The sequence below is a fragment of the Convolutriloba macropyga genome, chromosome 1 (assembly GCF_964194025.1).
Source record: "Convolutriloba macropyga chromosome 1, txConMacr16.3, whole genome shotgun sequence".
In the NCBI taxonomy this organism is placed as follows: Eukaryota; Metazoa; Xenacoelomorpha; order Acoela; family Convolutidae; genus Convolutriloba; species Convolutriloba macropyga.
In genome coordinates this window covers 14,638,590-14,742,678 of record NC_134468.1, presented here as the reverse complement: position 1 = coordinate 14,742,678, position 104,089 = coordinate 14,638,590, and the positions used below count along the sequence as shown (strand labels likewise).

Below are 104,089 nucleotides of genomic sequence, written 5' to 3'. Positions count from 1 at the left end.
ATACTTTTTTATGAGGTAATGGCAACGGCGTGCGTCCACTCGCAACATTTACATACCAGAAATAGGGTCAAAACAGCTGAATGTATGAAAAATTGCAACTAATGTATGAAAAATTGTAGGAAAAATTACAACTGTTTTTGGCCAGATCGAACTTTGAGCTATAAACAACTCTACAGCATTAAAAAGTGTCTCTCTCTTTTCTCTCTCTCTCTCTCTCAGAACAAGAAAAACTGATAACAAGAAAAACTGATAATTTTCATCTGTTTGAACTGCCTCAGCGCTGAATCAAACCAACAAAAAACTCGATTTTTTATATCAACTATGGAGTCAATCCTACATCAAGAGATCAAGTTATTCTAAATAAATTTAAATCATGAGGATGACTTGTCGAGAAGAAAAAACCGTACCGCAAAAATCACGTCATACCCAAAACTGGATCTTCTTAAGTGTATGGACCGAACAATGTTGTTGCCATGGAGGGTACGAACAACAGATATAATAAAAAAATGGTTATCGCCTGATGGGCCACGTTGAAACAGCCGACAAAATATTCTACCTCATCCAAATTTCAAATTTGAAAATTCCGATGTCGGTTTAATTGAAATTCCCATAGCCAACAGGTATCATCCCATTGCAAGAGTGACTAGGTGTTTTCATGATATTGCTCGAGAAATTGACGCTCCGTTTTTCATGCACAAGAAAATTGAAACCAAGCAGTTATCGAAAGCTGAAATTTTCCTTGCTGACATCCGTGAACAAGCAGCAGGTTCCCGGAAACATTTTTAACCATTTAACAAGAATTTAAAATATCGGAATAGGACTGAAGATATTTCTCAAAAAGACCGGTTAGGGTTATAGCTTCCTTAATAATTGAATATTCGAATCGGGTATCGGAAATGAATGACCAGTTGTATAGCGCCCGGTTAGTGCTAAATATATCCAACAAAAGTCATTTTTTTATGCATAAAACAGAAATCTGTTTCAGGAAGGGGTGGGCAAACAAAGCCGATGATAATGCCAGATGATGATCAGTTACTGGGCAAAAAACGTGTCTTTGACCACTTTAGGTAAAGCCCTGAGAAGCAAGGCTCAATTCTGTAAGGAGTATAACAATAGGAGACTTTTAGGTTATTATTGCCCTTCGGCTGCTGCTTTGCTTTTGATCAAATCTGAATAATTGATTATTAGTAAAAAAAAAACTTGATGGATATGCGCCACGCTTTTCCCCTTATTTTCCCTATCCCCAAGAAAGACAGAACTGATAATACGTTTTGCTAAGTTGCTGATGCTCAGGGTTCGGTTAGACAAAGAGTTGGGTTTTAGCGCGGCACCAATTAACCACTCTGGACATTTGCACGACCAAATAAAATCATTCCTGACTTTTAATTGATGGAAATTATTCACGCTGGACTGTAACTTGACTAAAAATACGGAAGACTTACAAAATAATGGAGCCATGTTAAGCCGAGACAAAAAAGTTATCAGCTGCGAAACAGTCGCATGGGAACTGAAAAAACAATGAAACACTGAACGCTAAACTTCGACCACTATTACGTTTATTGCCATGTCTAGCATTGAAAAGTTTTGCTTTCAAACTTTACTGACGATGCAATCAAAGATTGCTTAACGTTACTGATGGACAGAAATAAAGGAAACAAATCCTTGAAGGAATACCTTACAGCTAGAAAAGAGCAACAAAGTTAAAAAAGTAGTTGAAATGACAAAAGATAATGTTCAATTAAAAGTACGAGCACAGGAGCGATACACTTCAAAAGCACAGGAGCGATACACTTCAAAAGATTGTGTTATCATTGATAATCTTCCCCTGTACAATAACCAATGGTCTTAACTGATAACGTACTGATGTTTTTCAACAAATTCATTAAAATTAACTTGAGTAATCAAGCAATAAAAGCATGTCATCGGCTAAGAAAAACCTTGAAGCAAATTGTTCACCCCGTAATTGTTGATTTTGTTTACTTTGATCATGAAAATCTTTTTTATGGTAACAGAATATTGCTGGCAAAAACGGAAAACAATCACCCACATAATTTCAAACCCAATTTTTTTGAGAGAACGCTTATCAAGACACGACGCTCAAATTAGAAAAAGAAAAGAAAAATTGAACTTAATTACAACAACTTACAACAGTCAGGTGAAAGTTTTTGTGGAAGAGAATGACAGGACCGTGAGTAAAGGAATTTGGATTGTTTCTGACATTGATAGGTACAAGGATACTGCTATTCAAAAGAAAACCAAACACATTCAGAACAATGGACATTTACTCTACTTTACAATGTGAGAAACGGTCCAATAGCTAATTCAGTAACAACAAGGAAACAATCAAACAAAGAGACTTGGAAGTGTCTCCCGGAAGTGCTCTTGAAACTTCTCTGCGAAAACAAGCGCACATAAACTCTGAAAAAGCCGCAATCGTTGATTATATTTTCTAAGAGCAAGGGCAAGAAATAAGTGACTGGTCCTTTTTATTTTTGCGTTTCAGTAATATTATTTCTTTTTCAAATTGTCAACGATATTTTTTAACAACATACGCCCTTTAAGGTTTCATCATGACCACTAACGTCTTTTAATAAATCAGCACAAACCTGCAGTCATAACTCTAATGAGAAATGGTTATGTGAAAATGGCCCCCTTATTTTTTTAACATAGAGAGTTACGAAAATGTAACAGTTAAAACCGAATCGATAGATCTGGAGGTAGAGCTGCTTTTTATGTACGCTCAAAGTATTTTTCAAATGTTATGAGACAATTGTTTCAAACACTATAAATGGAAACATTATTCCTTAAAGTTACAGAAAAAACTGGGAAAACATGCACGATATTGTTAATATATCGACCTCCAGCAACGAGCGTTTGAGCATTTCTCGAAAATTTTGAAGATCACCTGTTTTTTTCTAAAACATTTAAGAAGCCGATCATCGTGTGTGTTGACTTCGACATTGATAGCATGAAAACTGATTGTTTTAAAAGAAAACATTGTTTGAGGTTGCTGATTCGTTTAAATTACGCAGTAACAATGATCAGCCTAAAAGAGTTTGTCTTTATCTAGTAGCGCAACTTGCTACATTTTTTGTGAAAACCAAGTTGAGATTATTATTTCTGAAACGTCCCTAACTGATCAATATGCCTTAAAAGCAGAGGTGGCGAAAAGAAAGCAGAATGTATTAAATACCGTGACTTCAAATATTTAGAAATCCGGATATGCATCTCTGTGCCTTGTACAATCTTCACATCAAAATTGCAAAAATTGAGCACCATTTGAACCCTAACGTAAAAAAAGATGCCCTAGTTGAAGCTATAATTGTTGTTTTAGACAAATTTTGTCTTGAAAAAATCAAGAAAAACAAACACTTGGCAGGCTGGATTGATATGATAGTAAAATCCGCGAAGCAATCAAAATAAATGATAAACTGCATCAAAAAATGGTTAGAAGCAAATCTAATGCAGATCTTAAAGCTAAAGCATTCCGCAAAGACTCGTCCCAGTAAGAGGAACTAGTACCATGAAAAATTTGAACACGATCCTTATTCCAGGATTTTTTTGAATTGGTGAATGATTTCAACTCATCTACCAAAAATTTGGCAGATGATATAGCTCCGCAAAATTTCAGCGAGCATTTTGCCACAATTAGTTCTAAAAACTCATCAAAGTTTCCATCAAATAATTCGTACAAGCCCATTTTCCTTTCAGCGATAAAACTTTTGCAGTTTTTCCGACGCATAGAAAAGAAATGTTTGATATACTAAAATCAGTAGGCAAAAAAGTTCGAGTGGTCATGATGACATTAGTGGCGTTGCTCTTAGCTATTTTAATATTTTATTAAGTGACTTCCTGATAAATGCTTTCAACGAAAATGTGCAAGCAGGCATTTTTCCTGAGTTTTTGAATTAGCAAAAGTGTTTCCTCTCTTCAGAAAAAGAGAAAAGATTGATTGTAACAATTACCGTCCAATTAGTTTAGTATCATCCTTGAGCAAAGGTTGTGAAAAACTAATGCATCGACGAATTCTCAATTTTTGTAGCAAACATAGCCTGATGAGGCAATGAACAACAAGTATTTTGACCTAAACGTTCCTGTACCACGGCTATTCTTTGCTGTACCGAAAAATTAGAAGGTCAAAAAATTAAAAACATAGGCTTAGCCTGTTTTGTTGATCTTCAAAAAAACTTTCCACACCGCAAATCATGATATTTTATTTCTGAAGCTGGAATATTATGGTACCAGAGGCAATGTGATGCTCGTTTAAAGATTTTTTGATGGACCGAATGAAATACGTTAGAACCATCTTGGGTTCATCAGATTTTCGTAAAATTCATTGTCGTGTCTCTCAAGGATCCATGCTGGGTCCTCTTTCGTTTTTGTTATACATTAATGATCTGCCCTCTAGTTGCAATAACTCAAACGTTTGTCTTTTTGCGGATGATACAATAGTATTTTTCTCATCGATGTCCAAAAATTTTTAGATGATTTTAGTAGTCTTAAGGAATGGTTCGATGAGAATAGTTGTCAGTGAACGAAAACAAGTGAAAACTTGTCAATTTTGGAAGGTATCATGAAGAAAACGCTTCTGTTTTTGGATATTCTATAAAATAGCAAACTAGCGTAAAATGTCTTGGTGCTTTAATTGACAAAAATGGATTTCAGCAATCACATCAATCATAAACAGTTTCTGCGGATTTGTTTTTCTCAGCAAACATTTTTGGCGAGAAAGCAACTGCACAAGTTTTTTTGAGGTAAGGTTGAACCAACAATACGTTATGCTTGATTTCTTATGGTGCCACAATAAAAACCAATTAAACAAGATTTTATTGGCACAGAAAGTCCTTGTTAGGGCAATTTTTTGTAGGAATGTTCATGAGCGAGTAAAAATTTTTAAAAAAGTTTCTTAGCAATTTAGGGGTAGCTCTCAATTTTTTTTCACACATTTTTTTACCAAAGAGATTCTCGTACTAGAAGTGGCTTCAAAGGTCTAGTAAAAAGATCAAAAGTTAAGTCCCTATTACACGGAAAATATCTAGTGAGTCGGAATAAAACAGCCTACAGTTTTCTCCTAAAAAGTGGTCATATATTCACTAACATTAAAAAATTTTCAACTTTCAGTTTTTCCGTAGATTTTCTGATAAAAACATATTTGAAAATTCCTGCTTGAATGATCTTTTTTTAAATTTTCTCAAGGAACTCAGAATTATAAAAGGCTATTGTGCCTTATTTAAGATTCTAGTTGATGAAATAACTGATTTTGTATTTTTTAAAACTGATTACTGCTTATGAATCATCAATGAAATTGAAATGAAGTCATGATCCGAGGAAAATTGTTCTCTTGAGTCTGCATTTCGGCATTCACCGTAGTTTGCATGTCTGCTCCTGTATCCTGCAAATCTATACTTTAACTTGCAAATTTCAAGAACCACTAATTAACCGAAATTCTGCGTTGTGTTAAAAAAATCTTCTTTGTTATTTTCGGAAGAAAAACAGCTGAAAAATGACACAGAGTTTGATCCTGTCTCGACTCATTTCAATTGAACTAGCTGGTTTCATTCAATTAAGGAATATGGCAAAACATTTCAACTGCAATAACCGTAAGAGTTGAATAAACCTCTTTGTGCATTTCTCAATTATTTTCAAGTTGGATCGCTCATGACTTTTGGTCTTGGTCGTTTCTGCTACAGTATGTACGGCAGCAAAAAAATCAATCAAAAATTGTTGCAGACTTGTTCAATTGATAAATTATGCTCCGATGGACTGTTCCGCTAATGATATTGTTTGGCCTGTGAAATATCTTTCCCCACGAAATATGCTATCAAAAAAACCTTGCCTGAACAAAAAATGCACACAAAGACTTTTGCTCGACACACAAAAATACCCTTAATCAACATTAATCGGGAAGCTCGACTGTCTAATATTAGGCAGTACGCGTCTGTGGGTTAGTCTAAACATTTAGGTCTAAACCTGGCTACGCAACTGTGACGAACTCACTCATAAAAACTGGCATAGCTGAAATCTGACTGTTTAAAACTTGCAAGTGGGTGTTTCAGTAATTTCTAAATTTGGTGCAGAGAACAGAAGAAATTGCTCAAATATTTTTTTGTTCATTAATTGTTTAATAAACTATTCAAGAAATTTTAAAGGTTGGATAACTGACGCCAATTTGTAACTGATTAGACTGCCTCTTCCATCACTCTTCGATCACACTACGCTCTTTAAGTTGCAGCGATGGTCGGAAAACCGCACATTAACGCAAAATTTTTGTCCTAATTCCAAAGCAGAGTGTCTCGTCACTAATTCAGATTTTGGGAGTAACAATAGCGCAATAAAAAGTTATATTACTTAGAAGTTGCGACCTATACTACCTGCACCTAGTTCGCATTGAATATCAGCCCTGAACCATTAAAAATTGCAAAATATTTTTTACTCTTTCAATTATTCTGATCATACTGAATTTGAATACAAAAACATTGCCCTACTCAAAAACTCCTTGAAGTCACAAAGTACTTACGGCGTGTATCAAAAAACGCGAAGCGATTCAAACCGGCATAGCGGAATTTCAAAGAAACGTTAGCTGTCTTAAAAAATTACTTAGATTATGAAACTTGCAAGGTTTAAAAACGAAAATTTATTTTTAAAAATCAATTTCCTGCCGTGTATAAAGAGCTTTTGACAATTTAGTTTCTAGCTTAGAAGACTTCCTTCATTTTCAGACATATAAGTTTCGTGTTTGGTGCAAAATTAAGAGAGAGTGCAGATGACACTTGGAATTCCTTTTTGTCATCTCGATACGGTTAGTTCGTTCTCGATTAACGCCAGAAGGTGTCTTAAGGTGGAGTAATTCTTGCATCTTTTTTATTTGCAGCGAAACTTGTCGGAAGAAGAGGAGCTCCGTTGTTGTATATATCAGAGATTGCAGTATCAGCACCGTGTGTGGCCCAAAGGATATACACCTGAAGAATACATTGAAAAGTTGTCTGATTACAGGGAAGTGAGAAAAGATTTCCTCATAGTTATGATTTAAATATTAGCAAAGTTTTTTGCTTACTAGGACCTTTTCTTTACTAGGATCTTATTAATTATTTAAGGAAACTATTCTAAAAGTGCCTTTAATCTACCTAAATCTCCTATTTCAGTGAAATGCAAATATCGCTCTTACAATTCCGGAAAACTTAGATTTTGGGGGGGGGGGTTTCTAAAATAACGGCTATATAGGACTGTGGGGTGCTAGGCGAAGCGATCCCAAATTGCAACGTTGTAAGATAGGATGTGAACATTAACGTAAATGAAGTGCTGGACCAAAAACAATAAGGTTAACATTTTGGGCGATCTAATCCCGTTGGCTTGTGATGGATTTTTATCAAGTTCCATGGGCCGATGCGGCGTGTCTAGACGGTATAAATCACTAATTTGCGCATTTTTGACAAACAAAATGCTTTCTTTTATAATACTCCAGTTTACTGTGCGCCTGGGGGGGGGGGCGTAGAAATTATAAGCCTGCTAAGCTGGGGGGGGGGGGGGTGGGCAAAACAGAATAGTATATGTCTGTTTCAAAACTCGTTCACAATTTACACAGTAGATAGAAAATTACTCTCCATTACCATTGACTGAAGTAATTGTTATTTGCAAGGTAAGTGAGATTACCGCATCTGGTCTGGACTCGCAAGCCGGTGAAGTGTAAGAGAGCCGACGTTAAAAAGAGCCGATTGAAAGAACCAAAAAATTATTCAAACTATTAAACAAAAAATTAAAATACGTTTCACAACTAATTAAAATTCCTAATGAATTAAATCTGAAAATTTTTTAACCAATCATAGCCAAGTTTTTAGGCTAATCAAATGCAGTTTTACTGTTTTTGACCTTTTTTTGGATCAGGTCAGGTTTCGGCGCTTCTTATCGTCGGCCGTTTTTAACGTCGGCACTTTTTGACTGAATTGAAACTATTACAGATGTTATTTATCGCTCCATTTCCTGTTTCGGCGGGACCAAAATCACTACTCCAATTTGAGATCAAAAATCATGAAAATGCGTAAACATATCTTAAAAAGAGACAGCGCCCCAATACAATTCAAATTCTTTGAATTGTAAAAAACACGATGTCCCACAAAATAGCTGCTATCGCTTCGCAGCTATTAAAAAAACCTTCAAAAAGCTGCACGTGAACAAAAAATTTTGCTCGCTTAGGGAAATTGTTTGACCTCAATTTCTCGCTCTCTCGGAAACACTTATGAACAAAAACCACTATTTTCGCTCCACTCTTCAATTTTGTACGGCACCCAAACGACTTTCACGGGTTTGAGTTCCTGCTTCAATATTCACTCAAATTAAAAAGATTAAAATGACTTATCCAATACTCCTCTTCGAGTCGTAAAAAGACAGCGCCCCATAACACTTCAAATTCTTTAAAAAAGCCACGAACAACGCAGTATAGCTCCGCTCAGCTTACAGCATCGCAGCTATAAAATAACAGTATCGCGGTTGTAATAGATCCAGCTGAAATGAGGGCGGCTATTAATCAGGGTGATACAAGCTTGTTTTATCATATTTAGACGGTTAATTTGACATTTTCGGCTGTGATATTTTGATATTGGAAATAGGCTATTATGAATGTCCCATCTGAACATGGCTATTTGAAGAGAGACCTGAAAAAATGCATCTGGACTGATGCCAAATTGTTTGATCAAACACGTTTACAATGTTTCAAAGAACACATTCAAGCTCATATAGTCCACCATACTGAAGAAACAGTGTTCGGGTTTTCTTCGATCACAACATACAACATACAATAACCTCACTCGAATTAAAAATCATTTTGGATTTACCACTAGCGTTGAAACATCACATTAACACACGGCTCATGGTGATAGAACAAAAGATCGGAGGACAATAGATAGAAAGCGGAAACAGGGAAAATAGATCGAAAATAAAGTTATTGGTTTTGCGTATCGGCTAATTAGATTGAAGCGCTAACTTATTATACAGCGCAAATTATGTTTGGTCGTAATATTTTGTTCAGTTGTGAGTTGTGATAGATTCATATCAAGTCTAATGGGCCGCTATTGTATGGCCATGGCTCGAAAAACATGACCAGAATCAATAATTTTAGGCGAGCGTGCTTGAAGCTTAATTTCAGGCAATGAAAACAGAGAAAAATTTTAAAATATATTGTCCCAATTTTTGTGTTTTTATCTATTGTCTTTTCGATCTATTGTTCGGTCGACATTATCACAACAAAGCATAAGTTCTATTTGCCTAAATTTTTTTCATGGTAATTAGGCAACAGTTTAGGGTAAGTAAAGCAAATTTCTGCATTCGTTTCCTAGGTGAAGACAGATTTCGGCGCCTTTTACATCAGCTCTTCTGCCAGAGTCAAAAATTAACCCAGTACTTCAGAGTTGGAACATTATTATTTACCACGATAATAAACCTGTATAATAATCAAAATATTTTATTTATTGTGGGCTACAGCCATGACTCAGTGGCTCGTGGGGCTTGATATGGAACCATCAAAACTGAGTATGAAACCAATTTACCCAAGCAAATGTTCCTCGTAATAATTAACTAACAACCTAAAGCAAGTAAATGCAATGTATCGTTTTCGGCTCAAGTCAGGTTTTGGTGCTTTTTAACGTCTGCTCTTTTTAATGTTGGTTCTTTTTGACGTCATTTTTTTATTGAACCCTCCTATACATTATACGCATGCATGGCTATGACTCTGCTGCTAATGGGACTTCATATCAATCATTGACATCTCAGCAAACAGACGTGCCAAAATATAATTTTTTGACGAATGGTCTACAGGATCATGGTTGGACATAAATCTAACGCAACCACACATGGGACCATCAACTCAAAAAAAAAATTTTTTTTCTATACGGCTTAACACGATTCCTGCACATTTTTACTTATGTTTTTATCCAATTTGTTAAATGGGCAAAATTGTTGAGAGCGTTTCTGAACCATAAATCAATCAGAAAACCGTACCGCTTTTTTCCCAATTTTCATGGGCCAGAAAATTTCTAAATTTGTAGTGCGAATAGATTTACATGCTTCGATAGAATAAGGCAGACGTATCAAAATGTAGAAACTTTATTGATGGCCAATCAGAATTGAAAAAATGGTAACACTTTTCTCTGATGGGCTAATTCCTCCATAAAGTACTCAACAGGTTCTCCGTGCCTTAAAATAGGATATGAACATCAGCATAAATATGATCAGAAATTGCTTACGCCAAAAGAGAAAAAAATGATTTTTAGGGAAAGCTCATCTTTCGTTCGGTTGTGAAATATTCATATCATGTCTGATGGGCCACTGAGGCATGGCCACAAGGGATAAATAAATGATCTAAAACTAGTAAGCTCAGTTGAATTTAGGATAACTGAACACACGTAGTGTTTTATTTTTCTCGACCACTTATTGTTGTTGAAAATTCTATATTTTGTACTTTGTTATGCACAATAGATAGCGTTAGTGTGTTCTGAAATTGAATGGCCAAGTCAATTTGTGTGAAACTAAAGTTCGATGTACTGTCCCAATTTTTGCTTGCCATCCGAGGTTCCGGAAAAAACCCACGGATAAACCCCATACCATCCGTGATCTTTCAATTAATCTATTGTTCTCGTTCCACTGTTGACTTAGTCCTGTTGATTAAGTTTCATTAACTTAAAATATATGATCATAATTACTTCAAGGAAGGCAATAAGATGGATCTATTCTGTTCCCCCCGCCAGTGGTTTTACGCCCCCCCCGTTACAAATTATAAGTTCTTATATAGCATTGTCGTCTTCTGAATTTCTAACTAGGCTAACAATGAGGGGGATTTGTCGCCCAGAAGATCGATCAAATAAAATGAACCAAAGGTTTTGAATTGGTGAAGCAAGCGTTACTTTGTTACTCTGCGTTTTCCCCTCTTCCACTCTTGTAAGCTGTTGCAAATTAGATTGCCTTGAAATAAGTTAATTCACAAGGGGGCTCGTAATATCAATTCTAGTTATATGGATAACGTGTGTAAAGAATTACTTGCACATCGATGGAAAAGATAAATTCAAGACAATTTATAATAGTAATTACAATAATAATACCAATATCCGTGGTTCACTTCCCAAATGAAATAAATCAAAACAACTCACAGTATCCCAACTGGTGTAGCAACTACAAACTTCCAGAGTTCAATCTCACTCTTAATCTCTTCCCTGCTTTTCACACTATCTTTTACAGTTTAGTCCCACTAAACCAACTACTATCTCTCGCTTGTGCGAATCCAAACTTCTGAAGTTCTCCCAAAAACTCCAAAATCTGCCTCTCTCTCTCTCTCTCTCTCTCTCTCTCTCTGCCTAAATTTCTCTGTGTCACTTCAATTTATACTCAACCAATACGCTCTTATCTTAAGCAAACAAACTTTAATCTCTTAAGTAAACAATGCAACTTACACTTAAATTTGTCACATTCTGTGGGAGGGCTTTGTTTGCTATGCAACCAACCAATATAAATTTATACTCTGTCATTCAACTGCTAGCAACCATTGTTCAATTTTCTTCTTATCTTAAGTACACGACTTTTGGACTCTTATGTAAACAAACCCACTCCGCTTTATCTCATCTTAATTAAATACACTCTTGGAACTTAAGTAAACACCGTAAGTCATTCTGACAGATTGATAAATCCGCAGGAGGAGTTCCCTTTACTAAACAAACAGATTACCGTCAAAGTCCGCGGTCCTTATCGCCCTTATTTGCGCACACAAATTTGGCACCAAGTCAATTTTGTCGCTTTTGTTATTCAAAGACTATTGGTCTCCATGGTTAAATATATCGCTAATTCATGCTCGCTAAAGCTAAAATAATGGCTGGGTATGCTTTTCCCAGCATTCCGTGCAATTCCCCATACAAAATTAGTTAAAAACCGAACTTTCGCAAAAACCCAAAATTTGACCTCTAGAGGTCAATTAGAGGTCAATAGTCGAAGATGAAGGGTCAATTTGGTAAAAATAACTATTGGCGCGGAAAGTCCTACCATAGTTACACCTACCCACCAATTTTCATCACCTAACTCTTAATGGAACACGAGCAATGATCGCGCACACTTTCCATCGACCTCCCGGATGACCCCAAATTTCCAAACTTAATAACTTGCGAAGTAGTGGTCAAAACGTCTTCGGATAAAATTTTATAGTAACTATAGGGTGCCACCAACTTGCCTGCCAAGTTTCATGACCAACGGATCAGCCGTTGCGAGTCGTTTGCAATTTAAAAATTTTTAACGAGTCGTGGGTGCCGAAACCCGAAAAAGCCGAGTTCGTCAAAATTGACCGGGGTGGTTATTTTTTGTCACTAAGTGTCTCAGGTTATCATAATAAAACCATTTCAAAGTCATTCGGCCGCTCAAAAAGGCCAATTTCCGGTTTTCGGCACTCGGGTCGTCCCGAAGCACCGACTTCCGGTCGGAATTTGAGAATGAAAATATCATCAATCGAAAGCCCTTGAAAAGTTACACTAACCCTCCAAAAATCATAGGGCTACTACCAATACTCCACGAGCAATTCAATTTTTACGTTCCGCAGCACCGGCGTGCGCTAGTTCCGTTCAGGTTGGTGTGGGGTCAGATCTGACATTGAAATTGGATTCGTCGTACCCAAATTAGTCTATCCCCCTATTTTCAGGTCAATCCGACGTCAACTTTTCGAAAAAAAACTAATTCAATTTAGGTGCTAACTACATTCCTGTGATAATTACCAATATACCTAAAAATCGCCTTTTTATATCCTAAACCCTTCCCAAGATCATGCAAAAACATTAATTCATACGTGCAGGACATTACAATTGATTAATCGCCTTATTATTGACTCAAACATTCATTTTTCACAGTAAAATACCTAAAAACCTTCAAATCACACTACTTCCGGTGTTAATAGCTGGGGGGTGGGTGGTCGGATTCGCCTGAAAATTATTCTCGCAATAGAGAACCATTAGGTGTACCTCCCCATCATTAACCAGTTATCAACCAATAACTCCTTCCCATCGCGGGGGAGGTCGGACAACTTTTTATCGGTAGGGTATTTGGAAAACTGATAAATTGCCTTTTTAATTACTTAAAGTCACCAAAACTCTAATGAATTTCTTCCACAACTTTCTAAACCATTCCCATGATTATCCAATACATTACTGCACCAGTACATGCTAGTACGCCTGGTTTCTACCGTTATTTCATCCATAAACAATCGATATTTATACCGCAAATTATCAAAAACCGCCGAATAACACCATTTCTCGTGCCAAAAAATCAGATCAAAAATGTATATACGGCTGCGTATCCCTATTATATATCAACAATCATAAGAAGAATATCCCCACAAAAGTTTAGATTCCAATGACGATTATAACTTAAAGAGTTGAGTGTACCAAGTTTTGGAGTTGCCAATTATTTTGTAAATTTGAAATCACACTTTAATTTGGTTCAAATTGAAATTCCAATTCTGTTCAAACTATCTAGTTCACTTCAAATGTTCGCTCTCTAGTTTTCTTCTAAACTTAATTCACTCATTTCGACTTTGGCCTGATGCAAAAATTCAACTTCGCTAATTAATCAAAATAGATTTACAGCTCAATATGCTTTTGTTCATTAATTTGTTTGTTTAAGATATATCATTGAACTCCCCTCTCTGGCGCCTTCAAAACAATAACCCTTTAAGAAAGAAAGTTTATTTCAAACAGCTAATTAACTTGTCTAATTTGACCTAATTTATTTGACTTAACTAGCGCTATCTGGTTATGAAATTTCTATTGAGTTTATTCTTATGCTTTCTACATTCCTCCCTCCTAGATTATTATTCTCCCGAAAAATTGCAGAGCCTTATCCTGTAATCCGATTAACTTACTCCTACGTACTTTAACCATACTCGATCTAGTGAAGTGAACCATTTATGTTTAACTCCAGGTCAATATAAAATAACTGCACCAAAAATTGAATAGCGGTTGATTAAATCAAATTTGAAAACACTCCTGCAGTTTCACATTTTAACATATTTTTACCTCTAATCATACACTCGTGCACCTGTACATGAAAACCTTCTTCCTCTGATGCTTGAATGGATGTCCACCTCTTCTTCCACTGTAGCTGCAATTTCTCCTGTGATCCTGCCATGACTGCGGTCCTGATGCTTCCAAACGGCTCCACCTCTCTTTCCGGCTCAACGATCGTTTTTCCAGCAACAGTTTTGCAATCTCCGGAAACCGCGATGCAATCCTCCTCTCCACTTTTTGCTCAACTTCCATCGAAAACCCGTTAGAGTCCTCCATCCTAGGCTGTTGATCATCACGAACCCTACTGTGCAACTCTTTAGCCCTTGACTTCTGATAGTATTTCCCTATTCTGTCAACTCCAGCACTGTCCACTTGATGCTCATCCTTTGGTTCGACCGAATCACTACCATTAAGCTGACTTTCATTCAATTGCGATTGCACCCATTCCTCCAGCTCCTTTCCCAAGTGTGCAAAATCACTCCGGTCACCTGCTGCCTTATCGTGTTGACCCTTCTGTGTTTCAGATACCAACTGCCGATCAATATCTCCTGAACCTTTCCAATTCTCCAAAGTGTCCACAGTGCCCTCCGTTGTACACATCTGTGTCTCATCAGCAACGTTTGTTGCATTGCAGAACTTCTGGTCCAAATCTCCTGTCTTTAACTTTATCAAGGCCCAGGCTCCTAACATATCGTTTCTGCTAGCTTTAACAACACCGCCAAAACAGCTTGCTACTGCAGTTACATTGTCGCATGCAACTGAGTTCAAACTCGCGGCAATACTTGTCTCGCTTCTCGAATCGTTGTCATCAAATTCCTCTACATCCGAAAAATCTGTATCCGAAGCATCTTCAAACAAATAGTCATCATCCAACTGTTCATCGCTTATCTCCTCATACTCTGGTGACAGTACGTAACTGTTTTCCATAGCATGATGCTCAACTGGTCCACAAGATTCAACTCTCCGCTCGATGACTTTTCCTTCTGTCGGAAATTTTCTGAAACCACTGTTTTCAAACTCGCTTACCGCTGCTCTAGAAATTTCTTGATTTGTTTGACCATAAACTTCCTCCGTAATCTCGACCTCAGTTCTATTTTGCACTTCATCGCCGCAATCTGGAATTCTTATTTCACTACCACTTTCAGCAACTCTCGTATCTTCAACTTCTCCGAACAGATCTTCACTAAAGGCTTCTTTTCTTGAGACACGACAGCTGGACCCAATGCCAAACCCTTCAGAACTTTTGCCGGGCGGCCGAATTTCATCCGTTAAAGAAGTATCAACGCTTCTACTTGTATCAATCACCTGCCTTTGAGCATACTGCTGTCCCGTTCTCTGATCCATAGTGTCACTGGTTCCAATTAAATCTGCCCTACCTCCCGCTTTCCCTCTAACGAACATATTATAACTTCGCTCATAAAAAAGTGGATTGTCAGACAATCGTATGTCAAACTGATACAACGTCTCTGTCAGTGTCCATGCTTGCTTCCCTGGAGTCGACCGCCAATAACCTCTGGGTAAATCACTTACTGCATTCAAGGCCCACCCACACAATTTTGTAGGCAACCATTTCATCATCTCTTCTTCCGTCCATCCCAGTTTCATGCCAGTGCTCAAATAATGTTCACGCCAATCTTCCCAAATTTCGTAGCCTGGTGAAGGAAAACGCTTCACCAATTGATAACCAAACATAATCAAACTATTGGTAAGTCAAATCGCAAATTCAAATCAACTGTCGGTGTGCTCTCAGCAGTTTCTCCAACGAATATTGCACGCTCTTCAACTAATCAGAAAATAATCCACAGCAAAAAGTAACAAAGAAACGAAGCCCACCCAGGAGCGCCACTGTCGTCTTCTGAATTTCTAACTAGGCTAACAATGAGGGGGATTTGTCGCCCAGAAGATCGATCAAATAAAATGAACCAAAGGTTTTGAATTGGTGAAGCAAGCGTTACTTTGTTACTCTGCGTTTTCCCCTCTTCCACTCTTGTAAGCTGTTGCAAATTAGATTGCCTTGAAATAAGTTAATTCACAATGGGGCTCGTAATATCAATTCTAGTTATATGGATAACGTGTGTAAAGAATTACTTGCACATCGATGGAAAAGATAAATTCAAGACAATTTATAATAGTAATTACAATAATAATACCAATATCCGTGGTTCACTTCCCAAATGAAATAAATCAAAACAACTCACAGTATCCCAACTGGTGTAGCAACTACAAACTTCCAGAGTTCAATCTCACTCTTAATCTCTTCCCTGCTTTTCACACTATCTTTTACAGTTTAGTCCCACTAAACCAACTACTATCTCTCGCTTGTGCGAATCCAAACTTCTGAAGTTCTCCCAAAAACTCCAAAATCTGCCTCTCTCTCTCTCTCTCTCTCTCTCTCTCTCTGCCTAAATTTCTCTGTGTCACTTCAATTTATACTCAACCAATACGCTCTTATCTTAAGCAAACAAACTTTAATCTCTTAAGTAAACAATGCAACTTACACTTAAATTTGTCACATTCTGTGGGAGGGCTTTGTTTGCTATGCAACCAACCAATATAAATTTATACTCTGTCATTCAACTGCTAGCAACCATTGTTCAATTTTCTTCTTATCTTAAGTACACGACTTTTGGACTCTTATGCAAACAAACCCACTCCGCTTTATCTCATCTTAATTAAATACACTCTTGGAACTTAAGTAAACACCGTAAGTCATTCTGACAGATTGATAAATCCGCAGGAGGAGTTCCCTTTACTAAACAAACAGATTACCGTCAAAGTCCGCGGTCCTTATCGCCCTTATTTGCGCACACAAATTTGGCACCAAGTCAATTTTGTCGCTTTTGTTATTCAAAGACTATTGGTCTCCATGGGTAAACATATCGCTAATTCATGCTCGCTAAAGCTAAAATAATGGCTTGGTATGCTTTTCCCAGCATTCCGTGCAATTCGCCATACAAAATTAGTTAAAAACCGAACTTTCGCAAAAACCCAAAATTTGACCTCTAGAGGTCAATTAGAGGTCAATAGTCGAAGATGAAGGGTCAATTTGGTAAAAATAACTATTGGCGCGGAAAGTCCTACCACAGTTACACCTACCCACCAATTTTCATCACCTAACTCTTAATGGAACACGAGCAATGATCGCGCACACTTTCCATCGACCTCCCGGATGACCCCAAATTTCCAAACTTAATAACTTGCGAAGTAGTGGTCAAAACGTCTTCGGATAAAATTTTATAGTAACTATAGGGTGCCACCAACTTGCCTGCCAAGTTTCATGACCAACGGATCAGCCGTTGCGAGTCGTTTGCAATTTAAAAATTTTTAACGAGTCGTGGGTGCCGAAACCCGAAAAAGCCGAGTTCGTCAAAATTGACCGGGGTGGTTATTTTTTGTCACTAAGTGTCTCAGGTTATCATAATAAAACCATTTCAAAGTCATTCGGCCGCTCAAAAAGGCCAATTTCCAGTTTTCGGCACTCGGGTCGTCCCGAAGCACCGACTTCCGGTCGGAATTTGGGAATGAAAATATCATCAATCGAAAGCCCTTGAAAAGTTACACTAACCCTCCAAAAATCATAGGGCTACTACCAATACTCCACGAGCAATTCAATTTTTACGTTCCGCAGCACCGGCGTGCGCTAGTTCCGTTCAGGTTGGTGTGGGGTCAGATCTGACATTGAAATTGGATTCGTCGTACCCAAATTAGTCTATCCCCCTATTTTCAGGTCAATCCGACGTCAACTTTTCGAAAAAAAACTAATTCAATTTAGGTGCTAACTACATTCCTGTGATAATTACCAATATACCTAAAAATCGCCTTTTTATATCCTAAACCCTTCCCAAGATCATGCAAAAACATTAATTCATACGTGCAGGACATTACAATTGATTAATCGCCTTATTATTGACTCAAACATTCATTTTTCACAGTAAAATACCTAAAAACCTTCAAATCACACTACTTCCGGTGTTAATAGCTGGGGGGTGGGTGGTCGGATTCGCCTGAAAATTATTCTCGCAATAGAGAACCATTAGGTGTACCTCCCCATCATTAACCAGTTATCAACCAATAACTCCTTCCCATCGCGGGGGAGGTCGGACAACTTTTTATCGGTAGGGTATTTGGAAAACTGATAAATTGCCTTTTTAATTACTTAAAGTCACCAAAACTCTAATGAATTTCTTCCACAACTTTCTAAACCATTCCCATGATTATCCAATACATTACTGCACCAGTACATGCTAGTACGCCTGGTTTCTACCGTTATTTCATCCATAAACAATCGATATTTATACCGCAAATTATCAAAAACCACCGAATAACACCATTTCTTGTGCCAAAAAATCAGATCAAAAATGTATATACGGCTGCGTATCCCTATTATATATCAACAATCATAAGAAGAATATCCCCACAAAAGTTTAGATTCCAATGACGATTATAACTTAAAGAGTTGAGTGTACCAAGTTTTGGAGTTGCCAATTATTTTGTAAATTTGAAATCACACTTTAATTTGGTTCAAATTGAAATTCCAATTCTGTTCAAACTATCTAGTTCACTTCAAATGTTCGCTCTCTAGTTTTCTTCTAAACTTAAATCACTCATTTCGACTTTGGCCTGATGCAAAAATTCAACTTCGCTAATTAATCAAAATAGATTTACAGCTCAATATGCTTTTGTTCATTAATTTGTTTGTTTAAGATATATCATTGAACTCCCCTCTCTGGCGCCTTCAAAACAATAACCCTTTAAGAAAGAAAGTTTATTTCAAACACCTAATTAACTTGTCTAATTTGACCTAATTTATTTGACTTAACTAGCGCTATCTGGTTATGAAATTTCTATTGAGTTTATTCTTATGCTTTCTACAAGCATGTTACTATGTAAAAAATAGCACGTGCATCTGGGGGCGTAAAAGATATAAGCCCACTAAGTTGGGGTTGGGGGGAGGCAAAACAATGGATCCGAGAAAATTTAAAAAGCTCTATATTCTTTTTTGAGGAAATATTTTCTCTTTGCTTGTAGAAACCAGGATAAAAGACTTATTACAATCACCGCTATATACAATTACACTTTATGCGTGAACATGATCCATGGGTTAAACTTTGGTAGCATTGATGCTGGGAACAACTTTCTCTTCATGTCTGACGTCATAGATGGTGCTCATTACGTCATGGCGCCTAAAGATGGCTCGGAAGTGCACGTGTTTGGAACAAACCCAAAAGAAGTGAAAAAAGTGCTGACTTTTGATTGGTTCAAAACGAACTATATATGCAAAGAACATCCAGAACATTGTCAATGAAATTAAGCATGAAGTAAAGTTGATTTATTTTCTCAAAAGACCGTCGTAGAAATACCAAGAGTGTATTAGTCCTGTGGTGATTTTTATGTCTATTATGATTTCTTGTCTGAGAATTTCTTGTCGCCCACAAAAACAGGTTTTTGCCCCGGGATAAACAGGTAAATTCCGGAGAGGCATTAAGTCGCTTAGCACCTCTCTTAGAGCTCCTCTAGTTTCTAAGTGCACAATTTGTCAAAGCTGCTGATAAGACAAAATCATATGGCATATGACAGTTTGTCGGTTTAGAGCCCATCCAATATCGCTCTATCTCTCCAACTCTTGTATACTCAGTTCTTTGATAAACTGTGTTGGGCTCCTATGGGCGGCAACTTCAGGTTCAGATTCAGAAGGTTTTTTTTCGGGTGCTGTTTTCCTAAAGGTTAAATTACCTAGGTTTCCATTGATAATTAATACTTGATTTATGGAAAAAATACAGCTCAGCAAAATGCACATTGAATTATTATAAGGAAAGAAAAAGAATATTTGCTGTCCTTTTTTGTCAGGGTAGTCAACAAAGCTTTATCCCAGATAGTGATGTCTTAAAAAACGAGGGCTAAAAGAGGGTTTTCGCCTGTTTTATTTTCTCTGTATGTTAATTGTGCGTGTTTCTGTTGTTTGGAGCGACCGACTAACTTGCTGGCAATTGTTCATTTCGTGGATTGCGTACACAAGTATAGCAACTTTTTGTTTAGCGCACCGGGACCTTCAGACCCAGCTCTTTTGTGTCGTAGCCGCCTTCACATCATCCAAAATTCCATTAATTGCTGAATTTCTCTGCATTTAATTTGATTTTACATATCTTGTCCAAGAACATTTTTATCGATCCATTTTGAAACTTATCGAGAGCAAAATCTCTTCAATTTAGCTCTGATGACGACATATTACCGTTATCAAAGCAAACATAGATAAGTAACAAAAATTGAATTTCTGGGGGGTGCAAACAGATTGGCTATAAGGCGTTGGGGGCTATAACATAGAGCCCTTTTAATGTAATGATTACGTTAGCTTTAGGTAAGGCAAAATTAGCTAACGTTGCAGGTGCGTTAAGGTACTCTGTCATGTAAATTTGCCTCAACTTGAAGTGTGCAGACCGAGGGTGAAAGCAGGTTGCTATGTCCAGGCCGTCGTGCAATCGTAGACTTTGTGCCTATTTCTATCGAGCAAATACCGTCCTGCATGCCTATTTCTATAGACTTTCATGCGTTCATCCATGTCTCCATCCAGATCGTGTAATTTTGAAATTTTGGGACCCCCCACCATGGTGCATTCGTTTTTGGTCGGACCTCAGCCTAGGTAACTTCCCTCCTAATAATGAAGTGATTTTAAATTTGCATTTTTTTTGGTTTCTTGAGTTTGTGTGTACCTCATTAAATATCTCATTCTTTTTTATCGTGTTGTAAAACCAGTTGGACAAATACAGGGTTCGCTATCAGTCGATTTATTAACTCCTGAACTGGTGTGAAAACTAATGTTTAACACAGTATTTAAAAATTCATGTGTCAGCATGAAATATATCGGTTCTCCACGCTCAACATTTTCTTTGAGAGTATACGTTCTTATTTATATCCACATTTCCTAGGAATTGTAAATCTTTTTCTCAGAAATAGCTCTCAGCATGCACAAATTGAAATTTCTTTGTTTTTGTCTCCGTATTGTTATATGAACTAAATTCGAGGGGCAATTGGCCGACCACTAAATAGCAAAAGAAGTAAGCACCGTTTTGAGCAATTTCGATTAATTTATTATTTATTATTGTTATTGATAGAAAAAAGCTGCGATTACGGAGATAGGAAAACAAAAAAAATCACATGTTATCTTTTACATTATGATTCGATTCGCTAAGCTTCGGCTAACTGAATGCCATTTGTTCGTTGCTGCAATCGTGTATTTCACGACGTTCCGTAATGAGCGAATCGATCTTTTAGACGAGACGTCATTTAGCCGAAATTATCCACGCCTGGATAGTCCGACTTTTCTACGGGTTTCGCTTAGTTTTCTTCAAAGAAAACGCAGTCAATGATCAATGTTTTTGCGCTGAACGCTCATTAGAATACAATTATTCTATACAAAAAAAATTCGACGAGCAGCTTTGTCGGCTAAACAAGACAGCAGTTCAAATAGCTACTGATTCTAGCTTGACAGATGGTTTGTGTTGATAAGCCTATTTTCTCACTGAGATTCACTTCTTCAGTTAAATTCTTGTTTAACAAAACCAAAATTAAAGAGCAGCTACGTGATACCGTTTTAGTTATTTATTACGGGAGTTAGATAGTATTAAATAATGGAAACACGTTCTTTCTTCAACTGGGCGCTGTTTATTGGGTAACTATTCCATCATCTCAACTCTTCATAATTCCACAAGTTTTTTTGGTTTTCAGTGCGACATTGTGATTACCAAATGTGATAAAGATAACACAATTAAATGTTAAAAATCACCGGTGACCACCTCACCCACCCACTCTTAGAATCGTCTCCCAAAACGCGTTTCCCAAAAATTTCTATATTACATCATACAATAGCTAGTATTCACAATAACTAGCATTCAATAATTAGCATCCACGAATTATGTGTTATATGTGTGCCAACTTATTAGTTCGAATTCGTCTAGGGGATGGGGGTTATATATGTACGCCGTCTAGAACTATGAGTTGGTGAGGGGGGGGGGGGGGGGGGGGCGGGGTATATGTATGCAAACTTCGTCTAGAACCACGAGTTGGGGAGGCAAAACATTCTACTCTGGTAGCCTATGTCGAATTATGGTTAATTAAACGCGTAAAATTAGTGTTTTAAATTTTTTGACCGATCAGATTATACTTTTTGAGAAAAAACAGTTAGAGGGAAACATTGTATGAAAATTACACTCTTATTGCTATACCACAACGCAAGTTATTGTTTAATAGCCAAACAACGAACATAAAATATATAGATAAATAACAAACAGACAGAAATAATACAAAAAAGCGATCTTTTCAGCTAGCGCCCTCCCAGTAAACGTTAAGTATGCATTTGAGGTTAGGCATTTAGAAAATACTAATAAAGCGGAGGTTTGAAAATAATATGTATACCAAAAACTGGGTCTGCTACTATAATTTTCTTGAAAATTGTTACATATGTGGTCGTCGATGTATTAAACCAGAAAAGTTATTATAAAAATAAATAACTTTTTCACAAGGGAGCCAAACATTAATTTTGGGAGGTGCCTAAGTTTTGGCTATATAAGACTGGGGGGCGGGGGGCGCTCGCGAAAAAAATTAAAAAAAAACAACTCAAAATAGATATAAAAAACACTGAATTCCGAATCATATCAAGGAGTATACAACTGATGTTATTCCGGCAGTGAAAATATTTACAAATGACTTATTACTTTACCATTAGAAAAGTTAAGTGAATTCAATTTTCGTCGCGTAATAAACGAAGGAAGCGCGTTAAGTTTATACTTTTTCATACGTCAAACCAACAATAGTAAGTCTAATTCATATTTCCAAATATAAAATCACGCCACGTTGAACAAGTAACCTTCCGCAAAAAAGGGTTCAAGTTAAAAAAGGTTAAAAAGCAGGAATTCTAAGCAGCTTGAGAATTTTTTTTGTCTTGTTTGATTTTTTTTTGCGGGGTATTTCATCCAAATCTAGTATTGCCAATCTCACAAATGAGTTCCTGATTTTTATAGAAACAAATCTTAGGTACCAGAACATTTTTTTGCCCTGTTAGACTCATGAGGACTCCAAGTGGCTAATGGACGTCCAGTTGGTGGTGTTAAAGCAGGTCGTAACTGTTTTTATTTTCCAAAAATGTAATATTTTTGATCGCAAAAAGAGTTTAAGGGGGAGTATATTCCCCGACTGCTTTTAGTATCTTGATCAGATTCAAATTTTTGTCTGAAATATGTTGCCCTTAATGCCCAGTTTAGCTGTTGTTACCAGGATAAAGTTAGATTCTCCTCAATTGCGTTTAATATCTTGAAGAGATTCAAATTTCTGCCTAAAATATGTTGCCCTCAATGCCCAGTTTAGCTGTTTGTCCAAGGATACTATTATATTTTGCTCAATTTGTGTGAATGGCAGCTGCTGAGTATTGCAAATGACATAATAGCAGCTCATTTAAAACAATTCTCAGAAGTTTTTGTGGAGTTGATTTTCTAATATGGTAAATTGTTTTAATTCCTTTTCATCTAATATGCAGTCTTGTAGGATAACAGATCGGCGACGCCTAGATAGATTTTAAGTTTTCAAAGGATGGTTTGCCATGAAATTGAGATTCTCCTGTAGTTTTTCGTTCTAGACGTGTAACTAAAAGCAAGAAATTTGCAATATTTTGGATGACTTTTTATCACAAAGGTGTCCTTTACGAAAATTCTTGCATCAGATTAGTAAATCTTAATAATCATATGAAAGTATTTTCCAGGTCTTTTGCTAGTAGAAATCGCTGTGTGAAAGTCAGCCATTAGAGTTTCTGAAAGAGAATCTAAGATGCGTGCAACTAGTGGTAAGCAGTAAACTGCCTGGTCCTATGTCGCACACGCTTCTTGTACGAGAAAATATGTTGATTCGCGGCGCTAATCAAGTGTTTTAGTTGATTATGCTCAATCGCGGACCGAATCAAGCCTAACTAATTTATGAGTACTGTATGAGTTAACACTGTGCTCATTTGCGGCTCAAATGAGGCTTATAATTAATTCTGAGCGTATTATCATTCCCGGTGCGGTTAGGCTATTTTACTTGTTTATTGTTTTCGCTTGGCCAATGAAAAACATTACCTGGAATTGAATTCAAGTGCTTGCTTCGGAATTTCCGGATTGAATGATTTACTTAGCAACAGAAATATGATCAGACACTAGACATGAATAAAATTTGAACAACTATAATGTTTACATGAAAGTATGAACCGACTTAACTTTGGAGAAGTTGCAAGGTGTGGACAATAAATGAACGAAAATGCCGCAACAAATTATAATTAGAGGACAAAATGAACTATATCTGTAAAAGGAAATTAGTAACGGAATGGTGGGTTAGAATTGTATCACCGGTACCTGTCTACGACATATCCCACCTTACAAACGAAAAATAAGCTTTGCTACTTTTCGTTTCATAGGGATGATCTTGACGGAAAGTTAGATAGAAATATGTAATGGTTAGCTACTAATATATTGTAAGCTTGTAAATTTTATGAGTGTAGGAGTTTAGAAAGAGACTATCTGAGTCAGAATTCATTACGGCCTCCAAGTGAGTTAGAGTTTGTGCACTAATGTTTGAGACATATGTTTGTACCGCTGGGGCTCTTTGCGGTTTGATTTTGCCTAATTCGAGGTGCGTGTCTTCGGGGGGATTTCGCTCCGCGAGCGTTTGTATCCCTTCAATAAGTGTAGCGCTTAAATGCCGACGTGCTACACTGGTCGATTGGTGTTGATTATTGGGGTTTTACTGGCGCTTCGTTTCTTCTTTGGCACAGCTATTAGTGCTGGGCAGGAAACAGTAGACTCGTTTATTTTGGGCTCTTTTCGCTCTCGTTTGCTTTGTCGCTGTTGTAGTATTTCTAGAGGTCCTGGGGCTCTTGGTTGGTGATGGTGGAGAGGGTAGTGGCTTTACGAGCATCCGTACGCGTAGGGCGCGTGAAACTAGCGTCATCAGGTTTGCTGCGGCGGCTTATTCTTTTCTCTTCCTACCAGGAGTTGTTTTTGGTCTGCGATCCGCCTAAACTTTCAGTGGTTTATCTTTTTTGGCCTTTGAACTGACTTTGGCTATATCTAATTTTCTGACCGTTACCGCCATCTTTACTGTTTCTTTGATCACAAGGGTCTAATTGTCTTTTTTGACCACTGTGGACCCTGGTTTCAGCACTTAAATTCCCTGTAAATCTTTCTTTGATCGCTTGTCGGCAGGGATCTTCTTTGCTAACATGAGTTGTACGGAGTCGTCGGTCTGCGGGGTCGGTCGGCCTTGTCCTTCTATACACATGAGGCCTGATTTTCCCTTCGGATCGTTTATCTGTCTGTTCAGAACACCAATGATTATCGCCCCCTGAATCGTCAACAACAAACCAGAATGAATTTCACTAAACAAAATCAAACAAACCAGTGTCTAAGTGGTGGACAAGCGTTACAACGAAATCATAAATAAAACTGTTTTGCTTTAGGAAAAAGTGCAACAATTGCGGAATAATGAACCACTTCGCAAAAACATGCCAAAAACCTAAAGGAAGAAATAGTAACAGAAACGTACAAAACATTAAAAATGACAACGGCATTGTAGACGAAACAGTGTACAATGTGGAAGACTACAATACAAAATAGAATTCAAACTAGAGTTCATCAGATGAGAAATGCGTAGGCACTGACAAAATCACCCCTCAAAACATGAAAGTCAAAATCGGAAACAACCAGTTAACACTATTACTAGACTCAGGAAGTGTATGTTCAATAGTAACAAACGATATTGCATTATCGATCATAGATAATTGTAAGGAGGAGGAATGGGTAACAGAAAAGAGAAATATTAAAAAGTTCTCAAATGAACCAGTGAAAACACTCGGAACACTAGTAGCACCAGTCGGGTATAAAAATTGGAGCGCTACAAATGCACATTTCGTGATAGTAGAGAACGGACTTTGACCATTAATTGGACTAGATCTGTTCGAGACATTGGGAATATGCATCAAACAACCAGCTACAAACAAAATAGTTAATGGCACCAGCAAACCAAATCGTATAAAGCAACAAATAGCTGTAGAATTGCCCGGTCTAGTCAGCAGAATTGTTCATTCAAAAATCCACACAGTACAATCGCAATTCCGCAAAAATTATCAAGCTTATCACCAAAAACGCCGAGAAGTCCATCTATACATACAAGACTAGGTCAAAAAGAAGTAAGAAACTCTATTAGAACAAGGAAACATTAAAAAACTCAATGCATGTTCTGACAAAATTTTTATTTCGCCAATTGTCTTTAGTTAAAAAGGACAGCTCCATTAAACTAGCACTCGATTAGAAAATCTTAGACAAATCAATGCACAAAAATAAAATTTGAACGACTAAACTGTGTACTTCAAAGTATGAACAGACCTAGCTTTGGAGAAGTTGCAAAGTATGAACAAAATATGAATGAAAACACCACAGACGTAAACAAATTATAGTTAGAGGGCAAAATGATCTTTAACTATAAAAGGAAAGTGGCAACGGAATGATTGGTTAGAATGGTATCACTGGTACCTGTGTACCACAACCTAACGCAGGTCAAGTTCAAAACTGGGCAAATCTATTTGCAAGTCGAAAATCAATACTGAATCACTGCTACGATCATATCACTTTTCACACTTGTACACTTGTCGGTGTTATGCATGTCTTGGCCAAGACTTGCAGTTCTAATTCACAGTCTTGGCCCTGAGGTGCAAGTGTTAATCCAAGCCATGGCACTCAAAAAAGATCAAAAAAGATAAAATGACAAGAATAGCTGGAAAAAACGTCAAAAACAGACGGGAAGACGTCAAATGTAGCCGAAAAAACGGCTAAAATAGCCGTGAAAACATCAAAGATAGCTAAAAAATTCGTCAAAAATAGCCGAGAAGACGTCAAAATAGCCGGGACGATGTCAAAAATAGACAACAAAACGTCAAAAATACCTGGGAATACGTCAAAATTTGCCGAAAAATGCGTCGAAAAAGTCGAAAACAGCCGGGAAAATGTAGAAAATAGCCGAACAAAAAATGGCAAAGAGGGCCGGGAAGACGTCAAAAATAGCAGAAAAAACGCGGAAAAAAAATAGCCGGGAAGACAAAAAATAGCCTCACCGGCTTCTGTTTTTTTCCTAACGATTTTGCCCTCTGGAGGGAATGTTTGAAAAATCAAGAGATGTCGGTTTTCGGCTGAAAACGGCCAAGAAGTGCCCTCAAATCGATCCCGGGGTTCTATTCCATGATTTGACCTTCACCCAAGTTCGCTAGGTTTGACATTTGGTAAATCAGAAATTTCGGTGAGGATCAATATGATCGACTAAATGTTTGAACGCATCTTCAATGAAAACATTTCATAGAATGTTTCAAGAAAATATCTCGAAAGACTGATACTTGTGTGCACTCGACAACTCCAAATATTTGTCCAGAATTTTAGACATTTGTCGACCAGACCATGATCGTGGTTAATTATCATTCATTTCTTTGAATCAAGAATCATGTTCCGCGTCAGTCAGTTGTTTGTTCGTATCGTGTGCGTAATCATTTCTCATATCTTTGATCTTCTTAAAGTCTGGTTTGAAACGGTTATCCCTACCTGTGCCAATCAGAACGACATCATCACGCGCAAATTTGATTAAAGTTGTGTCAGATTTGTCCAAACGTGGGATTCAGTCTACATATTTTGAAAGTACATCGATATATAATCATCACTTGCCTCTTTACTAATTTTGAGATCGTTTAAATAATCATTCCAGTTACTCCCTCGCATATCGTGTAACGCATGTTCTGTTAAATAACGTGATAGCTGGTCAGGTCCGCCTTTTTAGATACAATAAACGCATGAATAACTAACGCGTCACTACTATAGAAAAGTATTCAGTTGCGGTGCTACAACTCATGTCAGCTGAATTTTGTAGCATTTTTGCTTTGTTATGACCACATTATAGTTACGAGTGCAAATCTCTAAAGCTGTATATTCCTTGACTTCGGCTATTCTGGAGCAGTAATTTGGCTGAAACTGGCCGAAATCTGGTTGAAAAACAATTTGCATGGCCTCTGTTGACCTAATGGTGTGCTAGTTGATAGTTTTGAATGGCTTTGGGGTGTATTCAAAGCACGGTGGGGACGTGGCTAGAATTTAAACCCGAAATCGTTGCACATTACAAATTTGTTCGAAATTTTCACTCGAAATTTTTGAAGTTTGTTTTACTTATGAATCAGCTTACAAATATTACCAAAATCTTGGCCAAGACTTGTAACAGTTGTATTAAGACTTGCTCAGTAATGAAAAACATCTGCTTTTAGACTAGCATCGTACTGATTTAGACTTGGAGTTCGGTAGGAGTGCTCATTTTGAGTTAAGTTGGATTTCTGTCTTATTTGAGTTTAGCATTCCGAATAATAGGTTTTTGTTTCGAAAGCGCCTCTTAGGAGAATTTAGTAAGATGTCGTTAACAAACAAATAACTGAACCAAAGCATATTGGGCTGCTGATTCATTTTATTTACTTGCGAAGTTGTATCAGTATCAGTGTTCTAAACCAAAGTTCAAACTTGAAATGAGACAGTTGTTTTTGAAATCTTTACTCGAAATGCCTTTCACCTTAAGATCCGAGATATGACATTTTTGATTAGTTAACCGAACTGGAGGACCTTAAAAGACATTGCTTGGGTATTATTTAGTTTTAGATCATGAAAATGTGTAGTTGGGTTCACCTCTGTAAGAAATTTGCGCGACAGTAGTTGTTTTTACAATTTTGGCCCCTCCACTTCGACCTGTGACCCCTTGACGAACCCCTGGACATCGATTTAAGTCCTTTAGGATAATTGGTATTTTCGGTATTTTGATTACAGGGAATTGCCTGAAAAGATATTGAAATTGGAAATGATAATATCTTAGTTTTCCGATTGCGTTTTCTTGAAAAAATTTAACAATTTTAGAATTTCTTGCTTGATTGGTCTTAACAATTTTTGAGACAGTAAAAATTCAATAACGTAACGGCAAAAATACCTGGGACTAGGTCAAAACTTGCCAAAAAATGCGTCAAAATAGCCGAAAGTCAAAAACAGCCGGGAAAACGTCAAAATTAATCGACCAAGAAAACGACAAAGGAAGACGTGAAAAATAACCAACAAAACGTGAAAAATAGCCGAGAAGACAGCGAAAATAGCCTCACTGGCTTCTTATTAACAAATTTGCAGCTCGAGGGAATGTTTGAAAATCAAGAAATGTCGATTTTCGGCTGAAATTTGGCGTAAATTGGATGAAAACGGCGAAGAAGCTCCCTCAAATCGACCCCGGGGTTCTATTCTATGGTTTGGCATTCACCCAAGTTAGCTAGGTTTGACATTTGGAAAATCAGAAAATTCGGCTAGGATCAATTTGGTCGACTAAATGTTTGAACTCTTCTTCATTTATGACATTTCATAGAAATTTTTGGAAAATATTTTGAAAGAGCGATACTTGTATGTACTCAAAAATTCCAATTATTTGTCCAGAGTTTTAGACAACTGTCGACAAAACATAATAGTTAAACTTATCATTTATTCCTTTGAATCAGGAATCATGTTCCTAGTCAATCAGTTGTTTGTTCGTATCGTGTGCAGAACCATTTCTCATATCTTTGATCTTCCTAAAGTCAATTTGAACAATGTTGTATCACATTAGTCCGAACATGGGATTCAGTCTCCATGTTTTAAAAAGTACGTCGATATATGATCATCCCCTGCCTCTTTACTCATTTTGAGATTGTTTAAATAATCGTTCCAGTCAATCCCTTGCATATCGTGTAACGCATGCTCCGTTAAATAACGTGATAGTTGGTCAGGTCCGCATTTTTAGAAACAATAAGCGCATGAATAACCAGCACGTGGCGACTATCGAAAAGTTTTCAGTTGCGGCGCTACAACTCATATCAGCTGAATCTTGTAGCATTTTTGCATTGTTATGACCATTTTATAGTTATAAGTGCAAATCTCTAAAGCTGTGGATTATTGACTTCGGCTATTTTGGAGCCGTAATTTGGCTGAAACTGGCCGAAATCTGGTTGAAAAACAATTTGCATGGCCTCTGTTGACCTAATGGCGTGCTAGTTGATAGTTTTGAATGGCTTTGGGGTGTATTCAAAGCACGGTGGTGAAGTGGCTAGAATTGAAACCCGAAATCGTTGCACATTACAAATTTGTTCGAAATTTTCACTCGAAATTTTCGAAGTTTGTTTTACTTATGAATCAGTTTACAAATATTATCAAAATCTTGGCCAAGACTTGTAACAGTTGTATTAAGACTTGCGCAGTACTGAAAAACATCTGCTTTTAGACTAGCATCGTACTGATTTAGACTTGGAGTTCGGTAGGAGTGCTTATTTTGAGTTAAGTTGGATTTCTGTCTTATTTGAGTTTAGCATTCCGAATAATAGGTTTTTGTTTCGAAAGCGCCTCTTAGGGGAATTTAGTAAGATGTCATTAACAAACAAATAACTGAACCAAAGCATATTGGGCTGTTGATTCATTTTATTTACTTGCGAAGTTGTATCAGTATCAGTGTTCTAAACCAAAGTTCAAACTTGAAATGAGACAGTTGTTTTTGAAATCTTTAACCGAAATGCCTTTCACCTTAAGATCCGAGATATGACATTTTTGATTTGTTAACCGAACTGGAGGACCTTAAAAGACATTGCTTGGGTATTATTTAGTTTTAGATCGTGAAAATGTGTAGTTGGATTCACCTCTGTAAGAAATTTGCGCGACAGTAGTTGTTTTTAAATTTTTAGCCCCTCCACTTCGACCTGTAACCCCTTGACGAACCCCTGGACATCGATTTTAGTCCTTTAGGATAATTGGTCTTTTCGGTATTTTGATTACAGGGAATTGCCTGAAAAGATATTGAAATTGGAAATGACAATATCTTAGTTTTCCGATTGCGTTTTCTTGAAAAAAATTTAACAATTTTAGAATTTCTTGCTTGATTGGTCTTAACAATTTTTGAGACAGTAAAAATTCAAAAACGTAACGGCAAAAATACCTTGGACTAGGTCAAAACTTTCCAAAAATGCGTCAAAATAGCCGAAAGTGAAAAACAGCCGGGAAAACGTCAAAAATAATCGACCAAGAAAACGGCAAAGGAAGACGTGAAAAATAACCAACAAAACGTCAAAAATAGCCGAGAAGACAGCAAAAATAGCCTCAACGGCTTCTTGTTAACAAATTGGCCCCTCGAGGGAATGTTTGAACAATCAAGAAATGTCAATTTTCGGCTGAAATTTGGCGTATATTGGATGGAAACGGCGAAGAAGCTCCCTCAAATCGACCCCGGGGTTCTATTCTATGGTTTGGCATTCACCCAAGTTAGCTAGGTTTGACATTTGGAAAATCAAAAAATTCGATGAGGATCAATTTGGTCGACTAAATGTTTGAACTCATCTTCATTTATGACATTTCATAGAAATTTTTGGAAAATATTTCGAAAGATCGATACTTGTATGCACTCAAAAACTCCAATTATTTGTCCAGAGTTTTAGACAATTGTCGAGAAAACATGATCGTTAAATTATCATTTGTTTCTTTGAATCAGGAATCATGTTCCAAGTCAATCAGTTGTTTGTTCGTATCGTGTGCGAAATCATTTCTCATATCTTTGATCTTCCTAAAGTCAATTTGAACAATGTTGTATCACATTAGTCAAAACATGGGATTCAGTCTCCATGTTTTGAAAAGTACGTCGATATATTATCATCCCCTGCCTCTTTACTCATTTTGAGATTGTTTAAATAATCGTTCCAGTCACTCCCATGCATATCGTGTACCGCATGCTCCGTTAAATAACGTGATAGTTGGTCAGGTCCGCATTTTTAGAAACAATAAGCGCATGAATAACCAGCACGTGGCGACTATCCAAAAGTTTTCAGTTGCGGCGCTACAACTCATGTCAGCTGAATCTTGTAGCATTTTTGCATTTTTATGACCATATTATAGTTATGAAGGCAAATCTCTAAAGCTGTATATTATTGACTTCGGCTATTTTGGAGCCGTAATTTGGCTGAAACTGGCCGAAATCTGGTTGAAAAACAATTTGCATGGCCTCTGCTGACCTAATGGTGTGCTAGTTGATAGTTTTGAATGGCTTTGGGGTGTATTCAAAGCACTGTGGGGAAGTGGCTAGAATTTAAACACGAAATCGTGGCACAATGCAAATTTGTTCGAAATTTTCACTCGAAATTTTAAGTTTGTTTTACTTATGAATCAGCTTACAAATATTACCAAAATCTTGGCCAAGACTTGTAACAGTTGTAATAAGACTTGCGTAGTACTGAAAAGCATCCGTTTTTAGACTAGCATCGTACTGATTTAGACTTGGAGTTCGGTAGGAGTGCTTATTTTGAGTTAAGTTGGATTTCTGTCTTATTTGAGTTGAGCATTCCGAATAATAGGTTTTTGTTTCAAAAGCGCTTCTTAGGGGAATTAAGTAAGATGTCGTTAAAAAGACAAATAACTGAACAGAGGCATATTGGCTGTCGATTCATTTCATTTACTTGCGAAGTTGTATCAGTATCAGTGTTCTGAACCAAAGTTCAAACTTGTAATCAGAGAGTTGTTTTTTTGAAATCTTTACCCGAAATGCTTTTCACATTAAGGTTACGAGATATGACCTTTTAATTTTTTCCCGAACTGGAGGACACTAGAAGAGATTGCTCGGGTATTATTGAGTTTTAGATCAAGAAAATGTGTAGTGTGGTTCACCTCGGTAAGAAATTTGCGCGACAGTAGTTGTTTTTAAACTTTTTGGCCCCTCCCCTTCGACCTGCGACCCCTTGAAGAGCATCGATTTTTGTCCTTTAGGATAATTGGTCTATCAGGGATTTTAATTTACAGGGAATTGCTTGAAAAGATATTGAAATTGGGAATGACAATATCTTAGTATTCGGATTCCGTTTTCTTGAAAAAAAATTAAGTTTTAGAATTTCTTGCTTGATTGGTCTGAACAATTTTTGAGACAGTTTTATTCAAACGGCGTACAGGAGTGGCAGAGGCGAGTTTGTTGATTGACAAGACTGCTTGCTTCACCAATTAAAACCTCCTGGTTTGATTATATTTCGTCGATCTTCTGGGCGACGGCTCCCCTCAGTGTTGGACCTGACAGAAATTCGGAAGATGATTGTGACGAAATGTGGAAGGCATCATTTTATCATCGATGCAAAGCTGAAAAGTACGCAAAGCAAGTCGAGAGAATCCTCAGTATCCATCAGGTCTGATAAGTTTCTCAGTTGTTGTGTCCAACTTTTTGAACGTGCCCAAAGAGTACAGACAAGTGGTTGATCTGCAATGGAGCTCGACACTGCATGGCAGCAGATAAACTACCTCAAGTTCTCAAATAGAAGTATTGTTCTATGTTGATAATAAAATTGAAGAATTGCCTGATCTGATTGTTTGAAAAACGGCTATCTAGAATGGCATTCATGCATGAAGGGTCTTCAGCTCTCAAGGGAGACCGAAAAAAAAGAAGACCGAAGAAGCGTGACTAGAGACAAACGGTTTTCGATGACATCGAACTTATCTGGAGTTCTAATGTGAGAATGTAATAAAACGTCAAACGATCACTCCGCCAGCTGATGGCACTCATAAAAAATTTGGAACTGAGTGTGAACGATCGGTACGCAGCAGTGAGGAAGCAACTCTTATGTTATGGATGTCTAGGCAAAGAAAGATTGCAAACTGAATGCTTGTGGTTTAAATGGATGTACCCAGAAGCAAAATCCTCCTCCTACCCTCCGGAAACCAAATAGACGAGGGCAATCACACAGTCAACGTAAACGCAGCAACAATCAACCACAGTAACAAAATTACAAGTTTTCAAATATTTCCTGTCTCAATACAGAGCGGTGGCAAAAGACTTAACACTTATGTTTTACTCGATAGTTGATGAACTGTTTCATTCACCGATCAAAGTATGCAAGAAAAGTTATGAGCCCAAGGCACGATGTGACGTTCAACATAGCTGGCCCACACGGAACGAAGGACCTGAAGGCCGAAAAGGTTTCTTTCAAAATATAGTGATTACTTTCAAAGGTGCATTTAATCGCAGCGTTTGCACACCCGTCAATCTCTTTGGGAAACAGAAATTTCGACTAAAATTTGCTGGAGCAAAGCTTCAATCACTCGAGTGTTCTACCCAAAAAAATCTCTGTCTCTCTCTCTCTCTCTCTCTCTCTCTCTCTCTCTCTCTGTTCCGCTACGCCCCACAGGGGGTCTGGAATCTTCGTTGGTTGCGACAGGTTAGGGATGCTTGGTTGCTTAGTGGGACTTGTTTATACGTGGTTTATGCGTGGTTGCTGCTTGGTCACGATTCCTTTTGGGTTTTGTGGAGACTGCTAGTTGACTCTCTATTGCTTACTTCAGCAGAGTTTCTGCAGTTCTAGGAACAGGTCCTCCGTGAGCCCTTGAAGGTGGCGGGGTGATGAATTAATTCCGTCACCGCATACTCCTACTTATGTGAGCTTCATAAATTCATGAGATTGCGCCATTCTTCTTGGCGCACTGCTTGAAAGCCTTATTGAGTGGCTTTTTTCGACCTTGTAACTTCGTCTTTCCGGAACTTTCTTGACGGCTAGTTTCATCCGCTCATCCTTGGGAGCCGTGATGAGCCTCTCCATCCTCTCTTGAATCCGTTTCAGAGGAGTGACAGACCCATCTCTTGCCACAAGGTCGTTTGTGCCGCCTAGGATTGCCATGCTCTTGACACCAATGCCTTTGACGTAGCTTGTATTCTCCAGTTCTGGCATTCTGGCAAGGGTAGCACCGGGGCAGCTGATAATGACTGCATTGCGTATGAACGTACCGTACACTACCGAGTCTCCCAGGACTACCATGCTGTATTTCAGCTGCACCTTCCTCACGATGGTTCTGAACGGGCTCCTTGCTCTGTCTATCATCATTCCTTCGTCAATCAGGGCTCGTGTTAATCTATCCCTTCTCGTTTCGCAGAGATTGAATCTCGCCTGTTTCTTTTACCGGCTAGTGTTTTGCCGACTCATCAAAATGTGAACGGACAGCAGTGTGTTGACCCTCTATTGGGTACATTCACGCCTCCCTTTCGCAAAAAAAAACAGATTAAAATGTTTCATATAGGTTCTTTCTATGTTGAGAAGGATTTTTGCTGGTGATTAGCGCACGGCAGTCCGGACATGCTGTCCTTTGATTGCCGAGTCTCTTAAGCGGTTTCCTCAGTGCTTTCAGAGGGAAGTTTTCTCTCATGACGTGCCATGTTTCTCGCAGTGATGGTTCTTTCACATTCACAAATGTTTCTGGACAGTCCTTTGAAGTACGTTGCATGGTTCGTCAGATTGCACTGACGCGCGAACATTCTCTGGCAACGATTTCAGCTCAGGGTTTGAGTTTTCTTCTCGTGCATTTGTTCGTGTTGCGACAGACCTGTCTTGTTTCTGCATTGAGTGTTGCACCCTTCCCACCTGCAAATGTAGGGACATGATGATCTCTCATCTTCTTCTCTGTGATGTCGGTCGGGGCTGTGCCTCTCTTCCGCTGGCTCATAAGCTTCTCCCAATCTTTGAAGGGTTCTCTGCGGGTTTTGACTCTCTTCTTCTACCGTTTTTGTCGAGCCATGGTGCCAGCATGGGTCCAGTGGATGTTTGCTTCGCCCAAAAGCCTTGTCCGGCAAGATATTGTTCCGCCTCTCAGCTTTCTTTTCCCGTGTTCATGGTGCTCCCCCTGCGCCAAGATTACCTTTTTAACAGTTCTTTCGTCCGGCATCCTGAGTACGTGCCCGATCTTTTGTAAGGACCGCGTTTCAATTTTGCACCGCAGGGAGGAGATTTTGAGCTGTTCGCGGATTCCAAAAGCGTTGATTCCTACCTTTTGCATTCTCAGCTCGCTCAGCCCTCGTCCTTCGTTCTAAATCAACGGTATGATTTATCGTCTACACTCTGCAGTTTCTTGATTTCTGACTTGTTCGACTTCCAAAACCATTTTTAGATTCGACTTCCAAAACCATTTCCTGATCTTGTTCCAAGATGGGTAGCGTATGCTGATTCTGGATAGCAGATCTTCATTTTTCCCAATCTTTGTCCGCAGTTTTTGCGTCTTCTCTGCTGATTCTTTACCGAACACGACCAATTCCTCTTTCCCATCCTGGCATTCCTCTTCGTACTTCGACACTGCCCTCTTTACTTCTCCTTTCCCTGATGACAGTTCGTCGTTCCCGCCAATTAGGGTTAAGTTGTCTGCGAAGAGGCTCTCTGTGATGGTAAACACCTCGCAACCTGCCTTCCTCAGTTCTCAAGAAGTGCTGAGTGATGGCAGCCTATTTCTGCAGCTCCTGGGCCATGATAGCCCGCACTCCAAGCCAGCACTTTCAGCTGCTGTACTTCGTCGATTGTGTGCAAGGGGCATCGTTTCCGCGTGATACGTGTTGAAAAGAACTGGAGAAGTGGCACATCCTTCTCTCAGTCCTCTTTGGGGGAACAATTCTTGGCTTAGTTCTTCTCTTCACTTTACTCTGTGCATTGTATCTTCATGAAGGTTCTTAAGTGTCCTTAGAGTCGTTGCTGGCATGCGAAGCCGGCTCAAGAACTTCCATAGCAGCGGTTTGTTGACAAGGGGTAGGCCATCCTGATGTCTAAAAGCACGGCTCTCAGTCTTCGTCCACAGTGTTCTCTCCCCATTGCTTGTCGGATTTTTTCATCCACACTTTCTATGATTTGGGTCGCGTCGGTTCTCACCTAGTAGTCTCATTTTCTCAGACCAGTTCCTCAGTCTAGAAGCCGTTATTTTGGCTATAATGCAGCTCGCAAACAGGCAAACACCCCGGTAGTTGTTCAAATCTTTCTTGGCCCCTTTCTTGTGTAGTGGGACGACCCATCCTTCCTTCACCTCGTTAGGCCACTCTTCGACGACGTTTGCAGTATGTCTAGAATGCAGTCGTGGAGACGTTCCCGTACCTCTCGGCTAGTGCATTCGAGTGCACATACTCGGACGTTCTCAATTCCAGGGTGTCCGTCCTTGATCATTGACAGTTCCCATTCGAACTCTGTGAAGCTTATGATCTAATCTAGGGGGATTGATGCATCCATAGCTGTTTGGTCCGAGCTCTCTGTTGTTGTTGTTGCCGCCGTTTCCCTGATCTCTGATACAGTTCTCTGAAAACGATCCTCGGATACCGTCAATTAACGTGATCTGAACTCCTCGGTTGTGAAGAACTTCTCCTCGATGCTGCTGCAGTCCTTCACTCCGATTCTTCTCAGTGTCTTGCAGAGTGCAGAGACATCGCCTTTGAGTTCTGATCTCTTGGCTTCTTTCACCTCCTCTCGCCACCATTCTTCTTGTCATCGGCTTTTTAACTTTTTCGTGAGTCTATGCATTTCCCTCTGAAAATCTTCCATCGCTTCATGGTGTAGGTCCAGCCATGGATTGAATTTTCTTTCCGCTGTGTTTTGTCCTGGCCTCTATTATCGTTCTCATTAGTTGCGCCCAATCTACTGATATCAATGAGCTGTCTATGGTCTTGTTGACCACGTCTTTAAACTTTATGGCAGCCTCAGGAACTTTGAGTCTATCCCAGTTGATGGTGCAGCCGGGTTTCTTGATATTTTCTTCGTTCCTTCTTGAGAACGACATATTTGCCAGCAAAAATTTGGGGTCGTGTTCCGACAGTCAGTTTTGTTGTCGGATTGTTGTCGCTTTCGTGATCCATCTGCAACGGTCTTCTTGTCTTACAAAGAACTCATCAATTTCATGCCATTTCCCGGTTCTTGGGTGTCGCCAGGTTCCTGGTTTTGCCTGCCTGAAGGAGTTTGCCCAGCACAGACCTTTTTTGTTGCACCAGTTTATCCGGTCAACACCAGCTCTGTTCGTTGTGCCTAAGCCATAAACAACGGCCACATTGTTGACTCCTCTTTTCTCGACGTTACCGACGCTGGAGTTAAAGCCACCCCCGACTATTAAAATGCCTTTCCATCTTAGCATGTCATATAGTTCCTCCTTGTATTCATTGAGTTCCTCGGAGTCATTCCACAAGGCGATGTAGGGTGAGATAAATCGATTTCCGTCGACATCGACGGCTGTGTTTCTGTAGCCGATCTTCTTACAGCGTTGCTGTTTCAACTTCACGGTCCACTCTTAGAAAAACTCCACTTCTTTTGGTGTACTACGATTTATCATTTACGTTTGCATTTATCCACTTGATTGCGGGGTGTTCTGCCAGCTTTTCCGAGAACATCTTACCTCAACTTTGTTTTCTGAGATGACTTTCAAGATCTCCATGAACCAATTCTCCCTCGGAAAACTTGCTGTCGCTCTTTGGGCGTTCCAGGTCCACATGGGTGTGACTTTCTCCTGGACTATGCGATCAGCATGTTCTTTCCAACTTGTCTTTGTTGCTGTCGCTTTCTTCTCCTGTTCTGGCCTCATCTTTCGCTTCCTATCTGAGGCGGTTGTTTGCTCGTCTGCGTTTGGATGCTCTACTGCTGTTTCGTCCCCCTGTTGACCCTCTATTGGGTACCTCGGGAAGATAACTCTGTTCGCAGTATTAGACATTTTTCTTTAAACATCGCATTCGATCTCCCATTTATGCCAAATTCTGCAGTCTCAGTGTTAATCTATCCCTTCTCGTTTTGCAGAGATTGAATCTCGCCTGTTTCTTTTATCGGCTAGTGTTTTGCCGACTCATCAAAATGTGAACGGACAGCAGTGTGTTGACCCTCTATTGGGTACATTCACGCCTCCCTTTCGCAAAAAAAAACAGATTAAAATGTTTCATATAGGTTCTTTCTATGTTGAGAAAGATTTTTGCTGGTGATTAGCGCACGGCAGTCCGGACATGCTGTCCTTTGACTGCCGAGTCTCTTAAGCGGTTTCCTCAGTGCTTTCAGAGGGAAGTTTTCTCTCATGACGTGCCATGTTTCTCGCAGTGATGGTTCTTTCACATTCACAAATGTTTCTGGACAGTCCTTTGAAGTACGTTGCATGGTTCGTCAGATTGCACTGACGCGCGAACATTCTCTGGCAACGATTTCAGCTCAGGGTTTGAGTTTTCTTCTCGTGCATTTGTTCGTGTTGCGACAGACCTGTCTTGTTTCTGCATTGAGTGTTGCACCCTTCCCACCTGCAAATGTAGGGACATGATGATCTCTCATCTTCTCTGTGATGTCGGTCGGGGCTGTGCCTCTCTTCCGCTGGCTCATAAGCTTCTCCCAATCTTTGATGGGTTCTCTGCGGGTTTTGACTGTCTTCTACCGTTTTTGTCGAGCCATGGTGCCAGCATGGGTCCAGTGGATGTTTGCTTTGCCCAAAAGCCTTGTCCGGCAAGATATTGTTCCGCCTCTCAGCTTTCTTTTCCCGTGTTCATGGTGCTCACCCTGCGCCAAGATTACCTTTTTAACAGTTCTTTCATCCGGCATCCTGAGTACATGCCCGATCTTTTGTAAGGACCGCGTTTCAGTTTTGCACCGCAGGGAGGAGATTTTGAGCTGTTCGCGGATTCCAAAAGCGTTGACTCCTACCTTTTGCATTCTCAGCTCGCTCAGCCCTCGTCCTTCGTTCTAAATCAACGGTATGATTTATCGTCTACACTCTGCAGTTTCTTGATTTCTGACTTGTTCCACAGATGTGCAGTGCAGTCAAAGAGGAGAATTGCTTCGACTCGCTTGGACAATGACTGCTTTGGTTCCTTTTTTAGATTCGACTTCCAAAACCATTTCCTGATCTTGTTCCAAGATGGGTAGCGTATGCTGATTCTGGATAGCAGATCTTCATTTTTCCCAATCTTTGTCCGCAGTTTTTGCGTCTTCTCTGCTGATTCTTTACCGAACACGACCAATTCCTCTTTCCCATCCTGGCATTCCTCTTCGTACTTCGACTTTCCCTCTTTACTTCTGCTTTCCCTGATGACAGTTCGTCGTTCCCGCCAATTAGGGTTAAGTTGTCTACGAAGAGGCTCTCTGTGATGGTAAACACCTCGCAAACTGCCTTCCTCAGTTCTCAAGAAGTGCTGAGTGATGGCAGCCTATTTCTGCAGCTCCGGGGCCATGATAGCCCGCACTCCAAGCCAGCACTTTCAGCTGCTGTACTTCGTCGATTGTGTGCAAGGGGCATCGTTTCCGCGTGATACGTGTTGAAAAGAACTGGAGAAGTGGCATATCCCTCTCTGTCCTCTTTGGGGGAACAATTCTTGGCTTAGTTCGTCTCTTCACTTTACTCTGTGCATTGTTTCTTCATGAAGGTTCTTAAGTGTCCTTAGAGTCGTTGCTGGCATGCGAAGCCGGCTCAAGATCTTCCATAGCAGCGGTTTGTTGACAAGGGGGTAGGCCTTCTTGATGTCTAAAAGCACGGCTCTCAGTCGTCGTCCACAGTGTTCTCTCCCCATTGCTTGTCGGATTTTTTCATCCACACTTTCTATGATTTGGGTCGCGTCGGTTCTCACCTAGTAGTCTCATTTTCTCAGACCAGTTCCTCAGTCTAGAAGCCGTTATTTTGGCTATAATGCAGCTCGCAAACAGGCAAACACCCCGGTAGTTGTTCAAATCTTTCTTGGCCCCTTTCTTGTGTAGTGGGACGACCCATCCTTCCTTCACCTCGTTAGGCCACTCTTCGACGACGTTTGCAGTATGTCTAGAATGCAGTCGTGGAGACGTTCCCGTACCTCTCGGCTAGTGCATTCGAGTGCACATACTCGGACGTTCTCAATTCCAGGGTGTCCGTCCTTGATCATTGACAGTTCCCATTCGAACTCTGTGAAGCTTATGATCTAATCTAGGGGGATTGATGCATCCATAGCTGTTTGGTCCGAGCTCTCTGTTGTTGTTGCGGCCGTTTCCCTGATCTCTGATACAGTTCTCTGAAAACGATCCTCGGATACCGTCAATTAACGTGATCTGAACTCCTCGGTTGTGAAGAACTTCTCCTCGATGCTGCTGCAGTCCTTCACTCCGATTCTTCTCAGTGTCTTGCAGAGTGCAGAGACATCGCCTTTGAGTTCTGATCTCTTGGCTTCTTTCACCACCTCTCGCCACCATTCTTCTTGTCATCGGCTTTTTAACTTTTTCGTGAGTCTATGCATTTCCCTCTGAAAATCTTCCATCGCTTCATGGTGTAGGTCCAGCCATGGATTGAGCGCTTTTTTTTCTTTCCGCTGTGTTTTGTCCTGGCCTCTATTATCGTTCTCATTAGTTGCGCCCAATCTACTGATATCAATGAGCTGTCTATGGTCTTGTTGACCACGTCTTTAAACTTTATGGCAGCCTCAGGAACTTTGAGTCTATCCCAGTTGATGGTGCAGCCGGGTTTCTTGATATTTTCTTCGTTCCTTCTTGAGAACGACATATTTGCCAGCAAAAATTTGGGGTCGTGGTCCGACAGTCAGTTTTGTTGTCGGATTGTTGTCGCTTTCGTGATCCATCTGCAACGGTCTTCTTGTCTTACAAAGAACTCATCAATTTCATGCCATTTCCCGGTTCTTGGGTGTCGCCAGGTTCCTGGTTTTGCCTGCCTTAAGGAGTTTGCCCAGCACAGACCTTTTTTGTTGCACCAGTTTATCCGGTCAACACCAGCTCTGTTCGTTGTGCCTAAGCCATAAACAACGGCCACATTGTTGACTCCTCTTTTCTCGACGTTACCGACGCTGGAGTTAAAGCCACCCCCGACTATTAAAATGCCTTTCCATCTTAGCATGTCATATAGTTCCTCCTTGTATTCATTGAGTTCCTCGGAGTCATTCCACAAGGCGATGTAGGGTGAGATAAATCGATTTCCGTCGACATCGACGGCTGTGTTTCTGTAGCCGATCTTCTTACAGCGTTGCTGTTTCAACTTCACGGTCCACTCTTAGAAAAACTCCACTTCTTTTGGTGTACTACGATTTATCTTTTACTTTTGCATTTATCCACTTGATTGCGGGGTGTTCTGCCAGCTTTTCCGAGAACATCTTACCTCAACTTTGTTTTCTGAGATGACTTTCAAGATCTCCATGAACCAATTCTCCCTCGGAAAACTTGCTGTCGCTCTTTGGGAGTTCCAGGTCCACATGGGTGTGACTTTCTCCTGGACTATGCGATCAGCATGTTCTTTCCAACTTGTCTTTGTTGCTGTCGCTTTCTTCTCCTGTTCTGGCCTCATCTTTCGCTTCCTATCTGAGGCGGTTGTTTGCTCGTCTGCGTTTGGATGCTCTACTGCTGTTTCGTCCCCCTGTTGACCCTCTATTGGGTACCTCGGGAAAGTAACTCTGTTCGCAGTATTAGACATTTTTCTTTAAACATCGCATTCGATCTCCCATTTTTGCCAATTTCTGCAGTCTCAGTGTTAATCTATCCCTTCTCGTTTCGCAGAGATTGAATCTCGCCTGTTTCTTTTACCGGCTAGTGTTTTGCCGACTCATCAAAATGTGAACGGACAGCAGTGTGTTGACCCTCTATTGGGTACCTTCAGGCCTCCCTTTCCCAAAAAAAAAACAGATTAAAATGTTTCATATAGGTTCTTTCTATGGTGAGAAAGATTTTTGCTGGTGATTAGCGCACGGCAGTCCGGACATGCTGTCCTTTGATTGCCGAGTCTCTTAAGCGGTTTCCTCAGTGCTTTCAGAGGGAAGTTTTCTGTCATGACGTGCCATGTTTCTCGCAGTGATGGTTCTTTCACATTCACAAATGTTTCTGGACAGTCCTTTGAAGTACGTCGCATGGTTCGTCAGATTGTACTGAAGCGCAAACATTCTCTGGCAACGATTTCAGCTCAGGGTTTGAGTTTTCTTCTCGTGCATTTGTTCGTGTTGCGACAGACCTCTCTTGTTTCTGCATTGAGTGTTGCACCCTTCCCACCTGCAAATGTAGGGACATGATGATCTCTCATCTTCTCTGTGATGTCGGTTGGGGCTGTGCCTCTCTTCCGCTGGCTCATAAGCTTCTCCCAATCTTTGATGGGTTCTCTGCGGGTTTTGACTCTCTTCTTCTACCGTTTTTGTCGAGCCATGGTGCCAGCATGGGTCCAGTGGATGTTTGCTTCGCCCAAAAGCCTTGTCCGGCAAGATATTGTTCCGCCTCTCAGCTTTCTTTTCCCGTGTTCATGGTGCTCACCCTGCGCCAAGATTAGCTTTTTAACAGTTCTTTCATCCGGCATCCTGAGTACATGCCCGATCTTTTGTAAGGACCGCGTTTCAATTTTGCACAGGGAGGAGATTTTGAGCTGTTCGCGGTTTCCAAAAGCGTTGACTCCTACCTTTTGCATTCTCAGCTCGCTCAGCCCTCGTCCTTCGTTCTAAATCAACGGTATGATTTATCGTCTACACTCTGCAGTTTCTTGATTTCTGACTTGTTCCACAGATGTGCAGTGCAGTCAAAGAGGAGAATTGCTTCGACTCGCTTGGACAATGACTGCTTTGGTTCCTTTTTTAGATTCGACTTCCAAAACCATTTCCTGATCTTGTTCCAAGATGGGTAGCGTATGCTGATTCTGGATAGCAGATCTTCATTTTTCCCAATCTTTGTCCGCAGTTTTTGCGTCTTCTCTGCTGATTCTTTACCGAACACGACCAATTCCTCTTTCCCATCCTGGCATTCCTCTTCGTACTTCGACTTTCCCTCTTTACTTCTGCTTTCCCTGATGACAGTTCGTCGTTCCCGCCAATTAGGGTTAAGTTGTCTACGAAGAGGCTCTCTGTGATGGTAAACACCTCGCAAACTGCCTTCCTCAGTTCTCAAGAAGTGCTGAGTGATGGCAGCCTATTTCTGCAGCTCCGGGGCCATGATAGCCCGCACTCCAAGCCAGCACTTTCAGCTGCTGTACTTCGTCGATTGTGTGCAAGGGGCATCGTTTCCGCGTGATACGTGTTGAAAAGAACTGGAGAAGTGGCATATCCCTCTCTGTCCTCTTTGGGGGAACAATTCTTGGCTTAGTTCGTCTCTTCACTTTACTCTGTGCATTGTTTCTTCATGAAGGTTCTTAAGTGTCCTTAGAGTCGTTGCTGGCATGCGAAGCCGGCTCAAGATCTTCCATAGCAGCGGTTTGTTGACAAGGGGGTAGGCCTTCTTGATGTCTAAAAGCACGGCTCTCAGTCGTCGTCCACAGTGTTCTCTCCCCATTGCTTGTCGGATTTTTTCATCCACACTTTCTATGATTTGGGTCGCGTCGGTTCTCACCTAGTAGTCTCATTTTCTCCGACCAGTTCCTCAGTCTAGAAGCCGTTATTTTGGCTATAATGCAGCTCGCAAACAGGCAAACACCCCGGTAGTTGTTCAAATCTTTCTTGGCCCCTTTCTTGTGTAGTGGGACGACCCATCCTTCCTTCACCTCGTTAGGCCACTCTTCGACAACGTTTGCAGTATGTCTAGAATGCAGTCGTAGAGACGTTCCCGTACCTCTCGGCTAGTGCATTCGAGTGCACATACTCGGACGTTCTCAATTCCAGGGTGTCCGTCCTTGATCATTGACAGTTCCCATTCGAACTCTGTGAAGCTTATGATCTAATCTAGGGGGATTGATGCATCCATAGCTGTTTGGTCCGAGCTCTCTGTTGTTGTTGCCGCCGTTTCCCTGATCTCTGATACAGTTCTCTGAAAACGATCCTCGGATACCGTCAATTAACGTGATCTGAACTCCTCGGTTGTGAAGAACTTCTCCTCGATGCTGCTGCAGTCCTTCACTCCGATTCTTCTCAGTGTCTTGCAGAGTGCAGAGACATCGCCTTTGAGTTCTGATCTCTTGGCTTCTTTCACCTCCTCTCGCCACCATTCTTCTTGTCATCGGCTTTTTAACTTTTTCGTGAGTCTATGCATTTCCCTCTGAAAATCTTCCATCGCTTCATGGTGTAGGTCCAGCCATGGATTGAATTTTCTTTCCGCTGTGTTTTGTCCTGGCCTCTATTATCGTTCTCATTAGTTGCGCCCAATCTACTGATATCAATGAGCTGTCTATGGTCTTGTTGACCACGTCTTTAAACTTTATGGCAGCCTCAGGAACTTTGAGTCTATCCCAGTTGATGGTGCAGCCGGGTTTCTTGATATTTTCTTCGTTCCTTCTTGAGAACGACATATTTGCCAGCAAAAATTTGGGGTCGTGGTCCGACAGTCAGTTTTGTTGTCGGATTGTTGTCGCTTTCGTGATCCATCTGCAACGGTCTTCTTGTCTTACAAAGAACTCATCAATTTCATGCCATTTCCCGGTTCTTGGGTGTCGCCAGGTTCCTGGTTTTGCCTGCCTTAAGGAGTTTGCCCAGCACAGACCTTTTTTGTTGCACCAGTTTATCCGGTCAACACCAGCTCTGTTCGTTGTGCCTAAGCCATAAACAACGGCCACATTGTTGACTCCTCTTTTCTCGACGTTACCGACGCTGGAGTTAAAGCCACCCCCGACTATTAAAATGCCTTTCCATCTTAGCATGTCATATAGTTCCTCCTTGTATTCATTGAGTTCCTCGGAGTCATTCCACAAGGCGATGCAAGGTGAGATAAATCGATTTCCGTCGACATCGACGGCTGTGTTTCTGTAGCCGATCTTCTTACAGCGTTGCTGTTTCAACTTCACGGTCCACTCTTAGGAAAACTCCACTTCTTTTGGTGTACTACGATTTATCATTTACGTTTGCATTTATCCACTTGATTGCGGGGTGTTCTGCCAGCTTTTCCGAGAACATCTTACCTCAACTTTGTTTTCTGAGATGACTTTCAAGATCTCCATGAACCAATTCTCCCTCGGAAAACTTGCTGTCGCTCTTTGGGCGTTCCAGGTCCACATGGGTGTGACTTTCTCCTGGACTATGCGATCAGCATGTTCTTTCCAACTTGTCTCTTTGTTGCTGTCGCTTTCTCCTGTTCTGGCCTCATCTTTCGCTTCCTATCTGAGGCGGTTGTTTGCTCGTCTGCGTTTGGATGATCTACTGCTGTTTCGTCCCCCTGTTGACCCTCTATTGGGTACCTCGCGAAAGTAACTCTGTTCGCAGTATTAGACATTTTTCTTTAAACATCGCATTCGATCTCCCATTTTTGCCAAATTCTGCAGTCTCAGTAGATCCATTGTGTGCTCCCGTTAGAGTTCACTGACCACTGGGAAGTTCTTATCGGTTGCCTGCATTCTGCGCAAAAGAATTTCTGGGGTCCAGAGTTAGGTTCCACGTCGTGATTTAGCCTCTTTTTTTTTTGCTAGAAGCAGCCCCACTCTGTCGCCCCTCGACAATTGTTTAATCGCATTTGAACCTTAAATGAGGTTGGCTATTCCCTATGCATTGTTGTGAGTGAAAGACAGTGTAGCCTTGGCTACATCTACTGCCGGGGCCCATCCTCCCTATGTGACTTGGAATCGATTTTGCTACAATTGCTAGTTCACGAACAGGATAAGTTGCTTGAGATTTCTATGACTCACAAAAACTAACGAAGCTGTTCAAATTGGCGAATATCAGCGTCGTGTATTTGGAACTAAGAGTTCTCCAACCTGTTCAAACTATGCTCTCAAGCGAGTGGGACTAGACAACGAAGAAGAGTATCATCTAAATGCAGAAAGGCAATACAAAACAACTTCTATTTGCACGATTTCATCAAATTGGTAGAAATCCCAAGAGAAGCAGCTGAAGTCTTCAATCAGGTTATCTCTTCTCCCTCAGCTTGGATCTGAACTCAAGAAATGGATGAGCAAGACTAATGAATTTACCTCAGCAATCCCATAAGACTTGAAATTAATCAGCGACACAAAGCAATTCGAAGTGAAACAGGGATCATCAGTGCTGGGACTACGATGGACTGTTACTGATGATAGTCTTCAAGTGTGCAGAGGTACCAACAAGGAAGTTAAAACACCCATAACTCAGAGGAAGATTCTGTTAATGGTAACTTCAAGACAACCCGATCGGATTGTTAGCTCCGTTCAGTGTTCACATGAGAGAACTTCTGAAGGTCATCTGTACTATGAATGGGCAATTTTGGGACAACGAAGTGGAGGCGGGCCAAGAAGCAGAATTTCCGAGATCGAAAGAACAACTTCTTAATGTAGCTTAAACAAGAATCGATAGAAGATGTTGCCATACAGAAAGAAATAAAACCGAATTTCAAGTGTTTGCTGACGCATCAGAAGGTACGATGTGTGCAGTAGCCTATCTACTCTCGAAGTTGAAAGAATACTCAGCTGACTTAGCATTTGTCATTGGAAAATGCCGATTTGCGCCGATAACACATCCTTCAATACCACAAATGGAAATGCAAGCGGCAGTCATGGCAGTGAGGTTGAAAGAAAGACAGTCAAGGAACATGACATGAAGATAGCTTTATGCGGTTTTTGGACAACTCCGGGAACAAGTCTTTTGGCTAAGTGAGTAGTTGCGATACTGGATACAACTGATGTTTAACAGTGGAAACATTTGAGCGGATTCAATAACCACTCAGTGGACATTGGCACCAGAGCACTCAACATTGAGGAACTCAAGAGAGGGTAGTGGCGCACTGGGCCGTCCTGGTTGAAGCAATCTGAAAATGAGTGGACAGAGAAAGTAAACATAACCTTTGCCTCGGATGAAGAGAACATACGCTCTCAATCTTCATGATACAAGCTGAAGACAAGAAAGCTGTTGTTCAGTGGGACCAATTGATTAACTTTAACAGTCTTGTGAATACAGTGGCATACGTACAGCGATCATTGAGCAAATACAAACCAGCAACACTTGTAGTCAGCGTTGAAGGAAGAAAAAGGCAAAAGCAATTATACAGAGATACTACAGAGAGAACATTCTGTTGAAGAGATGAAACCTCTGAAAGCTAAAGGAAATTCCAAAAAGCAACAAAATCCTACATTTTTTCCTTCCTGGATGAACTAGGACTTATTACTGTCAAAGGCAGAATAGGCAAAACTCAATTGGACTTCAATGCAAATCATCCAAAATTGCTACAGTAGAAACATCATGGGGGTGAATTTTTCTTGCGAAACGAGCTCAAGAACAGTCATCACGAAGGCGTGGCGTTTGTAAGAAACGTTGTCCAGCAGATTCGGATCCTTAACTTACGAAACACCTTGTGATCAACCAAGAATAAGTGTATTACTTGCAGAAAGGGCAGAGCACAATCGATAACACCACTAATGGACGATCTAACCGAAGAGCGCTTAGATGCTTCAACAGTAGATGATCTTTCAACTAACATATGTATTAATGAGCAGACATTGAATGCAAGACCGTTGAGTCCAGTTAGTTCAGACGTTAAGGACTTAGAAGCAGTGACTCCCAATCACTTGTTGCTTGGCAACAAGAACTCTTGCTTACCCTATGTACCATGCGCAGAGGAATTTGTCGATCATCTTTTGACAAAAGCAAGTTTACGCAAACCTTATTTGGGAAAGATTTCGTAAAGAGTATTCGCCAATGTTGAATAACCAACAAAAATGCCGAACAAAGCCTTTAAAAGGTGATCTCGCTCAAGGAAGGCGAACTCGTCTGGTTGATAGAAAACAGCAACAAGCGAGTGTGTTTTGATTATAATCTGGGTAGAATTACGAAATCCATCGAAGGGTCTGGCGGTGTGATTCGACCAACGATAGATTGAACAAACGACCACGTCTACAAGAGACCAGTGGTGGAGCTCGCTCCTGTGCTACCAGGAACTGATTTATTCGCAATGGAAAACAAGACCGGCTGCGCTTAACTACTGAGTAAACCAAATCAAGGTCAGATCAAGCAGTGGAGCATGACAAGCATTATAATAGCATGACAAGCGAAATTTAATGTTTTTTTTCGGAGTCAAATTGCTTTGTGAAAATTTGTCAACCTTTGTATTTAGTAACTATTATAAGTAAGTGATTATCATGCATGAAGTGAAAATCGAACCAGAACTACTTCAGTGTCAGCAAATTATCATTGGTCCGTATTCTTGAATTCCGAAATCAAAGTTGTTAAACAAATTGAGCTGAAATATAGCATGGATACCGAGTTTGGTATGCCAGTTTCTGTGAACTTTGCGATATTCGCACCAATTCAGAGTATGGATACCGAATTTGGTATGCCAGTTTCTGTGAACTTTGCGATATTCGCACCAATTCAGTGTAACCAATTCTCTGATTATACTGACTTTGGGGTTCGGGACACATAGGGTGCTATATGTCCTGGACCCCAAAGTCAGTATAATCAGAGAATGTTACGTCATAGTTTTTTCTATCCAATCAACAAGTTCAGAATTGACAGGTAGAGCAGTATTAAAAGCTTGAAATACTACCAAAATTCAGTTCAAACTGGTTAATTTTTCCATCTGTAAATTGAGATACAGTGCGTATTAAAGCACAGTATTGGAGCAGTGTTTTTATTATTAATATGTCTTGATGCTGTACATGTAATTGTAGAGCCTAACTTTACTCTGACTTATTGAAAAAAGGATTGACTTTGAAATTCTCAGATTTTCACACAGAGTAACGAAGTTATATTAGGTAGAGATCTAGAGCAGGTAAATCGTTCGTTCTTGTTTCATTCACTTTCCAATTGTCTAGGCTGATTCCAGTATCCTGATTGGTAAATCTGAACTTGTTTACAAAGAAATACAAAATTTTGTGTTTTTCCAATGGTTTAAGATTAGGTATAAAATATAAAAGCGGGGCCCATCAATATAGTTTAAATTAAGTTGGTCTGTTTGCAACAGTGGGCCTATTCAGCGTGCATAAGCACACCAATTCTTTTGTTCCTAGCATTTATGGTTTTGGAAATATTATCAAAATCAAATAATTTTGCGACTAATTGATTATTTGAAAATTTTTTATTTGACTAATTCCAGCGAAGTAAATTCAGCAAAGCTGAACGATTTGTTAATAGGACAATTTGAGTATCAATTAATGCAACTTTAATCTACAGTATATCGTATAATGCAGTTCACAAAAGTTAACTGCAAAAACAAAATATCCGGACAGATTTAAAACCGCTGAAACGAACTGGGAGATGTAAAGTTTCCCTTGTCTTTGATAGGAGAGCAGCCGTTTTATTGAAAACATTTGTAATTTAACTGTAAATCGGGAGCGTTCGAAAGTGTTTTTAAGGAAGGACACAAAACATGCAAAGGGATTTAAATCTGATTCTACCAGGTTGTAAATTGATGTTCGTTTTCTACTTCGTTTTTTTTTTTAATTTTTGTTTTATGCATGTTTAACCATTTGTTGATAGCATTAGAAATCACGTGTTAAAAAACAATTTCAGCCTGGTCGCACTGTTGTGTGGGGATGTGCATGGGGAAGAGGGTGATGTTGAGTCGGGCACTTTCTTCTGTGTCAACTGTGGGGGAGATGTGAGTTCATGCTGTGAAGGAGTGATGGGATTGCCATTCTGCTGTTCCCCTGAATTGCACACTGTTCAGACTGGAATTAGTGTAGTCAACAGTAAGAAATATTGTCCTTCAATTTGTACAGGATCTCTTACTTCGCATTCTCCACTTTCTCTTGTCGTTTTTCATGAATTAATTTGACTAGATAGCTTAATTGAGATTTATAAATGCAATGAAATGTACCATGAATTGGTGTAACTTTTTTCCCATAAAATTCTTTGCATTTCGCATTATAAAAATTGTGGTCATCGACCGTGTACCACATTTTGGCGTTCAATTTTCGAGATTTTTTGAGGTGAGAGCACCATTAAAACCCTTCTTGTTCGTAAAAAAAAACTTGGTGATACAATCTAATGAACTGTTTATTGCAAAACAGAACAGTTGGGTTCTTTTGGGGTTTCGAAATTTCTAGCCCAACTTAGTTGAGGGAAGGTTGCTGTCATGTCTTTTTGGTTTAAATAATTTAGTTCATGCATTGTTGCTGAGCAGAGTTTTTAATGTCAATTCGTCATTTCTTATTGTTTTTGTCATTTATCGATGAAACTCAAATACGCATGAACAAAGTTTACAGTTTAACTTAAATTCGGCAGTCTTCAAGGTCCTTTCGCTCATTTTTGAGAATCAATGAAGAGCTACCGAGTCTGTTCTGCTGAACATGAGTTGTGTGTTGTTTTTCATTGCAAAGCAAATTAATTGTTCATTTTAGCAAAAATTTTATATTTTTTACTCAAGTTATTGTTAGTTATAAGTATTCCTGTTAAAAGTTATCAAATCGGCGGATCAAAATTTTTCAATTTTCTGTTTTTGCTTAATCGAATAAAACTCTAAATTGGCGAAAGAATGGCCGTTTGCTGGGATATTTTTAAAACATGTGGCCTCAAGAACTTTTGTTGCTGCATTTCATCAGAGTATCAAAACTTGATGAACTTTCACTCAAAAGAGGCCTGTAGTTACCCAAGGGCATCAGATGGCAGAGCAAGCTAAGCTAATTTTCATTGATGGGATTTTCAACAGTATTTAATTAAATTATTTTTCAGCAAAAATCATAAGTTATTTTCAAATTATCCTCACTTTTGTGGTTGTTGTTGAAACTATTGAACGCTGTGCTTTTTAAGCAATACTCAAGTTCAATAGCGAATTGAGAGGGACAACAAGTAGGCTGGGTAATGTGAGATCGCACATAAAGTTCTTACCCCGCTCATCCAGATGAGAACAGATAGAAAACCCCGAAAATTTAAATATTTTTCAAAAAAAAAATTGTGTATGAGCATAAATATCGCCTCCAACGCAAATACTTCAGTGGAATAAGAAATATCGCATTAGATTGATAGTTCTACCATAATTAGGAAAGCAAGGCAAGACGAACAACAAAATCAAACAATTACATCGAACATTAATGACATCCAAAATTTTGTCCATTTTTTAAAAAAACTTAATAACAAAGTCAAGATAGCGTCAGATAAAAATGAAACTAACCAAAATTACTTGTACTTTACTAGAAAAGATATGGGAACAGTCCATAATAAAGCTCGTTACAATTACACAAAAAGAAAAAAAAACAGCAAAATTAATAAATTCGCTTATATCTTTAAAAACAATTAATTTCAAGTCAGGAAAACCATTAGATATCAACTGAAATTATCGATACGTTTTTGTTATCACCAATGCTTATATATAGGAGGGCGTTAAGACAACTTTTCTGGCAGTTGCAAAAAGAACAACAACTAGAGACAGCAAACAAGAATTCAACTTCAACTTGTGAGAAAACGCTGTCGAAGCCGTAAAGTCATTTTCTGCCCGTCAAACCGTCAAAAAATGTTTGGTTGCGCCTTCTTCGAATGCGAATAATGTGGTAAATGAGATCACATTAATGGGACTAGTTAAAAAGTTGACAAAGAAGCGAAAAAATATTAAATTAAGAACTACTTTTTCAAAGTCATGAAAGCCATTAGCTACAAAATGATATAATTAATAGGTTTGTTTATTCGTCCGAAGGAAGCCCTTGAGATCTGTAATTATTCAGTATATGGCTTACTTTTACAAAAAACAACGTCGAATATAGACGAAAATCAAAAATTAATTTACTTTTTTGCGAAAAACTCGTGTCGCAGCCAGTGCTGTCATAATGAGTTCTTAGCGCTAATAATGGCATATGTGATTTTTTTCAACGAGACTAGGAAACAAAAACACAGAAAAAAAAGAAAAAAAGCGAAGCTAGAAAGTTTTTAAGCAATTGTTTTTAAAGTCATGAAAGCCACCAGCTATCTAGATACAATAATTTTGAACTGCTTAGGAAGCCAATTGGACCTATCACCACTGAGCTTTGATTTGAATTGTTATGTTCTTTAGCTAACATAATTAATCGATTTTTTTTTTAAAAAAAGACGGACTGATTACAATCTTATTTTTTTTGGATTGTAACAGTCCAAGAATGGACCAAAACTAGCCTTGCTATTGCTGTTGGTCCACTAAGAACACTTAATTGTTTGTAATGGTGTATCGTTTTTCATGAATTAATTTGACTAGATAGCTTAATTGAGATTTATAAATGCAATGAAATGTACCATGAATTGGTGTAACTTTTTTCCCAAAAAATTCTTTGCATTTCGCATTATAAAAATTGTGGTCATCGACCGTGTACCACATTTTGGCGTTCAATTTTCGAGATTTTTTGAGGTGAGAGCACCATTAAAACCCTTCTTGTTCGTAAAAAAAAACTTGGTGATACAATCTAATGAACTGTTTATTGCAAAACAGAACAGTTGGGTTCTTTTGGGGTTTCGAAATTTCTAGCCCAACTTAGTTGAGGGAAGGTTGCTGTCATGTCTTTTTGGTTTAAATAATTTAGTTCATGCATTGTTGCTGAGCAGAGTTTTTAATGTCAATTCGTCATTTCTTATTGTTTTTGTCATTTATCGATGAAACTCAAATACGCATGAACAAAGTTTACAGTTTAACTTAAATTCGGCAGTCTTCAAGGTCCTTTCGCTCATTTTTGAGAATCAATGAAGAGCTACCGAGTCTGTTCTGCTGAACATGAGTTGTGTGTTGTTTTTCATTGCAAAGCAAATTAATTGTTCATTTTAGCAAAAATTTTATATTTTTTACTCAAGTTATTGTTAGTTATAAGTATTCCTGTTAAAAGTTATCAAATCGGCGGATCAAAATTTTTCAATTTTCTGTTTTTGCTTAATCGAATAAAACTCTAAATTGGCGAAAGAATGGCCGTTTGCTGGGGTATTTTTAAAACATGTGGCCTCAAGAACTTTTGTTGCTGCATTTCATCAGAGTATCAAAACTTGATGAACTTTCACTCAAAAGAGGCCTGTAGTTACCCAAGGGCATCAGATGGCAGAGCAAGCTAAGCTAATTTTCATTGATGGGATTTTCAACAGTATTTAATTAAATTATTTTTCAGCAAAAATCATGTTATTTTCAAATTATCCTCACTTTTGTGGTTGTTGTTGAAACTATTGAACGCTGTGCTTTTTAAGCAATACTCAAGTTCAATAGCGAATTGAGAGGGACAACAAGTAGGCTGGGTAATGTGAGATCGCACATAAAGTTCTTACCCCGCTCATCCAGATGAGAACAGATAGAAAACCCCGAAAATTTAAATATTTTTCAAAAAAAAAATTGTGTATGAGCATAAATATCGCCTCCAACGCAAATACTTCAGTGGAATAAGAAATATCGCATTAGATTGATAGTTCTACCATAATTAGGAAAGCAAGGCAAGACGAACAACAAAATCAAACAATTACATCGAACATTAATGACATCCAAAACTTTGTCCATTTTTTAAAAAAACTTAATAACAAAGTCAAGATAGCGTCAGATAAAAATGAAACTAACCAAAATTACTTGTACTTTACTAGAAAAGATATGGGAACAGTCCATAATAAAGCTCGTTACAATTACACAAAAAGAAAAAAAAACAGCAAAATTAATAAATTCGCTTATATCTTTAAAAACAATTAATTTCAAGTCAGGAAAACCATTAGATATCAACTGAAATTATCGATACGTTTTTGTTATCACCAATGCTTATATATAGGAGGGCGTTAAGACAACTTTTCTGGCAGTTGCAAAAAGAACAACAACTAGAGACAGCAAACAAGAATTCAACTTCAACTTGTGAGAAAACGCTGTCGAAGCCGTAAAGTCATTTTCTGCCCGTCAAACCGTCAAAAAATGTTTGGTTGCGCCTTCTTCGAATGCGAATAATGTGGTAAATGAGATCACATTAATGGGACTAGTTAAAAAGTTGACAAAGAAGCGAAAAAATATTAAATTAAGAACTACTTTTTCAAAGTCATGAAAGCCATTAGCTACAAAATGATATAATTAATAGGTTTGTTTATTCGTCCGAAGGAAGCCCTTGAGATCTGTAATTATTCAGTATATGGCTTACTTTTACAAAAAACAACGTCGAATATAGACGAAAATCAAAAATTAATTTACTTTTTTGCGAAAAACTCGTGTCGCAGCCAGTGCTGTCATAATGAGTTCTTAGCGCTAATAATGGCATATGTGATTTTTTTCAACGAGACTAGGAAACAAAAACACAGAAAAAAAAGAAAAAAAGCGAAGCTAGAAAGTTTTTAAGCAATTGTTTTTAAAGTCATGAAAGCCACCAGCTATCTAGATACAATAATTTTGAACTGCTTAGGAAGCCAATTGGACCTATCACCACTGAGCTTTGATTTGAATTGTTATGTTCTTTAGCTAACATAATTAATCGATTTTTTTTAAAAAAAAAGACGGACTGATTACAATCCTATTTTTTTTGGATTGTAACAGTCCAAGAATGGACCAAAACTAGCCTTGCTATTGCTGTTGGTCCACTAAGAACACTTAATTGTTTGTAATGTTATAGATATAGATTAATTGTTAGTAAAAATTCAAAAATAAATGCTGCGTTTATGATAATCATCGAGATGAGTTAGCGGAAAATGGCCAACTGTTAATTCCATAGCACTCTTAATAGAAATGGAAGTAGGACTAGCCCCAAGGGAGCTTACAAAGATTGTGTTAGTGGTTTTTGTGTGTGTACTTCCGGCAAGTTTAATAAAAGCGGACCAAAGAAGCTTATTTCGTGCAATTTTTGATTAAGTCGGAATTTTGAAATATTTACCCAGAATTTTACCCAAAAATTCAAAACAGTCAACAAAACTTTGTTGTCTTTGAAAATTAAATCAACAACACTTTTTTTAAACAATTTTAACATATTTTAATAAAATTCACAAATATTTTGATGAAATTTCCGAAAAGTGTGAATAAAAAATTAACGCAAATCAATCTCAATATTCACAAAAATTTAAACCTCGATAAATCGCTCTAGAAAACAAAATTCAAAAAATTTTTTAATACGCTGGATGTGTTTTTTAATGATTCCACTCACAACTCTCTACGATGAATATATCGATCGGCCAAAGTTGTCTGAATAAAAAAAACAGTTGATTATATAGTTCCTCCCCCCTCAAGAGGGGTCGGAACAATAAATTACTACGATATCTGAAATTAAATTAAGGTACAGTACAGCAATCTGAATAAAGCAATGGTTTTGGTTTGAGCGGACTTGATTTAAGTTTTTTTTTTCAACTTCTAGAGGAGCCTCTGGAGACTAATGTTCTTTTTTCAAACGTCCAACGAGTCGCAAAACACGAAATTTGTCGAACGTTTCGTTTGCCTTCAAATAGTGTAAAAAATCTCTAGCTTATCTGCAGAGGGAAAACAAACAAAAACCTACGTGAGAATCAAATTTCAGGAGAAAGATCAGTTTCTCTGCTCAGCCAAAATTACTATTTTCTTTCAGTCTTTTTTTACTCTTTTTGCTTATGTTTCATGTTCAGTTTCATTAAATTAAAGCCACTCCGCTGCCTTGCATAGAAAGAATATTAACAATTTGAGAGTTCGAATTTTGAAAAAATTGAGATCTGTATTGAAATCTGTTGAAAAAAAACAAGATTAACTTGATGACTGTCTGCCCTTATTCCAAAAGAAAAATTTCTTGTTCAATTGAAAAATCTTCTAGTTCACGCCCCTCCAGTTCACGCACAAAGTTTTAGGCACCCCCAAAAATAATATTCTGGTCCCTTCTAAAAAAGTTATTTGAATAAGTACGTGCCGGGTACAATACTTCAACAACCAAATTTGCACGAACTTTCAAGAAATTAAATTTGTAGGCAACGTTATAAAGCCCGTAACTCCAAAAAATGCCTTAAGAACAAGTTTTACAATGATGTTTATAGTATATGTTGTGCTTTATTATAATGTACTTATTAAATTTAAACCTCGGCTCTGTTAATATTTTCTAAAGGCCTATTCACACGTAGCAATTCAAATGCCTACATAGTGCTTAAACATAACCAACGAGGGATGCTTGATTTACTGGGTGGGGGGCTCTAGCGGAAAAGATCCCAATTACAGATGTTTAATCAATCAGTAACCTGGTCATTAATCAACCAGTATCCTGATTTTCAGTAACCTACTGCAAAACTCAACCATAATTTATGCTGAAACGTCGATGAAAAACCCAACAAAAAGCAAAGAACACCGCATTGCTTGAGTTCTTTTTACTGCTCTAGGTCTGACATAAAGTTAGCCCCAAGGGGCATTTGCGATGCAAAAAAAATGTTTCAACTTCACTTTTCATCTTTTTCTTACACCATCGAATAATTTTATCATTGAATAGATGAATGAATTGAGTTTACGTCAATTTTTGCAGTTGATTAAATTGGACATTGGTCTAGAGAAGACTCATTATACTGGTGTTTCCGGTCCAGGAAGTCAATAACTCATTCATCAATTACTCTGGGTTGGCAATAAAATTACTCTGGGGCTCGAAAGAAAACAAACACTTTAATTGAAACTATATGCTATGTAAATCTCCACTTAACAATGTCAGAAGCTATTTGATTTAGATTTAGTTATATCCAATTTTTTGCCGGCATCAGCTGGCATAATTATAAAACTGTCTTTTTTGTTCAAAGTTATTTCAAACCTTTAAGATTCAAAAAACGCATCATCTACAACTTGACCAGGTTTAATTAAACTTATTGACCAGATTTAAATGGCATATAGTTTCAATTAAAAGGTTTTCTTTCGAATACCAGCCCAGAGTCATTGGTGAATGAGTTATTGGCTTCCTTTACCGGAATAACCAGTACAATGAGTCTTCTCTTGACCAATGTCAGTAGTATATCGTGAGCAAGAGTGGGGGGGTGGTAAAAAGACGTACCTATGTAAAAAGATTACGTATAGCCCATAATCCCTCAAATCCCAAAGACGTACATCACAGCATGATACCCAAGGTGTTCAAGCGAGGGGGATTAGCAAGATAATCCCTGAATAACAAAATGGGTCATTGACGCCCTTCCATATTACACTTTAATAATGTAATTTTCCAAAGACGTACCTCACAGCATGACACCCAAGCTGTTCACACGAAGGATATTAGTAAGGCAATGTTTTATTATTAAATTAGACAGGATGACTCATTCACAGTTACGTACGACTTTTCAAAAATGTACCTCACAGCATGATACCCAAGCTCACGAAGGGGATTAACATGACAGTGACTTAACATCGAATCAGTAAGGTCATTGACCCCCTACCATATTACACTTTAATAATGTCAATTTCCAAAGACGTACCTCACAGTATGATACCCACGCTGTTCGCGCGAAGGAGATTTGCAAGAGAATCTCTTAGTAACAAAACAGTAAGGTCACTTACCCATTCCCATATTACACTTTAATTATGTAAATTTCCAAAGACGTACCTCACAGCATGATACCCAAGCTGTTCACACGAAGATGATTAGCAAGATAATCCCTTAATAAGAAAATGGGCCATTGACGCCCTTCCATATTAAACTTTAATAATGTAATTTTCCAAAGACGTACTTCACAGCATGACACCCAAGCTGTTCACACGAAGGATATTAGTAAGGCAATGTTTTATTATTAAATTAGACAGGATGACTCATTCACAGTTACGTACGAACGACCTTTCAAAAATGTACCTCACAGCATGATAACCAAGCTTTTCACACAAAGGGGATTAACATGACAGTGACTTAACATCGAATCAGTAAGCTCATTGACCCCCTACCATATTAAACTTTAATAATGTAAATTTTCAAAAGTGAACCTCACAGCATGATACCCAAGCTGTTCACACGAAGGGGATTAGCAAGATAATCCCTTAATAAGAAAATGGGTCATTGACGCCCTTCCATATTAAACTTTAATAATGTAATTTTCCAAAGACGTACTTCACAGCATGACACCCAAGCTGTTCACACGAAGGATATTAGTAAGGCAATGTTTTATTATTAAATTAGACAGGATGACTCATTCACAGTTACGTACGAACGACCTTTCAAAAATGTACCTCACAGCATGATAACCAAGCTTTTCACACAAAGGGGATTAACATCACAGTGACTTAACATCGAATCAGTAAGGTCGTTGACCCCCTACCATATTAAACTTTAATAATGTAAATTTTCAAAAGTGAACCTCACAGCATGATACCCAAGCTGTTCACACGAAGGGGATTAGCTAGGTAATGTTTTAATATTAAATAAGATAGGATGACTCATTTACACTTATGTACAGCTTACGTAATTTTCAAAGACTTACCTCACGGCATGATACCCAAGGTGTTCAAGCGAGGGGGATTAGCAAGTTAATCCCTTAATATTAAATGAGTAAGGTCATTCACTCATTCCCATATTGCACTTTAATAATGTAAATTTCCAAAGACGTACCTCACAGCATGACACCCAAGCTGTTCTCTCAAAGGGGATTAGCTAGGTAATGTTTTAAGATTAAATTAGATAGGATGACTCATTTACACTTACGTACTTTTTACGCGGTTTTCAAAAATGTACCTCACAGCATGATACCCAATCTGTTCACACGAATGGGATTAGCAAGATAGTGTTTGAACAACAAATCAGTAAGGACAACAAATCGACCCCCTACCATATTGCACTTTAATAATGTAAATTTCCAAAGACGTACCTCACAGCATGACACCCAAGGTGTTCAAGCGAGGGGGATTAGCAAGTTAATCCTTTAATATTAAATTAGTAAGGTCATTGACTAATTCCCATTTTGCACTTTAATAATGTAAATTTCCAAAAATGTGACTCACAGCATGACACCCAAGCTGTTCTCACGAAAAGGCTTAGCAAGATAATCCGTCAATAAGAAATCAGTAAGGTCATTCACCTTTTCTCATACTACACTTTACTAATGTCAAATTCCAAAGACGTACCTCACAGCATGATACCCAAGCTGTTCACACGAAGGGGATTAGCAATATAATCCCTTAATAACAAAATGGGTCATTGAATAATTCCCATATTGCACTTTAATAATGTAAATTTCCAAAGACGTACCTCACAGCATGACACCCAAGCTGTTCACACGAAGGATATTAGTAAGGCAATGTTTTGATATTAAATAAGACAGGATGACTCATTCACAGTTCCGTACGAACGACCTTTCAAAAATGTACCTCACAGCATGATACCCAAGCTTTTCACACGAAGGGGATTAACATGACAGTGACTTAACATCGAATCAGTAAGGTCCTTGACCCCCTACCATATTACACTTTAATAATGTCAATTTCCAAAGACGTACCTCACAGTATGATACCCACGCTGTTCGCACGAAGGAGATTTGCAAGAGAATCTCTTAGTAACAAAATAGTAAGGTCACTTACCCATTCCCATATTACACTTTACTAATTTAAAATTCAAAAGCTGTACCTCACTGCATGATACCAAGCTGTTCACACGAGGGGGATTAGTCAGATAATCCGTTAATATTAAATTAGTAAGCTAATTTACCCCTTCCCATAAAAGACGTACCTCAGAGCATGATACCCAAGCTGTTCACACAAAAAATATCACATTCTTGCTTAAAATACCCAATTCTTGCCAAAAATACCCCATCCTCGCTAAAAATACCCAATTCTTGAAAAAAATTCTTACCAAAAAATTACCAATTCTTGGCAAAAAATACACAATTATTGCCAAAAATTACCCAATTATTGCCAAAAATGTCCAATTCTTGCCACAAATACCCAATTCATGCTAAAAAAAAATACCTATTTCTTGAAAAAAAAACACAATTCTTGCTAAAAAGTACCCAATTCTTGAAATAAACACACAATTCTTGCCAAAAACATACCAATTCTTGGCAGAAAACACACAATTCGTGGTGAAAGAACGACCAATTCTTACCAAAAATACCCAATTACCAAAAATACCCAGTTATTACTAAAAATTACCCAATTATTGCCAAAAATTACCCAATTCTTGCAGAAAATACCCAAATCTGACGAAATTTGTCCACAACTTTACCAGAAAATACCCAATACTAAAAAAATAGCCATTTCTTACCAAAAAATACTTCATTTTTGCCACAAAAAAAAACATATTTTCTAACAAAAAACCCAATTCTATTAAAAACTGTTCAATTGCTGCCACTTATAATTACCACAAAGTAGCTAAATCTTGTCAAAAATACTCGATTTGTACACGTTTTTTTAGTATTGTCGAAAAACAACCCAATATTGTAAAGAATAACAAAATGTTTTCAAATATTTATCGAAAATATAGACAAAAATTAGACAAATTAACATCATCATCTGTATTTATTTAATTTCTATCTGACAATCCGTTCATTTAGTGATCTTTCAAACATCAATCTTGACATCTTCTTTTGTAAAGGCGAATCTTCTCAGGTGATCGATAGAGGTTTTTTGAGTACGACTTCATCGAACTTTTCACTATCGTTAGAAATAAGTCATAAAATGTATCAATTAAATCATAGTACCATAAAAATTACGTCCTACTATCTTCGCAATTACGGACAAATAGATGATTTCATAATTGCATGGGGGCCACTGCCCTCTTTAGAACAAAATTAAGATCAATTACGTCTTAGGATTGGAACAATTACCGAATTACAGAAACCTAGATATTCTATGTGGTCATTGAACTCATGTGAACAAAGTCTATACCATACTACTTACGATATGATGATTCATACTTTATCTAAGCATGCACAACTCACGTGATTGAGGTCTTACTCATAGTACCGTAATAATTACGTCACTATTGCGTCATAATGATGTCATCTTTATCATAGTGTACAAACAAAAGTACAACTCATTTTACTTCTTTTCCTTATCTTCAACAACTTAACTATAACTAGCTTTTGTTCTTTTCTTGAGACAATTTGAAGCGCATTTTGTTACCAGCCTACGTTGACAATTATAAACTCTTCAGCGAAGATTCTTCATCTCTAGGACCTCTTCCTAATTCCCATTCCAAGTAAGTCTGTTCTGTTATAAAATATGAGAACAAACCATAAAAAGCGAATAAATGGCTATTATAATTATGGTACTCATTCGCATATAGCATAGGAATGCTTCAGAGAGAAAGATTTAGCGATTATGGTTATAGGGGCAATTTTTGCTTTAACTTTAGTTCATTTAGGATTTCAACCGTCTTGAACCAAACAAAGGCTGGAATGATGAATATCAAATCTGTGAAATTGAACGAAAATCTCAAGGTCCACTTTTTCTTCCCCGACTTCAATGATGATGTAGCAATTATAAAAGAGAGAAAAACGTGCTTCGGATGGGTAGCTGATCCCCCATTCTCAATTCCGAGGCAGCTTCTGGTCTTCCTTGTTGCTATCGAGAATTTGCCTGAAGTCTCTGTACCATACAAACAGACAACCGTAGACTTTTACAAAAACCAGAATGAAGACCAGAAGCTGCCTCGGAATTGAGAATGGAGGATCAGCTACCCATCCGAAGCACGTTTTTCTCTTTTATAATTGCTACATCATCATTGAAGTCCGGGAAGAAGAAGTGGACCTTGAGATTTTCGTTCAATTTCACAGATTTGATATTCATCATTCCAGCCTTTGTTTGGTTCAAAACGGCTGAAATCCTAAATGAACTAAAGTTAAAGCAAAATTGCCCCTATGACCATAATCGCTAAATATTTCTCTCTGAAGCATTCTTATGCTATTTGCGAATGAGTACCATGATTATAATAGCCATTTATTCGCTTTTTATGGTTTGTTCTCATATTTTATAACAGAACAGACTTACTTGGAATGGGAAATAGGAAGATGTCCTAGAGATGAAGAATCTTCGCTGAAGAGTTTATAATTGTCAACGTAGGCTGGTAACAAAAAGCGCTTCAAATTGTCTCAAGAAAAGAACAAAAGCTAGTTATAGTTAAATTGTTGAAGAGAAGGAAAAGAAGTAAAATGAGTTGTACTTTTGTTTGTACACTATGATAAAGATGACATCATTATGACGCAATAGTGACGTAGTTATTACGGTACTATGAGTAAGACCTCAATCACGTGAGTTGTGCATGCTTAGATGAAGTATGAATCATCATATCGTAAGTAGTATGGTATAGACTTTGTTCACATGAGTTCAATGACCACATAGAATATCTAGGTTTCTGTAATTCGGTAATTTTTCCAATCCTAAGACGTAATTGATCTTAATTTTGTTCTAAAGAGGACAGTGCCCCCCATGCAATTATGAAATCATCTATTTGTCCGTAATTGCGAAGATAGTAGGACGTAATATTTATGGTACTATGATTTAATTGATACATTTTATGACTTATTTCTAACGATAGTGAAAAGTTCGATGAAGTTGTACTCAAAAAACCTCTATCGATCACCTGAGAAGATTCGCCTTTACAAAAGAAGATGTCAAAATTGATGTTTGAAAGATCACTAAATAAATGGATTGTCAGATAGAAATTAAATAAATACAGATGATGATGTTAAGTTGTCTAATTTTTGATATATTTTCGATAAATATTTGAAAACATTTTGTTATTCTCTACAAAATTTGGTTGTTTTTCGACAATACTAAAAAAACGTGTAAAAATTGAGTAATTTTGACAAGATTTAGCTACTTTGTGGTAATTATAAGTGGCAGCAATTGGACAGTTTTTAATAGAATTGGGTTTTTTGTTAGAAAATATGTTTTTGTTGTGGCAAAAATGAAGTATTTTTTGGTAAGAAATTGCTATTTTTTTAGTATTGGGTAGTTTCTGGTAAAGTTTTGGAAAAATTTTGTCAGATTGGGTATTTTCTTCAAGAATTAGGTAATTTTTGGCATTAATTGGGTAATTTTTAGTAATAATTGTGTATTTTTGGTAATAATTGGGTATTTTTGGTAAGAATTGGTTGTTTTTTCACCACGAATTGTGTGTTTTCTGACAAGAATTGGTATGTTTTTGGCAAGAATTGGGTGTTTATTTCAAGAATTGGGTTTTTTTTAACAAGAATTGTGTTTTTTTCAAGAAATAGGTATTTTTTTGCATGAATTGGCTTTTGTGGCACGAATTGGACATTTTTGGCAATAATTGGGTATTTTTTGGCAATAATTGTGTATTTTTTGCCAAGAATTGGTAATTTTTTGGTAAGATTTTCTTTTTTCAAGAATTGGGTGTTTTAGCGAGGATGGGGTATTTTTGGCAAGAATTGGGTATTTTAAGCAAGAATGTGATATTTTTCGTGTGAACAGCTTGAGTGTCATGCTCTGAGGTACGTCTTTTATGGGAAGGGGTAAATTAGCTTACTAATTTAATATTAAGGGATTATCTGACTAATCCCCCTCGTGTGAACAGCGTGGGTATCACGCTGTAAAGTACGTCTTTGGGATATGAGGGAAAATGGGCTATACATAATCTTTATAGATAGGTACATCTTTTTATCCCCCCCTGTTTTGCTAATCCCCTTCGTGTGAATAGCTGGGGTATCATGCTGTGAGGTACGTCTTTGAAATTCACGTAAACCCTATTTAACTGTCGATGAGTCATCTAAATGATTATTAAAGTACTATCTTGCTAATTCTGTTCGCATGAACAGCTTGGGTATCATGCTGTGAGGTACATCTTTGAAAATTTATATTATTAAGTGTAATTTGGTAGGGGGTCAATGACCTTACAGATTTGATGTTAAGGTATTATCTCTTTAATCCCCTTCCTGCGAACAGCTTGGTATCATGCAGTGAGGTACAGCTTTTGAATTTTACATTAGTAAAGTGTAATTTGGGAATGGGTAAGTGACCTTACTATTTTGTTACTAAGAGATTCTCTTGCAAATCTCCTTCATGCAAACAGCGTGGGTATCATGCTGTGAGGTACGTCTTTGGAAATTGACATTATTAAAGTGTAATATGGTAGGGGGTCAATGACCTCACTGATTTGTTGTTAAGGTGTTATCCTGCTAATCCCCATCGTGTGAACAGCTTGGGTATCATGCTGTGAGATACATAATTGAAAAGTCGTACGCAACTGTGAATGAGTCATCCTGTCTAATTTAATATTAAAACATTGCCTTACTAATATCCTTCGTGTGAACAGCTTGGGTGTCATGCTGTGAGGTACGCCTTTGGAAAATTTACATTATTAAAGTGTAATATGGAAGGGCGTCAATGACCCATTTTGTTATTAAGGGATTATTTTGCTTATCCCCTTCGTGTGAACAGCTTGGGTATCATGCTGTGAGGTACTTCTTTGGAAGTTGACATTAGTAAAGTGTAGTATGAGAAAAGGTAAATGACCTTACTGATTTCTTATTGACGGATTATCTTGCTAATCCTTTTCGTGAGAACAGCTTGGGTGTCATGCTGTGAGGCACATCTTTGGAAATTTACATTATTAAAGTGCAATATGGGAATGAGTAAATGACCTTACTAATTTAATATTAAGGGATTAACTTGCTAATCCCCCTCGCTTGAACACCTTGGGTGTCATGCTGTGAGGTACGTCTTTGGAAATTTACATTATTAAAGTGCAATATGGTAGGGGGTCAATGTCCTTACTGATTTGTTGTTCAGACACTATCTTGCTAATCCCCTTCGTGTGAACAGCTTGGGTGTCATGCTTTGAGGTACATTTTTGAAAATCACCTAAACCGTACGTAATTGTAAATCAGTCATCCTATCTAATTTAATATTAAAACATTACCTAGCTAATCCCCTTTGAGAGAACAGATTGGGTGTCATGCTGTGAGGTACGTCTTTGGAAATTTACATTATTAAAGTGCAATATGGGAGTGAGTGAATGACCTCACTAATTTAATATTAAGGGATTAACTTGCTAATCCCCCTCGCTTGAACCCCTTGGGTATCATGCTGTGAGGTACGTCTTTGAAAATCGCGTAAGCTGTACATAAGTGTAAATGAGTCATCCTATCTAATTTAATATTAAAACATTACCTAGCTAGTCCCCTTCGTGTGAACGGCTTGGGTATCATGCTGTGAGGTTCACTTTTGAAAATTTACATTATTAAAGTTTAATATGGTAGGGGGTCAATGAGCTTACTGATTCGATGTTAAGTCACTGTCATGTTAATCCCCTTCGTGTGAAAAGCTTGGGTATCATGCTGTTAGGTTCACTTTTGAAAATTTACATTATTAAAGTTTAATATGGTACCGGGGTCAATGACCTTTCTGATTCGAGGTTAAATCACTGTCATGTTAATCTCCTTCGTGTGAAAAGCTTGGGTATCATGCTGTGAGGTACGTTTTTGGAAATTTACATTATTAAAGTGTAATATGGAAGGGCGTCAATGACCCATTTTGTTATTACGGGATTATTTTGCTAATCCCCTTCGTGTGAACAGCTTGGGTATCATGCTGTGAGGTACGTTTTTGGAAATTTACATTATTAAAGTGTAATATGGAAAGGCGTCAGTGACCCATTTTGATATTAAGGGATTATTTTGCTAATCTCCTTCGTGTGAACAGCTGTGAGGTACTTCTTTGGAAATTTACATTATTAAAGTGCAATATGGGAATGAGTGAACTACCTTACTATTTTAACATTAAGGGATTAACTTGCTAATCCCCCTCGCTTGAACACCTTGGGTATCTTGCTGTGAGGTACGTCTTTGGAATTTGAGGGAATATGGGCTATACGTAATCTTTATACATAGGTACGTCTTTTTACCCCCCCCCCCACTCTTGCTCACGATATACCACTGACATTGGTCAAGAGAAGACTCATTGTACTGGTTATTCCGGTCAAGGAAGCCAATAACTCATTCACCAATGACTCTGGGCTGGTATTCGAAAGAAAACCTTTTAATTGAAACTATATGCCATTTAAATCTGGTCATTAAGTTTAATTAAACCTGGTCAAGTTGTAGATGATGCGTTTTTTTGAATCTTAAAGGTTTGAAATAATTTTGAACAAAAAAGACAGTTTTCTAATTATGCCAGCTGATGCCGGCAAAAAATTGGATATAACTAATTCTAAATCAAATAGCTTCTGACATTGTTAAGTGGAGATTTACATAGCATATAGTTTCAATTAAAGTGTTTGTTTTCTTTCGAGCCCCAGAGTAATTTTATTGCCAACCCAGAGTAATTGGTGAATGAGTTATTGACTTACTGGACCGGAAATACCAGTATAATGAGTCTTCTCTAGACCAATGTCGAATTTTTCAAAAATGTACCTCACAGAATGATACCCAAGCTGTTCACACGATGGGGATTAGCAAGATAGTACCTTAACAACAGATTAGTAAGGTCATTGACCCCCTACCATATTACACTTTAATAATGTCAATTTCCAAAGACGTACGTCACAGCATGATACCCACGCTGTTCGCACGAAGGAGATTTGCAAGAGAATCTCTTAGTAACAAAGTAGTAAGGTCACTTACCCATTCCCATATTACACTTTACTAATGCAAAATTCAAAAGCTGTACCTCACTGCATAATACCAAGATGTTCACAGGAAGGGGATTAACGTGATAATGCCTTAACATCAAATCTGTAAGGTCACTGACCCCCTACCAAATTACACTTTAATAATATAAATTTTCAAAGATGTACTTCACAGCATGATACCGAAGCTGTTCATGCGAAAAGAATTAGCAAATATAGTACTTTAATAATCATTTAGATGACTCATCGACAGTTAAGTAGGGTTTACGTGAATTTCAATGACGTACCTCACAGCATGATACCCCAGCTATTCACACGAAGGGGATTAGCAAGACAGGGGCGATAAAAAGATGTGCCTATCTATAAAGATTACGTATAGCCCATTTTCCCTCATATCCCAAAGACGTACCTCACAGCGTGATACCCACGCTGTTCACACGAGGGGGATTAGTCAGATAATTCCTTAATATTAAATTAGTAAGGTAATTTACCCCTTCCCATAAAAGACGTACCTCAGAGCATGATACCCAAGCTGTTCTCACGAAAATATCACATTCTTGCTTAAAATACCCAATTCTTGCCAAAAATACCCCATCCTCGCTAAAAATACCCAATTCTTGACAAAAAATTCTTACCAAAAATTACCAATTATTGGCAAAAAATACACAATTATTGCCAAAAAAATACCCAATTATTGCCAAAAATGTCCAATTCTTGCCACAAATACCCAATTCATGCTAAAAAAATACCTATTGCTTGAAAAAAAACAATTCTTGCTAAAAAATACCCAATTCTTGAAATAAACAACCAATTCTTGCCAAGAACATACCAATTCTTGGCAGAAAACACACAATTCTTGGTGAAAAAACCACCAATTCTTACCAAAAATACCCAATTATTACCAAAAATACCCAATTATTACTAAAAATTACCCAATTATTGCCAAAAATTACCCAATTCTTGCAGAAAATACCCAAGTCTGACGAAATTTTTCCCAAATTTTACCAGAAACTACCCAATACTTAAAAATGGCTATTTCTTACCAAAAAATACTTCATTCTTGCCACAGAAAAACATATTTTCTAACAAAAAACCCAATTCTATTAAAAACTGTCCAATTGCTGCCTTTTATAATTACCACTAAGTAGCTAAATCTTGTCAAAATACTCAATTTTTACACGTTTTTTAGTATTGTCGAAAAACAACCAAACTTTGTAAAGACTAACAAAATGTTTTCAAATATTTATCGAAAATATATCAAAAATTAGACAACTTAACATTATCATCTGTATTTATTTAATTTCTATCTGACAATCCATTTATTTAGTAATCTTTCAAACATCAATTTTGACATCTTCTTTTGTAAAGGCGAATCTTCTCAGGTGATCGATACAGGTTTTTTGAGTACAACTTCATCGAACTTTTCACTATCGTTAGAAATAAGTCATAAAATGTATCAATTAAATCATGGTACCATAAAAATTACGTCCTACTATCTTCGCAATTACGGACAAATAGATGATTTCATAATTGCATGGGGGCCACTGTCCTCTTTAGAACAAAATTAAGATCAATTATGTCTTAGGATTGGAACAATTACCGAATTGCAGAAACCTAGATATTCTATGTGGTCATTGAACTCATGTGAACAAAGTCTATACCATACTACTTACGATATGATTTTTCATACTTTATCTAAGCATGCACAACTCACGTGATTGAGGTCTTACTCATAGTACCGTAATAATTACGTGACTATTGCGTCATAATGATGTCATCTTTATCATAGTGTACAAACAAAAGTACAACTCATTTTACTTCTTTTCCTTCTCTTCAACAACTTATCTATAACTAGCTTTTGTTCTTTTCTTGAAACAATTTGAAGCGCTTTTTGTTACCAGCCTAAGTTGACAACTATAAACTCTTCAGCGAAGATTCTTCATCTCTAGGACCTCTTCCTATTTCCTATTCCAAGTAAGTCTGTTCTGTTATAAAATATGAGAACAAACCATAAGAAGCGAATAAATGTCTATTATAATCATGGTACTCACTCGCAAATAGCATAGGAATGCTTCAGAGAGAAAGATTTAGCGATTATGGTTATAGGAGCAATATTGCTTTAACTTTAATTCATTTAGGATTTCAACCGTCTTGAACCAAACAAAGGCTGGAATGATGAATATCAAATCTGTGAAATTGAACGAAAATCTCAAGGTCCACTTCTTCTTCCCCGACTTCAATGATGATGTAGCAATTATAAAAGAGAGAAAAACGTGCTTCGGATGGGTTGCTGATCCTCCATTCTCAATTCCGAGGCAGCTTCTGGTCTTCATTGTTGCTATCGAGAATTTGCCTGAAGTCTCTGTACCATACAAACAGACAACCGTAGACTTTTACAAAAACCACAATGAAGACCAGAAGCTGCCTCGGAATTGAGAATGGAGGATCACCTACCCATCCGAAGCACGTTTTTCTTCTTTTTTATTTGTTACATCATCATTGAAGTCGGGGAAGAGGAAGTGGACCTTGAGATTTTCGTTCAATTTCACAGATTTGATATTCATCATTCCAGCCTTTGTTTGGTTCAAGACGGTTGAAATCCTGAATGAACTAAATTTAAAGCCAAATTGCCCCTATAACCATAATCGCTAAATATTTCTCTCTGAAGCATTCCTATGCTATTTGCGAATGAGTACCATGATTATAATAGCCATTTATTAGCTTTTTATGGTTTGTTCTCATATTTTATAACAGAACAGACTTACTTGGAATGGGAAATAGGAAGAGGTCCTAGAGATGAAGAATCTTCGCTGAAGTGTTTATAGTTGTCAATTTAGGCTGGTAACAAAAAGCGCTTCAAATTGTCTCAAGAAAAGAACAAAAGCTAGTTATAGTTAAATTGTTGAAGAGAAGGAAAAGAAGTAAAATGAGTTGAACTTTTGTTTGTACACTATGATAACGATGACATCATTATGACGCAATAGTGACGTAATTATTACGGTACTATGAGTAAGACCTCAATCACGTGAGTTGTGCATGCTTAGATAAAGTATGAATCATCATATCGTAAGTAGTATGGTATAGACTTTGTTCACATGAGTTCAATGACCACATAGAATATCTAGGTTTCTGTAATTCGGTAATTGTTCCAATCCTAAGACGTAATTGATCTTAATTTTGTTCTAAAGAGGACAGTGGCCCCATGCAATTATGAAATCATCTATTTGTCCGTAATTGCGAAGATAGTAGGACGTAATTTTTATGGTACTATGATTTAATTGATACATTTAATGACTTATTTCTAACGATAGTGAAAAGTTCGATGAAGTTGTACTAAAAAAACCTCTATCGATCACCTGAGAAGATTCGCCTTTACAAAAGAAGATGTCAAAATTGATGTTTGAAAGATCACTAATTAAATGGATTGTCAGATAGAAATAAAATAAATATAGATGATGATGTTAAGTTGTTTAATTTTTGATATATTTTCGATAAATATTTGAAAACTTTTTGTTAGTCTTTACAAAGTTTGGTTGTTTTTCGACAATACTAAAAAAACGTGTAAAAATTGAGTATTTTTGACAAGATTTAGCTACTTTGTGGTAATTATAAGTGGCAGCAATTGGACAGTTTTTAATAGAATTGGGTTTTTTGTTAAAAAAATGTTTTTTTTTGGCAAAAATGAAGTATTTTTTGGTAAGAAATTGCTATTTTTTTAGTATTGGGTAATTTCTGGTAAAGTTTTGGAAAAATTTTGTCAGATTTGGGTATTTTCTGCAAGAATTGGGTAATTTTTGGCAATAATTGGGTAATTTTTAGTAATAATTGGGTATTTTTGGTAAGAATTGTTTGTTTTTTCACTAAGAATTGTGTTCTCTGCCAAGAATTGGTATGTTTTTGGCAAGAATTGGGTGTTTATCTCAAGAATTGGGTATTTTTTAGCAAGAATATTGTTTTCAAGAAGTAGGTATTTTTTAGCATGTATTGGGTATTTGTGGCAAGAATTGGACATTTTTGGCAATAATTGGGTATTTTTTGGCAATAATTGTGTATTTTTTGCCAAGAATTGGTAATTTTTTGGTAAGAATTTCCTTTTTCAAGAATTGGGTATTTTTAGCGAGGATAGAGTATTTTTGGCAAGAATTGGGTATTTTAAGCAAGAATAAGATATTTTTCGTGTGAACAGCTTGAGTATCATGCTCTGAGGTACGTCTTATATGGGAAGGGGTAAATTACCTTACTAATTTAATATTAAGGGATTATCTGTCTAATCCCCCTCGTGTGAACAGCGTGGGTATCACGCTGTAAGGTACGTCTTTGGGATATGAGGGAAAATGGGCTATACATAATCTTTTTAGATAGGTACATCTTTTTATCCCCCCTGTTTTGCTAATCCCCTTCGTGTGAATAGCTGGGGTATCATGCTGTGAGGTACGTCTTTGAAATTCACGTAAACCCTATTTAACTGTCGATGAGTCATCTAAATGATTATTAAAGTACTATCTTGCTAATTCTGTTCGCATGAACAGCTTGGGTATCATGCTGTGAGGTACATCTTTGAAAATTTATATTAAGTGTAATTTGGTAGGGGGTCAATGACCTTAAAGATTTGATGTTGAGGCATTATCTCGTTAATCCCCTTCCTGTGAACAGCTTGGTATCATGCAGTGAGGTACAGCTTTTGAATTTTACATTAGTAAAGTGTATTATGGGAATAGGTAAGTGACCTTACTATTTTGTTACTAAGAGATTCTCTTGCAAATCCCCTTCGTGCGAACAGCGTGGGTATCATGCTGTGAGGTACGTCTTTGGAAATTGACATTATTAAAGTGTAATATGGTAGGGGGTCAATGACGTTACTGATTTGTTGTTAAGGTACTATCTTGCTAATCCCCATCGTGTGAACAGCTTGGGTATCATGCTGTGAGGTACATTTTTGAAAAGTTGTACGTAACTGTGAATGAGTCATCCTGTCTAATTTAATAAAAAAACCTTGCCTTACTAATATTCTTCGTGTGAACAGCTTGGATGTCATGCTGTGAGGTACGTCTTCGGAAATTTACATTATAAAAGTGTAATATGGAAGGGCGTCAATGACCCATTTTGTTATTAAGGGATTATCTTGCTAATCCCTTTCTTGTGAACAGCTTGGGTATCATGCTGTGAGGTACGTCTTTAGAATTTGACATTAGTAAAGTGTGGTACGAGAAAAGGTAAATGACCTTACTGATTTCTTATTGATGGATTATCTTGCTAATCCTTTTCGTGAGAACAGCTTGGTTGTCATGCTGTGAGGCACATCTTTGGAAATTTACATTATTAAAGTGCAATATGGTAATGAGTAAATGACCTTACTAATTTAATATTAAGGGATTAACTTGCGAATCCCCCTCGCCTCAACACCTTGGGTGTCATGCTGTGAGGTACGTCTTTGGAAATTTACATTATTAAAGTGCAATAGGGTAGGGGGCCAATGTCCTTACTGATTTGTTGTTCAGACACTATCTTGCTAATCCCATTCGTGCGAGCAGCTTGGGTATCATCCTGTGAGGTACATTTTTGAAAATCACGTAAACCGTACGTAAGTGTAAATGAGTCATCCTATCTAATTTAATATTAAAACATTACCTAGCTAATCCCCTTTGAGAGAACAGCTTGGGTGTCATGCTGTGAGGTACGTCTTTGGAAATTTACTTTATTAAAGTGCAATATGGGAATGAGTGAATGACCTTACTAATTTAATATTAAGGGATTAACTTGCTAATCCCCCTCGCTTGAACACCTTGGGTATCATGCTGTGATGTACGTCTTTGAAAATCACGTAAGCTGTACATAAGTGTAAATGAGTCATCCTATCTAATTTAATATTAAAACATTACCTAGCTAATCCCCTTCGTGTGAACAGCTTGGATGTCATGCTGTGAGGTACGTCTTCGGAAATTTACATTATTAAAGTGCAATATGGTAATGAGTAAATGACCTTACTAATTTAATATTAAGGGATTAACTTGCGAATCCCCCTCGCTTCAACACCTTGGGTGTCATGCTGTGAGGTACGTCTTTGGAAATTTACATTATTAAAGTGCAATAGGGTAGGGGGCCAATGTCCTTACTGATTTGTTGTTCAGACACTATCTTGCTAATCCCATTCGTGCGAGCAGCTTGGGTATCATCCTGTGAGGTACATTTTTGAAAATCACGTGAACCGTACGTAAGTGTAAATGAGTCATCCTATCTAATTTAATATTAAAACATTACCTAGCTAATCCCCTTTGAGAGAACAGCTTGGGTGTCATGCTGTGAGGTACGTCTTTGGAAATTTACTTTATTAAAGTGCAATATGGGAATGAGTGAATGACCTTACTAATTTAATATTAAGGGATTAACTTGCTAATCCCCCTCGCTTGAACACCTTGGGTATCATGCTGTGATGTACGTCTTTGAAAATCACGTAAGCTGTACATAAGTGTAAATGAGTCATCCTATCTAATTTAATATTAAAACATTACCTAGCTAATCCCCTTCGTGTGAACAGCTTGGATGTCATGCTGTGAGGTACGTCTTCGGAAATTTACATTATAAAAGTGTAATATGGAAGGGCGTCAATGACCCATTTTGTTATTAAGGGATTATCTTGCTAATCCCTTTCTTGTGAACAGCTTGGGTATCATGCTGTGAGGTACGTCTTTAGAATTTGACATTAGTAAAGTGTGGTACGAGAAAAGGTAAATGACCTTACTGATTTCTTATTGACGGATTATCTTGCTAATCCTTTTCGTGAGAACAGCTTGGTTGTCATGCTGTGAGGCACATCTTTGGAAATTGACATTATTAAAGTGCAATATGGTAATGAGTAAATGACCTTACTAATTTAATATTAAGGGATTAACTTGCGAATCCCCCTCGCTTCAACACCTTGGGTGTCATGCTGTGAGGTACGTCTTTGGAAATTTACATTATTAAAGTGCAATAGGGTAGGGGCCAATGTCCTTACTGATTTGTTGTTCAGACACTATCTTGCTAATCCCATTCGTGTGAGCAGCTTGGGTATCATCCTGTGAGGTACATTTTTGAAAATCACGTAAACCGTACGTAAGTGTAAATGAGTCATCCTATCTAATTTAATATTTAAACATTACCTAGCTAATCCCCTTTGAGAGAACAGCTTGGGTGTCATGCTGTGAGGTACGTCTTTGGAAATTTACATTATTAAAGTGCAATATGGGAATGAGTGAATGACCTTACTAATTTAATATTAAGGGATTAACTTGCTAATCCCCCTCGCTTGAACACCTTGGGTATCATGCTGTGATGTACGTCTTTGAAAATCACGTAAGCTGTACATAAGTGTAAATGAGTCATCCTATCTAATTTAATATTAAAACATTACCTAGCTAATCCCCTTCGTGTGAACAGCTTGGGTATCATGCTGTGAGGTTCACTTTTGAAAATTTACATTATTAAAGTTTAATATGGTAGGGGGTCAATGACCTTACTGATTCGATGTTAAGTCACTGTCATGTTAATCCCCTTCGTATGAAAAGCTTGGGTATCATGCTGTTAGGTTCACTTTTGAAAATTTACATTATTAAAGTTTATTATGGTAGGGGGTCGATGACCTTACTGATTCGATGTTAAGTCACTGTCATGTTAATCCCCTTCGTGTGAAAAGCTTGGGTATCATGCTGTGAGGTACATTTTTGAAAAGTCGTACGTAACTGTGAATGAGTCATCCTGTCTAATTTAGTAATAAAACATTGCCTTACTAATATCCTTCGTGTGAACAGCTTGGGTGTCATGCTGTGAGGTACGTCTTTGGAAATTTACATTATTAAAGTGCAATATGGGAATGAGTGAATGACCTTACTAATTTAATATTAAGGGATTAACTTGCTAATCCCCCTCGCTTGAACACCTTGGGTATCATGCTGTGAGGTACGTCTTCGGGATTTGAGGGAATATGGGCTATACGTAATCTTTATACATAGGTACGTCTTTTTACCCCCCCCCCCCACTCTTGCTCACGATATACTACTAATGTCGCATTTCATCAGTTACAAAAATTGACGTACACTCAATTGATCCACCTATTAATTGATGTAATTATTTGATGGTGTAAGAAAAAGATGAAAAGTGAAGCTGAATACATCTAGTAATGTATTGCACGAAAGGCCTCAATTTTCATACAAGACAATTGTTACTGTATTAATCGTTTTCAAATTGGTCTTTACAGTGAAATCACTCAATGAAATGTTTTCACTTAATTATTTCTTTGCTAAATATGCACCACTTCTGAAGGGAAGATCCAAAGTTAATCAGTTTTCTTGTAATAAAGTTGGTTACCGCAGTTTTTTCTAATTGATGGTTGATTAGAATTACATTTTAGTTGTTATTACGGAGTGTTATTTTTTAGCCATTTGCAACCGGTTATGAAGTTATTTTAATTTTAAAAGAAATTTACATCTTCGAACGAGAAATTTGACCAAGAAATTGCATTGTTCTTCAAACGCATTTTTACTCTCTGGCTCTTGCCATTAACTAGAACGATATTTGCGTAGTTTTTTTTTCATAGATAAGCCTACCGGTGCCTTGAGGTGACAATTTTTAATTGTTTGTTTCTTCACGACAGTTCCAAACATAATTATGCGTCTTGTGTTTTTGAGCCTCATACTTTTTGGCTCAAAAATTTTTGGGGCATTGCAGATCGTCAAATTTTAGAGCAATTATTGTCTAGAACTCAAGTCCTTGAACAGGTTTACTTATTCTTTTTTAAAAGAAGTTACCGTGGCGTACGTATTTCAGCGAAATTTGGACTACAATTTCAGTTCAGTTTTAGTTAATGTTGTGGGGTTTTGGTCTTTTTCTTTTGTTCTAATTGCTTGCCAAATCCGAAACAATGCGCTTCAACCTCGCGATCGTAAATCAGCGCGTTATGAAAAATTCAACTGTTTAATTTATTTCTGAAAATAGAGTTTGTATTTGTTTGTAATAGCTGTTATAGTTCAATGCGGATAATTGGTCTCGGCTATTGGCATTGTTTTTTTCACACTTAGTGTTTTTGTAAGTTTGTGGCTTAAGAATGTTCTGAAACTATTTTATGTGCGGTATTAGGGTTATTATATAGAGAACTATTTTTTTCTATGGCTATTTTTAGTGCAGCAAACGTAAAAGAATGTTAAAAATTGCAAACATTTTGTCGTGATATCTGACATTCATTTTTTGTCGTGATATCTGAGATAGATCTTTTCAATGATGTCTCTATGCGCTTTTTAACTCTGAAATTAGTCTTCCAACACTTGCACATATAAGAAACTGTCTCGGAAACAGTAGATGATTTGAGAAAGTTTAGAGCTATGCGGTTCGGTGATTTGATTCTATAAGACTCGCTATATGCTTTGGCATGTTTTGCAGAGGTCTTTGATGTTGCTGGCTACGGACTCAACAAAGTTCTCACGTGCCAATCAAACGAGGACTGTCCTGCACTGGCCAATCAGGTGATCGGGCTCATAGACGATGATGCGAACGGCGACTACTGCTGTCCGATTGCCAACGTTTGTTGTCAGTTCGGAGACTACTTCGAGATGAGCTTCAAAACTCTTTCGTACTCTTTTGGAGGACCTGTGATCTTTATCGGCTTACTGCTCCTTCTGTCTATTGGAGCTTGTTGCTGTTGCTGTTATTGCTGTGGATGCTGTCGAGGTAGACAGAGATCTGGGAACTCGCAACAGGGTCCGGCGATTATTCTGACAGGTGTGGCGGCGAATCATCAGCCGTCGCCCCAGTACTCGAAGCTTCAAGGATAAAGATGTTTTTGTTGCCATGCACAAAAAACCACTAAACGTCAAACGCAGTACTGGGAAATTTCACTAACCGTCAGTGCCTTTCTAGTTCCAAAAGCTAAAATATATTTTCAAACCTAAAAACAATAGTTGTTGAGTGTAAGTTGGGGTCGATATATAAATACGAGTCAGGTAATCGGAAATATCTCACATGATGAATCGAATAGAAATTTTGTCTGAGCAATTTTCCATTTGAAGCCGGGTTTTTTTTTTACTTTTTTTGGTGCCTGTTTTCGAAATTTCCTGCTACTCAAGAAAAAGTTCCAGTGCCAATAAAGACGATGCTAAAGTAAGCATACTGCTTAAGATTTGGTTATTCTGCCGTTTTGTTTCAACATGCCGAATAAAAGAAATGGATATGGTTGGAATATCTTGAGCGACGAATTTGGGGAGTTGAAACTACTGACGTGAACAAAATTATTCGTTTGATTGTTTGGATCTGAGTTTTGTTAGAATGCGCGATTGTGATGAAAGAACCATTTGATAAGAAAATGATTCGGTGAGATCAATGCTGTCACATTTTCTTGATTTTCTATGTTCATATTCGATGTCATGGATTGTTTTTATTGATTATAGAATACCTGCAGTGCAGTTTCATTATTATCACTTTTTATATAAATCTTGTGCAGTTGTTTATTTATATGTACTTATTATTTATTATTTCCACGTGAATAAGTACTGATTCACTGATACGCCAATGATACATAAATCAGTGCTTCTTCTGAAAAACTTGATTCCATACTTCTATACACCAATCTCTCATGCATCATCGATTGTGGCAATTGTTCAAGATAAATGTAACCCTTTATATAATTAATGATTGGGTGTTGAAACCGCTGTAAACAAAAAAAGTTATGTGATAAGTGCCTTTGAGTGAATAGTATTGCTGATTGTCTAAAGATTATTATCTTGAGTTCATCTATTATATCATTTTGAAATTTATTTTGGTTCAGGTTTTTTTCTATGAAGATTTGATCTGTTGAAATTTTCCAAATCATTTAGTATATTGAAGTTAGTCTGAAAAAGGAATGCTACTAACGCTGCATTAATGATGTCGCCAGTCACAATCCAATTAATCACCATTGCAACCTTAACAAAAGTCAAGAAAAGTTATGAGAAGTGGAATTGATATGCAATCTAATTTTTTTATCTGGCTTGTTTACCAAGTATTGAAGGATTTGGAAGGCTTATTCCTTAACTCAAAAAGAGCATTTATGGTTCGGCACAATGCGATATATTTGCGCTGACTGTGAAAGCATTTGAATGATTTTTCTGAACCTGCCATTTTATTTAGTGGCTGCGATCTATATGGCAACGTCAAAAATTTCGGGTCAATTTCGACTGACCAATAGAAAAACAAAATTGAATTTGAAGAAAAGCTTGTCAGAAATTTGCTCAGCTGTGGAAGAGACAATACATTGAAGTTACTAAGAAAAAGAGTGCCACACACGCTGCATTAATGATCTGGCCAGTTACAGTCCAATAAATCACCAATAAAACAACAGACTTCAAGAAAAAGGGAATTGGTATGTAATCTGTCCTGTTCGGCAGGTAAAGTTCTGCACTCATCGGTTATCGTTCTACAAAATGCGACACCTTTGCGCTGACTGTGAAAGCATTTGAATGATTTTTACAGCTTTTAATTGTTCTGAACCTCCAAGTTTATTTAATGGACGCGACCTATAGGACAACGTCAAACATTTCTGGTCAATCTTCGCTGGCCAATAGAAAGAGAAAATTGATATCATGGAAAAACTTGTCGGATACTTGCTCAAATGTGGAAGGGGCATTCTTTATTTTAAGAAATTAATGCAAAAAATATAGAAAATTTTGTGCATATCCATCAGATTGCATGTGAGATAATTTTTTGGATATTCCAACCAAAATTTCTTTTTTAATAATAATACATTAAATTGTTCCATCTCAGCGTATAAAAATGGTTTATTATAACAGTCTCGTACACAGTTGAGCAAGTTTGACAAGCTCTTCTATGATATCAATTCTGACCTTTATAGGCCAGTAGTTTTCACTTAATCAAACAATTGATTTTTAGTTGACCGGTAAATATTTCAAGAACCAAATTTCACTGGAACCAAAATCATAAAAAAAAATTAAAATTAAATCCTAATGTTTTCAGTTATTTGGCATCCCAATAGCAGTCTTTAACAAATCATCGACAAATTACGGACTTCTTTGTTCCAGAACTACCAATAGAACAGCACTGTAACCATTTTAGCCGCTATGATACAAAACTCAAATAGTTTCAAACAAAGTTGTCAATATTATAAATTCCTGAAGTTTCATGAGTAGCTATAGTTGCAAAGCATTTTTTGAAAATTTCCATTGGTGTTTAAATTTTGTAATAAAAAGTACTTGAATATAAGCTACCTTCACTCAAGCTACCTGCATTTACGTCAATAAGCTACCTGCACTTACTTCATATAAGCTAACTGCACTTACTTCATATAATACCTCCACTTACTTCATATTAGCTACCTGCACTTACTTCATATCAGCTACCTGCAATTACTTCATATCAGCTACCTGCACTTACTTCATATAAGCTACCTGCACTTACTTCATATAAGCTGCCTGCACTTACTTCATATAAGCTACCTGCACTTACTTCATATAAGCTACCTGCACTTACTTCATATAAGCTACCTGCACTTACTTCATATAAGCTACCTGCACTTACTTCATATAAGCTACCTGCACTTACTTCATATAAGCTACCTGCACTTACTTCATATAAGCTACCTGCACTTACTTCATATAAGCTACCTGCACTTGCTTCATATAAGCTACCTGCACTTACTTCATATAAGCTACCTGCACTTACTTCATATAAGCTACCTGCACTTACTTCATATAAGCTACCTGCACTTACTTCATATAAGCTACCTGCACTTACTTCAAATTAGCTACCTGCACTTACTTAATATAAGCTACCTGAACTTACTTCATATAAGCTACCTGCACTTACTTCACATAAGCTACCTGCACTTACTTCATATAAGCTACCTGCACTTACTTCATATAAGCTACCTGCACTTACTTCATATAAGCTACCTGCATTTACTTCATATAAGCTACCTGCACTTACTTCATATAAGCTACCTGCACTTACTTCATATAAGCTACCTGCACTTACTTCATATAAGCTAACTGCACTTACTTCATATAAGCTACCTGCACTTACTTCATATAAGCTACCTGCACTTACTTCATATAAGCTACCTGCACTTACTTCATATAAGCTACCTGCACTTACTTCATATAAGCTACCTGCACTTACTTCATATAAGCTACCTGCACTTACTTCATATAAGCTACCTGCACTTACTCCATATAAGCTACCTGCACTTATTTCATATAAGCTACCTGCACTTACTTCATATAAGCTACCTGCACTTACTTCATATAAGCTACCTGCACTTACTTCATATAAGCTACCTGCACTTACTTCATATAAGCTACCTGCACTTACTTCATATAAGCTACCTGCACTTACTTCATATAAGCTACCTGCACTTACTTCATATAAGCTACCTGCACTTACTTCATATAAGCTACCTGCACTTACTGCATATAACCTACCTGCACTTACTTCATATAAGCTACCTGCACTTACTTCATATAAGCTAACTGCACTTACTTCATATAAGCTACCTGCACTTACTTCATATAAGCTACCTGCACTTACTTCATATAAGCTACCTGCACTTACTTCATATAAGCTACCTGCACTTACTTCATATAAGCTACCTGCACTTACTTCATATAAGCTACCTGCACTTACTTCATATAAGCTACCTGCACTTACTGCATATAAGCTACCTGCACTTACTTCATATAAGCTACCTGCACTTACTTCATATAAGCTACCTGCACTTACTTCATATAAGCTACCTGCACTTACTTCATATAAGCTACCTGCACTTACTTCATATAAGCTACCTGCACTTACTTCATATAAGCTACCTGCACTTACATCATATAAGCTACCTGCACTTACTTCATATAAGCTACCTGCACTTACTTCATATAAGCTACCTGCACTTACTTCATATAAGCTACCTGCACTTACTTCATATAAGCTACCTGCACTTACTTCATATAAGCTACCTGCACTTACTCCATATAAGCTACCTGCACTTACTTCATATAAGCTACCTGCACTTACTTCATATAAGCTACCTGCACTTACTTCATATAAGCTACCTGCCTTTACTTCATTTAAGCTACCTGCACTTACTTCATGTAAGCTACCTGCACTTACTTCATATAAGCTACCTGCACTTACTTCATATAAGCTACCTGCACTTACTTCATATAAGCTACCTGCACTTACTTCATATAAGCTACCTGCACTTACTTCATATAAGCTACCTGCACTTACTGCATATAAGCTACCTGCACTTACTTCATATAAGCTACCTGCACTTACTTCATATAAGCTACCTGCACTTACTTCATATAAGCTACCTGCACTTACTTCATATAAGCTACCTGCACTTACTTCATATAAGCTACCTGCACTTACTTCATATAAGCTGCCTGCACTTACTTCATATAAGCTACCTGCACTTACTTCATATAAGCTACCTGCACTTACTTCATATAAGCTACCTGCACTTACTTCATATAAGCTACCTGCACTTACTTCATATAAGCTACCTGCACTTACTTCATATAAGCTACCTGCACTTACTTCATATAAGCTACCTGCACTTACTCCATATAAGCTACCTGCACTTACTTCATATAAGCTACCTGCACTTACTTCATATAAGCTACCTGCACTTACTTCATATAAGCTACCTGCCTTTACTTCATTTAAGCTACCTGCACTTACTTCATATAAGCTACCTGCACTTACTTCATATAAGCTACCTGCACTTACTTCATATAAGCTACCTGCACTTACTTCATATAAGCTACCTGCACTTACTTCATATAAGCTACCTGCACTTACTTCATATAAGCTACCTGCACTTACTGCATATAAGCTACCTGCACTTACCTCATATAAGCTACCTGCACTTACTTCATATAAGCTACCTGCACTTACTTCATATAAGCTACCTGCACTTACTTCATATAAGCTACCTGCACTTACTTCATATAAGCTACCTGCACTTACTTCATATAAGCTACCTGCACTTACTTCATATGAGCTACCTGCACTTACTTCATATAAGCTACCTGCACTTACTTCATATAAGCTACCTGCACTTACTGCATATAAGCTACCTGCACTTACTTCATATAAGCTACCTGCACTTACTTCATATAAGCTACCTGCACTCACTTCATATAAGCTACCTGCACTTACTTCATATAAGCTACCTGCTCTTACTTCATATAAGCTACCTGCACTTACTTCATATAAGCTACCTGCACTTACTTCATATAAGTCACCTGCACTTACTTCATATAAGCTACCTGCACTTACTTCATGTAAGCTACCTGCACTTACTTCATATAAGCTACCTGCACTTACTTCATATAAGCTACATGTACTTACTTCATATAAGCTGCTTGCACTTACTTCATGTAAGCTACCTGCACTTACTTCATATAAGCTACCTGCACTTACTTCATATAAGCTACCTGCACTTACTTCATATAAGCTACCTGCACTTACTTCATATAAGCTACCTGCACTTACTTCATATAAGCTACCTGCACTTACTTCATATAAGCAACCTGCACTTACTTCATTTAAGCTACCTGCACTTACTTCATATAAGCTACTTGAACTTACTTCATATAAGCTACCTGCACTTACTTCATATAAGCTACCTGCACTTACTTTATATAAGCTACCTGCACTTACTTCATATAAGCTACCTGCACTTACTTCATATAAGCTACCTGCACTTACTTCATATAAGCTACCTGTACTTACTTCATATAAGCTACTTGCACTTACTTCATATAAGCTACCTGCACTTACTTCATATAAGCTACCTGCACTTACTTCATATAAGCTACCTGCACTTACTTCATATAAGCTCCCAGTACTTACTTCAAATAAGCTACTTGCACTTACTTCTTATAAGCTACCTGCACTTACTTCATATAAATTACCTGCACTTACTTCATATAAGCTACCTGCACTTACTTCATATAAGCTACCTGCACTTACTTCATATAAGCTACCTGCACTTACTTCATATAAGCTACCTGCACTTACTTCATATAAGCTACCTGCACTTACTTCATATAAGCTACCTGTACTTACTTCATATAAGCTACTTGCACTTACTTCATATAAGCTACCTGCATTTACTTCATATAAGCTACCTGCACTTACTTCATATAAGCTACCTGTACTTACTTCATATAAGCTACTTGCACTTACTTCATATAAGCTACCTGCACTTACTTCATATAAGCTACCTGCACTTACTTCATATAAGCTACCTGCAGTTACTTCATATAAGCTACCTGCACTTACTTCATATAAGCTACCTGTACTTACTTCATATAAGCTACTTGCACTTACTTCATATAAGCTAACTGCACTTACTTCATATAAGCTACCTGCACTTACTTCATATAAGCTACCTGCACTTACTTCATATAAGCTACCTGCACTTACTTCATATAAGCTACCTGTACTTACTTCATAAAATCTACCTGCACTTACTTCATATAAGCTACCTGCTCTTACTTCATATAAGCTAACTGCACTTACTTCATATAAGCTACCTGTACTTACTTCATATAAGCTACTTGCACTTACTTCATATAAGCTACCTGCACTTACTTCATAAAAGCTACCTGCACTTACTTCATATAAGCTACCTGTACTTACTTCATATAAGCTACCTGCACTTACTTCATATAAGCTACCTGCACTTACTTCATATAAGCTACCTGCACTTACTTCATATAAGCTACCAGTACTTACTTCAAATAAGCTACTTGCACTTACTTCTTATAAGCTACCTGCACTTACTTCATATAAGCTACCTGCACTTACTTCATATAAGCTACCTGCACTTACTTCATATAAGCTACCTGCACTTACTTCATATAAGCTACCTGCACTTACTTCATATAAGCTACCTGCACTTACTTCATATAAGCTACCTGCACTTACTTCATATAAGCTACCTGTACTTACTTCATATAAGCTACTTGCACTTACTTCATATAAGCTACCTGCATTTACTTCATATAAGCTACCTGCACTTACTTCATATAAACTACCTGTACTTACTTCATATAAGCTACTTGCACTTACTTCATATAAGCTACCTGCACTTACTTCATATAAGCTACCTGCACTTATTTCATATAAGCTACCTGCACTTACTTCATATAAGCTACCTGCACTTACTTCATATAAGCTACCTGTACTTACTTCATATAAGCTACTTGCACTTACTTCATATAAGCTAACTGCACTTACTTCATATAAGCTACCTGCACTTACTTCATATAAGCTACCTGCACTTACTTCATATAAGCTACCTGCACTTACTTCATATAAGCTACCTGCACTTACTGCATATAAGCTACCTGCACTTACTTCATATAAGCTACCTGCACTTACTTCATATAAGCTACATGCACTTACTTCATATAAGCTACCTGCACTTACTTCATATAAGCTACCTGCACTTACTTCATATAAGCTACCTGCACTTACTTCATATAAGCTACCTGCACTTACTTCATATAAGCTACCTGCACTTACTTCATATAAGCTACCTGCACTTACTTCATATAAGCTACCTGCACTTACTGCATATAAGCTACCTGCACTTACTTCATATAAGCTACCTGCACTTACTTCATATAAGCTACCTGCACTCACTTCATATAAGCTACCTGCACTTACTTCATATAAGCTACCTGCACTTACTTCATATAAGCTACCTGCACTTACTTCATATAAGCTACCTGCACTTACTTCATATAAGCTACCTGCACTTACTTCATATAAACTACCTGCACTTACTTCATGTAAGCTACCTGCACTTACTTCATATAAGCTACCTGCACTTACTTCATAAAAGCTACATGTACTTACTTCATATAAGCTGCTTGCACTTACTTCATGTAAGCTACCTGCACTTACTTCATATAAGCTACCTGCACTTACTTCATATAAGCTACCTGCACTTACTTCATATAAGCTACCTGCACTTACTTCATATAAGCTACCTGCACTTACTTCATATAAGCTACCTGCACTTACTTCATATAAGCTACCTGCACTTACTTCATTTAAGCTACCTGCACTTACTTCATATAAGCTACTTGAACTTACTTCATATAAGCTACCTGCACTTACTTCATATAAGCTACCTGCACTTACTTCATATAAGATACCTGCACTTACTTCATATAAGCTACATGCACTTACTTCATATAAGCTACCTGCACTTACTTCATATAAGCTACCTGCACTTACTTCATATAAGCTACCTGCACTTACTTCATATAAGCTACCTGCACTTACTTCATATAAGCTACCTGCACTTACTTCATATAAGCTACCTGCACTTACTTCATATAAGCTACCTGCACTTACTGCATATAAGCTACCTGCACTTACTTCATATAAGCTACCTGCACTTACTTCATATAAGCTACCTGCACTCACTTCATATAAGCTACCTGCACTTACTTCATATAAGCTACCTGCACTTACTTCATATAAGCTACCTGCACTTACTTCATATAAGCTACCTGCACTTACTTCATATAAGCTACCTGCACTTACTTCATATAAGCTACCTGCACTTACTTCATGTAAGCTACCTGCACTTACTTCATATAAGCTACCTGCACTTACTTCATAAAAGCTACATGTACTTACTTCATATAAGCTGCTTGCACTTACTTCATGTAAGCTACCTGCACTTACTTCATATAAGCTACCTGCACTTACTTCATATAAGCTACCTGCACTTACCTCATATAAGCTACCTGCACTTACTTCATATAAGCTACCTGCACTTACTTCATATAAGCTACCTGCACTTACTTCATATAAGCTACCTGCACTTACTTCATTTAAGCTACCTGCACTTACTTCATATAAGCTACTTGAACTTACTTCATATAAGCTACCTGCACTTACTTCATATAAGCTACCTGCACTTACTTCATATAAGCTACCTGCACTTACTTCATATAAGCTACCTGCACTTACTTCATATAAGCTACCTGCACTTACTTCATATAAGCTACCTGTACTTACTTCATATAAGCTACTTGCACTTACTTCATATAAGCTACCTGCACTTACTTCATATAAGCTACCTGCACTTACTTCATATAAGCTACCTGCACTTACTTCATATAAGCTCCCAGTACTTACTTCAAATAAGCTACTTGCACTTACTTCTTATAAGCTACCTGCACTTACTTCATATAAATTACCTGCACTTACTTCATATAAGCTACCTGCACTTACTTCATATAAGCTACCTGCACTTACTTCATATAAGCTACCTGCACTTACTTCATATAAGCTACCTGCACTTACTTCATATAAGCTACCTGCACTTACTTCATATAAGCTACCTGTACTTACTTCGTATAAGCTACTTGCACTTACTTCATATAAGCTACCTGCATTTACTTCATATAAGCTACCTGCACTTACTTCATATAAGCTACCTGTACTTACTTCATATAAGCTACTTGCACTTACTTCATATAAGCTACCTGCACTTACTTCATATAAGCTACCTGCACTTACTTCATATAAGCTACCTGCAGTTACTTCATATAAGCTACCTGCACTTACTTCATATAAGCTACCTGTACTTACTTCATATAAGCTACTTGCACTTACTTCATATAAGCTACCTGCACTTACTTCATATAAGCTACCTGCACTTACTTCATATAAGCTACCTGTACTTACTTCATAAAATCTACCTGCACTTACTTCATATAAGCTACCTGCTCTTACTTCATATAAGCTACCTGCACTTACTTCATATAAGCTACCTGTACTTACTTCATATAAGCTACTTGCACTTACTTCATATAAGCTACCTGCACTTACTTCATAAAAGCTACCTGCACTTACTTCATATAAGCTACCTGTACTTACTTCATATAAGCTACCTGCACTTACTTCATATAAGCTACCTGCACTTACTTCATATAAGCTACCTGCACTTACTTCATATAAGCTACCAGTACTTACTTCAAATAAGCTACTTGCACTTACTTCTTATAAGCTACCTGCACTTACTTCATATAAGCTACCTGCACTTACTTCATATAAGCTACCTGCACTTACTTCATATAAGCTACCTGAACTTACTTCATATAAGCTACCTGCACTTACTTCATATAAGCTACCTGCACTTACTTCATATAAGCTACCTGCACTTACTTCATATAAGCTACCTGTACTTACTTCATATAAGCTACTTGCACTTACTTCATATAAGCTACCTGCATTTACTTCATATAAGCTACCTGCACTTACTTCATATAAGCTACCTGTACTTACTTCATATAAGCTACCTGCACTTACTTCATATAAGCTACCTGCACTTACTTCACATAAGCTACCTGCACTTACTTCATATAAGCTACCTGCACTTACTTCATATAAGCTACCTGTACTTACTTCATATAAGCTACTTGCACTTACTTCATATAAGCTACCTGCATTTACTTCATATAAGCTACCTGCACTTACTTCATATAAGCTACCTGTACTTACTTCATATAAGCTAATTGCACTTACTTCATATAAGCTACCTGCACTTACTTCATATAAGCTACCTGCACTTACTTCATATAAGCTACCTGCACTTACTTCATATAAGCTACCTGCACTTACTTCATATAAGCTACCTGTACTTACTTCATATAAGCTACTTGCACTTACTTCATATAAGCTAACTGCACTTACTTCATATAAGCTACCTGCACTTACTTCATATAAGCTACCTGCACTTACTTCACATAAGCTACCTGCACTTACTTCATATAAGCTACCTGTACTTACTTCATAAAATCTACCTGCACTTACTTCATATAAGCTACCTGCTCTTACTTCATATAAGCTACCTGCACTTACTTCATATAAGCTACCTGTACTTACTTCATATAAGCTACTTGCACTTACTTCATATAAGCTACCTGCAGTTACTTCATAAAAGCTACCTGCACTTACTTCATATAAGCTACCTGTACTTACTTCATATAAGCTACCTGCACTTACTTCATATAAGCTACCTGCACTTACTTCATATAAGCTACCTGCACTTACTTCATATAAGCTAACTGCACTTACTTCATATAAGCTACCTGCACTTACTTCATATAAGCTACCTGAACTTACTTCATATAAGCTACCTGCACTTACTTCATATAAGCTACCTGCACTTACTTCATATAAGCTACCTGCACTTACTTCATATAAGCTACCTGCACTTACTTCATAAAAGCTACCTGCACTTACTTCATATAAGCTACCTGCACTTACTTCATATAAGCTACCTGTACTTACTTCATATAAGCTACTTGCACTTACTTCATATAAGCTACCTGTACTTACTTCATATAAGCTACTTGCACTTACTTCATATAAGCTACCTGCACTTACTTCATATAAGCTACCTGCTCTTACTTCAAATAAGCTACCTGCACTTACTTCATATAAGCTACCTGTACTTACTTCATATAAGCTACTTGCACTTACTTCATATAAGCTACCTGCACTTACTTCATATAAGCTACCTGCACTTACTTTATCTAAGCTACCTGTACTTACTTCATATAAGCTACTTGCACTTACTTCATATAAGCTACTTGCACTTACTTCATATAAGCTACCTGCACTTACTTCATATAAGCTACCTGCACTTACTTCATATAAGCTACCTGCACTTACTTCATATAAGCTACCTGTACTTACTTCATATAAGCTACTTGCACTTACCTCTTATAAGCTACCTGCACTTACTTCATATAAGCTACCTGCACTTACTTCATATAAGCTACCTGCACTTACTTCATATAAGCTACCTGCACTTACTTCATATAAGCTACCTGCACTTACTTCATATAAGCTACCTGCACTTGCTTCATATAAGCTACCTGCACTTACTTCATATAAGCTACCTGCACTTACTTCATATAAGCTACCTGTACTTACTTCATATAAGCTACTTGCACTTACTTCATATAAGCTACCTGTACTTACTTCATATAAGCTACTTGCACTTACTTCATATAAGCTACCTGCACTTACTTCATATAAGCTACCTGCACTTACTTCATATAAGCTACCTGTACTTACTTCATATAAGCTACTTGCACTTACTTCATATATGCTACCTGCACTTACTTCATATAAGCTACCTGCACTTACTTCATATAAGCTACCTGCACTTACTTCATATAAGCTACCTGCACTTACTTCATATAAGCTACCTGCACATACTTCATATAAGCTACCTGCACTTACTTCATATAAGCTACCTGCACTTACTTCATATAAGCTACCTGCACTTACTTCATATAAGCTACCTGCACTTACTTCATCTAAGCTACCTGCACTTACTTCATATAAGCTACTTGCCCTTACTTCATATAAGCTACCTGTACTTACTTCATATAAGCTACTTGCACTTACTTCATATAAGCTTCCTGCACTTACTTCATATAAGCTACCTGCACTTAATTCATATAAGCTACCTGCACTTACTTCATATAAGCTACCTGTACTTACTTCATATAAGCTACTTGCACTTACTTCATATAAGCTACCTGCACTTACTTCATATAAGCTACCTGCACTTACTTCATCTAAGCTACCTGCACTTACTTCATATATGCTACTTGCCCTTACTTCATATAAGCTACCTGTACTTACTTCATATAAGCTACTTGCACTTACTTCATATAAGCTACCTGCACTTACTTCATATAAGCTACCTGCACTTACTTCATATAAGCTACCTGCACTTACTTCATATAAGCTACCTGCACATACTTCATATAAGCTACCTGCACTTACTTCATATAAGCTACCTGCACTTACTTCATATAAGCTACCTGCACCTACTTCATATAAGCTACCTGCACTTACTTCATATAAGCTACCTGCACTTACTTCATATAAGCTACCTGCACTTACTTCATATAAGCTACCTGCACTTACTTCATATAAGCTACCTGCACTTACTTCATATAAGCTACTTGCACTTACTACAAGAAAAAATAGAAAAAACACTTCTGAAAATGAAAGCAAAACGCGATATTCGTTATTTGAATTTATGCATTTTCATTTATTTTGTCATTGGTCTTAAGTATTTTACCGCTATACAGCAAGGACGTGGGGTCGAAAGCAGCGCATATGTCTGCCTAATTTCAAATGATACACAAACAAGAACAGCTTATAAGTTACTGAGTAGAAAAATATTCCCACGCATCTCTCAAGCTTCCTAAGGGAAGAATTATAAGACATTAGCGTGAAAGTCTCCACCATACTTTCCAAACAAAAAACGCATAAAATTATATTTGTGATCGTTTTTCAACTAAAAAGGTTTCTATCGAATCAAAGCGCTCTATTGAACTACTGGAAGTAAAATGCATTTTGTGATAAAACAGAAAATGCAATAGTTTTGCAAAACGAAACATACAAATAAGTTTTTCAGAATGGAAAGCAATCTAAGAAGTCATTTTCCTTCCAATTAACCATGCTTCCTAAAAACTAAAGGAATGTGATAGCATTTGATTGTTGTAAAAAAACAATTTTTAAAAACTAACAAAACAAAAAAAATTGTTTTTAACAGGTTGGGCCTTTCCCACTACAAAAAAAAAACGAAACCTGTTTTTGAAAACTAGGTATCTGCATTTGAGGACAATTTCGGCAATTGATCAGATTGTTCCGTCAGCCCCAATTTTTGCTTGTAATTCAAAACTAATAGCAATCAATCAAATTAAAAACTTGAGTCACAAAAACATTACGTCAAAAATTTATAACTTTAACAGCAATAAAGTAGCATATTTTGTAGATTCTGCAGTTTTTTCAAAAAACCAAAAATGCATGCAAATGTTTAACAACAGTTCTCAGTGTTTGAGATTCATACACACAGCATGGTGCATGTTGTTGAATACAGAAAATCTTAAATTCAGTCAGTACTGCTCAGCCAGTACATACGCCACTAATGACCTTAATAAATGCAACATTTTAAGCAATCGAAATGATAAAAATCTGATAGCAAAACTTCAAAAAGTACACTCTGTGCCTATTGCATTCTCCTCCAAGTACAATAAAAATTAACAAATCTTGAAAATTCAATTCGTCAGATTTAACATTTTTTTGTTCTCTGCTCAGGAAATTTTTTGCTGTCCGTTGTTTTTGGCTTCAAAACACATATTTACAAAAAATTGTCTAGATTCAATTTTAAATTTTGGCAACGTAGAAAACGTAAGTTGAATTTAATATATTTTTCATTATTCCCTGCTTTCTAATATTCTTAACACTTCTGTTTATTTTGGGATACCATTTTTGGGAAATTTTTTGTAGAATTCTTAGAAGACCAGACAAAAAAAATCGTGAATACGTTTATCTTGTTTGTTTTTTCAACAAAAATTAATAAAAAGAATCCGTATAATTCTTTATCTGGAGAAATATAAATAATTGGTTGACAAACCAAAAATCTGCTAATATTCATATTCGCCGTTTTGAAAAAGTTCAGAAACAATTATTTAAATTACTTAGAACAATATTACAGCTTTTCCCAAAGATCGAAATAAGGAAGCTCTAGTATGTTTTGACAAAGAAGGGGAAACTAGACTATGCAAAAAGAATTTTTGTAGCCACTAGGCCAAAATTTTGCGCTACAAATTTGTCGGAATTAGGCGAAAGCTAGCTAAAACGCTTAAAAACGGTGATTCTATCTCTACTTGATTCTTTAAGGTACCTAAGTGTCCCTAACAATTGCCTTAACATGTTAATATCTTACAGAAACAATTTCCCCCAATTTCCACAAAATACTTGTTGGAAATTTTCGCCTAATGGCTACGAAAATAGGAATAGGTTTCGCTTAATCGCAATTTCGCTTAATCATACGACGCATCTTTTCATGCCGCTAATAAGGGCTTTGAAGCAAGAGCGGCCCTCTTGTGAAACTGAATTTTTCCTTGTTTCAATCCTCTCGATGATCTCAATTTTAAAAACACTTCAAGTTTCAAAGAAACTTCAAGTTTCAAGTAAAAAGTTTTGAACTTGTTTTTAGTTGAGCAGATGATTTATATCCTGAGTTTTGCATTATTTCTTTTAATATAAATTCCCTGAAAGTATGACAGGACAAGATCTTGTCAATTATTTATTCCACCATAAGATCCTGCGCATTAAAAATTCTAAATTCAGGGGGGGGGGGCACTTTGTTGTCAGAACGGTTTGCAATACCTTCTCGAATAGCCACCATAATTGCCTAGAATTACTACATGATTAATGAGAGCTTCATAAAATTTGAACAAACAGCTGGTCAATGGTGCTTTTGAGTCTGACGCTGAAAGCACGAACGAACAATAATACTTTTACACTGCACAAATACAAAAAACAGATCTATACAGCAAATAAGCGTCTATTTTGGAGACAACTGATACAACTGTTTTGTATATCTGAAATTATGCCGATTTACAAACTTAGTCAAATTATGCTCCTGGTGGCATCATTTTGGTAAGTTCGCTGAAGTGCTCTTAACTTGTCCTAGTACCCGCAAAAATTAGCTAGTCTCCGTAAAAACGTAAAAATAAGTGATGGCTTATGAGTAATTATGAGGAAAAAAGTCGAAGTTCATATTTTTTGTGCTACTGTAGGTTTAAAACAAAGAAGGTCGGTAGTGCATATATGCACATAATTTTTGTGTTATGTAACGTTCAATAGAACTTCAGGAAATCAGTTTCAAGATAAAGTTAACAAAATTATTTTTTAATATAATTTTGAATACCTGATAGTAAGTTTTCTCAATATCAAAAAAAAAATTCAGCAGTCAGAGAAGTTATCAACTTTATGACAAGGTCACTCAATCCATGGTATTTTGGTTCTGTAAAAAAACATTCAGCGTAGAAGCACACACCACAGCCAGACGGAGCTGACATATAAAAATGTTTTTGATTTGTGAAAAAATGAATGATGAGCTAAGAAGAACATGAAAAACTTAAAAACAATCATCTTAAAATTATCATTACCCGTTACTGTTTTATCTGACACTTTATTATAATAAAACATCTCAACAAAATCGATAACTGTTATGTGAAAAATTTTAGCAAGGTTCAGGCAAATATGAAATAAATACGCTGTTCAAAAAATTTAAAAATCAGATTTCCTCATTAAATATCAAATTATTGAAATCTTCCTATTGAACTATCATACACTCGATTGCGTTTCTAAGGGTGGCACTCGTAATCGGCTACGTCAAAGTTACTACCCGAGGCAAAGGCACCAAATAAAGAGAACCAGTTGAGTATTTAGTTCTTCACCCAGTGCTTTGAGAAGACAAGACATTACGGCCTTGTTCCATTAATTATCAAACTTAGATGACAAAAAAGTTTGTTGTAACTGATTTTAGAGAAAAAACAAAATCAAAGTCAATCTCTTTTATTCGGCTTTAAAACACAGGCAACCTTTAAATTTGTGCAAGCATCCGCATATTCAGATATCACTCGGTTAAGTTATTATCAAACAAGCTCAAAAAGAGATATTGTTGTCACGTTCTGTTCAAAAATTAAGAACTCATTTAAATTGGTTGTCGAACATAAGATACGTTGCCTCTGTTTTATTCCTAAGTTAAGAAACAATTAATTTGCTTGACTTTTATAGTTAATTAAAATTGCAAAAGGTTGTTTGAAAATATTAGAGTTCAGAGTAGTTCTTGATTGTAATTGTTTGGTTTAAATCATTTTTGAAACAATTGATTTTTAAGATTTTTTCAGTTTTACCTCAATATTATTCTCGCCTCTTTTTTATTTTTGCAACTGATCGTAGTCATACTATCTCACACTATAATCAAAAACGATATGAGAACTGAATGAGATTTATTTGTACAAAACCGGCACAGAAAACGAATCCCGTGAAATTCATTTGTTTAAAGTCAACCAAATTGTGAACAAGATTACAAATCGATTGGAAATAATGCTAGCAACACTCGACATTTACATTACATCAGTTCTTAGTTATGGAAACTTGTGAAATTTATATTCAGTTATTAACTTGCATGTAATGATGAATATTACCAGACTCTTATGACCGCCATCGAGAAGTTATGAAACGCCGAGGTGAAACCGAGTAGTTGAATATCTTCGAGAGGTCGATAACACCTGTGCGGCAAGGTTTTTAGTCAACTCTCGTTGCCATTTCAGCAGTTGCATAACAAACGACATTTATGGTTATTAGATTACTAGTTTATAACGCTCTTTTATCACCACAGATGGAGCGTCCACATTTTGTCAATGCAACTCGCAAATTGATTTCGCAATTCCAAACTTTTGATCAAGTTTCTTTCGTAGTTATTATTGCAAATTGTGTTTTGATTCATGTATTAAGATATTGTTTCAGTTTTGCATATGTTTGCGGCTAGAATACCACTATACCACTAACGTACAACTGTATCAAAAATAAGTTTTAAATCATAGCAATTTTTCCTGTTCCTCATGATTTTGAATCGTTGAAAAGTTAATAAACCTTTGCCTCGATGTGAAATCAAACTTTCAAAAGTACTGATTTTCAAAATTTTGGGTAATATATAAGCGGAACCTTTTAAACTTAACTTGGAGTCAAATAGTTTGGGTCTTTGTGTTTGGTTTTTGCTTCAACAAGACGGGTTTAAACCAGACTAAAAAAATCACACGACAGAATGTTGCAAAAAAGGGGACACCGTCATGAACGACTAATAATTTGATAGTCACGGGGGAAATGGTAATGGCAAGATAATGTACGCTCAGGGGTGAAAAGTTAATTTTTCTTTGCAAAATATTACATAATTGTTAGATTAATGCGGGAAATGTGGTGATTTTTGAGGAAAGCACTATTAAAATTGATAATGGAATAAAAAAATTTTGCAGTGAATGCATTGAATTTATGTATTGCCATCTCTAAAAGGACGTGTTCCAAAAAATATTAGTTGAAATATATTAAATGACCGCCGAATGTAGTAACTCTTATTAAAATGATCAAAAGCAGCAAAAAAAGTTTGAATAATCCGTAGAGCCCTTGCCTACCCTTTCTGCTTTTCCGAGCAATTCCTCTTATTTACCAACGTTTATTGGGAACTTTGAAATTATTTGCCGTGACAATACATTCCGTTTAACGCATTTGCACATCTCATCCTTCATATATTTGGAATTTTTTCCAAGTAGTTAATTTATGTAGTTTAACCGCAAAATATTTAGCGGTGAATAATTCACCATTTTCACCACTAAATTCTGTAACTTCACTGTATTCATATCTTATCTTGAATAACTTCACAAGTTTTTCCCCAAGTTTTTTGGGGAAAATTAAAGGCAATTTCAACTTGGGTGTGAAGTATTTTTCAAGGTGAAATTGAGAGCGTAACTTCAAAGCAAATGTATCGAAGCTTTCATACGCTTTGCAACCAAAGATAAGTAAGATTGCAAAGCAGATTATGCCGACAACTTTCTACTCCTACAAAATGGAACTCCGCATTTTTATTCGTTTGATGCAGGCGATAGATTTAAACCCAAGCATATCGAAATTTTACGATTCGGCTGTTTTTGTTTGTTATTCATGAATACAAAAATTTTCGGATATTTTCATAAAGCAATTTTTTGATGTATCTGTAATTGGTCTATGGTTTTCTGAGCAGCAGAACTTTAATACTGAAAACTACCCTAGTCCAACTCCAACGCTTATCTTGCAAGATTTTTCAAGATATCTACGCACCATGTGCCGCTCGGTTAGAGGTTTTTAAAAATAGCTTTAGAAAACAGAAACGCTGAGAGGACAATACTTTATTCGCATTTGCATTTTTCCTGGTTGTCCGCAATAATAGCGAAAATAGAAATCAGCGGAAAATAACGGTGAAAAGTTTTTTTTCAACTGACAAATCTGACAATTTTTGCGGAGAATATAGCGAATTTAAGTATAGAGTTTATACTTTCAAGACAGAGTTTCCGCGAGCTATAAAAAAATCCTCTTCGGAATAAAGGGTTTCATATTTTCAGCTGCCAATTCGACACAGTGGTGGCTGATGAACTCCGATCATTCGAGGAACAATTTTCACCATCAGAACAATCGGTAAGCCCACAAAATCTTGTTTCTTTAACGTTTTTAAAAAAATTTCCTCAATTATCAATTTTTTATGGTTATTTTAATTCAAGGAAGAAGTGGGTTATTTGTATTTTGATTCAGTTGCAGAACTGAGTCATTTTTGAATAGTTTTCGGCTTTAAAAGAGACCTGATCAAATTTTTCATCAAGTGCCTAAATATAGCATCTGAGTATGCGAAGCAAAACACCATTGAATGTGAGAGGTTCTACTTCTTTCCACCCCATTTCATTTAACTCCATTCATTTAACACCGCAACTTCTGACCTCAAGAGTTTTACCCCAAACACTAAGTACATTCAATTCTGAATGTTCCCAGCGAATTGAAATTTGAAACACCTTGATATGAACAAACTACAATCTGACATATTTTGATAAGATTTTGGCAAGATTCTTGCCAAGAAAACGTCAAGATATGTACAAACTTGTATGTTAATCGCAAAAACTAAAGACATCTTGATAAGATAAACAAGCGAGAATTTCCAGGATCTTACCGAGACCTGTCATGTTTTGGGGGACAAACAGAAAGAATAAGCAAGATCACTCCCACTAGGGCCGGGATGTGGTGGAGATATAAAAGTAGGTTATGTGAGAACTGATAGAGCACGGTAAAAAAACCTACTTCTACGGTTCTTGGATAAGCAAACCAATGTCGGAATTAAATATAATTTACCTTATAGATTGTCGAAATTAGTTAACAGATGGTTTTAGCAATTTTTACGATATATGATTGTAGTTTTCCCGCTTTCTTTAACTTGGGGCCCAGTATTACTCAATAAAGGATCTTTTTCGTTTGTGCCCCTAGAGCTTAGTGGGTGCATATTATTTGCACCCCCCCACCGACGCACGTGCCACATTTTTACATGGTTATTTACTATGTAATGGCACGTGCTCTGTAACTGGGGGTGCATAACGTACTGTGGGGGCACAAACGGAAAAGATCCAAAAAAGATAAAGAAAATTGCTTTTCATCCACTTTATCAATTTTTGCAAGTTGGCAAGGCAAGATGACGTTTCGTTTCTTGAATAATTAAAAGCGTTAATTAAATCTTCCTTTTCGGATCTCTTAAATAGCAATTCTCAACTACAGTTTAGAGAGAAAAAACCTATTCAACTGAAGTCGTAAGAACAAAGACAAAAGTTGTTACCTCAAAGCACAAACGTAGAAGGAAAACTGTTAAAACAAAGAAATTTTGATATAATGGATGACAAGCGCCATATCTATCTTTTTTCAATAGATTGCATAAATAAGAAGCGGAAACACAGCAAAGAGTCGGTTACCGGGGATTCGAGAACTTCAGAAAACAATTTTTTAACTGAAAGGATTCGTTGGCTGACAATCAGAAAAGGAGAATGACTGGAAACCAAAGCACGTAGCCATAAAAAAGACTTTTTTAATGTCAGGGCAGATTTGTATTGGGGCTTAGTTGTATTCTATATAATGTTTGAAACAGTTTTTCAGTGGCAAGAGATCAAAAATTCCTTCTGATCCACTTTCTTTTTTTCTTCAACTTGACAAGACAATTTTTGCTATTTAATTTTAAAGTGATCAACTGTAAATTTGATATAAAAATATCTAGCTACGTTATATAACTTGCTTCAAAAGCCGTTTTGTGATTTCAAAAAATTCAAGATTTCTCATATTTTTGGGATTTTGCCAGAGAAAAGATCTCAAGGACATATTTATTGAAAAAAACCCTCATATCATCGCTAAGAGTTTCCTGTCTATTATAGTTGACCATATGATTTTCATTGAACAGTTGTGCTAATCCCTCAGGAATATAAATCAATCTCTCAAAAACTCTTGAGATTTTTTACTACAATGACGGTAGCTGGCTCTTCATGTGCAACTGAATTGCAAGTCCTGCATTATGAGGTATAATTCATGAAATTCAGAGAATTTTAGATTAACGTTTGGTAAAGAAACCTGTTGTCTTATTTTTTCTCTTTTTTATTGATAAAATGAGACAACTTTGAAAAGATAAACATTGTATGTTGCCTACGTTTCTTGATTCAATTGCTCCCCTGTTCTCGAAATCATATTGGTATATACATCCTATAATCACTTTTTAATTTCAGAGATTCACAATTCTCTTTCTGATAATTTAGGACTAGCTCAGAAAAAACGATTGACCGCCAAAAAAGCTTTAGAGCTTCACTATAGCTTGAGATAAGTCCAAATTAATTAAGCAAAGCAAAGTAGTAGTTACTTGGTACCTTAGAGAAGCTTAGTAAAACCCTGAATTGAGAGTTAGGTGAATCAAACTTGGCGACAATGAATCATTAGTATAAAGTGTTCCTTTAAGTGCATCTGTATATGACTTTTGTCCTGTGGGTTTCTACTTGAGTTGATTTCGACTAAACTTGTGGGTCTAAAATCTTGCTTATGAGTTAAAAAAAACATTCCTGCAAAATCCTTGAAATTCAAACGAGCCTGAAGTCCTTTGACACGAATAAAATCACTCCTTGCATAAATAAAATGAGAAAAAGGGATGCATAAATAAAATGAGAATTTTATATACATGGCCCTTAAAGGAACGAGTGAACGCGAGTTCACTTGTTCCTTTCATTTTTTGATTTTCACAAATTCACAACGCGAGTTCACAACTTTCAATTTTTAATTTTTATTCATTTTATCCCAATTCGGAAAGTGCCAAGGAAAACAAAATCAGCTCTTCAATCTATCCGTAATAAATTTTGTAGGCAATTGTTAAGGTCATGAGTGAGTGAAGAGATTCTACCGAGAAATTCAGTTTTCCAAAAAGGTCTGGTAATATCAGTTCGCCTCTGTTGGGTGTAATTTTTTGAAAACCATTACAAAATTAGGTGGTATAGCGAATCATTGCATCTAAGGTTTTCACTAATTATTTACTCTAAAATTCATTTAATAAGGATCTAATAAGGAGGGGGATAAAAGTTTAGAATTAATTCCGTTCTGTCACTTAATTTACTGCATACCACAATGCTGAAAAGTAAGAAAACTGAATACATTATTTGCAGAACAACAGGTTTTGACATTAGTTGGAAATCTAGCCGAGGACATTGTCTATCATCAAAACAAACTCGATGACAGTATTTTGTGCTTCAACCAAAGTCGGGAAAATGAATTAAAGGATTGCGAAATACAATTTAAGGATTGCGGTTTTTGCTTGTCTGGTATTTTTCGAGAATTGTCTTTTCATGAATTGAGACATCGGCGTCTGCAAGAAAAATCTATGTCATTGGTCTGTCTAACTTGAGGATAGTTTCGTGCATTGTTGATAGACTGATGAAGATGAAGAGGCTGTACAGGATATGACATTTCTATGTCTCAACTGTGGGGGTGGAGTGAGTGAGTGTTGCAGTGGTACTTTTGGCATCCCCTTCTGCTGCTCCAAAGATCTCTATGCGGTCCAACAGTTCACAGGAATTGGAGCTAGTAAGTTGCAATTAAGTGTGAACATTTTCTGACTAGTAGTTTTTTGCTTCTAATTGCCCCGTTACTGTCCGTTTGACAAAAACGTTCCTACTGGAGGATGATAACATGTAGTTCAAGAAAAAGAACATCGAGGTGTGTGTGTGTGTGTGTGTGTGTGTGTGTGTGTGTCTGTGTGTATTTGTGTGTATGTGTGTGTGCGTGCGTGCGTGCGTGCGTGCGTGCGTGTGGGTGTGCGCGCGCGCGTGTGTGTGTGTGTGTGTGTGTGTGTGTGTGTGTGTGTGTGTGTGTGTGTGTGAATGTGGTGTGTGTAGGGGGGGGGGTGGTGGGGGGCGTTATGTTCAAAATTTGTGCCACATACTAATCGCGTCTTTGGTAAAGCTGATAATCCTTGAAAATGATAACGCTTGTAATTCCAGTTTAGAAAGCAGTCAAGATCAATCAATGCCAGCGTTCTTCAATGGGATTTAAAACAGAGCGTATTTAAAATTTTGAACAAAATTGAATTTTGGCATCGGATGTTGCTCATGCGGAGGTCCACGACCAAATTCTATTCCGATCACACCCATCTTAGGTTGCCGTACTCAGCCCAAAAGCCTATAATGAGTCGGGTGGAGTTGGAAGAACGGCTAACAAATACTTGTGTGTTTTAGAATTGGAAGAGTTTGGGATTGGTGGGAATGCGGTGACGTGTCAGTCGAATGACCAGTGTCCCACTGTGTCAACTGAGTTACTTCAACTGGTTGACAATAGTGCACCTGGCGGAGACTACTGCTGTCCCCTGGGCATGATCAATAAATTTTACATCCTTTAGTTTTCTGTCGGGGGGGGGGGGGTGGTAACTGTGGGTATGAGATCTATGATTTATCACCTACACGAGCAAGGTTTGGGGGGTTCAGGGAGAAATTTTGACACGGTTTATCTTAGTGTTTCTTTCCTCTTAAATTGCTATCTTGGACTGAGACCCCATAAAATGTGCATGTTCCCAGGATGAGATTCGTGCTTCAAAGCATGTATTAGACATACCGATTTGGGATGATTAAAGGGATACGGTGCAAAACAAACCACAGTCTGGGCGAAGTGTTGGTCTTGGTATAGCCCATGCATGAAATCGGTTTGCTCGGTCTGGCTGATACCCAATTATTGGTCTGTTCGGCCTACTTTCCATAGTCTTGACCCATGTGATCAAACTCTGCTTCATGCTTGACTTTTGGTCAGGTCCCAAGCGCGTAATACATGTCTCAGATGGCGGGCTGATCCTGGGTTTATATAAACGTAACATTTCAAAACCTTTTTCTTTCAATAGAATTTCTAAAGCGTGTTTATAAAAAGCGAACCATTAATATGCAAGGACCCCTGATATTAATTGTCCAAGATTAGCTGGACAAAAAATACTTTTGAGCAAGAGTTTCCGTACCCACTAATATGGCTAAAAATAAAAAAAAGGTAGTCATGCCTATTCCTCCTTAAAATTCCTTAAAATTGAGATGAAAGTTGAAATAAGTACAATACATAACTACAGTTGCTTATGGGGTGAGAAGATTTTAGGCTTTTTTAATTTCCATAAAGAGTAAGAAAAGAGAAAAAGTAGTAATTGATCTGTCTCACAAATTGTCCATAGTGCACATTTGCTGTTCGGGGGTTGATTATGTGAAGGAGAATCTGGGCATGCTGAGCTACTCTTTCGGTGGTCCTGTCATATTCGGCCTAGTGGCCCTTCTGCTAAGCTCCTGTCTCTGCGGAGCATTCTTCCTCATTTGCTGTTCACGAAAGTCAAGGTAAGAACAAGTACTTCATAAACGGTTGTGGATTTTTCAGCAATTTTACTAGAAAGTTCAAAATTATTCTTTTGAAAAAACGATCAGAAAAATATGATTTTCAGCAACACGAAAACTATGTAGCACCGCAAATAATTTTTGGTGCCCATCTTTTAACACAATTTTGTAACGATCCTTGAACTTGACCAGCTCTTTCAGAATGCGTTCGAATTTTGTTTTTGTATCATTTTTTAAGATTTCGGTTTTGGCTCTTATTGGTAACTGGACAGAAGCATGTTTTCATCTTTTGTTTGGTGATTGACAGGACTCTCAAGGATTTTGCAAATGATTTGCAAACAAACGAAAAGCAATTGCAAATAATTTGTTATCCAAAAAAATTCGGGTCTTTCCCATTATAGCTCCACCCCTCCCCCCTCCCCCCTCCCCAGGAAGTTATAGCTATATGGTATAATTACCATGTTTGGGGGCTATAAGTTATCTGACCACTAAGCTTTGGGAAAGACCCAAAATTTTTGACAAAAATTACTTATTAATAGTTCTGAGAATAAATATAAGTGGTTTTAGGAACAACAATGGAATGATAATTGCCACTCCTCCCTCTGCTCCCGGAGTTATTCTGCAGACAAACACAGTGCCAGTGGACACAGGAGAGGGTCTCCCTGGATACCAGAAGCTTGACAACCAGGAAGACATTGATGTTTAAAGATCTGTGATAGCAAATACTGGATTTATAGACGCGCTTTCAATATCTAATGTTTTGATCTGTACGCTGACACAAAACACTTCGCAAAACGTATAATCTAATCAATTTAATTTCTCTTTAATTACGCTCATTAATAAAATGTTACTTACTAAGACTATACTCACTATAAGGAAAAAAGTTTCCGCGACGCCACTGACTAATTTGAATCTCCAAGTTTCAGATTTCGAAGTATTCTTTCAAAACGGTTAAACCGTTGTCACTAATAACTGTATTTGAGCTTACTTACGCCACAAACGTCCATTAAAAGAGCTAACACAAAATCCTAATGAAAGTCTGACATCTTGCGTCTTTGAGAAGCTTTGTTACCGTTTTGCCACATCACCGGGGATCCCAATCGGGAAATAACTACCAACACGATAATATAGGAGTAGCTACGTATGCTTCGTGCATTAAAAAATTGCAAAAGCAGGGAAAGTGAGATCCAACTTCGGCACACTGCAATCCAAGACTGCAACCAAAGCTCAATTCAGCCGACGACTAAATTTCCAGATGGGATACAACCGCAAAAAGTGTTGGCTACGGTAAAAAGTGACACTGAAGGGGGACAACATGGGGTCAACAAACATCAATTTATGACAAGATGGCCATCTACAGCACGTGACGGAGAACTGCCAGATTCTGTAAGACTGATCCAGATAAAGTGTTCATCTCTTGAACAATTTTGCTAAAACTTTTCTTTATTCTGATTTAGACGGCAAAACCCACCCACTTCAAAACGGTAAAATTGTCAAAAAGGTCACAGTTTTATTTTATTGATTTCAAACCGGTCACCAATAAACCCCCACAAACATAATTTTTGAGAACAAAAAAAACATCTACTTTGAAACTTTTTGGTCGAATTGTCGAAAGTTTGTAAAAAGTGATCAAGTCGGCTCGTATATCAAAAATAACCTTTGATATAGAGAAAATAGAGAAATCATTATGTTAAATTGTTCAAATTTGAAAAATTTTGGTCAATTTTGATGCAATTCTAAAAATATTAGAAAATCAAAACCGAATAACAATAAACCGTATTTTCGAGCTTAAATCCGTCCAGCTTACTGGATTGCCGTTCCGTAATCGAGAATTTGCAGAAAAAATTGACCAGAATTTTGAAAAAAATTGACTAAAGCATAAAATTTTGACAAATTCGTCAAAATTATTCTTTTCAACGAGAAGGTTCGTTAATTGAGTGAAACTCATTACACAAAAAGTTGTGAAAATTTTCACCAGCTCCGGCCTACAAAAAATTATCGAATTCCCATAATATTTTTCGTCGCTCGTTTATATACCGTTTTTCGTCCGCGTTCTTTTCGTTCTTCAACTTTACAATTCTCCGTTTTCCGTTTTTTTTTCAATAACGTCGCTCTCCCAAAACTTCGCTTTTCGTTTTCTTCACTACTTTTCCGATTTTCGATGTAGTATGTCATATGTGATGAAGTATGTTGTTGTTTTTGCTGTAGTATGTTGAGTAAGCTAGTATGCTGGTTTGTTGTTTAGGTCTTATAGCTTTCTAGGGTGTGACTTAAGTTTATTCTCGAGTTACGGCTGGATTGTCCTTTGACTTTTCGACTTCACTAATTTACTAGCCTTCCTGTTGTAGTACATTAATTTTTGCTGCCGTATGTTTGCGTGTAACTGTATGATTGTTAGTTGGTTTAGGTTTTTGCCTTCTAGGGTGTGACTTAAGTTTATTTTGGAGTTACGGCTAGATTGTTTCTTAACTTTTCCAGCTTTCATAGACTACAGAAGCACTGCTTATTACTTAATATTTGCAGTAGTTTGTTTAATATTGTTGGTATGCTGATCGGTTGTTTAGGTTTGAATACTGCTAGGGTGTGACTTAAGTTTATTCTAGAGTTACAGCTAGTAAATTTCTTGCTCTTTTCATCCATTTAGTATACTACAGCTTTGCCGTAAATTAGTTCGTTATTTGTATATATTAAGCCCCATAATGACTTGTGC

General features: G+C 37.3%; 2 protein-coding genes across 2 annotated transcripts; both read left to right on the top strand.

Moving 5' to 3' along the window:
* The first annotated feature begins 21,529 nt into the window (after positions 1-21,529).
* On the top strand, positions 21,530-77,847 carry LOC142345817 (uncharacterized). The gene is made up of 3 exons (XM_075398201.1): positions 21,530-21,690; positions 50,178-50,356; positions 76,466-77,847. Exons 1-3 carry the CDS (start codon positions 21,650-21,652, stop codon positions 76,855-76,857), a joined length of 612 nt encoding a protein of 203 aa, XP_075254316.1. The 5' UTR covers positions 21,530-21,649; the 3' UTR covers positions 76,858-77,847.
* A 14,546-nt stretch (positions 77,848-92,393) lies between these two features.
* Positions 92,394-102,239, top strand: LOC142345810 (uncharacterized). Its single transcript, XM_075398187.1, has 6 exons — positions 92,394-92,584; positions 96,088-96,160; positions 99,454-99,607; positions 100,258-100,389; positions 101,226-101,382; positions 101,947-102,239. Exons 1-6 carry the CDS (start codon positions 92,394-92,396, stop codon positions 102,083-102,085), a joined length of 846 nt encoding a protein of 281 aa, XP_075254302.1. The 3' UTR covers positions 102,086-102,239.
* Positions 102,240-104,089: the final 1,850 nt, after the last annotated feature.

Excerpts from the sequence above, each read along its gene's own strand:
- LOC142345810 (XM_075398187.1), top strand. The coding sequence starts at position 92,394 with ATGGTGCTTTTGAGTCTGACGCTGAAAGCACGAACGAACAATAATACT. Across the intron at positions 99,608-100,257 it reads GTTCACAGGAATTGGAGCTA|AATTGGAAGAGTTTGGGATT; the intron begins GTAAGTTGCAAT and ends TGTGTGTTTTAG. Across the intron at positions 101,383-101,946 it reads TGCTGTTCACGAAAGTCAAG|GAACAACAATGGAATGATAA; the intron begins GTAAGAACAAGT and ends AAGTGGTTTTAG.
- LOC142345817 (XM_075398201.1), top strand. The coding sequence starts at position 21,650 with ATGGAAACACGTTCTTTCTTCAACTGGGCGCTGTTTATTGG. Across the intron at positions 21,691-50,177 it reads AACTGGGCGCTGTTTATTGG|CCTGGTCGCACTGTTGTGTG; the intron begins GTAACTATTCCA and ends AAACAATTTCAG. Across the intron at positions 50,357-76,465 it reads TGGAATTAGTGTAGTCAACA|AGGTCTTTGATGTTGCTGGC; the intron begins GTAAGAAATATT and ends CATGTTTTGCAG.